At 37.3% G+C, this 121,850-nt stretch overlaps 4 protein-coding genes across 13 annotated transcripts; 2 read left to right on the forward strand and 2 right to left on the reverse strand.

Moving 5' to 3' along the window:
* Positions 1–1,044: 1,044 nt before the first annotated feature.
* Positions 1,045–59,873, forward strand: gulp1b (GULP PTB domain containing engulfment adaptor 1b). Of its 8 annotated transcripts, none has more exons than XM_048200681.1 (13): positions 1,045–1,212; positions 33,827–33,910; positions 41,247–41,308; positions 42,511–42,582; positions 45,594–45,692; positions 49,836–49,973; positions 50,066–50,182; positions 52,527–52,613; positions 52,853–53,035; positions 56,090–56,222; positions 56,594–56,688; positions 57,392–57,402; positions 59,627–59,873. In XM_048200681.1, the coding sequence occupies exons 1-13, from the start codon at positions 1,158–1,160 to the stop codon at positions 59,646–59,648; spliced, it is 1,158 nt and encodes a 385-aa protein (XP_048056638.1). In that variant the 5' UTR covers positions 1,045–1,157; the 3' UTR covers positions 59,649–59,873. The 8 variants fall into 8 exon arrangements, with proteins under 8 accessions (XP_048056638.1, XP_048056637.1, XP_048056641.1 ...); XM_048200682.1 differs by lacking the exon at positions 57,392–57,402 and adding an exon at positions 12,834–12,870 and having other exon boundaries at positions 1,102–1,212; XM_048200683.1 differs by lacking the exon at positions 57,392–57,402 and adding an exon at positions 40,359–40,411 and having other exon boundaries at positions 1,169–1,212.
* Positions 59,874–61,251: 1,378 nt separating this feature from the next.
* On the reverse strand, positions 61,252–95,005 carry col5a2b (collagen, type V, alpha 2b). The gene is given in 55 exon segments (XM_048200688.1): positions 61,252–62,087; positions 62,331–62,573; positions 62,693–62,880; positions 65,894–66,218; positions 66,562–66,669; positions 66,771–66,824; positions 66,907–67,014; positions 67,425–67,478; positions 68,254–68,361; positions 68,459–68,512; positions 68,601–68,708; positions 68,883–68,990; positions 69,813–69,974; positions 70,142–70,195; positions 70,340–70,393; positions 71,382–71,489; positions 71,573–71,626; positions 71,718–71,771; positions 71,943–71,996; positions 72,155–72,208; positions 72,574–72,681; positions 72,798–72,896; positions 72,994–73,038; positions 73,185–73,238; positions 74,577–74,630; positions 74,751–74,804; positions 75,008–75,061; positions 75,432–75,530; positions 75,671–75,724; positions 75,824–75,922; positions 76,065–76,118; positions 76,248–76,355; positions 76,484–76,537; positions 76,674–76,696; positions 76,699–76,771; positions 78,301–78,345; positions 78,427–78,525; positions 78,660–78,713; positions 79,036–79,080; positions 79,179–79,232; positions 79,316–79,360; positions 79,472–79,525; positions 79,668–79,721; positions 82,022–82,075; positions 82,254–82,307; positions 82,450–82,503; positions 82,618–82,662; positions 82,759–82,836; positions 85,181–85,270; positions 85,490–85,543; positions 85,913–85,945; positions 86,092–86,124; positions 86,234–86,250; positions 86,431–86,643; positions 94,558–95,005. Coding segments are annotated over 55 exon segments (4,497 nt in total). The 5' UTR covers positions 94,649–95,005; the 3' UTR covers positions 61,252–61,940.
* On the forward strand, positions 87,488–106,101 carry pjvk (pejvakin). 2 transcript variants are annotated; one of them, XM_048200689.1, is made up of 9 exons: positions 87,488–87,548; positions 87,719–87,854; positions 94,291–94,365; positions 96,516–98,483; positions 99,074–99,269; positions 100,247–100,388; positions 100,478–100,595; positions 102,366–102,509; positions 102,604–106,101. In XM_048200689.1, the coding sequence occupies exons 4-9, from the start codon at positions 98,273–98,275 to the stop codon at positions 102,903–102,905; spliced, it is 1,113 nt and encodes a 370-aa protein (XP_048056646.1). In that variant the 5' UTR covers positions 87,488–87,548; positions 87,719–87,854; positions 94,291–94,365; positions 96,516–98,272; the 3' UTR covers positions 102,906–106,101. The 2 variants fall into 2 exon arrangements, with proteins under 2 accessions (XP_048056646.1, XP_048056647.1); XM_048200690.1 differs by lacking the exons at positions 87,488–87,548; positions 87,719–87,854; positions 94,291–94,365 and having other exon boundaries at positions 95,866–98,483.
* A 498-nt stretch (positions 106,102–106,599) lies between these two features.
* Positions 106,600–120,090, reverse strand: senp2 (SUMO specific peptidase 2). 2 transcript variants are annotated; one of them, XM_048200692.1, is made up of 17 exons: positions 119,700–120,090; positions 119,270–119,325; positions 117,213–117,319; positions 117,019–117,097; positions 116,512–116,596; positions 113,728–113,884; positions 113,539–113,645; positions 113,372–113,460; positions 113,224–113,281; positions 113,050–113,128; positions 111,590–111,739; positions 110,472–110,603; positions 109,758–109,964; positions 109,459–109,538; positions 109,168–109,252; positions 108,111–108,206; positions 106,600–108,017 (listed from the first exon to the last, which is right to left on the reverse strand). In XM_048200692.1, exons 1-17 carry the CDS (start codon positions 119,849–119,851, stop codon positions 107,952–107,954), a joined length of 1,785 nt encoding a protein of 594 aa, XP_048056649.1. In that variant the 5' UTR covers positions 119,852–120,090; the 3' UTR covers positions 106,600–107,951. The 2 variants fall into 2 exon arrangements, with proteins under 2 accessions (XP_048056649.1, XP_048056648.1); XM_048200691.1 differs by having other exon boundaries at positions 113,728–113,887.
* Between the last annotated feature and the right edge of the window lie 1,760 nt (positions 120,091–121,850).

Genomic DNA, 121,850 nt, shown 5'->3' on the forward strand with positions numbered 1-121,850 from the left:
CGCTTAGTGTCTACACTGCCAGAATTCTAATAGAGAAGAAGAAGATAGCAAGTTCAAGATGAGCATTTATGGTTAAAATGTATATAATTTTTTTTTTTTTTTTTTTTTTTTTTTAGAAAATGAGTGATGGTTTCTCTAGATAAGACCCTTATTTCTCGTCTGGGATCGCGTAGAACACTTTGAAGCTGCAATGAAACTAATTTTGACCTTCAACCGTTTGGAGGCCATTGAAGTCCACTATAAGAAGAAAAATCCTGGAATGTTTTCATCAAAAACCTTAATTTCTTTTCGACTGAAGAAAGAAAGACATGGACATCTTGGATGACATGGGGGTGACTAAATTATCAGGAAATTTTAGTTTTAAGGTGAACTAATCCTTTAACTTAAGACCAACAAGTTACAAACTCCCTACAATTTTTAAAACAAAAACACCTCACATATTCAAATGTCTACCCCAGGATGGCAAACTATCCACCTTATTTTGCAATGCACAAGCTACAGTATTTTCAGTGAATGTGCAAGATTCCTATTCAATAGCCACTATATGTAAACACTGTAACTATAAAATGAACAAACTGCAGTACACGGCAAAACTATTTGTGCTATAAGCTAGTTGTGTTTATGATTTCTATAATAGATTAAAATAATTTGATATCAAGCAGCAAAATGGACTGTTTTTGTGCAGCTAAAATAACTGGAAGTGGCTGCCACCGGAAGCCTTGCACAATCAAGTCAAAATTGGTGTCGCCTACTCAAATAAGGTGTATAATAATGCTGATTGTTGTTGTATATCCGCATTTGCAGAGCTTCTTACTGTTCTGCGTTTTTAAGACACCATCATGTCAGGAAACCCAGTTTGATTGAACAGCCCTTCTTTTGTGTTTGCACAAAGGAAAGAATCTGCATGAGGTGAGCATAAACGACGACAAAATTGTCGTTTTTGAGTGATCTACGTTCAACAGTTGATTCTGTACACTCTTTCAGTGATGGGTCCTAACGGTGTGCGGTCTCTTTAAGGAAGACAGCACGTCGTACATTCCTGTGAAAAAAGCGGCGTTTTAAAATGCCCGGTTGACGTCATTAAACTTTTTAAGCGGCTGGAGTGCGCGCGGAGGGGAAGGCACACACGCGCGCGCTCTTCCAGCCCCTCGCTGCAGATGCGACTGGACGGGCTCCGGTTTGCGGGGAATAACTACAAAATCAACCTTCCTTGTAAGAGAACTTCTCTTTCTTTAAATAGACTATTGTTGCGGTGAATATATGGTTAATGGCTTTTATTATATGAATGTTTAAAGATAACAGAAGCATAAAAGTAGTTTGCTTGAGTGTGGATCTGTTGCGTGCGCGTGCTGTTTACAAAACAGTCACATTTAGCATTTTCTGTAACTATACTGCTATGTTTTACGTGTGCTACAAAACAGATAACAGTCAAATCTAATATTTTTGTGGTAAAACGTTTTCATTTACTGTATGTAGAATGGCAGGTGTATTGGTGAAACTCGTGCATGCGTGATCGCCGGTTTATAAAGTTGGTACTGTTGTTCAGTTCACCGGGCTTAAATGTTCCGTGGTTTGCAGCACTTTTCTGCTGTGCATTAGCCAAATCCATTGACCCAGAGCTCAGCCACCGACCCAGCAGTGACACAGACAGAATAATGCTCATAATGATATTGCTGACACTGTATCCCGCGCGTTTGCTGCCCTTGACAGAGGAAAACGAGAGAACAGCATAATGACATTCTGACATTCTCAGGCAAGCTACTGTTGTTGTGCTTTAATAACTGAGGCTGCCAGACTCACAGACTGAAAATCCATTTGCTTCTGAGAATTTCAGTCAAATGTGGTCTTGCTAAATAATTGCACCTTCATGCTCCACATATGATTTAGTCAAAATGAAATTTCACGATTAAACCAGCTGTGCTGATGTGAAAAGAACGGTTAACTCACATGAAATAAAAATCCTGTCATTTACAAACCCTCATGTTGTTCCAAACCTATTTTGAGATGTATTTTGAAACATGTCCAAGGCAAGCTGCTCCTTTCCGTAGGCCTACAACAAAAGGCTCTCAATCTGCATAAAGCACAATAAAAGCGTACATTTAGATTTGAAGCCATATACATTAACTTGTATGCAGAAATTGAAGTCGTAATTACCAGAAATCTATCCCTCAATTAGTCAAGAAGATACATACAATAATAAATGGTGTTCGACATTAACATGCTTGACATGCACAGACACATATTTTTGACGGTTAATAACTGTCCCCAGCAGAATAGTGTCAAACATTTGTGATGTTTGACAGCTTTCACATTGATCCAGAGAGACATGCTGCCACTTGCAACTCAAGCTGCCATTTCAAGCACATGATATGTTTATTTAATATTATGGATTATGCATTATTTGTACTTATTTAACATGCCATCAGAACTCTGTCTAATGGGTAACATTCAGGGTCTTTACATTTGCATATGCAAGACAAGTTAAACCATACTGGGCTGGTGCATGCAGGGAAGATTTTCAGTGAATAGCTACATGACACATTACATTCTACATTAGCCACTGGTCACTGTTGTTGTGCGTCATTTGAAATATTTTGTTTTTGTTTAACTGAAAATAAAAAATCATATGGGTTTTAAATGACATAAGGTTTTGTAAATTCTAATAGAAATGTCATGTTCATGTTCAGATGAACTATTCCTTTAATTTTCAAAGGTCTTTCGTGAGGATGCATATATTTTTGTCATATTCTTGAAGAGCCATGTGTCATTTACATAGGCAAGACATTTACATAAGGCTTTGAATGCATTTTAATGGAATGATTATCAGGACAAGGGAAAATCTTTTTTTTTTCTTTTTTTTTTTAAATAACACTAATCTACAGGTGTCTTTGAATCAAATAGTTATTAAAATGTAACAAATCACATAATCTTCACACGACACCAATGTCATGCATTTCTTGAACGTGTGATTATTTAAGAAATTCCAATTGATTTTTAGGAGAAAGCATGAGCCCTGCTAGCGTCACATGCTGCGATGTCTGTTTCCATACAGTATCTACAAAAACTGATGCTGTAATGACATCATGAAACTCTAACCTATTTAGAGATAAGCATGTGAAATCCTTCTTTGGAACTTTGCCATGTCCAGTATACTGGATCCTATAGGACATACACCGATCAGGCATAACATTATGAGCACTGACAGGTGAAGTGAATAACTGTGATTATCTCTTCATCACGGCACCTGTTAGTGGGTGGGATATATTAGGCTGCAAGTAAACATTTTGTCCTCAAAGTTGATGTAGAAGCAGGAAAAATGGGCAAGCGTAAGGATTTGAGCGAGTTCGACAAGGGCCAAACTGTGATGGCTAGACGACTGGGTCAGAACTTCTCCAAAACTGCAGCTCTTGTGGGGTGTTCCCGGTCTGCAGTGGTCAGTATCTATCAAAAGTGCTCCAAGGAAGGAACAGTGGTGAACCTGCGACAGGGTCATCATGGGCGGCCAAGAGTCATTGATGCACGTGGGGAGCGAAGGCTGGCCCGAGTGGTCCGATCCAACAGACGAGCTGCTGTAGCTCAAGAAGTTAATGCTGGTTCTGATAGAAAGGTGTCAGAATACACAGTGCATCAGTTTGTTGCGTATGGGGCTGCATAGCTGCAGACCAGTCAGGGTGCCCATGCTGACCCCTGTCCACCGCCGAAAGAGCTGACAGTGGGCACATGAGCATCAGAACTGGACCACGGAGCAATGGAAGAAGGAGACCTGGTCCGATGAATCAAGTTTTCTTTTACATCACGTGGATGGCCGGGTGCGTGTGCGTCGCTTACCTGGGGAAAGAAGGCAAGCCGACGGAGGCAGTGTGATGCTTTGGCCAATGCTGAGAAACCTCGGGTCCTACCATCCAACGTGTGGATGTTACTTTGACACGTACCACCTACCTAAGCATTGATGCAGACCATGTACACCCTTTCATGGAAATGGTATTCCTGCATGGTGGCTGTAGCCTGTGGCCCAGGTGGTCATAATGCTATGCCTGATTGGTGTATATTCTGCTTGATTTGATGATTAGACTTATCCTGTACTTGAGTGGTTTGCTTCCAATGCCGATCTTGGGTTCTACTCTTTATTGGGTCTTACAGGGTTGGGTTTTGGCATGGGATTTGGACTCAAGAAGGCTTATAGTTTGATCTGATGGCCTTCATAGAATGCTGGCCCATGGTAACCTGATTGCCTTTGTCTTTCCTTTGGAGAACTGAGATGAACACTGGCTGCTGATTACTTCCTGCTGTTACAGGCCAAAAGGAAGCAAAGCACACACTTTTTAGAGTGCATATTCTTGTTAAGAGCCTCTTCAACCCTTCAAAGTGTAAGAATGATTTTATGAGTATGCAGTCAAAACAAATGAGGTTCAGGAAGAATTTGAGAAAGATTTCTCTTTTAAAGATTAAGTGTGCAATGTTTTAATTTTACAACATTCATTTCATTCTATGCAGAAACAACTAAATCATTTTTATGTCTTTCCCCTAAAAACACTGTGGCACTATCTAAACATTGCAGTCTTCACCACAGTAAAAATGTATTTTACTTGAGTTGTGAGCATGTCTGATTGAATGTGATAAATGTGAATTGGATGTGAGCAAAATAATGCCAAGACAACATGGCTTTCCAATGTGTTCTCTTCACGAATTCATGAAACAATTATGACTTATAAGAGATAGTTCTTTTAATGGATCAGCCTCACATACTTATGAGTCATCTGTATGAATCAGTTTGATAAACCTTTTGCTAAATGACCTGAACTGAACCCTTTAGAGAAGTTGCTGAATCAACATCTGGTTCGGTGAAATCAGTATCATTACAAGCCTTACATGCAACCAAATCCATTTATAATTGGATTGATGGCTCAATCAGACTGAAAAGTCGTCATGTAGACCTATACAATTCAATCCGATTGAGCTTGATCCGAATTAAAATTCTATTGATAGAAGGGGGCGTTGTAGATCTTATAAATAACCCATTTACCCAGAAATTTCATTGACAATATTGCTATGCCTTTCTGAATGTGGTGACTGGGCGCTGCACATTTGCTCAAGTTTTGCTTGGAAAACATGAAATGCATATGTAAATGGAATTGCAAAGTTTACAGTGTACATATAATTAAAACTTTCAGAATCTGATATCAGATTTATTCAGATTGACATAAATTACATTAAGGTACACATTTGTTTTTTTTTTTATATAAGTCAATTAAAAAATAAATGAATTAAGCATGAAAAGTAAAATAAATAATAAAAGTTGTCAATCATAAAAAATAATAAATACTCACGGACACATATTTTTACCCTGCACCGGCACACACACACATTCAGTTTTGATAAAGTACACCTCAAATGAGACATAATTTGAATGACAAATAAGATGCAATGTTTTTTTTTTTTTTTTTGTCTAGCGAGATTTGAGCCTCTGAATTTACCCTAGATTAGGTTTGTTTGTTTTTTTCTTTCACATTAGGTCCTTAGTGCACAGGGAAGTATTATTTATTGTGTTTGCCAGCAAGTTTTACCCTGAGCAAATTAGCAGCATGTCCTTAGCTGCCCGATAGAAACCTCCTACCATGGAATACTAATTTAGTAAAAGTTGAGTGTTATTTCCCCTTCAGAAGTACAGCTTTTATCACCACATGTTTTGCAACTTTCATTCAAATTGAAATATAAAAATATTTCAAAAGATGACACAAATTCAACCTAAACAGATGTTTCTGGCATTTTGATCTTCAGAAACATACAAATTACCATACTCATTTTAAGCTCTGCACTTGTTTTCCAGGCATTGATTAGTAACTCAGAAAAATCTGTCTGTCTCTTAGCTGTAATTGCCAACATCCCTTTTGCGTTCACAAACAGCATTCGGCATGCACACAATAGAAACAAACATGTGCGACACAAAGACTGAATGATGTGCGGGCCCATAGCCCTCCCATTCAAATCATCCAGACTGAAATAATCATTCAACGGCGTCTGATGCTTCATTTCCTGTCAGTGAATCAGCATCTGACTTCATGTCTACATGCTGTCTCTTCCAAATTAGATTTGAGTTTTTTGAGCTTTAAACTGCAGTTGACTGGAGCAGGTGCTGCTGCATGAGTCTAAGGTTGTCCATTTGATTCCAATGAAGCGTAGAAACCAATAGGCTTCCGTCTAAACGGACAATGTGAGTTTTAAGTAAAGCAACAGCTTTTGTATGAGGAGCAGGCCCATTCATGATGACTTAGCTCACAAATCTTATGATTCTTTACAAAACTGACCAGCCGTATCGATCCAAAAATAAACGAGTAAACAAGTTATGACCAATTCTTCATTTTTATTTGCCTGCTTAATGCCATTTTGTTGGTATCAGGAATGTTGGTATTGATTAATCGGGGTATGCAATATGACTTGTACCACAGCTATAATAAGAAACCAAGCATGTGCTTTTACAGATGTCTGTGATTATGTCAATATTCTGTAAATATAATTATGTGCTTGTGAGGTGGGGTGCTGGGCAGACGATCTTTGTAACATTTTACAATAAGGTCTCATTTGTTAACATTAATTAATAAAAATGTTCATGTTTGTTAACAGGTACAGTTACCATATACAACTTTTGATCTTAAAAATGTAGTAGTAAATGCTGAGATTAACCAAGATTAATAAATCATGTAGAAGGATTGTTGATTTTTAGTTCAAATTAACAAATGTAGTTAACTAATGTTAACAAATAAAAACCAAAATCTGTTGCCAAAATCTCCAAATGGAACTGCAAAAATATTGTTTTAAAACAGGTTTCCAGAACGCTTCCCTATATGTCATTGGCTGGACAAACAAATAGTCCCGCCCCAAACTAACACTATTATCTGATGTGAGACAAAGTTGCTATGTTAGGGTCGTCAGGATTCTCAACAAGCAGTGCCTCAGTCACTTTTCAGGGCAATCGACCTACGATTGGACAAAACTAAATATTTATAACAAAGAAAAAAGACACATTTAAGAGATTTTTCTCAAAAAATCTAATTATTCCTGTTTTGTCTTCATGACAGACTACTCATTGAATCATCCTTATCATGAGAGGCTAAAGAGACTTTTTGCAACTACACTAGAATATGTGTTTTATCAAAGTTCGGGAGGAGCACGTTCAGATAATCTACCTAGTTAGCACAAGAGGAGTCATACATATATAACCAATATCACACAAGTAGCCAAGCGATATCGCTCATCAGTGTGATACTTTTACAACAGTTCAATCAAGTGTGTTTATAAACAACAACAACAGACTGTCTTTAAAAAACCCTCTTTTGTGAGAACTACATCTGATTCAAATCTAAAGGTGACAGCCTCCGTTACTAATTCTAAAACGTCACTTTAGAACTAGCAACGAAGGAATGCTGAGTCGTTTCATTGAAGCTCATTGTAAAATGTAGAACAGAGTATTATGAGAGGGAGATCGACTAAGCGAGTTAATTACCTGCATCTAGCTGATATTCTTTAGGTCAGTCTTACATTCATAATCACAAAATCAGTTTGAATGTCCGCTGAGGAAAGCGATATCTTTGTCTTTGTCCTTGTATAAAAGGATTTCCCATGACAGCGCTAGTCAATGCATTTGTTTGTTGCGTCTCGTAAGATGTTGTTTAAAGTAAAAACAACATCCTTTGTTTCAGTCTATGTCAATATACATTTTTTTGCGACTGACTCACTCATAAAGACAGTCTTTGCTGCCATCTAATGGCGTATTAATGTAACTTTCACTGAAGTCGAAATCTGACTCTTTCTCATTACCAAAAAATACAGCATGTTATTTATATAAAATATTATTTATTTAACAATAATATTTAAATTAACAACAATAGCTATTATAACAGTATAAGTAAAATAGGAAATAAACACAAGCAAACAGTTCAGTCAAACATACAAAAACAGCCATCTAGTTAGTACAGGATTTAATTTCAATGAAAATATAAAGTTATGAAACTTAATATAGCCCTTAAGCCAAATCTGTTAGCTCCGGAACAAGTAATAAATTAATAAGACCAAAGATTGCCCGTTTGATATACCCAAAACGAATTACACCTCATGTTTAAACACTATCTACATAAGAGCCAGCGGCAAATTCCCGAAGGACTGGCCAAGATGAAGCTGTTTTCTGCGGGTACATGAGTGCTGAACAGTCGCTGACGGCCTGGAGCTCGCTCTCCGAAAGCATCTAAACAAATTTTCAAATAGACGCTATATGTTTACATATAATTTGCATAAGTGAGGTCTAAACAACTACATTCTCAACTAAAAACTCTTAAAACTTCATTGCGTTACAAAATAACAGTAGTATATATAAAAATATGGTGGGTTTGCTCGTCCGCCATTACACTCGCTGTGAGTATGCTGCAAGCGGAGTTATTCAAAAGGTGAAACGGTTCCCGTAGCAATACTGGTAGAATATCTGTTGTATAATATATATATATATATAGCCGACTTAAATATATATATATATATATATATATATATATATATATAGCCGACTTAACCTCTGTTCTGCAACAGTTTTGCAGCATTTCTCCCCCATCCCAACTCCTCACTCTTGATTGTTTCTATCCCAGCCAGGGATGGGCTGGGGGGTGTACTTTGGGTTCAGGCCAAAATCAGAGCTCGGACCCCTCCCCTCGGACAGCAAGCCAAATACGCATATTCTGTACTTTATCTGATTATATGTACATGCGAATTTGTGAAAGCATAAGTACTGAAGATTGTACCAGTTACTCTTCTAAATGAAATTGAATAAAGAAAAGTGGATGTCAAGCTCTCAAATGACAAAAAAGCACTACAAACTTGTCATGAATGTAGTCCACACAACTTTTGCATTGCATTCCAAGCTGTCTCGAGCCAATGATTGCATGATTGCAAGTTTGAATACAAAGAAGTGTGAAAGATAAAATTGAGCTACAGAAGAGGGGAAGATTAAATTTGAAAATGAACTTTTTCACTCAACAATCTATCTGCTATTCGAAACATTCAGTCAAATCAAAAACATCAGTTTCATATTTTACAACAGATACCATACAAATGAAGTAGTGATATAGCTGAATCCTACCTGTTGCAAAATTCTCTGCAGCTTTTATATTGTTGCAAACTCCAAATATTGCCAAAAACTCCAAAATGAATGTTTAATGGTAAACACATTTAAGATTAGCGGACATAATGTCAGTTCATTCAGCTGTTTCCCCACAAAAGTTTCCTCACTCCCAAGATGTCCGATAAAGATAATGAAAATCATGCATCATGATATAATCATCTTATGCCCTTTGCGTCATTACATACAGATAGCAAATGGTTTCTGCTCCTTAATGTTTCTGTTTGTGCACAGGGCAATCTTTGATCTCTAGTTGGGCAGATGTGGCCTAATGGTTAGAGAGTCGGACTTGTAACCTGAAGGTCGTTGGTTTGAGTCTCAGTTCCGGGAGGAAATGTAGGTGGGGGGAGTGAATGAACAGAGCTCTCATCCACTCTCATTGCCCAAAACTGAGGTGCCCTTGAGCAAGGTGCCCCAATCTCTCCCCGGGCGCCACAGCAAAACGGCTGCCCACTGCTCCTGCGTGTCGGTTCAATACTCACTGCTGTGTGTGTGCACAGAGCAGAGCACAAATTCCGAGTATGGGATACCATACTTGGCCACACGTCACATCGCTTTCACTTTCAATGTGTTTTTCAATGAAGACAGCACATAAATATAGAATGGTGAATAAACTGACTGGACTGCATTACACAGATTTAAAGGGTTAGTTCACCCAAAAATGAAAATTCTGTCCTAAATTAACACAGTGCAGCGCTTCCAGGTTCTATGTCATAACACTGGCTCATTATTGGCCAGCTACTATGTCAACAGTGTAAGAGACTGACATGGAAGAGAAGAAATTGTTCAATAAAATAGTTATTTTTGTTTTGTTTTTGCACACAAAAAGTATTCTTGTCGCTTCATAACATTAAGTTTGAACCACTGTAGTCACATGGACAATTTTAACGAAATCTTTGCTACCTTTTTGGGCCTCATCAAAAATATCTTAATTTGTGTTCTGAAGATGAACAAAGGTCTTACGGGTGGGTGAGTAATTAATGACAGAAATTTCATTTTTGGGTGAACTTACCCATAACGCACACCTTTCAGCCAATCAGAATTCAGACAGACCATAGTATAATTCACTGTATTCACTTATTTTGGAAATGATTTGGGAGTGCTCTATTGTGGTTTTTACTGTACATGCTGTTTAATTGTCTTATAGATTATGATCGTTTATCTGAAGACACAGAAATGCTGTGGGGATCTGTTTAATTATTTGTATAAAAAGTCATTTGGATGTGATTCACACATCTGAATGAGAGAAAAGGGACAGATTTCATTAGGTCCCATTGTGTCTCAAGTGGTCTGAAGGACCTGCATCAGTCTTTTTATGTCTTCAGTTTTCTGTGACTGATATCATAACCGTTCAACTGGAGTGAACAGCTGGTGTGGGCTGGATTATTCCATGCATTTATTCTTCAGGAGGATGTGATATGCCCAACCGTGAATTTACTGTTATTTTGATCGTGATTGTGGGCCAGAAACGTCCCCAGTTCTGTCATTGGGCTGTCATTATAGCACTGTAATTCTGTCACAGACTATGTGAAAGTAAGTTATTAAAGCCTGGGGCTCATGGTCACAACAAAATATGCATGATTTATGTGCTGTTTTTTCTTCAGTGCTAATAAAGCATTTTGACACTCAATGAACCCTTATGAAATTGTTGTAGCCTTTTGATGGAAACAGTAAATATTACCTGAATAAACATTATATATCACACAGCTGTTTGATTTACATACCATTTTTAGAATGTTTCTTCACCCTGATCTTGAAAACAACATTTCTATTGTCTGTGTGTGTTAATAAACTCATTTTCCCCTCAGTAAGTTGGCAGAAATGATAGATTAAGAATAAGAAGATATCAATAGCAGCTCTAGGCACTGGGACTAAAATGGTCTTTTTGATGGTGATGTGTTAGTAGACAGATAGTAGACTAGCTTCTAAACGCATTAGGGGAAATGGAAAAAAAAAGTATATTTGTGAAGCGAGTTCACACTACACAAATCCTATTTGTTTTGAAATCTGATGTTTATGAACTGACTGTTCGCACTGTCATTTTGCAAGTGAAATCTGATCCATTTGTTAAATATTTGTCAATATTTGGTGTATGTACATCGGTTGCTACTAACAACGGTGAGAGATTTTCTCAGAGCTGTCAGTATAGAAAGAGAGGAAGGAAGACTGGGAATTTGCCCCTGCCCTTGTCTATCATGTCATCTCACTGCATTGCTGAACTCATGAGACGCATGAAAGAACATAATTGGTTGTGTTTTACACATTCATGCGCACTTTAAGACCGCTAACTCATTTGGTGCTCACTAGATAGTGAACATACTCTAACATTGTTTGCTGAATGAGGAAAGAGTGAGCAAAAATTAGTGTTTTTGGACTGTATTGCACACTTTGCATTTTTGTTGTTGTTGTTAATTGATGGGTTTTTTTTTTTTTTTTGTACTACTAAATGGATTTGCAAAATATAGCCTTAGAGTTAGTACACCAAAATGACCTTCCCTAAAGGAGGAAGTATGAGAATTAATTGTTAAACTATGTGCTTATAGGAACACAAGCTGTGCGAGATGAAAGGCATATGGTATTGTAACTTAAGAATGTATACAGGAAGAGATTCAGGGAAGGTGAATAAGGTGTCCACCCTGAGACTTCCTGGGAGTGTCTCTTTGGGTGCGGTCCAAATAACATTGTAGACTTTGCCAGGAAAGTCTATTTTGCTCCTGGAGACGCCCATCGCCTCCTTTAGAATGCACTCATTACATTGTTTCCTCTCTAGGAGAAAACAGGAAGCATAACTCTGGGGATAAAGAGAAGTGGAATGAGGCTGAGATTAGCAAAACTATAATCCCTAACAGTATTTGTGCTCTCGTGACAGATATGTTGCATTACTGTTGTTGAGGCAATTGTCACATGTCTTTACTGGGTCAGTTTTTCTTTTGACTTCAGCAGGGTATTATTCATGTTTGCTCGTTTGGTTCAATTCCAAATTCTTTATGTAGAGGAAGTGCTGTGCAGCTGCTCTCCAGTTTACACTTGAACTTATTGTTTTTGTTCCATAAGGGGAAACTATGCCAGCCACTTAACTTAATCTGCGTTATGCCTCCAGATGACACAAATAATAAAATATGGATGAATGGAAGAATTATTGCATACAGCAAAAAGATTTGGACTCTCAAGGTTATCACTTGTGGCGAGAATTATTGATTGCGAATTATTGATTGAAATTGAGGATTTATGAACCAAACCTGTATAAATGAATAGGATCTCCTCGTTTAACCCTTAAATGCTTATACTGGACTGGCATGGGGGAAAAAAAAAAAATCAAATAATTTCACATTATTGTAAGAGACAAAAATTGGCATATTTTTGGCAAGGCAAAGATTTTTCCTTTTCTTTACTCTGCATACTCTTATACATCATTGACCCTAGTTCCTCAACAGCACTCATCATAACAGATTGGTCCCTTGTAAACCATTCACCTAAAAATGAAAATTTTGTCATCATTTACTCATGCTCATATCATCCCAAATGACTTTCTTTCTTTTGTGGAACATAAAAAAGATATTTTGAGAAATGTTTTTTTTTTTTTTTTTTTTTTGTCAATACAATGGAAGTCAGTGATCACCAAACCTGTTTGGTTATCAGCTTTCTTCAAAATATCTTCTTTTGTGTTCTGCAGAAGAGAGAAAGACATACAAGTTTGGAACAACATGAAAGTAAGTAAATTAATTTTCATTTTTTGATGAACAATCCCTTTAAAAACCTGTGCATCGTGACACCTTGACAAGTTGCATAATGCCACTCGATCAGATCAGACATTTGTGTGTGTGTGTGTGTGTGTGTGTAATATGTAAGGTAAGGTACCTTTAAAGTTAGCTCAGATCTTTTACTCTTTTACTCTTCTGTTTGGCAGAAGTTTGCAGGTTTGCAGGCACAGTCCAGTGATGTACAATCCAGGGTTCAGTCAAGGTGAACCTAACGCTATATTTTGACTGCTGACAGTCTGTTCAAATTCAAGGTGTTGAGTTATGAGCTGCAGTGTGTTCAACTTCTGTGTTGAAATGATTAATAATGCATTGTTTAGGATTTGTCATGAAATGTATTGCATTTTTTCATACATTTCTAATTTTCAGATGCTGACTTTGTCAGTGTATGAGATTGAGATGTAAATTCTGAACCAGTACAGCAAGTTTTTCTTTTGGGATTTCCTTGTGTTCCATTCATATTTCTCTGGAGTAGTTTGTGTTTCCATTTTATGAGTAATCAATATTCAGACAGAGTGTTATCTTAATATGCTTTGAGAGAAAGAAGTAGAGAGAGCTAGAATGCTGTGAGGTGAACAGTAAATGTGAAATAGAAAAGCATAGAGAAGAAGACAGAGTGCATAGTCAATGTGATATTATGGGGAAAAATGTGGAGATAAAGAGCCAGCTGTGCAGTACATCCATCATACAATAGACTATTATGAAAATTTAATGGTTGCCTTTAGATGGCAGGTGAAATGCACCGCATAATGTGCACTTTACAGCTCTGAGTTATGTTATTCTGTCTGGATTTTTTTATTTCTTAGAATATTTGAAGGCAAACAAGTTTTTCCCACACAATCAAAGATCATTATAAAATATCAGATTTCACATAAGAGGTTTGCCATGTATGACCCCTCATTCCTTACCATGGTTAGATGAACTGTTTTCTAAATACATCTATCTATGGGATTTATTATGACACATACTCTAAAGACATTTAAAAATACTACTGGCACAATGTTTTATCCTCTTTTCTTCCTCAATGGATAGTTAAAACCATCTGAGACAGCCCAGGCATTCTTTAAGGATGAAAGTTCTGTCATCATTTACTTATCCTCATGTCATTCCAAACTAGGTCTGGTGGTATAACGTGTTTGTACGATATATCGATATATATTTTATAAATGAAATAGGATGCGGCGATACTGTTTATATCAATATACAGCAGTTTGATAATAGTTTTGCTGGAAACAGGAGAGTCGAGGTGCGCATGTAATTCTGCAGTGAGTTAAGCAGCTGTGGGTTTATGTTTTTTTGGATACAATCCAGGTTACCTGGACATCCCTTTCAGACAGCTTCCTCTTTGTGTCGACAGTTACTCCTGTTGAATGTGGTTCATCCTGGTCACAGATGAGCCAATGAGACCTGCTCCAACAATTTGCCCTCTCTTGAACTCTGATATGTCTCCCGTTATGTTGTGTGGATTGCAATATTTTATATATACTGTAGCTGTGCTATTGCTCTGCTAATTCAACCTTCACACTCTGTTCTTCCTGATGGAATGTAAACGTCACTTTTGCGAGCGAATGCAAAGTTTCTCAGGAGAATGCAAGACACTGAGAACGCGAAAGCATTGACTTATTATCATCTATTATCAATTTTTGTGATGTCTACTACAAATTTGGAACAAAACTTGGTTAGACATATGGCTTTGATTTTCTAACACTTCAGTCAATGTTTTTTTGTAAAATACCTATTTTGTATAAAATAAAATAAAAAGTTTAGTTCAGTAGCCTACATTTGCTTTACAATAAACTTAAACTTCTATAACTATTTTTTGCTTTCACTTCTGCAATAATCTGCTGAGTGTCTACTTTAAAGGTGCCCTAGAACTTCTTTTTAAAAGATGTAATATAAGTCTAAAGTGTCCCCTGAATGTGTCTGTGAAGTTTCAGCTCAAAATACCCCATAGATTTTTTTTTTAATTCATTTTTTTAACTGCCTATTTTGGGGCATCATTAACTATGCACTGACATATAGGTTGTGGCCCCTTTAAATCTCCCGCTCCCCCTCCCCTGGAGCTCGCGCTTGCCTTGAACAGCATAAACACAGTTCACACAGCTAATATAACCCTCAAAATGGATCTTTACAAGATGTTCGTCATGCATGCTGCTTGCATACATCGGATCATGTAAGTATAGTATTTATTTGGATGTATTAAATTTGATTCTGAATGAGTTTGAGGCTATGCTGCGTGGCTAAAGCTAACATTACACTCTGTTGGAGAGATTTATAAAGAATGAAGTTGTGTTTATGCATCATACAGACTGCAAGTGTTTAAAAATGAAAATAACGACGGTTCTCTTGTCTCCGTGAATACAGTAAGAAACGATGGTAACTTTAACCACATTTAACAGTACATTAGCAACATGCTAACGAAACATTTAGAAAGACAATTTACAAATATCACTAAAAATATCATGATATCATGGATCATGTCAGTTATTATTGCTCCATCTGCCATTTTTCGCTATTGTTCTTGCTTGCTTACCTAGTCTGATGATTCACATCCAGACGTTCTGCCACTGTCTAATGGCTTGAACATGAGCTGGCATATGCAAATATTGGGGTCGTACATATTAATGATCCCGACTGTTACGTAACAGTCGGTGTTATGTTGAGATTCGCCTGTTCTTCTGAGGTCTTTTAAACAAATGAGATTTATATAAGAAGGAGGAAACAGTGGAGTTCGAGACTCACTGTATGTCATTTCCATGTACTGAACTCTTGTTATTTAACTAAGCCAAGATAAATTCAATATTTAATTCTAGGGCACCTTTAAAAAGAGACAAACTTTAGGTCAAAGCAATCATCAATTAAACTTATTAGTTCAGATCAGTGCTCAAAAAGAAGGCGGTGACAGTTTTCAACTAATAATCCAGGTCTATTTGCACATTCAGAAGCACGTTCTAGTCTGTATATTCCAGAGCTTGCTGCATTTGTTTATGTAACCACTGGTGTCTTTAGTCAATAATGATTTAGAAATATTGTAACCCTCAGTTTTTATTCAACCCCAATCCATTGAACAGCCCACAGGGTGGCTTTACAGGTGTTTTGTTCTACCTGTGCAGGGAAGAAGGGTCTTATCTTTCCTGTACCAGACCTGCTCTAGAGAGAAAGGGCCATAAATATATCACCGCCCTCTGTTTTGGGGCTTCATTCACCATTGCCTATCAACACTCCACAGTTAGTTTAATCATGGTCTGTAGAGTTTTATTGTCCATATTGATAATCTAAAGCCTATGCGTCCTCCATTTGTTAGGTACGTATGCTTTGTTCGCACAGAAGCATGGGTTGTTGTATTTGGTTTTTGTTGTCTGCACAGCTTTCTTGTCTTCCCTCCGGGTCTTCTCTGAATTGGAGCCAGAGAGGATCTGGTTTGGATTTTGGAAGACATTCTAATTTACTGGTGACATACTTAACCCACAAACAAATGCTTGCCCTTGGTATGTCTGTATTAGGCAGCACTAAAGCAAAGGCTTTATGGCAGTATATGAAAATAAAAGCTGTTGCTTTTGATGTGAGCTGTGAAGCGCTTGAGCTGGCCTGGATCATTGTCATAATGTAGAGGACATCTATGCCTGCTTTATCTATGCCAAAATTGTTTGTGTGTGTGTGTGTGTGTGTGTGTGTGTGTGTGTGTGTGTGTGTGTGTGTGTGCGCATTAGACAGCCCTTTATGTTGCTAGCAAATGCTCTGGTCTTCATTTGGCACTGACTTCACAGCCTGTCTTTGTTCTTTATCCAGAGATGTGCCTTTTATGTGGACAAAAATGCATCCATTTGACAGAATATCTCACAGACTATTAAGTAATGATGTCCTTTCTGAATTATATTAATTATACAATAACCCTCATTATCACAAAATGAAACCAGCATCATTCATGAAAACATGATTAAAAAGCTACATGATGCATTAAGATCATTTATGAAGCGGTATCCACTCGGCTGTTGGGTTGACATAAATAGGTGTGCTGCACAAACTAAGATGGATGGATATAATTTTAAACCTATTAGTTTCCATTCCCCCCCCCCCCAAACCCCAACCCTTTCAGAAAATGACAACAACAGTTGGCACTGCTCATTTTAAACCCTTACAGCACATGGTTGCATGTTGCATACGCACATGTAATCAAACACACTTGCCTACTGTACATTTTCTTATCCATTTAAAGCACTGAGAATTAATTTTAGTGAATCGTTTTTTCATTTGAGAACCTTAAACACCTTCATGGAACCATTAAACACCAATTTTGTCTTTTTTGTTAATATACTAAATGGGATTGTACAGTAATTATACAAAATAAAATTTAGTTTAGCTGTACATCAGTAGGTTTTTCAAGCTACAGTATATAAATTTTCTATTTTTTCTGCACTTTTCATGTAATTTATGTATTGATTTATTCATTTTTTGGAGCTTGCATGTACAAAAATTAATGAATAATTTAATAATTTTTTGCATATTAAAAAGTTTGAATGGGCACAGTAGCTGATGAATGTAAGACTAATTTCTATTGATTTGAATGACAGCACTTCTCGTTCTTTCCAACTTTGTGAACAGTGGCGAATAGATGAGAGGAGAATTAACTCATATTTATATGTCTGGCACTTATACTGTGAATGTTTCTAATCTTTGCTTAGCATTTGTAACTCTGTATGTTATGTTATTTGATGAGGCTTGCTTTCTCATGTTAGATTAGTTATTCATACATAGCCAGTTTAAAAATGACAAAAGTACCCTTGAAAGTACTGCATATCTGCATGAATATATGGCTATGTTATCGCTTTCTCTGTTCTTTTTGCCAAAAATAATTTGTGAGCAACTTTGAGGCAGTTGGGAAAAAAGTTTCTCAGGCAAAACTCTTTTGATACGCTTCAAAAAAAAAATGTTTTACTGCCAAAATGTTTTCAAACACACACACACAAATCATTGGGGGGTTTTCTTGTAAAACACAAAAGGGTAGCTTGAGCTGTTAAACTACTTAAAGGGTTAGTTCACACAAAAATGAAATTTCTGTCATTAATTACTCACCCTCATGTCGTCCCAAACCCGTAAGACCTTCGTTTAAGAATATTAAGATATTTTTGATGAAATCCGAGGGTATCTGATCCACACATAGGCAGCAACAAAATTGCACCTTTTGAGGTCCAGAAAGTTACTAAAGAAATTGTTGAAACCAGTGATGTGACTGCAGTGGTTCAACCTTAATTTTATGAAGCGATGACAATACTTTTTGTGCGCAAAAACAAAACACAAATAACGACTTTGTTCAACAAATTCATCTGTCCCCTGTCATACTGCTACGCTATTTACGTTGCAGAGCTTCAGTGTTTATGTTCGAACGGCGGCTCAGTAGTGGCCAGCTCTGGTCACGTGAGCAGCACAACGCATGCATGTGATGCTGATGCAGGAGGCAGTCAATACTGAGTCCGCGTTCAGAAAATGTGTGGATTTCATCAAAAATATCTTAATTTGTGTTCCGAGGATGAACGAAGGTCTTACAGGTTTGGGACGACATTTTTTGGGTGAACTAATCCTTTAACATTGCGATTACTTTTACCTTGACGAGCTACAATGACGTGACTAGCAATCAGCCATATTATCTGAATTTAAACTCATAGATTTAGGTGGTTTGTTCATTATAAACAAAAAATAGAAGCTGCACACAGGCATGTGCTGTACTTGTGTTGGTTATTTACATAAATGTGACGATGTGCCAAGTATTAGCATGGCCTTTGTTCCAGACCACATTTCATCTCCAGATTATTTTAGGAGCCTTTCATTATTCATTATGCTAAATTATAAATTGTTGCCATTTGTTTTTTTTGCCATAATGTTGATAGTGTTGCCAAGGGAATGGCAGCATGCACAGAGACAATTATTGCAGTTTTTGTTCGTTTCTTGTCCTGTCACATTCTGGCCTGGTCAGTTTTAACAGTTCTTGGGGAGAACATGCTCATTAACCATGAGTTTGTTTCCCTGTTTCTGCCCTTCACTTCATGAAATGGTGCATTGAATGCGACTGACTGAAAATACAAACAACCGAAAAACCCACTCACTGTGCCTTGTTACAGAATGAGAAATACCTATTTAGTTAAGTGCATACCAGGACTGAATGTATTTATGATACATTATATTCACAATATTTTTTCCACTAATAAAATTAAGCAACATTTTTAATATCACAATAATTTTAATGCTTTTTTTTACTTGGCCATTAATTTTCCTAAAAATCATGTCATTAGCCCTGTCTTGTCTTAGAGTATGAGAGCATTAAGACAGAGATCTTTTTAATAGTGTCTTTTTTAAAAGCATCAGTACCAAAAAAGATGCTAGAGTTTTATTCATTTCTGTGAATCAGTTCAAACTGTCAGTATGAATGTATCGATTCCATCTGGGAAGCTGTTACTACAGAGTTGGGCAGTCATTATGTCGCATTAAAGGGATAGCTTGCCAAAAAACAATTCTATCATTATGTACTCACCATCTTGTCATTTCAAACCTGTATGACTTTCTTTCTTTTGTGGAACATAAAGTAAGATATTCTGAGAAATGTCTGTTTTGAAATGACTTTTCTTTTGTCCAATACCAGCAACACTTGTGACGTGAAGAGGACAAAATAATCAGAGTAGGGCTGAAAAAATACTATTTATTTTACCAATGCGTTTCAGCACACAGACCTTCTTCATAAAAATAAACAATTACAGTAATGTAAAACAGTATTTTTTTAATCTGCAATCTGATAATTTTCCTCTCCACTTCACAAGTGTTGCTGGTATTGGACAAAAGAAAAGACATTTGTTGTTCATAAAATACTCTTGTTTTTTCATGCACTTTGTTGATTTTGTGAAGCTGAATAACCACCAGAATAACCATACAACACTTTTTTGTCCGTACAGTGGAAGTCAATGAAAAGAATAAAAATAAACCTTATATGGTTACCAACATTCTTCAAAATATTGTTTGTGTTTCGCAGAAAAAATGCAGGTTTGAAACAACAAGTTGATATGAATAAATGATGACAGAATTTTCATTTTTGGGTCTTATATCTTTAGCCATATCACCTAGCCTTAACACACACTCATTTGCAGGGACAATGTATCTTAAGGGATTATATGCTCTGTTTAGTGTTCTGCTCCAAAAATGCAGCTCTGTGGGATCTAACGTGTTTTTGTATTCTTTTAGAAAAAAGTATTTAATATATGCACCTCGAAATCTGGTTGGTTTTAAAAAAAAAAAAAACTGTATCTTGTGGTGAGAGAAATTAAGGTTGGTTCAGAATATAAATAATGCTCAAAATGAGCTTATATGAGCATGTAAATGGATTTTCCAAGGCTGCTGTTGAAAGCAGCTTGGACATGCTCTGTTATTGATTCCCTCCCTTGGTAAAGAGACAATATTACACCAGTATAAGCACTATTCAGAATTGTTTCTCAGGGGAACTGTAAAAATATTTGCATGCCTTCTTCGTGATAAAACTCACTGGGGTCGAAGGAGTTTTTTCGCATAGGCAATAACACATACACAGCAGCTTAATATGGTTGTAAATCTACTTGTAAGTGTTTAATCACATTTTTATAAAATAATTGTACAGTGGTTTACAAAACACAATGTTGGATAATAGGGCTGCACAATATATCGTTTTAACATTGATATTGCGTTGTGCGCATTCGTGATAGTCACATTACAGGATGTGCGATGTCTAGTACAGGGATCCGACACCATGGTTCAAAACACACGTGATTCTCGGATTGATAGCAAAGTTGACCGTCATGCAATGAAAGTATTTGCATGTGGTTTTGGTCCTGTCACTATAAACATTCAAGTGATTTGAGCACAAGAAGTTGCGAAAGAGAGCTCAGTCATGAAAGTGCGGCTGTTTTCTGTTCGCACAAAGAGCTGCACAGATGCACGTGAACACCAAATTCCTTTCTCTTGCCTGAGCAGACACATACATGCAAAAAAACGGTCAAAATGCACATCTCTGCAAGTATCCTCGTAAGCACAGTTGCTTATGGCTTAGGTGAAGGTAAACAATTGAGAAACGTGTAATTTTGGATCCGCGCATTCTGTCTTAAAGTGACAGCAGCCTAATATTCCTGCTGCTGTCTATGTCATGAATGTTAATCAAACAACAAAACACAAAGAGAAAATCACTTCTGTTGCTTTAACAAAGATTCATTATATTTAATTTATGCAGTGAAGACTATGCAGTGCCTAAATACTGTTAGACTTACCTGAAAAATATAAAGCACTATTTATTTCATTTGTATCTTATTTTTATCTATGCTTGTAATTTGTTCATTATTTTCTAATGCATATTCACTCACCTACAAAATCACCCCAATGATTCTAGAATGATTAATTCTTTCCAAATAGAGCTATTCAAGTCATCTGGTGAATTAATTTTTCATATTACAAACAAAATATTGCAATGTAATTTTTTTCCAATATCGTGCAGCCCTAGATGGGAAAGTCTACACTGTGGTCAATGTGAAGTCCGATAGACCCCTTGTTTACTTGCAGTAAACGTTTATTTAGAACCTCATTGAATCTCATTATTTGATGTTCATTTAGTTAGTAAGAAACAGCAGTTATTCCTTTTGGCTAGAGAGTTTAGCTCAATCAGCTTTGACAGGACCGCTTGAACATCAGATTCATTCAGTTTGTTTTTGCCTTCTCCTGCTGCCTCTTGCTCATTCAAATTTATTTGACGAAAAACAAGCCAAATGACTGAAATTGCTTCAGTCTGTCCTTGAGCTGCTTTACCGGTGCTCATAGAGGAGAGAAAACGGCCCCTCAGAAATCAATGCCTGACAGTAAAATATGGGCATATTTTAAGTGACTGGAGAAGTTGCAGCATTTCACCAGGGGAAGTCCTTATCATGCAGAAACAGCCATGAAGATTAGAGGAAAATTATAAAAACGGATTTAACGCATGCTCTAAGTCAGCGGCTAAGATTTATGAACCTACTTCATTATTCCAGGGTGCTTTGTCTTGTCAAGTGTATGCACTGCCCATGAGACATGAACAACACAGGCTTGCCTCTTGGTGTGTGTTCGATTATACACTTGAACTTGCCATTATAGCTCATTGATACACTGTTTATCCACTGTCCCACACTAGGACTACAGTAAAATGTCAATATGTGCTAAGTTTGCAAAGTACACCTCCCTACCAATCATTAACAAAGTCCTCTCGTTCATATAACACAAAGCCTTGATATTCTGCATGACAAGTCCAAAAGGCAAATTTTAACCATTTATATATTGTATGGAAGTGCAGCGCAAACAACAACATCCTGAAAGGTCTTTGTCTGCACTGATTTAGGATGGTGTTAAGACTTTTTGAGATGACATTTTCTATATTTCTGCCAATACAGCAGGACGTCGTGCTGCATATTCAACGCTGAATTATCCCGTCTGATGATTTACACCCTAATTGGCTTTCTTAACAGTCCTGATAATGAGATTATATGCTTCACAGAGCAGCATGTCCCTTTTGGTCTCCATATCTGTAATGTAAAACTACTTTTCTTGATTTATTAATAGTTTGGAAGCAGAAGCTGAATGTTGGAGCCATCCATACTGCACAGATGGTTATTGACTACTTTTTTCTTTCTAGGCAAACAACTTGTGAATTGTGTTTGTCTTTTTCTATTGAACAGGTAATTTAGGACACCTGGTTTGGAGAAAAGTATTGAAACTTATTTATACATTAACCTAGCTGCAGTTTCTAGAAACTTTCCATCCTGGTCTAACATTTCACACATACAGTATATGAAATGATGAAAAATATTGGTTACCTGCAGTCAAGTATCAGCTTTAAACTGGGATGTGAACACACTACCATGAAAGCATGAACTCCCTGTGATTCTACAAAAATACAATGTAAAATTTATTTACCGGTTCCTAAAGCAAAACTTTAGAGAACAATTTAAGTGCTCAATACTTGCGCCTTGAAACTTGATGAATATCTTGTTGAATTGATGAATGTCTTCTCTGAGAATGATTGTTTGTTTTGCCTTTCTACGTTTTTTTTTTTCTTTTTCTCAGGCACATGTTGCATATACATTGGGTACGGAAAGTATTCAGACCCCCTTAAATGTTTCACTCTTTGTTATATTGCAGCCATTTGCTAAAATCATTTAAGTTCATTTTTTTTCCTCATTAATGTACACACAGCACCCCATTTTGACAGAAAAACACAGAATTGTTGACATTTTTGCAGATTTATTAAAAAAGAAAAACAGAAATATCACATGGTCCTAAGTATTCAGACCCTTTGCTCAGTATTTAGTAGAAGCACCCTTTTGATCTAATACAGCCATGAGTCTTTTTGGGAAAGATGCAACAAGTTTTTCACACCTGGATTTGGGGATCCTCTGCCATTCCTCCTTGTAGATCCTCTCCAGTTCTGTCAGGTTGGATGGTAAACGTTGGTGGACAGCCATTTTTAGGTCTCTCCAGAGATGCTCAATCGAGTTTATGTCAAGGCTCTGGCTGGGCCATTCAAGAACAGTCACGGAGTTGTTGTGAAGCCACTCCTTCGTTATTTTAGCTGTGTGCTGAGGGTCATTGTCCTGTTGGAAGGTAAATCTTTGGCCCAGTCTGAGGTCCTGAGCACTCTGGAGAACGTTTTCGTCCAGGATATCCCTGTACTTGGCCGCATTCTTCTTTCCCTCGATTGCAACCAGTCGTCCTGTCCCTGCAGCTGAAAAACACCCCCACAGCATGATGCTGCCACCACCATGCTTCACTGTTGGGACTGTACAGTATTGGACAGGTGATGAGCAGTGCCTGGTTTTCTCCGCACATACCGCTTAGAATTAAGGCCAAAAAGTTCTATCTTGGTCTCATCAGACCAGAGAATCTTATTTCTCACCATCTTGGAGTCCTTCAGGCGGGCTTTCATGTGTCTTGCACTGAGGAGAGGCTTCCGTCGGGCCACACTACTATAAAGCCCCGACTGGTGGAGGGCTGCAGTGATGGTTGACTTTCTACAACTTTCTCCCATCTCCCGACTGCATCTCTGGAGCTCAGCCACAGTGATCTTTGGGTTCTTCTTTACCTCTCTCACCAAGGCTCTTCTCCCCCAATAGCTCAGTTTGGCTGGACGGCCAGCTCTAGGAAGGGTTCTGGTCGTCCCAAACATCTTCCATTTAAGGATTATGGAGGCCACTGTGCTCTTAGGAACCTTAAGTGCAGCAGAAATTTTTTTGTAACCTTGGCCAGATCTGTGCCTTGCCACAATTCTGTCTCTGAGCTCTTCAGGCAGTTCCTTTGACCTCATGATTCTCATTTGCTCTGACATGCACTTTGAGCTGTAAGGTCTTATATAGACAGGTGTGTGGCTTTCCTAATCAAGTCCAATCAGTATAATCAAACACAGCTGGACTCAAATGAAGGTGTAGAACCATCTCAAGGATGATCAGAAGAAATGGACAGCACCTGAGTTAAATATATGAGTGTCACAGCAAAGGGTCTGAATACTTAGGACCATGTGATATTTCAGTTTTTCTTTTTTAATAAATCTGCAAAAATGTCAACAATTCTGTGTTTTTCTGTCAATATGGGGTGCTGTGTGTACATTAATGAGGAAAAAAAAATGAACAAATGATTTTAGCAAATGGCTGCAATATAACAAAGATTGAAAAATTTAAGGGGGTCTGAATATTTTCCGTACCCACTGTACATTTTTTACTACAATGCAATTGAAATGGTTGACCAGATGTTTATCAAGTAAATGTTGAAGCTCGTTGACTGACATTGTCTTTATGGTGAGGCTGGTAGCCCAGCAAAGTCTTGGTTAAGCAACTTAAAAAAGCCTGATGCAGACTGCAAATATGGATTCAAAATGGATGTGAGAGCCTGCATCGATTTTTGCACGTCTATCTGCTGTGTGAATTTTTCTTGAGTGATGACCTGACCTTCCTCTAGGTACTCTGGACGACCCCATATTCTTGTTTTTAGTACTGGTTCTCTAAAAGCCTGCAGTGTATCTGTCACTTTAAGAATGCATGACTGATTGATAGCAATGTCCTTTTTTGCTTAATATAGCTACAGGTCATGCATTTTTGAGGCAATGCAGAAGAAATTGCTTGTCCTCTGTCTTAAAGGAGAAAACCTGCAGTGATAAATGATAGAGTTTTAGCTTTATATATGAAGGTTATTCATATACTCATATCTGGTCATTTTCTTGTCAAAATAATTTATCTTTGACTTTGCTCAACCTGTACTACTGAAAGTAGCCAATAGCCGGAGTCAGAGTAGATGTCAAATGTACAGGCTATGTAAAGCCAATGTTTTATTATTAATAAAAAAAAAAAAATAAGATGATACATTCACTTTATATAGAACTTCCAGTGACTTTTAAACAAAATAAGACAACTAAACAATATCCCTGCTGAAAAATCCTGCATTGCTTGTCATCAGCATAAGGGTTTGCATGCTGGGTTCATCATGGGATGCTGGTTGCTGGTTTGCTGGTCCCCAGCATGGGAAGCGGAAGTGCTGGTGGACCAGCTACACCAGCTCATTTTGCTTGAGAACAGCATGTCTATGCTGGTCCACCAGGTAGACCAGCTCTAACCAGCTCTAACCAGCATAAATCAGCCTGGACCAACATGGAATTCATGCTGGATTATGCTGGATTTTTCAGCAGGAATAATACCAAATACAATACACATGCTAAAACAGGGGTTCTCAGCTCTGGCCCTCGAGGTCCACTTTCCTGCAGTGTTTAGCTCCAACCTTGATTAAAGGTGCTGTATGTCATTTTTGACTGTACTAAAGCATAACAACACCATAATATAATTTGTAGATATTTAGGAAACAAGTTCACATACTCGTTTCTTTGAAGAACAATGCTACAGCCAGTTATTTTACTTTGAAATGTGTGTTCATTGGTCCGCCCACTGCCAATTTGCCCAATAGTATTTCAACACCCGGGTTGCCAGCTGGCAGAAAACACAGCGTATTGCAGCCATGGAAGCCAGCAAGCAAACTGGATTGAGATCGCAGATTCTACCCGACCTAAAAAGCCTCGGCATCCATCTAAAAATCTCTATGAAGGGGAGCATGTTAAAACCTGGATAAATCAACTCATCAACTTGCAGTGTGTAAGTCTCCCCACCTTCCATTATCAATTGTGCTCGCTTCTGTTGCATCCTCAATCTGGCAACCTCTTGAGCGTAGAGTCTGGGGAGGGGGGTGACAACTCTGTCCAATATTTTGAATTTGGACAATTTCATCAGCTACAGTATCTGTCAAAATTGCATACTGCACCTTTAAACGCATCTGCCTGTAACTTTCATACATTTACAGCAAAATCAGAGTACAGGCAGTTTTAGCTTAAAATTAAAAAAGACAAGCCAAAATAACAGTGATAAATATGAATATTTATTCATGAACCATGCTGAAAATCAGCCTATTTGAATAATATTGTTAGCTGATGCTAACTTGAGGTCATTTTTAAAAATAAATTCCAAATATTTTATTCAGCCACATAGTTAGTTTACATTTGATGAAAAAACAAAGGATGTGATGTTCAGAACATGGTAACTACAGTAATTATGAAGCGATACCCCCTTGGGGGCGTTTTACCCCACAGACTAGGATTGAAAATAAAATTCTGAAAATATAATTATATTTTCCTTAAATAACATGTACTCCCTAACTACAGGCATTACTATTCTCATATCTTATATAACTGTGATGTTCTCCAAACCAGCAAGCTTTAAAATTGAAAATTAAATCACTTACCGTGAAATCCGTTTTCTCTCAGGTACATCGCCAGTATAAGCTTTACTGTGAATACTTCTACATCACTCTTGTAAACTTAGTCCATAGCAACATCAAAAACGTATCTTTTACCCCAAGGGGGTGTTTTCCCCCACTCCACTGTATCACTGGGACAGAGAAGAGCCAGCAAAACTAAACCAAATCTTACAGAACTGTACTGTACTTTTATCCATCACCTATAGGTAGAGTGTGAGGGTTGCCAGGGGTGTTGCAAGTTAATAGTGATTTAGCTTATGTCATATAAGCTATCATCCATTTACAAGTGTGCCATCCCTGCAAAGATTACAAATAAGGAGCATATAATGTGTGAAAAGATTGAACAAGTGCACCCCATTAAAACTTCATGAAGATTCAGGACATCAGGCTCACCCGGTCAAAATCTGATTCCTGTCACAGTTACTGGCATGTGTGTGTATGTGTGTACACCGTTTTGGTCCTTGGGAATCATTACACTTATTTCCATCCCCATTTAAAATCTGCAGCTAAATGTGATTTGATGTGTATCCTGAAATGGAATATGATTGGAATGAGATTGCTTCCTGTGCTCCCCGCTACCCGTCTCTATACCATTTCACACCTCAACTTTAAATGACTTTGTCAAGAGTGTTATTCAGTTTCAAGCAACTGAGCTGTCTATGCATAAGGAATATAATTACACCCATTATTTTACATTTGTCAGATCTCTGCTTTTATTTAAATATATAAAACCATCTTCAAGCCTTTTCCTTCACTGGTAACACATTTTAGATTTATCAAAAAGCTAGTGCAACACTTGGCTGACACACTCATGTAACGTCGGAAGCTAAAATACATTTTAATGGACTTGAATTGAGTGGTAAGGTCTTGTCGAGAGTGCTAATTCAGCTTAGCTGAAGAAAATTATTTCTCCTGAATTATTTTAAATATCTCCGTCACACCTGCTTAATGTGAATGGGCTGAACAATCTGTAATAGTGAGTATGTAGGCTGCAAGGCATCTCAAACATTTACTAGAATTTGGCATATACTGTACAGTACACTTATATTTTGATGCAAAAAATAAATAAATTTGGCATGAAATGAGAACTCGCACAGTTTATCTCTTTTCTGAATGCATGTTTTTTATTTTATTGTGAATGATTCATACATGCATGTTTCATTTTTTTAATGTTGATATTCTAGTTAAACAACTGATTTTTTCAAACTGTAGAAAAAACAGATGCAGATGCATATTGGCAATGTGAATGATAAATATAATTTTGTAGGTTATGTTGTAGTTACAGTAGCCCTAAAAAGTATTTGAGCTCTTACAAATGCAACCATGTCATTGCATTAGCAAACAAAGTATTTATTTATTTTAAAGAAAGTTTTTTTGGTTAAAAAAAAAAAAAAAGCTGTCATTTGTTTTTGGTTTTTATACAGTACATTTAATGTAATCAATAAGAAAGAAATATCACAAAGTTGATCTCAGTTTCTCATGGTTTTTAATCTAGAGACTGTAATGTTTTTTTTCCTCACATCTCTACTAGAGTTTTGTATCTCAACAGATTTGATCAAATCAAAAGTGAGAGATTTAATATTTGAATAGTTTGAGATTGAATTGGATGAGAGAATTGAAACTCAAACATTTATCATCAAATTTTTCCAAGAGCAAATTATATTATGCTCTCACTGTATGTCATGTCTCATGTGTGTCTGTTTTTATTTCTCCTTAGTATGCCTTGATAACCAATCGAATTATAGCCTTGACGTCATTCATAATGACTAAGAAGTGCAGTCACTAAAACTTAGCAGTTGCAAAATGTTTGCTAAAGAGGGTCTGCCTGAAGACCTTGATTAGCTGGTTCAGGTGTGTTTAATTAGGGCTGGAGCCCTATAAAATGTAGGGTTTTCTCCAGAGACTAAATAAATATTTAGAACCATGTGAAATGCACAGCAACTAGTTTTAGAGTTTCTCTTTTTAACAACATGTGTTGCCTTTAAACCTCTGAACCAGGAAAGGTCACCATGCTTCACATCCTCTCTGCCTCGTCAATGTTGTGAGATTATATGTGCCTTTTTAAGACATAGGCTGTCATGCTCAGTCAAGAGTAATAAATCCTTGTGTCTCATTAAACTAATCCTTCCTTAAATGCATGAGTGACCTCTTTAATGTATCATTTCATGCATATTTTTAACATGTTGCTCTTCCCTCTCATTTTTTTCTAAGATCGTAAGTTTTTTCACATTCATCCTGAATGGAAGATTGTCAAAACTGAAAGATTAAAAAGCACTTCAAGCAGAAAGAAATCCGGTTTAGCAACTTTCCTGAACTCAGACTGTCAAATTGGCCCTCACTCTTCCGCACTTTCTATTTCCGATATTTTCTCATTCTTCCATTTCCTTCTCTGAGGACGATTCTTGATTGACGGCTGAAGTGCTGGCACAAGATGAAGTATTTCGAGCTAAGGGTCTTTTGCGCTGCAGTTCAGACAGAGAGCAAAGCTTTGACTCTGATAAAAGGAAGAGATGTGTTTCCCTGTTGTTCATAGAAGCCACTTGACTCCTGCTCCTGTCATTGGCTGCGTTTACAGTTACACTGGCACAAAAATCAGATTTTTTTTAGCTCTCATCTGACACAAATCAGAATTTGTTGCACATGTGTAAACACAAAAATCCGCACTTTTTGGAGCCACTTCCAAATGTGTTTTTAAATCAGAAACATATCTGATATCTGGACATCTGACCTACATCTAAACATGTCTATCCGATTCCCCTTTGAATTCCAAGCCACCACAAGGCGAGTGCGACACATTTGCAAAGATAGCTTTTTAATGTTGTATTATGAAGCAGACGTGCCTGTATATATTGGTAAGAGATTGCGAACTATGGAAGCTTGTTTCCACCACTAAATAAAAAATAAAAAAGGTAATTTTATCTCACATTTCTGACTTTTTTTCTCTGAGATATAAACTTGCAATTCTGACTTTTTTCTCGCAATCTGAGCAAATCTGAGAAAAAAAGTCAGAATTGTGAGATGTAAACTTGCAGTTGCAAAAAAAAGACAGAATTGTGAGATAAATTACCTTTTTTATTTTTTATTTAGTGGCAGAAACAAGCTTCCATATGTGAACACAGAAACATTCAGGAGCATAGAAACATCTCTACCACATTAATTGTAAATAAAACAGCTTTGCTACTGAAAGCTACAATATATATTTCTCAGCAACTTTGCTGTTTTTGTAATTAAACCCACAGCTTCACTATTACATACAGAAGCTGTACAGACAGGTCATTCACACACAATCTCTCTCTCTCTCCCTCTCTCTCGTTAATTCATTTGAATTCATTCAAATACATGTAATCTTACTGCACTACAGAATTCTAGATCTAACAAATAGTAGATAAAATAACAAATGTTATTATCCATTCAGTTTGTGCACTTTCAGTTTTTAACTTATCCATGCTGGCATATAATCATGGTACCACCCAACGTGAATTATATACATAATTTTAATAGCACAGCCATTCAAAACCCGATGGGCAATCATGTCGAATAGTAAAACGATGACCAACAGTAATCAATTTGGGCTGTGATTGATGTAAACACAGATATCAGATACAAAAAAATCTGGATGTGGTCAAAAGATCTGTGCATTAAGACTTGCAGTGCAAACGCAACCATTGAGCCAAACATGACACAAAACCTTTAGAATGCTTTGGAAGCTTTGCATCAAATCAAATCAACTGAAATTCAGAAAGTTTCAGTAGAGATGACATTGATTCTGATGATTACATTGCTTGCTGTATTTGCAGTGTTTTATCTTAGCAATCACAGCAGCCTTAACCTTAATGTAGTTGGCAATATCACTTTGTAAAGTAAAACTATGCAACTGCACACATACGCATTCGAGCACTCACACCAAACATGCATGCCTTATAGACCAGAGGTGTCCAATCCTGCTCCTGGAGAGCCACTGACCTGTAAAGTTCAGCTCCAACCCCAATTAAACACACCCCTGTTGAAAAAACGGCATATGCTGGTTAGGTATGTTTTGAAGCAGGCAGCTGGTTTGAGCTGGTTTATGCTGGTCCTTTGCTGGTCCTGAGTTGGTTATAAGCTGATCCTGAGCTGGAGCTAGTTGCTCAGGACCATCTTAGGACCAGCACTTGACCACCTTAAACCAGCTCATGACCAACTAAGGACTAGCATAAACCAGCTCAAACCAGCTGCCATGCTTCAGAACATACCTAACCAGCATATGCTGTTTTTTTCAACAGGGACCTGAACCAGCTAATCAACGAGTTACTAGGCATACTAGAAATTTCCAGGCAGGTGTGTTGAGGCAAGTTGGAGCTAAACTCTGCAGGACAGTGGTCCTCCAGAACTGAGTTTGGACACCCCGCTATCCACCTTTTTTTGCAACGCAGAAGTAAGGTGTTTTCTGTGAATGTGCGAGACTTACGATTTATTAGCCGCTATAGGGAAATAACGAGAAGAATATCAAAGTGCACTGAACTGTAAAACTGTTTGTGCTACAAATCAGCGTGTTTATAAATAAGACAATACATTAAAATAATATGGTAAGAAAAATAACTGGAAGCGAATGACACCAGAAGCCAGACACATTAAAATGATAGACTAAACGCGTATCGTTTTCAAAAACCTGCTCTTTGAAACCCGTTTTCAAAAGTTAGCATTTTCAGGCCCCCAAAACGCAGCATAAAAAAGTTTTCTGTTTTTAGTTGAAAACGGTGTCGTGTAAGAAGTATCTCTCTATTGATCATCTTACCTGTTTGTGACCGTGTTCCTGCTGCTTCACTAATAAACTCACCTGTTTGAATCGACCCATCTCTCTACCTTCATTGTGTCTAAGCCTGTACGTGACAGTTATAAAGATCTCAGAAGCTATTTCTTACTTATAAATACTATATACTTTTGGGTCATATAAATATCAGCAACTGCACCAATTTGCATAATTTTGTTCAGTTTTTTTGAGTGTGAACTCCATATTCTTCTATATCATACTATATGAGCCATAAAAGCCTGATGTTTCAAATATGATACCCAAAGAACACACATGAACCTTTTTTTTTGTATTATTTCATATGGCAGCCTTTACAGGGTTAAAAGAAAATGTGTTTTGCATGGCAACAAGGTGAGATTTTAAGCTGCGTTTGCAGTGTGTCAAATGCGTGGGGTCTCTGAGGTGTGTGTGTTCTAATGCAAAATGATCGGCCCGAGGGAATTTACTTTTTGATATTTTGGTTCAGTGTTTTTGACATCCTCAGCCTCCAACGTTTCTTTGAGGCTTTGATCTTTCATACTTCTATGTCATCTCACTCATCGACTCAACATCAGCCAAACACTTCACAGCAAAAGTAGGAATTGACGTCAACTATATGACTAAGGGTGGCTATATTCTGAACCACAGAAATCCTGTTTCTACACTCTGAGCAAACTATGTCAGGATACATTTAAACAGATGTAAAATATTTTTAGTCAGCTTTACACAGGATTGTCATCCAACACTCAAAGTGCAAGTGACACATACCACACTAATTGGCGACAGTCTAGCTCACTGGGGTTAAGTGTGTTGCTCAAGGGTGCAATGGTAAATGCATTTTTGTTATTTCAGTAACTCAGTACTTGCTGGATCACCCTACCTCTGAATAAATCCGCAACATCCTCATGGCAAAGTTCTGCCATGGGCACTGAGGGGCACTAAGGGTATGTTTAAACGACAACGATGTGCTAAAAGCTGAAAAGTTTTTCCTTTGCGTTTTTGTCAAAAGATCCCCATTCACATGGATCCGCAAAAAATCAATTAAAAATGCTGTATTATGCAGTAGATGGCGCTGTCACTTTGTGAACAAAAACTATGCACCTATTTACTGAACATGTAATACTCATGCGCATGATGTCACCATTTTCATAAATTTGCATTTTTGTAGTTTGCACAGAGATGATAACTGTATTGTTTTCAAAACCTTGCGCTTTGAAACCCGACTGTCATTGTGGCTGAGCAAATCCACTGTATTGTTTACAAATACTATACTTGTTGTACCACAAACTGTAGTTTTAAGAGTTTTTTTTTTTTTTTTTTTTAGAAGAGAATGTAGTTGTTTAGACCTGAAATATGTGACTCCTATTTAATCATAGCGCCTATTTTACGATGTTTAGACGTTTTTGGAGATGCAAGCTCCATGCCATCAGCGGCCGATCAGTGCTCGTGTACCCGCCGAGAACAGCTTCTCAGCCAGTGCTTCAGGGATTTGCCGCTGGCTTTTATAGTGGTTAAACATGAGATATAATTCATTTTGTGTACATAAAACAGACAATCTTTGGTCTTATTAATCTATTACTTGTTCCTGAGCAAATCAAATTGGGCTATGTTAAATTAAATAAATTAATAAAGGCTATATTTAACTTACATCATGTAGAGCACTGCTTTTGTACGTTTGACTGAATTGCACAATTGTGTTTATTTCCTATTGTCATTTATAATGGGTATTATTACATGGCTCTGTGGAATACTTGATTCTGATTGGTCAATCGGGCCATCCAGCAGTATGTTATTCCTCGATAACAACCGCTAAAAACAGAAAACACAGGCTCTATACATTCTGTAGGCTTGTTAGGAACAGTTTTTCTTTGTCGAAGTTTTGCGTTTAGTGAGCTAATAAAAATTTGTTACTAGTTCAAAGGTGACGTTTTAGAATTAGTAACAGAGGCTTGGTCAAACTGTCAACTTGGGATTTGAATCCATGTTGGAAGGAAGTAGTTCTGCACAAAAGAGGGTTTTAAAGACACTCCGTTTGTTATTTCTTACTTACACACTCATGTCATCGAACTGCTGTATAAATGCAATATCACTCTCATAGCCATGCGATATGGCTGCATATCAGCACTCTGTGATTACCTACAGCTGAATTATAGCCGTGCTGATATACAGCCATATTGCATGGCTGTAAGTGTGATTTGCTCATATATATTTGGTTTTGCCTTTGTTATTGACTAAATCAAAAACCCTTTAACAGTGAACATTTCATTGAGATTAAAACCACTTTTTCACAATCATTGTTTCTCTGTGCTTTTTCTTCAGGTGGTTTCTCATTGGAGTCCGTCCTCACCTCACAGGCACTTCTCAAACTCTGCAGAATGAACAGGGCTTTTAACAGGAGAAAGGGTATGAGAATAGAGTTGATGTTGTTCCTGCAATGTCAGCTGCCAATAAATGCCAACAAGCCTAACTGACTGATGAAGACGAATGTGCATTTATGAGGCTGGTTGAACTACAGGCTGTTTATATATAAACTTGTTTTGAGTGACAGAATTCACTATACATTAAATTTACCTGAAACCAAAGCCACTGAAGAACATGTTGGCTAAATGTTTTGTATCTGATTGCTAATTACGTTTATTAGGTGCACCATAACGGATGCAGTTCCTGGGGGTTTTTGCTCCCGGTAGAAGAACCTCAGACTATTTAGTTTCAACATATTTTCTTTGGGAAAGTAATGACTTCCATGCCCAAACTGCATTCGCTCAAGTTTCACCCCCACACTTCAGGTTTTCAAAGCTTCATTTCTGGCACTTATCTCTGTTCTTTGTTTCCAATTCCAAACCTTTTCACCACACACACTTTGGCTAGTTTGAACATCGCAGACAGACCTGGATTCATAGGTGACATAAGTTAGCCTACTTCCAACAGAAAGTGTGCCTTCTAGGCTAATGTTTTATTAATGGGAGTGACAGAAGAGCCTCTGGACTTGGCATGGTCACAGCCCATGTTTGGCGAGTTTATCTCCAGCCACAGACACTGCAGTAGTAGGTTGCTTTGAATATTTCATAGCTCTCTATTGGGATTTGCTCATTCGCTGAAATTATCGTTAAGTCCAAACAGACACTCTCACACACGACTCTATTCCTCAGAAAGTGATAATGCTGCTTAACGAACTAGAAATTATGTGAGATTTCACATTCACTGACCTTTACAGTCAATGAGGGACACTGCTGTGTGTAAACTGTTCTGCAGAATGCGATTCAAAAGGAATATTACAGATTTTAGGCATAAATACATATTGTATGAGTTTGAATGATTCATGCCTCCCCAAAACATACAAATTATGAAACTGTTAAAGAATTTATCCATGTTTACATTTTTTTTTTTACTGCAGTTCAGTCAGAAAGCAGAGTTTTGACTCATATTGTAGGATCAAATGTTTTTCCCCTCCAAAATCGAAAAGCGCAATTCTTAAAGCCATTACTGAACCTGGAATGTGCTACAATGCATTATTAGGTAATTATGTAATTATCGAAACATTGGCATTATAACTGAAATATTCTGAAATTTAAATCAGTTAATTAAATCAGAATTTAACTAAATCAGGAATTTCTGAATGAGAACTGAATCTAAGATCTAAGAAACTAAGATTTCTTCTTACTTCTAACAAAGAACCAAATGACTACTACTACTACTACTACTGCTTCATCCGTATTCTATGTAGTGATAATGCAAGCTGCCTCTAAAAACACCAACGAAGAAGAACAACAACAACATAGTGGTGAAACACACTCAGTTTGTCCGTTTAGGGCTACTGTAGAAACATGCCGGCGCAAAATTGCAACTTAGAAATGGCTAATTCTAAGGTAATAAAAACATAATGGTTCATTATGTAAGGACTTTATACACCACTGAAAACTACCTGGGTGGAACAGGGTGTTTTTGCCACTAGGGATGAACTTTATTTAGGTGAAAAAGCTGCATCAGAGTTTTGGTGTTCTTTAGCAAAAGGTTGAATTTGAAATCGTGTTCACAAGAGAAATAAGCCTGTCATGATAATAACTCTGGTAGCAGGTCGTAATTTAACATCTAATGTAATGCACATTAAGTGACCTCATACATGCTCTTGCTTTTCACCTGTTTTGAATGCCTACCCTTTATGATTATTTGTGTTTAAACTGACAGCTAATCGGTGGGAGCATTACAAAATGACCTTTAGACCTGAGCTCTGGACAGAAATGTCCTGCGGTGCAGTAACCTTTTCATAGCTCAGCGAGGTACAGGGAAAAGTAAAGGGTAAAGCTAAAAATGGACCCATCTCCTTTGCACCAAGTTTATTATTTTTGAGTTCAAAGACCAATTAGCTACATGAACCTTGTAATTTGACTGTTGTCGTTTCACTTACATGCTTCAGTATTTAAATTAAATATTGAAATGACCTAGTAGATCAACGTTATGAATTTTGGAGGTCGCATGACTCAGCAATTTTCTAAGTAGAGACTCATATTTTCTGTACTTGGAGAAGTATTCTGTTAATAATTGTGTTGCTTTGTTTTGCCGTACAAAAAAAGGTTGTGGTGTCCAGGGTTTTTCCTGGCTCAAAATGTGGTGAAGAAGGTGGTAGGTGTTCTAATAATTAGATGATTGAAGAAAAATAACTTCTCAAGTTAAAGTTGCCATGAAAACAAGATTCTTATTTTTTTATGAAATATTGCACTTCAGAATTAAAATTTCCTGATAATTTACTCACCCTCATGTCATCCAAGATGTTTATGTCTTTCTTTCTTTAGTCAAAAAAAGAAATTAAGGTTTTTGATATAGTGGACTTCAACGGCTACCAACGGGTTGAAGGTCCGAATGGCAGTTTCAGTGCAGCTTCAAAGGGTTCTACATGATCCCAACCGAGAAAGTTTCGCTTTGTAGACACTGGATTGGTACTTCTGCCTACGTCACACGTGACCTTTCCAACATGATTACGTAATGTGTGGCGCTGGCGCATCGCAGAGCAGTGCAAGATGAGCAGTTGTGGTTAAAAAGTATATATATATATTTTTTTTTTTTAAATGACCGATCGTTTCGCTAGATAAGACCCCTTTTCCTTGTCTGGGATCATGTAGAGCCTTTTGAAGCTGCACTGAAACTGACATTTGGACCTTCAACCCAGTGTACACTAGTGAAGTCCACTATATGATTTCCTCAAAAACCTTAATTTCTTTTCGACTGAAGAAAGAAACATAATCTTGGATGAGATGGAAGTGAGTAAATTATCAGGAAAGTTTAATTCTGAAGTGAATTAATCCTTTAATGGAACCAGTAAGCGAAATTGAAATCAGAACCAGAATTGTTTAATTCCTTATGGTTCCCAACCCTGATAATGAAAAAACTGTCAGTCCAACTCTATCATTGTGCTTGTATGTTTTGCACAGGCAAGCACTGACATTTTCTTAAGAAACTGTTAAAATCAAGTTTCATATGTAAAGACATTTGTGCCACCTAAAGCTATAAGCAGTTTTTTCTTATGTCCTCATGACATTGCTGCAGCAGGTTATGTCTGAGCGTTTGTCCTCTCTCTGTGTCGAGCATTAATTGGTGTGCAGTATGAGATTTCAGCTGATTAAAGTGTGTGTGTGTGTGTGTGTGTGTGTGTTTGTACCTGCGTGGCTGTGAATGCTGAAGAGCCTGTGTTATAAAGGTGTCAAATAAACAGTGAGAGAGCTGTCTCCTCTTTGGCACAGGATTGGACGGCTTGTCACCTTCATTATATTATTGTTTTTTGTCGGCATCACAGTTCTTTTACTCTAAGGGCCATCTCTCTTATGCGCTGTCTCTCTTGGTCTCTTTCTACGTCCCTTAATCTTTCATTCTGTCTCTCTCTCGCTCTAGTTTTTTCAGTTTCGCTTTATTTTTCTAAAGCCGTGCCCTGCTGAGTCAGGTCTAGATCACGGCAGCATACACTGACCATAGAGGTCTCCTTTTGCCAATTCATCAACCCACAATTTCACTCCCAGCTCAAGGGAGAAAAGAAAGAACAATGAGGGGCTCTCTATCAACACCTACAAGGGCAATAGGAAATAAAACACAACATGTCAGTCAGCCCGCTAGGAAAAAATTGCTGCTGCCTGTTCAGGGTCTTCCCGCCTTATAAGTAATATAGGCATTCACAGAGGTCCCCAGGTTCCAGGGGGACCCCTCAAAGAAATGTCCGTAATAAATAAGCAGCCTATAACTTCCAACATGAGGACATGCAACAGCGAAACATGACAAAACTATCCTAAACTCACATTATTCCACTTCAGACATTTTGATGCCATTGACCACCAAATATGATGATTCACTCTCAAGGGACCAAATATATTTCATAAACATCCATTGTGCTATTGGCCCGCACACAATAGCCATTGCAATAACAGGGAGTACAGCTGACAACGGGACCACCTCAGAAACCCCCAGACTTGACATTACCGCTGAGATGCCAGCTGCACCAATGTCAGCAGTGTGTCCTCTAGACTTGAAGCCAGTCTCAAGTGCTTAGGGAATTGCCCTGATGTCTTCATGTGCAATACTCATGATGACCAGAAACACAGATGTGGCATCCATGATGGCTGGAGACTCTGGCGTAGGGTCCATGACGGCTGGAGGCTCTGGTATGGTGGCCATGACAGCTGGAAGCTCTGGCATATTGGCTAATGACTCTGGCCTGGTGGCCATCTTGGCTGATGACTCTGGCGTGGCGGCCATCTTGGCTGATGACTCTGCCGTGGCGGCCATCTTGGCTGATGATTCTGCCGTGGCGGCCATCTTGGCTGATGACCCTGCCGTGGCAGCCATCTTGGCTGATGACTCTGCCGTGGCGGCCATCTTGGCTGATGACTCTGCCGTGGCGGCCATCTTGTGATCAGGCTCTGGTGCTTGCTGGAAACCGCGATGTGCCAAACTCCATGGCCACCGGAGCTTGTTATGTACTGCCCCCTCCCGAAAAATGAGAAGTCCTTTTTAACCAGTGGAGGATCCAGTTAGCTGGAGGGCATAATCTAGGAACTCGCTCAGTGATCCTCGAGGACCATCATGGATCAGTGTGGATTGCAACGGGTTGATGAATCCATAACAAAAGAAGTCACTGAGAGCATAGTCTGGGAGGTTAGTGAAATTAGTAATACCTAGGAAGTCCTGAATGTGGTCCTCGAGTGAGCGAGTTCCCTGACGAAGGTGGACGAGACGTACTGTTGGACTTATTTTTGGCTAGATATTCTGTTATGAACTGCTCAGAGACGTGAAGGGTTGAGGATCCAAATGTAGTATTTATTGAACAGAAGCCAAAAAAAAGGCAAAGGTCATACACAAATAAACAATCCAAACAATGACTGAGATAAGGGCAGATGTAAACTGTGAAATCCAAAATACCAGGCAGAGAATCAAAAACAAGACATGGGAAAACCAGGACACAAGGCTGGAAGCAGTACAAACAGACATGCAAGATCTAGCGAGGACTGATAAACCAGGCTTTATATAGGCAGGGATAACGAGATGATGAGACACAGCTGAAAGCAATCATTGATTAGTCCAGGCAATGGATTATGATGATCGTGACATTTATATTGTGATAAATGAAAAAATATATCTTAGCATTATCTTAAATCTTAATTATTGTGCTTCCATTCTATTGCACTCCCTCTGTTCGACGCTCATATATCATTGACATCTGTAAAGTTTAACAGAGACAAAATGAAAATACTGAATTTCTAAAGTTTACAGATAAGATTCTTTAGTTTCAACCATTCTCCATGTTCTGCCACTATAGAAAATGAATCAAAATATCCCAGTAACGGCTATTGATGATTACATAATTTAGAGCCTGAGTCTGCGCAGTAGTGATCCTGAGGTGGAGCAGTGGTATCTAGGTCCAAATAACAAACTACGACCAAACATACTGGAAAAACGAACACTTGAACATACATCAGAACTACCTAAATGACAGAAACCATCTTTGGAAAAAAAAAAATATTTGAAATGTAATTGTTTTTTTTGTTTCTTTATTTTTTGACTCACATCCCATTTGATTACATGGAGAGGATGGAGTTTATGACCTAATCTATAATAATAATAATTTGTTACATTTATATAGCTCTTTTCTGGGTACTCAACGTGCTTTACATATGGAAGGGGGAATCTCCTCAACCACCACCAATGTGCAGCATCCACCTTGATGATGCGACGGAAGCCATGTTGCGCCAGAACGCCCACCACACACCAGCTTATTGGTGGATATATATGGGGATGATTGGGAGGCCATGATGATGCACAGAGGCCAATGGGCAAATTTGGCCAGGATGCCGGGGTTACACCCCTACTCTTTCTTTGAAGGACATCTTGGGATTTTTATTGACCACGGAGAGTTTAATGTCTCATCTGAAGGATGGTGCTTTGTGACAGTAGTGTTGCCATCACTATACTGGGGCGTTAGGACCCACACAGACCACAAGGTGAGCGCCCCCTGCTGGCCTCACTAACACCTCTTCTAGTAGCAACCTATAGTTTTCCCAGGAGGTCTCATATCCAGGTACTGAGCAGACTCAACCCTACTTAGCTTCAGTGGGCAACCAGTCTTTGGCTACAGGGTGATAGCTGCCGGCTACCTATACTGCAGCCAGCCACCAGGGGGTGAAAAAAATGTTTTGGTTTAATGTGCCAAACCTAAAGACTACTGTTTGAATATGTATCTCATTATTTCTTACTAGTGTTTAGAAAGTGGTAGTGTAAATTGTAATTTTTAACTTTCGTTTATTATTATTATGTAATCATTTAGAAAATGTAATCATTTACTACACTATTATTTTTATATCCTTTTCTGCAGACCCCCCTAATTCCCCCTTGAAGCCGCCTGGGGGTCCCTGAACTCCCTGGACAGTATGAAAACCTCTGCTCTAATTAAACGTGAAGCGCATTAACACACCAGCTACAAGAAGACATTTAATTAAAAGATGAGGTCTGATTAAACAGCACATGAAAATAATTGAAACTGACAACAAATGCAACAACAGCAGCATAAATAAAAGCAAGAGTAATCCGTTTGATTTATTCATGATGTGCATTGCTGTTATCTCAAGTACTGCATCAGTATTGTTATCCTCACATCCTCACCTTTCTCAAAAATGCTCAGAAACAAAAAAAAAAAAAACATGAAAAGGCTTTTTTTGTGTTTGAGACATTTGTTTCATGTTTAAAGCACTTAAATTGATACATGGAAAGACAGGAGACCCTTGTGATTATGGACCCTGTTAAAAAAAAACTAGCATTCAGCTGCCCGTTTCTAACAGTGTGAACAATAGGACACGCAGAACGGCTGGTGAGATGGCACAAAATTTGATAGATTTTCCCCATTGCTGTTCAGAAACAAACATTATAATAATAATATATGAAATTATATCAAGTCAGTAAGTGTACAGTAGGTGCGTTCACGCCATGGTGGAATTACCGTAATTACGAGATTCTGACTTAAAAAGCGTACACATCCTCGTTGAACTCGTAATTTTTGAAAGCTCTGACTTGTGACCATGTGATCACTGCATATACATTTTGCAGTTGATAGTGTTGTCATAGAAATGCATAATTCCGAGTCCGACTATTTTTCTTAAAAAAATTTTCGTACAACATTCCAAGCTTTTTGTGCTGACTTACTGAAAATATCAGTTATCTGCCATTACTCCTAAATTCTTTATCTTTATTCTCTTTTTTCATCCAGATAAACCAAGTATGCACACACCTGAAGCCTTGGTGAGAAGTCATGTTGTGTATAATGCAAAGGTACAGTTTGAAACGTATTTCTTATTTGTTCCTCTGTTTCTCTGTGCTTCTTCTATATTTATTACACAAAAGGGGGAGTGACAGCGCTACGCTGCGAATGCACACTCTGTACACCATGGGCCCTATTTTAATGATTTAAGCACATGGTCTGAAGCGCATGGCACAGGTGCACTTAGGGCGTGTCCGAATCCTCTTTTGCTAGTTTAATGAAGGAAAACAATGGTCAGCGCACCAGGCACATGGTCCAAATGGATTGTACCTAGTCTCTTAATGAGTCATGGGTGTGTTTTGGGCGTAACACGCAATAAACCAATCAGAGTCTCGTCTCCCATTAAAAACCAGGTGCACTTGCACTCTGGTGGATTTACTATTTACATGGCAGAATTTGCAAGCGTAAGGACTGAACGCTTCTCCAGAGAGGAATCCTTTTCTTTTTAATATTTAAAAATGTTTGTGTGCTGCTGCACGTCCCTGTCTGTGTAACAAGCAGAGTGTACGTGTGTTGTTGTCCAATTGCCTATAAGCGCATATGACTAATGCGCCCTTTAAATAAAAAATAAAAAAATACTGCGCCATTGACTTTAGACCAGGTTTTTGTTGGTCAATGGCGCAGTCGTTTTCAGTTGCCTCAAAATAGCAACACGCCAACAATGCGCCTGAACACACCTCGTTTTCAGACCAGCATGCCCATGGGTGAACAGATGGGTGTGAGTGCGTTTGCTATTTGGACATGAAAATGATAACTGTGTCGGGCTGAAACTAGCAGAAAACACTTGCGTCGCATTGCTCCGGGTGTATGATAGGGCCCCATGTCTTTGACTTTGGGATATGAGATGTGTTTTCGTAAGTGTGTGAGAGATGAGCCTGCTCTACTGAAGCTGTTGGTATGATGGATGTAGTGATGTTTAAAGTTGTACTAAATGCACTTGAGTCTGTCTGTGTTTGTGTGTGTGTGTGTGTGTGTGTGTGTGTGTGTGTGTGTGTGTGTGTGTGTGTGTGTGTGTGTGTGTGTGTGTGTGAAGGGACTGTTATTGCAGCTCACGACTCCCCTTCTCTGACTTTCATCAGTTTTCATCAAGTACAGGCTGTTACACACACACACATAATGTATGCTTATCAGCCCAGTCACCATTACAAACAAAATATATTATTGATATATTACTTAAATCTACTAACATTGTGTCCACTGTGTGTTCATGTAGTTCTTGGGAATCACAGAAGTGGAGCAGCCTAAAGGGACAGACATGGTCCGTGTGGCCGTCAGGAAGCTGAAGGTAGTGTGTCCACAGCGCTTCACTATTCTGAGCATTTATTGGCTCTAAAATGTGTTCATGGTTCTTCATGCCTGTTTATAGGGCAGAAATTGCTGTGATAATTAAATGTAAATATACAGAAATTTTAAAAGGGTAAATTAAGTTTACTTCCAAAGTTCATATATCAGACTCAAGCTGCATTTCAATTTGATGTGAGTGCCAGTTAACACAAGGCAAAAGCTACTCATTATTAAATCAATAATAATTAAATGATTAATAATTTAATAGTCAATTAAAGCTGCAGTCCGTAAGTTTTGCCTCTTTGTCGCCATCTCTGTTTGAAACCCGCAATTGCAGTTGTTTGCGGAATTATCATCTTTCATTTCAACAATTGAAAGATGTTGTGCTCTCAGTGCGGATGAATCTAATGTTTGCCGTCAGTCACCACATCGGTGTGGATACTGTACTTCGAAATCACAGATTGTAGTCTTAAAGTATGACCAAACAAAGAATTTTCACCGGAAAATGTCATCTGAACAAGTAACATGTCTGCCACTTTTGTTCTGACCAACTGAGAAAAAAGCATTACAATAAATCACACTGCCAATAGTGATTAATCTAACGATCGCTTAGCTCATATCACATCAAACCGTGCGAATTATTATTATTATTATTGTTATACTTTGTTCTCAAATTAATGTTAACAACATCAGCATTGCGTGACTGTGTATATTTAGTGTGTTTTAGCGTTACTTGTAGATTTCAATTTCTCTACAGTCTAATCTCTAACGATAATTTGTCATACCATACAGTCTGCCATCCAAATGATAAGTTTAATTATTGCAGCTGCTGTGAGAAAAGGCTATAAATGATCCGCCTCACATGTGATATAGCCTACTAGCTGGGACTCGTTCGTTATGTAAACAGACATGCTGTAATGACACAAAGACAAATGGCGACATGCTCAAATTTCCCGTGGAAACCCACCAGTACCACTTGAATTAGAAAACATTATTACAAGTGAATCGGGCTAAGGTAAGGAGATAGTTTTGAACACTGGCTGGTTATGTACTTGCTCAAATTGATTTTGTATCATTTTTAACCAAAAAAAAGTTATGGACAGCAGATTTAAGTGATTTATAATTTCATTAGAAATTAATAATCTGTATTCATTCATTTTACATGACCATTTGTCTTTAAGTATCATTACCACTGTTGCTCATATTAAAGTGCCCCTATTATGCTTTTTCGAGTATTACCTTTCATGTAGTGTGCTATATAGCTGTTTGTGAATGCAAAATGTCTGCAAAGTTTCAAAGATCAAAGTGCAAAACAAAAAGTTATTGTCTCCCAAAAGAAAGAGCCAATTCTGAACTGCCTGAAAAGAGTAATTCCAGTCTTAGTTTGGAGTCTTAGTTTCCAGTCTGTAGGTTTGTAGCAAATTTGCATAATGCCCGCCTATGGTCTTAATTGGATAAACAACGTCTACTTTGACCGGCTCTTAAACACTGTAGTTGTAGCTAAGGCTTGGGATAGTATGGTTTGTAGCCGAGGCCTGGAAGATTTTGGTTTGTGTTGTGGACATGTCAAGAAGATTTTTTTTGTGTTGCGAAAGCAGATCCACTTTGCATGAACTTACAAAGTATGAGGATATGAAAAGTCAATGACACAATGACACAACAGCAGTTTAATTCCAATATTAAGTCCACCTGTTTGTATCACTGTATCACTCAAGTGCTGAGGAAACCTCAGAAGCGGAAATTCAAATTAGTTTCCTACACAATCAGCAATCACAATGGCCATCTGACCAATCAGAGCAGAGTAGGCTCACGGAAAGGAGGGGTTTAGAGAGACTGAATCTTTGATTGAACAGTTTCTGTGAAGGAAAAAATAAAGTTTCAGACACTGTGAAAAAAAGAGCTGAAGCTGCACTGTATATTTTGAGAAAATTAAAGTGTGTTTTGACCTTGGATGCATGTAAATCTATTGTAGGAGACCTTTAAAAACAAATTAAAAACCTTTAAATTAGCATAATATGGGCACATTAACATTCTAAGTAGATGACACTAAATTGTGTAGAGTTGGTGTACTATTATTTTTCTAGGTGATTTCGCCTGGTGAATTAGTAATAAAAAAATCCCATGGACTTATGTTAAATGAGGGACCTGCGCCATATTCAGGGACAAGAATATCATTGGCTGGGTTTACACTGGCACAAAAAAGCAGATTTTTTACTCATATCTGACACAGATCGGAATTTGTTGCAAACACAAAAATCCGTACGAGATCCAATTTTTTTCGCATCCATTCTGAGCCACTTCCAAATGTGGTTTTAAAACAGATACATATCCTTTCTGATTCCTCTTGGAATTCCAAGCAATCACAAGGCGAGGGCAAAACGTTTGACCACAAAGATAGCTTTTTAATGTCGCATTATGAAGCAGACGTGCCTGTATGCACTAAAACTCACAGCTGTTTTTTACTGAGGTGGAAACTTTATAGCGCACACACGGAAACATTATGTGGAGCATAGAAATTAGTTTTCAACCTTTTTTTTTTTTTTAATAAAACCGCTTCACTAATGAAAACTACAACCCTAACAAAGTTGTGTGCGCTGCATTGGCAAACACCACTCACATTTCTTTTAGAAAACATAAAAATCTTTTAGAAATATCTTACTGCTTTGTTGTTATTTAATAACTGAACCAAACAGTCGATACACAAGACTCTGCTCATAACTAAAACTGTTTATGAGACTGAAATAGAACAGTGACTCGTTCATGGGATTTTTAGGGGACAGATTAATGATGTCCTTTTCCTGGGTGATATTTCTTTCGCCCAGTTTATGTCCAGCTTCGGACTTTCTGCAGGTCAGTGCATTGCTCTAGAGACGTGTTTGAATACCTCATTTCCTGATGCTCTACTGCTCTCCAGCAGCCTGTAAAAAATAGTGAACACCTCCGGATCTGTTTGCTTTTCCCTTGATAGTATGTACTTCCTCTGCATGTGCTGAATCACTTTTGCTTCCTCAGTTTCAAAGGCACATCAAGAAGTCAGAGGGGCAGAAAACTCCCAAAGTGGAGCTTCAGATCTCTATATATGGTGTGAAGATATTGGACCCTAAAACTAAGGTAGGTTTTCTCAAATATAAAAACATCTTGTGTTCAGTCACAGAAAGGGCTCTAGCAATAAAGATAAACCCACATAGTTGATGTGATTTCATGCATGGCAGCCCTAATTTAGACTCGAAAAGTCACAGCGATTTATTCAGCTCCATAAACTACTCCACTGCCATCCTCACACCTGCTCTGACAGAACAATGAAATGCAATTTAACTGAAAATTAAATGGGCTATCTTATCTTTCAAACATTTACTGTTTAATGTCATGCCAATTATGTTCTGTTAGCCCAACTGGTAGAATTATCTCATTCCAAAACTAAAATAATTTAACTAATTCAGCAACTAAAGTAACCAATTAGCACTTGATTAATTCAATTAGATGTGTTTGTTCAAAACAAAATAACTCTGTCAGGATGTGAAAAGAGAGCCAATGTTTGTGAACAATCATAAATGAGATATCTCTCAGATGTTTCTCCCAGAAGCAAGAATTTTTTTTAAAATTATTAATTATAAATTAGCCTTTGTTTAGAATAACTGAAATTTTAAAAAGTATTAGTATTCTATATTATGGATTATATAAGAATTTATATCACATTTTATATTATTTTATATATTATACTCGTTTTTCTTTCAATTTTCTGTTGAGAAGGTTGTTTAGAAGCAAAATCTTCTCACATGAGAAATTCTGTTGTCATGTGTAGTAACGTGAGATGTTTTGCTAGATATCTGCAGCATCTGTGCAAGCACTAGAAAACACCGCAATAACCTAGGGCGATCGCTTCTGGGCATCGTGATCGCTTCTGGGCTTTTAATGCTCAATGGAGAAAGACTAACACTAAGTGAATTTGCAATTGCGCTTGATATTTCATTGCAATATCCCTTAGACTTCAGTGAGTTTGTTATGCTCTATAGCGCTTGTCAGTCTGGATGAGAGAGAGGATGTATGCGTCACGTCAGATGTGTTGTTGTTCCATCAATATGCTGTATCAATTACCATTTACATTAAAACTTTCCCCTTTCACATGCACACTGCTTTTGTCCATATCAGAGTTTCTGTTATTGGATATTAGATTGATTTTGGGGTAATATACTGAAATTTATGTGATTTCTGGATATTTAAATAAAAGGAAAAAAAAAGTGTTTCTTCACTAAAAATTTTTCAGAAGTGGGCCTTTGAGAACTACGTCAAACAAACTTCATCATCATGAAATCTAATTTACAGAAAAGGGATCACATTTACATCCAGTTGGAAATTAACATACATGGCCAGTGTCAATACTGCAATCAGTTCATATTCATACGCGTCATTGATGGTGCTGAGGGATTGGACATATCATTATCAGTTTTTGAAACAGCTCTCAGCAGGAATGTATCCATTACAGAGGAAGCATCTCCAGCTGTTGAGCAGAGTTTTCATTTTGTTCATGTGCGTAAAATGAGTGCCGATCTGGAGCTGGAATATGTTATTTTGAATATTTTGATGAGAGCTCATTAAGGCTGTTATCAGTGGCTGAAGGCAACAACATAATGTTCTTGTGCACAGACTACACAGACAAATGCTCCAGTTTATCGCTTTTCATTCCAGTGAAATCACAAAAGAAAATGCAAAAAAATGTGTCCCTGCTTTCTTTATGCATACACTGAGTGCATCTGCAATTTTGCTTACAATATGTTATATTAGGGCAGATTAAATTAATGGGTCAGCAAGAACTATGGCTACGTTCAGACTGTCAGTCCAAATCCGATTTTTGTGCATATCCGATTGAAATCCAATCAGATTTAGCAAGTGTGAACGGCAAAAAGTCACTTGAAATGCGATTTTTACAATCTGTTTCGAGCTACATTCATATGTGGTTTGAAATCCTATTCAAATTGCATTTCTGGAAATCCATTTCAGTCTGACTGCTTTCATCGGATTCCGTGTGGTTTATGTGACTTTCTCACACCACGTAAAACATAAACGTCAGACTTTGTTATAGGAAACATGCTGAAAAAGTCGCTGCAGAAACAAGGTTGTGTTGTTGCAAAGTGCCAGAAGAGTAGAAAATAGCAATATAACAGAGACATGTTTCGAAACCGGTGTAGACGACAGCATGGAATCAAAGTCCCTTTCAAGGAAAGTCTGTTCACTCGGCTGCCATATTTGCAACGCCTCTGGGCAGCTATTTCAGGCATCTAAGACCAAGTCCTATCTATTTAAAAAATCCTGAAATCTCAAAAACTGCTTGGCGATCTCACAATTAAATAACATATTTCAAACCAGCAATGAAATCTGACATAAACTGTCCCATACATGTTGTTTCTTATGCTCAAATAGTGTTAAAAAAAGCTTTTTTTTTTCTTAGGACTGCACAAGCCAAGTGCTTAGGACTGCACAAGCCAATGCGCATGTGCAGTCCTAAGCACAAGTCTCAGGTTTCTATAGGAACCGGAGCTTCTAACGGCAACTGTAGTGACGCAATGACTTTATCAACAAGCGATTGGTTCTTTTAATCAGAAGGCGGGACATATTCCACCTTATTGTGCATTGTGCTCCCATTCATAACTAATAGGAGTGAACCGTCTTTCTATATCTATAGTCTTTGGCGGAATAAACCCCCAGCGCGGCGGCTACACTTTGTCATGTTGTAAATAAGACAACATCTCTATTGCAAACCCCTCCGTGTTGCTGTGTTGGTTTTTGGTGTATGCCTACCAACACAATGTCATTTCCATAGAAACCAATGCAGATATTCCTGATAGAATACTATATAAAACGAAAGAGTGGCATGGATACACAAATCGGATCTGACACATTTGTGATACACAATGTGGACGTTTTATAATTAATACTCTAAAATTTGTGTTACCGATTGGAATGTATAATTTTAGAGCAGATTCCAATCGGTAACACAAATAATTGGATTTGGAATGACTGTGTGAATGTAGCAAAAGTCTCTGTGTAATGAGTTAACAAAAATTCTCCCTCCTTTTAATACAACTTGGCCCTGTTTACACCTGGCATTGAGATGCATTTTGGTCAATTGGATCACAAGTGGATGACACTAAATACAGGTGTAAACAGGGTGTAAAATATTTTGAACTTGTCCACTTTCCAGAGGTAGTCAAAAACACATTCGGATTGCGTTCATGGTGTAAACGCTCATATGGTCGAATGTGACCACCTACCGGTGTTGCCAAGTCTGCAGTTTTCCCATGGAATTGGGCCACTTTAACAATGCTGCGGGTTGAAGCGACCCTAAATAACATGATATTTAGCTCCTGGAATGCAAATTTTACCAGGGGGGAACCCCGTGAAAAAAGATTCACCCCCCGGAACGCGATTTTTACCGGGGGACCCCCCTGAAACATGATTGGGCTAGTTTTGAGTAGCAATTGGGTGGGTTTTGTTGTGAAAACCTGGCAACCCTGCCACCTACTGCCACAATAAACATTATGGGAAGCACGCTAGCTAGACTGGATTTAAACTTTGCCAGTTGAAGCCATAAATTTGGTTTGAAGACTAAATGTACTAAGCACAATGTTCTCTAAACATTCCTGTTTTCTAACATACATTTATCGTCTTCAGCGCGGTCTCGTGGCTGTCAGAACAGAAACGAAAGCTGATGCTCTTTGTATGTATTCCCGTAGTCTCCGGTCACATTCATATTGAGCTCAGGTATTTTGCCTATTAAATGAAAACTTCTGAAGAAGCCCATACATTTACCTGCCCATAGACCCTCCCCTCAGAAAAATCAGGACTGAAGTGGTCGAAAGTGGACAAAAGAGACCAGGTGATTAAAACGCAAGGTGTAGACGGGTATGTGTCTCTCTTGTCCACTTGTGATCCAATGGATCAAAACGCATCTTAATACCAGGTGTAAACAGAGCCAAAGTGACATCCATGGGTGCCAAAATAAATAATGTGAAATAGGCTAATGTAATTTGTTCTTCTGTTAATTTTGGGAGAAACATCTGAAGAAAAGTAATGAACTTAATTGTTGAAACATAAATGAGAACACATGAATTCGTCCAAGCCACGAAAGAGCCTTAAAAATTGAAACCTCTGAGCATTCTCCTCTGGGCTGTTTTCGATTTGTTGCTTTTTGCATCAAAATAGGTCAGTCATACCAGTGAGCTTTTCATCTCAGTTCAACTGTCCTTCTTGTTCCAGGAGATGCAGCATAACTGCCAACTTCACAGAATGTCCTTCTGTGCAGATGACAAAACAGATAAAAGAATCTTCACCTTTATCTGTACAGAACCCGAGACGAAGAAACACCTGTGCTACGTGTTTGACAGTGAAAAATGTGTAAGTAAATAAGCTTGTGATACCTAACAAATGTTGCATACTGTAGAAACCTGGTTTGCTTATTGATTGCAATGTGTGCAAATCTTGCCCAGGCGGAGGAGATCACACTTGCTATTGGACAAGCCTTTGATCTCGCCTACAAAAAGTTCCTAGAGTCAGGTGGAAAAGATGTAGAGACGAGGAAACAGATTGGAAACCTTCAGAAACGAGTAAGATTATGTTCATGGATTATTGCTCACACGTTCAAGACGCAGATACGAGCCCAGAATTCTTTATTCACACACAAAGACGCGCATAGCAGGGTGATTCTTCAACTATCTGGGTACTTTTGGCCCTGTGGAAAATAACCTTTTTAAGCCACACTAAACACACCTTTCACTAATTTATTATTATAAGAGAATTCTGTCATTTCTTTCTTGATGCAATGAAAATTCCCACCATCTCGATTTTATATAGTGTTTAAGAATTTTCTGTGATGGAAATTATGGTGGTGGAAATTACATTGTTAACTTTTTTTTTTTTTCAAATAATAATAATAAATAATAATAAAATTTTGTCTTGCTGAGGTAAATTTTATTGCTAGTATTATGTGTTCTAAATACACAGACTTGAAAACTGAATTGAAATTGAAAAAAATATTTTCAAATTGTTTGCATAATTTGACTCAATTACAGTTTGACCGCAAATGACACAATAAAAATATTCTTGATCTTTATCTTGATTTTTTTTTTTTTTTTTTTTTTTTTTTCTTCAGACATCGTTTTAATCTCAGGTATGCTCTTTGCAGTCTACTTGGTAACTAAGGCTATGTTCACTGCAGGTAAATTTGGCCCAAATCTGATTTTTTTTTTCCCCCCACATGCGACATATCTGTTTTACCCATGACAGTGTGAACAGTACAAACCACATGGGATCTGATCTTTTTGATTCTGATTTGTGCCACTTCCATATGTGGTACTACATCTGATACAGGTCGGATGTTTTGTAATGCCGCAGATGAGTTTTTTTACCAGGATACCCCACAGAATGCGATTGGGCTAGTTTTGAGAAGCAATTAAGTGGATTTTGTGGTAAAAACCTGGCAACCTGTTTGAATCGTTCTTTTGCGCATGCAGTCAAGTCCGGACTAGTCTCGCATAGCCAGACCTTCAGACTGACTGCAGAAGGTCTGGACTCTATCGCAGCTTTCATAGAGCCGCAAACTTCACATACTTTTGAAAATCCAGCATTTAGTTGATCCTGGTAAGCGCTTGTAAACAGTGTTTTTCTTCTACGAGGGGGTTTAGCGTCACGGCACTCCCGGACATCCTGTATAATTCAACCAACCAGATGATGACTTTGAAATTCCTGAAGTGTTTCCAGTTAAGTGTGCCATGTGCATCAGACGTTCAGCCAACGGTCCGTGGGTGTGACATCTGAGGCTAAGACTAGTTCAGAACCATGATCTGTTCACACTGGAAATCTGATATTGACCATATTTAAAACAACAATGTGAACAGCTATGCAAAAAAATAAATAAATAAAAAATCAGATCGGAGTACAAATCGGAATTGAGCATTAAGGTTTCGCGGAGTGAACGTAGCCTATGTACACTAACTTTAGAAAAAGAAAACTTCATTAGAGGCTGTGATTTGGATCCATGAAAGTCATTTGAAAAGTGGCAAAAGTAAATGATGAAAGCATGATAAAAAAGTTGTTGTCTTTGAGATAAAAAGCTGTTAGTTTGTATAAAAATCAACCTTTGAGACATAAAAGGGCCCGAAGTTGAAGAAACACCCATCAATTTGAGAGAAGCTTCTTGGGAACATGTCAACAAACAGCATCATGAAGGAAGGCTTGCGGTTGTTTTGCACTGATTTGCGTAGAACGGAGAAAAATAAGAAAAATAGTGGAAAATGTGGATGTGACAGTGCTTGGGGAGATAAGGGGAGAAAACTTTTTGTAGACTGGTGCACACAAGGGTTTGGAAAGGGGGGTGGCTCTAATATTTGGGTTGTTGTCAATAAACAGATTTCATTTAACAAGTTTCAGTCTGACATACTAGAAACTTTGCCAATGTCAGTCTGTGAATCCACATGGCTTATGTGGCCATTTTGAATACTGTAACCTGTTAATACTGGTACTAAAATATAAAAAACACCGCAACAGGCAACATGTTAACAATTATTCCATTTTTAGGATAAATATCTGAGACAAAGTTGATAAAATGAAACGTTTTTGTTCAACAACTTTGTCACTCTCAATCAACGTGTCTTTTCTGATGGCTGTGCAGAAGAATCAGCGTTTAGTTCTTCCCCGAATCTGATTCCAACGTAAATACATTTACTGTATGCCGCATTACAACGTCTGTAAAATGCTCCTTTTCATAATGTACTGTATGCTGCTTATATGCAGCTTCCTTTGAAGTGTAAATACAACTATAGATAGGCAAATCTAACCAGAGTAATCCTGAGAGCAGGCTGTGGTGCCAAAGACTTACATAAAATGTTTTCATGTGATTGACAAATAAAAATGTGAATTTTTTTATTCACTATGTGCTTATGCTAATTAAAGATTCAGGATTTGGAGATGGAGAACTCAAAACTGAAGAAGAAGCTCAAAGACCTGGAGGATCAGCTGATGGATCCTCGCTTCTCGCCAGTACGTCCAGTAGGAAATGAGTCTTGCTTATCATTCCAGTCAGATGCTGCTAATCTCAATGATTCTGCTCTCTTTCAGTTCATCAGAATATGTTTGTTTTTCTCTTCTATCTACCCACGCCACACGTTTTCCCCTTTTTCTCTATTCCAATCTATCTGTCTCTCTCTCTCTCCCCAACCCCCAGTGCCCTTTTTCAGCACCTGCATGTTAATGTCTCTAATGAGCCGTACATTTTGCAGAGGCCGTCTGCCTTGTCCTGGTGTGGTGATGTCACATCACTGTCCAGCCTAGAGATCTCCTCTGTCACTCTAACGCCTGTCAGCTCACCCGATTCCAGCCAATCAGCAAGCTTGCTCACCCCTCCTCCTGCTAAGCCCACCCAATTACAGCCCACAAGTGGTTACGTCGTGCCACGACCTCGTGTAAATGTCTTGTACACAAAAATAACACAGTGCACTTTGCATGCGATTCACTTAGTTACTGTACAGTCTTACACTCTTTAATCTGAATTTTTCATACGTAAAGAGATAGTTCATCCAAAAATGATCATTTACTCTCATGTGGACAGATCTCTAAAAATGCCCAAAAGCAAAATACACATACAATACAAGTAGTCCATATTATTTATGCAGTATAGAAATGGATGAACTATTTCTTTAATGCAGTGGTTCTCATTTTTTTTCTTTTGGGACACTCCCCTTTGAAAGTAAAAACCTCTGCACCCCGCACACACATGAAATGGTGTGACTGTCACAATATGGCAGAATTGAGCCAGAAGACTCAAATAGGTTGAAATCAGGTTGATTAAGCTCTGATAAAGCATTCCTGTTCATTTTTGTTACATTTTAGTCGAATTTTGATGTTATGTGTAACAAAATATCTTTCTCTGTGTTCAGATTTGACTGTAGTAAAATTAATGCAAAAACTGATACTTCAAATCAACATTTCAAACAAAACAAATCAAAATGTAAACCTTGACAAAAAGTAGTAATTGCGATGCAACACAAATAAATGAAAGATAGGCTATTTGGATTTTCCCCCTTAAAATGAATGCTCAGTTTGTGGTTCATTATTATTTTAAAGGTGCCCTAGAATTAAAAATTGAATTTATCTTGGTATACATGGAAATGACATACAGTGAGTCTCAAACACCATTGTTTCCTCCTTCTTATTTAAATCATTTGTTTAAAAGACCTCCGACGAACAGGCGAATCTCAACATAACACCGATTGTTACACAACAGTCGGGATCATTAATATGTATGACCCCAATATTTGCATATGCCAGCTCATGTTCAAGCATTAGACAAGGGCAGGACGTCTGGATCTGTGCACAGCTGAATCATCAGACTAGGTAAGCAAGCAAGAACAACGGCGAAAAATGGCAGATGGAGCAATAATAACTGACATGATCCATGATATCATGATATTTTTAGTGATATTTGTGAATTGTCTTTCTAAATGTTTCGTTAGCATGTTGCTAATGTACTGTTAAATGTGGTTAAAGTTACCATCGTTTCTTACTGTATTCACGGAGACAAGACTGTCGTTATTTTCATTTTTTAAACACTTGCAGTCTGTATAATTCATAAACACAACTTCATTCTTTATAAATCTCTCCAACAGTGTGTAATGTTAGCTTTAGCCATGGAGCACTATCAAACTCATTCAGAATCAAATGTAAACATCCAAATAAATACCATACTTACGCGATTAGACATGCTGCATGACGAACACTTTGTAAAGATCCATTTTGAGGGTTATATTAGCTGTGTGAACTTTGTTTATGCTGTTTAAGGCAAGCGTGAGCTCCATGGGCAGGGAGCGTGAGCATTTAAAGGGGCCGCAGCCTAAATCGGCTCATATTTAATGATGCCCCAAAATAGGCAGTTAAAAAAATTACATCTTTTAAAAAGATGTTCTACGGCACCTTTAAAGAAAACACAACAACAATAAAACAAAGACAAATTCACTTATATTAAACAGAGAAATATTTTTTATTAACAAAAGTTCTCGACCCCCTCACCATCCTCGGTACCCTCAGCCGATTTGCATTACAGATTTTGCAATGACCATCCCTTCTCCAAAACTGAGCATATAGTTATGACTGCTGTGTATTTACACTTGACTGAACATTGATCTGTGCTTCACAATGGCTGTCTAGTGGGTAGCGCTATCTGAAATAAATATTTCTGTGAAACACGTTCAGTTGCACAGAAGAAAGCCCAATCTAGGACCTGCCCTGTACAGTTTATGAATCAGTAATGCTATAGCAGCAGAGGACTATTATTTTGTTGAACAGAACTGAGTAACAACTGATGACGTCACCGGTTCAGCTTTGATTGACCAAACGGCGGAAAGGAACGTCTCGTGACTGCCCACATGTAGAAAACGAATTTTGAAGTCATTTATCCATTTTCTACCAGTGAATCAAAAAATTAAAAATCAAGCCGTAATCTCGTTTTGTTTTTTTTTCTTTCATTTTTTTGAACAAACAAAAAACCAAATAAAGGCACTTTTTTCTCATTTCTGCTTATTTCATTTCAAATTACAAAAAAAAACCCCTATCAAAACCCTACACAGACCTCACATAAACCACAAAAAATCAGATCAGAGCAGAAGTCAGATTGAAATATAAAAATCACAGTGCATGTGATTTTTGGCCGTTCACGCTTGCTAAATCTGATCGGATTTCAATCGAAAATGCACAAAATCTGATTTATACTGACAGTCTGAACATAGCCTGTGTTTAACCGCCACACTGTAAAAATGAAAAGTTGAGAAAACTTAAAAGTTTAAGGCAAAAAACTGAGTTTTTGAGTTTTCTCAACTTTTCATTTTTACAGTGTATTCGGTGAACACCATACATAGAAGAAACTCGCACAAACCTCATTGGTTGTCGCGTTTGCTGCCAATGCGGTAAATTTGAACGTTAAAATATTTGAAAGCTAGGGAAGTCTCCCCACTTTTTGAGAACCACTGCTATCTTTTTTCTTTCAAAAAGAATAAATAAAAAATAACTGGTAACACTTTCCAATAAGGTTCATTAGTTAACATTAGTTAACTACATTAGTTAACATGAACTAATAATGAACAGCACTTATACCACATTTATTAATCTTTGTTAATGGTAATTTCAACATTTACTAATACATTATTAAAATCATGTTAACATTAGTTAATGCACTGTGAACTAACATGAACAACTGTATTTTCATTAACTAACATTAACGAAGAATGGTAAATACAGTAACAAATGTATTGCTCATGGTTAGCTCATGTGTGCTAATACATTAACTAATGTTTAACTAATGAACCTTATTGGAAAGTGTTACCAAATAAATAAATACCTAAATAAAAAGGAGCACATAAATGTATACACTGAATGTACAGTTAAATGCTTAACACACAAAAGAAGTCTGATCTTTCAATGGGCTGGTTCTGACGCCTTAATAAGATTATGTCTGTTGTTATTAGGCTGGAAGCATACAAGCTAGAGCGCCCTCCACTGACATATTTGATATGGTTCCATTCACCCCTGAGTCTCCAATAACAAGAAGGTTGAATTGTAACGGCATCTCATCTCCGTACCTGCCTTCAAGAGACAGAGGTGGGGGGCTCTTTATTTGTGCTGTCTCGCTTCGATGAATGTGTCACATTTTCAAACACCTGAAGGCAAAATCCATAATTGCTAATGTCATATGCTTCTCCATAAGATGGTCCATTTGAGATGAAAACAATTGGAGCCAGTGTAGATGTTTTGAAGTGTATGATGAAGACATTTGTTAGTCAATTTCGCTTTCATTTCTAATGCACTGACAGATGTTTTTGGTTTATATACAGTAATTATATCATTTATATTTGTATATATGTATATATAAACAGAATTTTCTGGGTTCAAGCTTTGCAAGGGGTGATCTATGAACTATTGCTAAATGCTAAATGGCAAATTATTTACTAGTTTGTCTGGTTGTGCTGTAGATATAGACCTGTTTGGAGCAGAACCATTTGATCCGTTCATTTGTGGACCTGCTGTCTTCACCCCAGACATCCAGTCCAAACTGGATGAGATGCAGGTAAGCTCATTTTTTAATCGTTCACTTACATATGCAGCATTATTAAAATTCTGATCAATATGATTTTTTCATGTTATATATAAAAAATATTGGTGGATAATCAATATGGTGCCAATAAATGATGCATCCCTATTTTTATTCTTTAAAAGCGATTTCATTTTTATAATATCATGCATGCATGTACTAATTATTGTAGGATTCATGCACAATCTTTATATTACAACCGTACAGCAGCACTACTTGTTTATGTATCGTAAAGTTTTAATTTGGTCTCTGATGCATCTCCAAATTTAAATGCTAAAAACGAAGGTGTAAATAATTTTGAACATGATGCTCACATGCTTTGAAGTAGGATTATGACAGAATTCTAGATATGGAAAAGAGAAAAGTCAATAACGTGTCAAAAATAAACAGCAGAAGCAGCCAACATGATTGGCAAACTGTATGAAAAGATCAAAGGAAGCATATGAGCAGTATTTGGCTGGCAGAATTCACCTGAATTCACTGTATTATAGACTGTTTTAAATTCCAATAATCCAGAGGATTATGGAAGTTTCCGTTTCTGAGGACATCCTACTTGTTATGAGATTATTAGACCCTGTAAGTATCATTTGCACTCCTGTGTCTGTAAACCCTGTAATCCTGAATAATTCAATTATCTTTATCTCTCTTTTCTCCCTGAATGCCACCCATAACCTCTCAGCGGCAGAGATGGTTTGTACACATTCATTAGTGATTCACCTCACAGTGAATCCTCTAGTATTTTGATATGGTTTTACAAGATTTGCAAGCATGAATTTTGTTGTGTCTGTATATGGTATTTTGCTGTTTATATGGTATTGTATGTCTTAAAGGCACAATATGTAATTTTTCGCCGCTAGAGGTCGCCTATTCAAAACAAAGGCATAGCTTGATGATGCTGAGATTGAGCGCGGAATCGTGGGAGATGATGTTTTCACTTCACAGCCGGTGGAAAAGAATCTGATGGGACTCGGGCAGAAATCATGTTCATGTATGAGATTATTAACGTTACTGTAGTATGAAGCAGAGCAGGGCGAGTGCTGTGGGAGCTGAACGAGGCCGCTGGAGCGACTGATAATGAGAGGCGAGCACGACACACGGCTTGAGAGCAGAGGAACTTTTATTATGCCACAGGCGCCACTTCTGCTTCTTCCGTTCAAGCGTATGTGGGGTAAAACACTGTTTATGTGTTGAAAATACAATAAATTATAACGTTATTCTGTGCGTTCGCTCGGCGGCTGCTATGAGACGCTTGTTGCACACTTCAGTAAGCTAGATCGATATTAGAATATCAGATTAATACACTCTAAAAAATTCTGGGTTAAAAACAACCCAAGTTGGGTTGAAAATGGACAAACCCAACAGTTGGGTTGTTTTAACCCAGTGGTTGGGTTAAATGTTTGCCCAACGTGCTGGGTAGTTTTATTTAACTCAACTGTTGTATAAAAATTAGTGTATTGCTTGCTTAAAATGAACCCAAAATATGCTGGAAATTAACATTTATTAATATGTTTAATAAATGAGCATTTATTAATAAGATAATGAATAATAAACAATAAACATTTATTAAATAGCTTATTAATAAATGTACACCTTTTGATTATTATTGTTGCCTCTAGTAATTATGTGTCTGATTTTTAATTTCTCACCTATTTTGGATTCATTTTAAGCCAGCCATATAGTAATTTTTTAATCAGTAGTTGGGTTAAATAAAACTACCCAGCAGGTTGGGCAAACATTTAACCCAACCACTGGGTTAAAACAACCCAATTGCTGGGTTTGTCCATTTTCAACCCAACTTGGGTTGTTTTTAACTAAACATTTTTTAGAGTGTATAATAAAAAAAAACGAGATTCAAACAATAAGACTAAACGTGTTGAGCTATATAACAATGATTAGTTTTCTTTCTATAAAAGTTTCCAAACAGTTGTTCCCTTGTCTAATAAAACATATATTAATGCATCTTTGGTGTTTCCATGGTTTCTACAAAATAAAACCGAAAATCGAGGGTAACATGGGTATGATGTCATTGATAGGCGACGCATTGGACACGGTCCATGTCCTGGTTAAAATTTCGTATTTCTCTGGATTAAAAACATTCTTGGAAACATCTGGGATAATGTACACAAGTCAACAAAATATATAACACTGTTCTAGTGGTTTTTGGATATTTTAATCCAAAAACTTACATATTGTGCCTCTAATATGTTAGACCAACATGGAATCTGCTGAATTCTTTCTTTCCCACATTTTCTGGATCTATTTTGTGATTAAAAGTATGCATAAATTGTGCAGAATTGGATTTATGGTCAAATATATTATAATTGAGCTGAGAGTTTTACACCTTTAGTGTAGTAATCAGAGACAAAGGGCTGGGGTGAACTTAGTCAACGACTGGCGTTTAGTTCTGCTGTTGCAGATTCTGTGTGGTGCTGGTTATTGCATGCATGTCATCTCACTGTGTTTTCAGACTAATTGAAATTTTGGTTCACTCACACATAAGCAGTACTGTGCAGCTGCCCTTAATAGTTTTAGCCCTAAGCTTATTTTTGCAATTTGTTACATGAAGAAGAAACGCTGAGAATGTGCACTGATAGAGACTCATTCCTATTGGCTGCATGTATTGTGGCTGCATTCATTAAAGTCAACATTTTACAACAACAGATGCAGAAGAACAGCTTTCTTACGCTGTTGAGTGGAAACAAAATAAAGAATTAACACTTCAGTGCCGCTTACATGTGCAGTGTGAAGCCGGTTATACTGTTGTTATACTTGTTAAACGATCTTGAATGTACATAAACTACTGATCTGTAATGTTAATAATGAAAGTTATTATATAGTCTTAACTATTAACCTTGTTGCATGTTTTTATTAAGCTTACAGTTTAGTTCATATTTCACATTTGTTGTTTTGGCAGGAGGGGTTCCAAATGGGACTGACTCTAGAGGGGACGGTGTTTTCCCTGGATCAGGTGGACAGCCGATGCTGATTTTGGAAAGACGTTTTTGTATATGCTGTGATTCTTGACCATAAAACCCTCAAAAAAAAATCACGTTAAATATTTGCATTTTAAATTGAGTTTGAAAGAAATGTAGCAGGAGCCTCAAAAGGGTCTGTAGAGGTCATTTCTATTTTTATATAATAAAATCAACATTTAAGATTGATGATTTGTGTATTTTAACTTCTTAATCTTGTAACAGAAATCGTTAAAAGAGATATGGACGCTAAATGTGCTCTAGCTCTTTCTAGAATTTTTCTATAGTTTGGACCAAATTTAGACGGTGTTTGAAATACAAAGATGCATTCATTCACGGCTAAGTTATGTTTAGAATCCTTACCCAATTTTAAAAAGAAAATGGTGGTTGCAGAGAAGGTTGCTCATGTTGTAATGGTGCAATTATAGAGTAAAATGTTATATTATGATATCTAAACTATTAAAGGATTAGTTCACTTTCAAATTAAAATTTCCTGATAATTCACTCACCCCCATGTCATCCAAGATGTCCATGTCCTTTCTTCAGTCGAAAAGAAATGAAGGTTTTTGATGAAAACATTCCAGGATTTTTCTCCATATAGTGGATTTCAATGGCCTCCAAACGGTTGAAGGTCAAAATTACAGTTTCATTGCAGCTTCAACGAGCTCTACATGATCCCAGATGAGAAATAAGGGTCTTATCTAGAGAAACCATTGCTCAGTTTCTAAAAAAAAAAGAAAAATTATATACGTTTTAACCATAAATGCTCATCTTGAACTAGCTCTCTTCTTCTTCTTCTTCTTCTTCTTCTTCTTCTTCTTCTTCTTCTTCTTCTTCTCTATTTGAATTCCACTGCTAAGTGTATTACTGCCCTCCACAGGTCAAAGTTTGAACTAATTGTTATATACTTGCACTAGCATATTTTATATGACAATTTAGTTCAAACTTTGACCTGTGGAGGGCAGTAATACACTTAGCAGTGTCTACACTGCTGGAATTCAAATAGAGAAGAAGAAGAAGAAGAGCAGTTTAAGTTTAAGATGAGCATTTATGGTTAAAATGTATAACATTTTTATTTTTTTAGAAAATGAGTGATGGTTTCTCTAGATAAGACCCTTATTTCTCGTCTGGGATCGTGTAGAACGCTTTGAAGCTGCAACGAAACTGTAATTTTGATCTTCAACCGTTGACCAAGAAAGAAGGACATGGACATCTTGGATGACATGGGGGTGAGTAAATTATCAGGAAATTTTAATTTGTAAGTGAACTAATCCTTTAATAAACTAAACTTGTTCAGGGTTATAAATTTATCAAAATGTTCAGCATCATCATTGCTGAGGTTCTCCATTTATATTTCCAGATGTTCTGATCCTTTTCACTCTCATTGATGGCTGTTTTAATATGTTAAACGCTTATCACTTGCTCTTTGATGGTGAATAAATGAAAACTTATAGCACACTATATTAGCTTTGTGCTCTTTTTTCAACAGCAGCAAACAGTTACTGTACTAACAGAAAACATTTCTTGTTTTCAGACATTTATTCATGATAAAATCAATTGAGGTCTGTTGAAAAGGAATTTAAATATTTAATCTGGAATTCATTACAAACAGTTGCTGCCCCCTTCCCCCTTAAGAGTACAAACCGGCCTTGCTGAAAAAGCTGGATAAAGAGTTTCTTTGTGTCATGTATTGTGGGCTAATGAGGCTTTTAACGAGACCAACACTGGCTTCTGTGAGAGTTTTCATTAATAATGAAGTACAAATGAATCATCCGTCCAACAGTTTGCTATCAACATAAAACAGGTTTTTCTCTCTCGTATGGTCAATTGGGTTTGGGAACAGAACTCTTGGGGAATTGATTGAAGATCCCGCTTTAATACTACACAAACAAACTCGTCTCTCTCATCCAGATTCATTTAACCTTTAAAATCCACTAGAAATGATTGCAATTTAAGCATGAACAACATCTACAAAACAACACAGCCAAGATAGTCAAATTTGTAAAACATGATTTTTTGAATTAATTTCAATGAAGGTTTTCACATATTTTTAATAACACATGGTGCATAAAGTATAAATTAAAGGGTCCATATAGTCTCTCATGCACTCATACACCACAGGCTAGTGGAAATCATCATGAATAATCATGAAATAAAGGTCAGAAATTCCTCAAGGCCCTTACAGACGGCGTTTGACAATAAATACTGTATTGGCTGAGAACTCCAGTCCAAATGATGATGCTTTTATCCTTGATTTCACGAGAAGCACACATGGCCGATATCAATGCCAAACTCCTGATCTTGGCCACCTACATCCACCGGAGCCAAGTCCACAATAGGCAGCCGTGAAAGAGTTTGTGTGCGGTACTCAAAGACAGTCCTGCCCCATTCACCGTTGGGTTTCTGGAGAGAGGAACAAAGAGAATTGTGAGTTTTTCATTGGTAGCATTTTTTGCATAATCAAAAACACATTGCTAATCTTGACATTGTCATCAGCATTGGGGACTAACTGAAGGACTGTTCACACTGATTTGCAGCAGCTAAATGACCAAATGACCGTTCCAAAACTTGAAAAGTAGCTTCCCCACTGCTGATTTCCATTTTACGTAAATAATAAATACAATACAGTCAAAAATCGAAACATACAGAGCAGCCGTCGGTGGTGACGGTGTACTTCAGACGGTTGCTGCTATATGCCTTGATGTCCTGTCCATCAGAAGCCTTTAGGACTAAAGCCTTCTTCAGATTGCTGTTCTTCTCATCTTTATAGGCCACGCTGTTTTTGCAGTGGTAGGTGACGGTCTGTGCTGCTTCTTTTGACAGCAGGCGGAGAAATCTTAACTGGACTGACACCACGTTAGCTGATGCCTCTTTGTTTCCATAGGTGAACTGAAGAGGAGTAATAAAAGAGTAGGAAGTATACATTTAAGTGACTTAATTGTAACTATTTATTTGTAGTTTTCTTTTTTTATTTCAATTGAAATGGTCATCATTGTAATCATATTAACCTTAGTTCCCCGGTTCATGGTCGCTCCAAACCAGACTGGTTTTGGTAAGCTGGAGCGTGCAATCCACCAGTTCTTGCGTGGGAAACTGGCAGGGTTGGCAGGTATACAGGTCTCCCCCATTTCCATGTTACAGTACACTTGGATGGCATCTCTAGCGCTGCCCTCATTCGGGTCTATCCAATAATCACCTGGGATACAATGGGAAAGAGAGTTGTATTTTAAACAATGAGATCCTCACATATACAGTATATCCTTGATTATTGCATATAGATCACACTGGTTTATTCTGACTCTCCGACCGTCATGCAAGAGGTCGTGAACTCGACTGTCTCGTGAACGCTCTTCACAGAGCTGGACCAAAGCGAGCTTTTGTAGCTAAAAAGTATAGAATTTTTCCCCCCTGAAAATTACTGATTGATTCAGTAGAGAAGACCCTTATTCATTGGCTGGGGTTGTGTGGACCCCTTTTTAGCTGCCAAAATATGGATTTTGTACCATCAAAAATGGTCTACTAATGGGTACCATTCACTTGCATTAGAGAAAAATTCTAGAATGTTTTTCCTCCAAAACCTTAAAAGGTGCCCTAGAATTAAAAATTGAATTTATATTGGCATAGTTAAATAACAAGAGTTCAGTACATGGAAATGACATACAGTGAATGGCAGATGGAGCGATAATAACTGACATGATCCATGATAACATGATATTTTTAGTGATATTTGTAAACTGTCTTTCTAAATGTTTTGTTAGCATGTTGCTAATGTACTGTTAAATGTGGTTAAAGTTACCATTGTTTCTTATTGTATTCACGGAGACAAGAGCCGTCGTTATTTTCATTATTAAACACTTGCAGTCTGTATAATTCATAAACACAACTTCTTATTCTTTATACAAATTCTTTATAAATCTCCCCAACAGTGTAGCATTAGCCATTAGCCATGGATCACAGCCTCAAATTCATTCAGAATCAAATGTAAACATCCAAATAAATACAATACTCACATAATCCGAAGCATGCATGCAGTATGCATGACGAACACTTTGTAAAGATGCATTTTGGGGGTTATATTAGCAGTGTAAACTTTGTTTATGCACTGTTTAAGGCAAGCGCGAGCTCCGTGGGCGGGGAGCGCGTGAGCATTTAAAGGGGCCGCAACATGAATCGCCGCATTTATAATTATGCCCCAAAATAGGCAGTTAAAAAATGAATTAAAAAAATCTATGGGGTATTTTCAGCTGAAACTTCACAGACACATTCAGGGGACTCTTTAGACTTATATTACATCTTGTAAAAAAACATTCGATGGCACCTTTAATTTCTCTTTGTCTAAGGAACGAAAGTCATATACATCTTGAATGGCCTTGGGGTGAGTAAATAATCCAAAAATTTTCATTTTTGATTTCGAATTTTGTTGGGGCAATCGTAAATACATCTGTAAGTAGGTTCTCATTCTTTACTCAAACTACTTGGTTTGAGGTCTGAGCTAGTCCAAGCGATCTGGGTCATTCAGGTTCAGGTTCAGCTCACTGACAGATGACCGCCCATCTGTTTCCTGATATGGTACAACCATGCTTACTGTGGACTGCTGTGTTTGTTTTATTCCTGACATAATGGGATTTTGCTTTGACTTGTCTGTTTGTGTATGAATTCTCCTGAAAGGATGGGAATCACGCAAGTATCTGTCAAATATTACATAATCCTTTTATGTTGGTTAGCTCTGCTTTCTGTATTCTTATGGTGCATTTGAAATTGAATACTCCCCTACTATATAGTACAGGGTTGCCAGGTTTTCACAAAAAAAAAAACCTGTCCAACTGCTACTCTACACTAGACCAAAATTTCCACAATCTCATTTCAGGGGGCGTCCCCGGTAAAAATTGTGTTCCAGGGGTAAAATCAACGTTATTTGGTGGGTTCCCCTGGTAAAATTTGCATTCCAGGGGCTAAATATCATGTTATTTGGGGTCGCTTCAACCTGTGGACATGAAAAACAACCTGTGGCAATTGTGCTAAAGTAGCCAAATTCCACGGGAAAAACACAGACTTAGCAACACCAAAAGAGTATGTCCGAATACATAGTATTCGAAAAACAGCATGTGAAAAGTCCCCGGATGACCTACTACTTCCAGCAAGATTCTGAAGTGCACATTCACTGGACACTTTACTATCCTATGAGGCCACCCCAGTGCCCCAGATCATCTGTGGTTCAAGGTCATGTTTTTTTCCATGATATTGTACAAAAAAATAAACCCATAAAGGTTTTTTTTTAAGGTTTTCAGGTGGTCTGGGGACCCTCAGAACAATTGCAGAAAATTTACAAAGACTACAAAATTTATTTTGTAGGACTCTCACAACAAAAATGTTAATTTAAGATATTAGTTAAATATACTTAACACAAGATTTAACACTGAGAAATTTATATTATTATAATAATGAGATTAATCATAATTATTTTTATTGTCAACCCTAGTTTTTAAACAGTAATCCTTATAACAAAATAATACATTTACCTGAGATGGAAAACTGCATATCAAATTATAATCATATCATGTTTTTTTTTTTGTTTTTTGTTTTTTGTTTTTTGTTTTTTTGAGAAATTTGTAATTTTTCTTGTTTACATTTTTACATTATTTTTTCACTTTCACATTTATACTTAAAACTAGTGACAAAATACACTCGCATTAAAAACATTCACTAAACAGACAACTTTATATCTCATGCAGTTTTCCATCACTTTTCAAGTAAAATTATCTTATTTTGGATGTTTGAATATATTACTGCAAAACAAGACAAAGAAAAAAAATAAATATATATATATATATATATATTACATGTGTTCTATGCGTCATATGAGAGATTTGGAACAGACCGAAATTTTAATCTCCATAGCTCATTGACACCAACACACGTCATGTCAGGTTTGACGTCAATCACCTCAGAAGACTCAGAATATGAAGCAAGATATATCCTAAATAAATATATCCTAATAAATATCTCCTTCTGTTTTCTACAAAAGTATGTCATTTGGGTTTGAAACGGCATGAGTAAATGATTAATTTTTGGTGAATCATTCCTACAGAGATGTCTTATAAATGCAAACCAGGATGTACTGGTTCATACTGTACCTGATCAGGGTCAGTACAACTAAAGCATTCTGAGCTACAGTAATACTAAAATGTGTGTTAGTTCATCTCACTCACCGCTCTTCTTCAGAGGATAGCACTGTTTCAGGTCCTGACACGTGCGGGCAGGAAATTGGCGAGTGCCATCAGGACTGCGCATGCTGTCCAACTGACTTCCCAGACTCTTCAGAGACAAGTGAACCTCACTGTCAACCCGAACCGCATCAGATCCATTATTGGGTCTTGCTTCATCCTCGTTGAACTCTGGTGGGGGAGGTGGGGGTTCCTCTGGCTCAGATTCGATGTCAAGGTCAAAGTTTGTACCAAAAAGGTCATCTACAGCAGCTGTTGGGGGTCCAGGTGTACCTGGGGGTCCAGGTGGGCCGGGTTCTCCAGGCGGTCCCTACAGACAGATGGGTGAATACTGTTTATGCTGAACATTAGTGTTTAAACATCTAATCACATTAGCAGCATCTGGTAATTAACCATGTACAAAATGTATCTGATTATGAGTCATTAAGGGTGGAATATTTGCCAAAGACAAGAAAAAACACTTTGTATAAATTAAAGATTTGCTGTTGCATCCGAGACGGTGACTGGATATTTTTTTTCTTGTGAAAAATGCTCTGTAATCCAGCTAAGACCAGCAAACTTCCTTAGGCTGGTTTAAGCTGTTTTTTATCAGCAGGAAGATCTCATCTCATAATAAACAGAAAATACATCATACACATGATCTCAAGCCTCACCTCTGGTCCAAAATCTCCAGTGTCACCTCGAGATCCAGGAGCCCCCATTGCTCCAGGTGGACCGATATCTCCTTCTTTTCCTGGTGGTCCAACAGGGCCAGGGGGTCCCTAACATTGACATGTTTACAGTTAAATTCTGTTCAGCATGCACATGTATTGCTGGTGCTTTGTGAAATCAATGTTGAGTGATATTTCAATCTGTTGCTCACTCTTTGCCCACTTGGTCCAATGATTCCTATAGCACCATCATCCCCTGTAGCACCCTGGAAGGAAATGATTAACAGATGATTATCAAGAGAGGATATTGTATTGTGTGACAGGTGACATACTGTCAATTATACATACTGATATTCCAGGTAGCCCATGAAGCCCAGTGAAGCCACGATGGCCCTTCTGACCTCTCTCACCCGCTTCTCCTTTGTCACCTTTGTCTCCCATCGGTCCTTGTGGTCCCTAAGGTTGAGTAGAAGTCATTTTCGCGATGGGTTAATAATAATTTGTTACATTTTATATAGCGCTTTTCTGGGTATTCAAAGCGCTTTACACATGGAAGGGGGACTCTCCTCAACCACCACCAATGTGCAGCATCCACCTGGATGATGCGACGGCAGCCATATTGTGCCAGAACGCCCACCACACATCAGCTTATTGGTGGAGAGGAGAGAGTGATGAAGCCAATCAGTGTATGGGGATGATTAGGAGGCCATGATTGACAGAGGCCAATGGGCAAATTTTGGCCAGGATGTCGGGGTTACACCCCTACTCTTTTCGAAGGAGATCCTGGGATTTTTAACAACTCAACTTCAGTAGCATCATAAATCTGCTTCTTCGGATGTGTCCAATATGTGGATATGCAGACTTACTTTTTTCCCTCTGATTCCTGCCTGACCATCGGGACCAGGTGGGCCTCTTGCACCCTGTCAGCAAAGTCAACAAAAAAACTGCATATATAAAAGGTAACAAGATTAAAGAAATTGTTTCTTACATTACATTATGCAAGGATTATTTCTTTAAATAATTTCAGTCTACATGCTTTTAATAAAAGTAAATGGTTCACACTTTATATCATAGGTGTCTTTAACTACTTCTGTATGTACAAAAAATAAGTACAATGTACTTATTCTGTTCGTGTTGTATTGCAAAACTCTTTTGTAGCTATTGAGGTGGGATAGGGGTAAGGTTATGGACAGGCTTGGTGGTATGGTTAGGTTTAAGGGAGGGTTAAGAGGAAAGGGACGGGTCAACTGTAATTATAGAAATTACCAGTGTGATTACATGTAGGTATTTCTTAAATATAAGTACAATGTAAAAACATTAAACAAGGCTTAAGCTAGTCCCAGACTAAAATGCATGTTTGAGCTGTTTTTACTGAAAGCAACTTGCACTGACAGATCTTAAAATATGTCAGAGCCATTGTTTTGTCTCAAGATGCACACCAGTAACACGTTTTTTTTCTAAGGCACATTTATAAAAGCTACTTAAAGGCCTTAATTTAGGCATAATCTTGGCTTAATCTAAGCCCTGTCTGTGAAACAGGACTGTACAGTATGCACACAATAAGTACATTGTATCAAATGATTAATTTAAATGTTAGTACATAGTAGTTTAAGAAACCTAATATAAAATGGGACCAATAAACATATTAAACACCAATCTACTGTGAAGTATCTCCAATGGATACAGCAAACAAACCTGATCTCCTCTCTGTCCTGGACCTCCAGGAGTTCCAACAGGTCCTGGGCTTCCTGGGGTTCCCTGGCCACCTGCAAGACCCTCTGGTCCTGGGTCTCCTCTGTCACCCTGAGAGCAAGTTAACACATCATTTGAACTTGGCCATGTTTGGTTTGGTTAAAAAAAATGGTAATTAGACCATGTCAAATGATGAATGGGTTCCTACTCTGGCTCCAATGATGCCATCAGCTCCTTGAATTCCATCAGCTCCAGCCAAACCCTAATTTAAGAAGGAAGTCATTAAGATAATGTTTTATATATATGTAACCAATCATCTTCACTGTGTTTTTCACACTAACATCTCATACCTCTGGACCAGCATCTCCTCGGGGTCCAGCTGCTCCTGGCAAACCAACAGGTCCAGCACCACCTTTGGTTCCTTGGGGACCTGGGGTGCCAGCTTTTCCTGGTGGACCCTTGAAAAAGCCAAACAGATAAGGTGTAAAAGAAGTTCTTTTTTGGCATCCATGCCATTATCTTCTATGACCAAATAAAAAAAAACAACGAACCAGAGGCTGCAAAATATAATTCTAAAAGACAAATTTTGATCTATTCAATTGCATGATAAGAGGATAGAAGTGTTGACTTACCGCTGGTCCAGGAAGGCCTGCCATACCACGCTCTCCTCTCATTCCAGGAAGACCCACAAGTCCCCTCTGTCCTGGAGTTCCGGCAGGGCCTGTTGGCCCATCTGGGCCCTAAGACAGTAAGAATATGAAGAATATGAGTTTTGGAATACAGTATTTACTCTTTCTCCACCATTGACAGAATTTTCAGTAATTTATCAGACAGCGCTTCCCTGCCATTTACAGAATTTTCCGGCAGTCCATATTTTCACTGTTATATGGTAATAACACCTTTATTACGCATCTTCTGAACATACTAAACACATGAGGGCTTTTCACACTTGAAATAGTTAACCCTGGGTCATTCTAAAATGGAATCCTGGTTATCTTGTTTCACAAGGTTTAATCCTGGGCATTTATAAGCAGATGTTTCACACTGTTCATTCCTAAACCCTGGGTTAACATCCTTACTTGCATATTTCCAGTGTCAATGTAACTGATTGGACAAACGCTGTACGTGACCTGTTTACATAAAGGCTCTAGCATTGAGCATCCTCTTATTATATTGTGCTGACTAAACTACTATGTTACTAAATTTGTCCTGGATTTTTCGGACTATAAAGGTAAGAATGAAGTTTCTGTGTCCAAGTTTCTGTGTCCAAAGTATGTGAATATGAGGCACACGCTTGGCTGTCTGTTGCTAAGCATCTAGCCGTAACTTTCTAACACCGCATCATTTCACACTGTCCACGTTTGGCACCAGAAAGCAGGGTTTCATAACCCTGTGTGAAAAGCTGTGCTAACCCCGCTTCTAAATAACAAGTGTGAATCTGGGGTTAAGTGCACTGTGAAAAGCCCTGTTTTCTTTTCAGTTTTACATATGAATGACTCACAAAAGCACAGAATGATTCTGCAAGAACAGAAAGTTTTATATTGTGAAAAGGAATCACATACTGGCAGTCCGTCCTCTCCCGGTTCACCTTTGTCTCCAGGGTTACCGGCAGGTCCAGGGTTTCCACGCTCCCCCTGGCGGCCAGCACCTCCAGGTTCTCCTGGAAGCCCAGATGGGCCCTCTTTACCTGGGGTTCCGATAGGACCAGGCTCGCCAACTGGACCCTGAGAAATATACCAATGTAAGCAGATTAGAGTCCATATTGTATGTGACATGAGAAGTGTTTAATTTATTGGTCAAAAAGAATCAAACACATTGCAAATAATATTTGAGGGACTAGCTGTTAAGCACTGCTTCGTTGGTTAAATTCATATTAGGGATTGTCACTCACAGCAGAGCCTGGTGGGCCGACACCTCCTGGGGATCCTGGGAACCCACTGGGACCCTTTTAGCAAAAGGAGAAAACCAAAGAGGATTCCGCAAAAGAGGGAATGAAAAGCAACAAGAGGATTCAACAAGTAACAGAGCATTTCTGAGTATTTCTAAGTTGATAAACAATGATTCTGATACCATGACTTTTGTAACTTACAGCTGCTCCTTGAGTACCTCTGCCACCTTTGAGGCCTGTAATTCCAGCCACTCCCTAAAAGAAGTATTATATATTTATTTTTTTTCTTTGTATGTCAACTTATATTTATGCATAAACAGCACAAACTCCAAACTTTTGAACAGTATATATATATATATATATATATATATATATAGTGCCTATTGAAAATTATCATACCTCTATGAAATAGTTACTTTATTTGTCATACAGCCTGAAATCAAAACCCAAAAAACCTTTTCCAGCTTTATGTACAAATTTTGCCTTACAACAAAAATACGCCAAACATACCGCTTGGATTTCAGTCCAAAAAGTTCAGTTTTATTCTCATCAGATCATAGCACCTTTTGCCAGATGGCATCAGAGTCTTCCAGGTGTGTTTTTGCATAGTGCAAAGGAGACTGAGTGCGGCACTTTTTCATTTTTTGGGGGGGCAAAAAGCAAATACAGGGGGTGAGGGGGTTTCTCTTCAGTGGGGACTGGGCGATTGGTCAGGACTGAAGGGAAAATGGATGCTGCCAAGTACATCAAATTCTTGAGGAAAACCTGCATCACTCAGCTAGACAGCTGAAGATGGGCAGATCTTTCACCTTCCACGCAACACAATGGCTTAAGGATAGGAAGGTGAATGTCAGAGCCCTGACTTAAATCTGATAGAAAATCCGTGGATGGACTTGAAGAGAGCAGTCTATTGCCGCTCACCATGGAATTTGACAGATATTGAGCAATTCTGCAAGGAGGAATGGGCAAATATTACCCAATCTAAATGTGCAGAGCTAGTACAGACATATCCAAAAAGATTAATGGCTGTAATTAAAGCAAAAGGTGGCTCTATGAAGTATTAAATCAAGGGACTGATTACTTTTCCAACCCTGTTATTCTAGTTTTTCAATTTTTTTTTTAAATCAATTTTTAGAATTGTTGCTTTTTCTTTTATTACTTTGATGTTGTAAGGCAAAATTTGTAAATAAAGCTGTAAAAGTTTTTTTTGGGGGGGGTTTTGATTTCTGACTGTTGAGCTCACCTGTGGTCCAGGTTTTCCTGCCATTCCCTGAGGTCCTGGAGACCCCGCCTCTCCCTTTGCACCTTCCTCTCCAGTTTCACCTTTAACTCCAGGCTGACCATCAGGACCCTAGCACAAAAACAGAACAATGTTTATAGCTTATAGCATATTATATCAAAGTAATATGTTTTATGATGGATGGATGGACTTACAGGAGGCCCAGCAAACCCAACAGGACCAGTAGGACCTGGTTCACCAGGTGAGCCCTAAAACACAATACATCAAAGGAAGTGTGAGTCAGATGATTAAAGAACTTCAGCAAATGTCGGTTTTCTCCTGGTAAACTGCTTTACTCACAGCCATTGCTCTGGAGCCTGGAGATCCAGTAGGGCCTCTTGGGCCTTGTTCTCCCTGTAATTGAACAATCAGTTCTGAGTACATCTAAGTATCAGTTCTTCTAAAAAACAGATGAAACTTCAAAAGTCTCAGTATTGCTGAAAAATCACTGACGCAGAACAGACGGGATCAATTCACCACTTATAAATAGTTTAATTTATAAAAAAAAAAAAAAAAAAATCAAACCTTCTCCCCAGATGGGCCGGCTGGTCCAATAGGTCCAACAGGTCCGGGTAATCCCTACAAACATAAAAGAAATTTTATTTATTGTCTTTGTAACCTCTGTTGTGTTAATAAATGGGTCAGAAATTTGAAATATGGGTATTTTATAATTCAGAATTATTGACTGGTAGGTTCAGTTTTTCCAGTAAATTACGGATAAATTACAGATCACTCACTCGAGCCCCATCATTGCCAGCTGCCCCTTCAGCCCCTCTGTCACCCACTGCGCCCTGAGAAAACAGATAAAGAGTATTAAAACACAAGTTTTGTGTATATCGCTCAGAAAAATATAGAGAACTCTGTATTGATGTGTTACAGATGTGGTTTCCTTCACTACTTCACAGCGCCACACAGATAATGTTTCACAGATAATATTAGAGAATATTAACTTCCTGCCTGAGGATATTGGTGAGTCATCCAGTATATGTCAGCCGTCATCCCTCACAGAGCCTGACCCACCAAGGAATTTAATATATGCAATATTGTTGCACTGATTGCAAAGCATGAAAGTAAAATATAGTGTATTTGTTATGCATGTGCCAAAGCCTTTGTTTAAGCAGACCCGTTTTCTCTTATCTCTCAGAGCCACACTCACACTTTCTCCTTTAGGTCCGGCTGGTCCAGTTATCCCTCTCTCTCCTGGCATGCCCTGTAGGCCTGGTGGTCCTGGTTCTCCCAAAATTCCAGTTGGACCTGGTTTGCCCTGCACAGCGATTATTGATGTCGTGTTGAATTCTATCATCTCTTAGGAACTAAATGGATGCATTGAGCCATGCAGCATTCTTGATGATTATTAGTGAGTAAAAATATGACTCTAACCTTGGGACCATCGGGTCCAGGGGTTCCTGGGCTTCCTTTGGATCCTGGTAACCCATTAGGTCCCGGATCACCTCTCTCTCCAGGGGTTCCACGTTCACCCTACAAAAAATGACAGATAAAAATACTGGGAGATTGCTTATGTGCACTGCTAAATGCTGTGCTCTGATACACTGCAGTGTAAGTACAATAGGCTCACCCTTGGACCAGTCTGCCCTGCACCACCAGCCTCTCCATGGATACCCTGAGGGGAAAAAATAAAAGCCATAGAGTTCTTTAATAATTCCCATTCTCAGTCAGTTTGTGTTCTTCCTGTCCAGCAGAAATGACAAGAAGTAAAGACTGGAATATAGTGATCAGGTAAAGAGCACAAAGAAATGATCAACCCACCTCATCACCTGGTTTTCCCGACTCTCCAGGTGGGCCTGGGGGTCCAGGCAAACCCTAGAAGTTTAGCATAATTAATAATAGATTCAGCTCTAACAGGGACAAATCATATTAAGTTTATTTAATTTTTAAAAGGGTTATATACATTTTTTTATTTGTCCTTGAGGTCTACTTATATTGTTAGTTAAGTTCATACCAAAATGATTTGTGTGACACACACAGCACAAAGTTTGACAGACTTTCCCAAATTTTAGCCACAATTTGTGTGTTCTACATCCTTGAACGACCTTGACTGCCCAGACAAAATTTCTGAACACCAAATAAATAAGTGTCATTGTTGATGTGGACAGTACAGAAAAGGATTAAAAAATTATTAAATTTCAAGAAAAAACTTGTTAAATTTTGAGAAAAAAAGTCTAAATAAAAGGTCAAGATTAAACTCATTAAATTGAGATTAAGTCATTGTGTTTCGAGAAAAAAATTGTTACATTTCGAGAAAAAAAAATATTGAGAATAAACTCAAACTCGTGTTCACAAGTTCAGGGCGGCAATGCAAAACAGTGAATCTAAGAAAGATAAAATAGAAAAGATAAATGTCTATACACACTCACTCGGCCTAGGGTGACGTCATTATGCTTATCTGCACATATGGTTTATTAATAAGGTGTGTACAGAATTTGATCTTTTAATAAGCGTTTTTCATGTAAAGCGTTTTAGTCCCATTTTCTTGCGAGTACATTGAGCATATTGTAGTGTTTTTTTCTTCTAGAAAGATTTTAAAGTTTGTATACTACTTACTATACAGTTATAATTAGCTAAAGCTGATATATCTTTGTTATTGAAAGAAAGCATAAAATATAACTCGACTAAGTGATCCAGCTCTGTCATGTCCTCTATCAGTATGCAATGAATATGACACTGATCGAATGCATTTATTCTTGACATTATATTTAGACTTTTTTCTTGAAATTTAACACGTTTTTTCTCAAAACACGAGGATTTTATTCTCAAAATTTAATGATTTTATTCTCATTGTATTTCGACTTTTTTCTAGAAATTGAATGAGTTTATCTCACATTATAATGACTTTAATCTTGAGATGGTTTTATTTTTTTTATTATTGCTTGGACCTAATCCTCTTCCGTAGGGCAGGAATCCTAGGATTCAAAAATCACTGGTTTTGCTTGATTTTGATAAATTGTCTTCTTGGACTACAGGGAGGCAGTTTTGAGTTTTAAAACTTGCAGTTTGTTTTCATAGTACATCAAAGTACATCATTTATGTGATAAGATCAAGGAAACTTTCTCATGATATGACCCCTTTAACAGCATTTGCACATTGAACATTCAAAGTCATTTCTGACTGAATGCATAACCAAAGAAAAAAAGGACATACTTGGAAGCCAGTTAGTCCAGGAGGTCCCTGTTCACCTCTCTTCCCTGCTATTCCCTGAAAACATATAAAATATACCCAGCCATATATGCTATGAGCGCTACTTCAACCAATCAAAATACACAGAAAATGTAAATATCCATAAATGTGCCATAAATGACTAATCAGAAGACTCACAGGAGGTCCTGTAGTTCCCGCTGGACCTTCTTCTCCATCTTTCCCATTGGGTCCCTGTAGGAATCATAACCATCATATCAAATCATAATAACTGACTTGACTTTTAAATCACTATGCTATACAATACTGACAGTCTTTACACAAGAAGTCTGTACACAGAAAGAGAATGACATTTATAATATCTTGTTGTGAAATGTTACAGCATGTTTTAAGGTTGCCACAGCAATGTTGCACTATAATTGTAAGCCAGGACTCACTCTTTGTCCTGCAGGTCCTGGTGATCCTGCCTCTCCTGCTTTCCCTGGATCACCCTGCATATTCAGAGAAACTCATTTCATAACAGGAAAACACAAGTTAACGGGTAAACAATCAGATTTATAACAAAACACTACATTCATCTTATGGATTATTTTTTAGTAAACATTTTTCCATGTTAGCTACAATATTAATGCGTCATTTGTCCATTAGAGGCATGTTTGCTTACTGAAATGTCTTCAAAAAATATTAAAACATTTATTACATCCTGGAATAAAGATCTGATCGGTAGCCCTCATCATCCTTCAAACTCTTTGCTCAGAAGGTGTTATGAGATACATTTTAATATACAAAATGACACATGAGTAAAATTAAGAATATAATCTTATGTTTTTTTATATATAAATATATATATTAGAGAATTACACTGAAGCCTTTGGGTCCAGGTAGACCCATGGGTCCTGCTGCACCTCTGGATCCCGTAGACCCAGCTGAACCTGGATTCCCATCATCTCCTGGTGATCCCTAAGGAAAAAGGACGCCGCTCTTCATCAAAAGACGTGACAGAACTCACAAAATTGTTATTTTAAATACATAGTTATTTAGATCTATTCAGGCTAAGCCAGAAGGCTAATTCCGGAAGGATGTGTTACTGCATATATTACCTGTGGCCCTATCTTCCCCTCTGCACCTTGCATTCCCAGAACGCCTGTTAAGCCCTAAAGAGACATGACATATAATATGTGAACACCTTAAATGAAGTGTACTCAATACCATCAGAGATCCTTATTTTGCAAATTAAGCATTTAAGTACCAACCCTTGCTCCCGGAATTCCTGTTTCCCCAGGTCGGCCAGGGTCTCCAGTTGCACCCTTAGGCCCTGATGAGCCTGGGACACCACGTTCACCCTGTGCACCCTGGGAGGATTAGAAAGAGAATATAGTGTAGGTATGGAATGATATTACATAGAAAAAAACTAATCATTTTATAAAAGACATGTGCTGGTGATGATCTGGCATTGTTATCAGCCTTTGAAACTTTATTGGCTGTGTTTCTAACCTTTTGACCAGGCAAACCATCAGCTCCTGGAAAGCCACGGTTACCTGGAGCTCCCTTGAAAAAAAAAAAAAAAAACATTAAATATTATTGTAAAAAACGAAAATGTAAAGAAGTCACTGCAATAATAACTTTGAATATGTAGACTTGCATGTTAGTCATTTACAGTAATATAATGAAACTCACTCTTTCTCCAGCTGGACCCGGGGCTCCAATGGCCCCCGCGTCTCCTCTTGGACCTCGCTTTCCTTCTTCTCCCATCGGTCCCATTTCTCCTTGAACTCCAAGTGCGCCCTACAACAAAAGATATACCATTTCAACTATAAATGTGTTCTGATGACATTGTTTCAAACAATTATGAACAATAATAACAGTGATGCATCCAAATAAAAGGCACTGTCCTGAATGTTGTCAATACTTACAGGCTCTCCTTTAGTTCCAGGTTCTCCTTTAAACCCAGGGGAACCTAAATCCCCCTATGAGATAAATGAAATATATGAATGTGCAAAATATGATGTGTATGATCAACATATCAACCTTAAATATAAACATGGGAGAAAAGCGATTCCCACTATGGTGTTTGTAATTTTCCAATTTGCATTGCGTCATTACCAGTTGGCCCTTGGCTCCAGGAGTCCAGTTGATCCTTGAGGTCCAGGTGGACCAGGCTGTCCAATCTGTCCACCAGGGCCCTGCACACCTGGGATCCCCTATGATGAACAGATGATGATATTGCAAAACTGTCTGTAGCACAATGGTACAGCCTGATTTAAAGGATTAGTTCAGTTCAGAATGAAAATTTCCTGATAATTTACTCACCCCCATGTCATCCAAGATGTTTATGTCTTTCTTTCTTCAGTCAAAAAGAAATTAAGGTTTTTGAGGAAAACATTCCAGGATTTTTTTCCATTAAGTGGACTTCGGTGGGGTTCAACAGGCTGAAGGTCCAAATGTCAGTTTCAGTGCAGCTTCAAAGAGCTCTACACAATCCCAGACGAGGAGAAAGTCAGAAGAGTTTTTTGCCCTACCACGGTACTTCTGCCTACGTCACATGTGACCTTTCCAACATGATTACGTCATGTGTGGCGCATCGCAGAGCAGTGCAAGATGAGCATTTGTGGTTAAAAAGTATATTCTTTTTTGTTTTTTTAGAAAACGACTGATCGTTTCTCTAGAAAAGACACTTATTCCTCGTCTGGGATAGTGTAGAGCTCTTTGAAGCTGCTTTGAAACTGACATTTGGACCTTCAGTTTGGATACCCCAGTGAAGTCCACTATATGGAGAAAAATTCTGGAATGTTTTCCTCAAAATGTTTCCTTTTCAACTGAAGAAAGAAAGACATAAACATCTTGGATGACATGAGAATGAGTAAATTATCAGGAAATTTTAATTCTGATGTGAATTAATCCTTTAAAGGTCCCGTTCTTCGTGATCCCATGTTTCAAACTTTAGTTAGTGTGTAATGTTGTTGTTAGAGTATAAATAAAATCTGTAAAATTTTAAAGCTCAAAGTTCAATGCCAAGCGAGATATTTTATTTAACAGAAGTCGCCTACATCGAACGGCCAGTTTGGACTACATCCCTCTACTTCCTTCTTTAATGACGTCACTAAAACAGTTTTTTGACTAACCTCCGCCCACAGGAATACACAAGAGTTGCGTTTGTAGAGTGTGTTTGTCGCCATGTCGTCGAAACGCTGTTATTTTCATCCCGCAGTCCAATCACCGGGTCTGATTCCGGCTCAAATTGATAGGGTTAAATTAAAGACATGTTTACAATAACACTGAGCGCGTGCATCTCCACGTTATGGTAAGAGGCGTGACTTTTCCGGGCACGGTGCGCTCAGAGCTGTCGAATCACAACACAGGAACCGCTGGCACAATCAGAACTCGTTACGTATTTCTGAAGGAGGGACTTCATAGAACAAGGAAGTCATCAGCCCGTTTTTATGACAGTGGAAACAGCGGTATACAGATAAGTAAATTATGTGAAAAATACTGTGTTTTTTTACACGCGAAACATGAACACATGTTATATTGCACACTATAAACACAATCAAAGCTTCAAAAAACCACGAAAAACGGGACCTTTAAGTGCTGGAGTTCAAATCCCACACCCTAAAAATGATCAATAATAATAGCAATGCTTCCCTTTGCAATGTTATTCTGCATTATAATAAGCACACAATTTGATAAATAGTGCATTAAGTAGTATTCTTGGAGTGTTTAAGGAACTTACTGCTGGTCCTTTAACTCCAGGAGTACCATCTGTTCCTGGTGGTCCCTAGAAATGACATCAATGTTATGGAAATAATTTAATACACAAATCATTAGAAAGTAGATTGTGGGACAGGTGAGACTGCACCTGGTTGCCCTGTGGTCCTGCTGAGCCTTGTCGGCCTGGTTCTCCCCTTGAGCCTTGGGGTCCACTGGTACCTCGTGGGCCTGTGGCTCCTGCCTGACCCTGTATAATATTTTTAAAAATTATGTTTTATTACTCACACTTTTTATACCTGCCATAAATAAAAACTGCAATAATGTAAATTTTAAAGGTGCAGCAGATCAACTGTTCTAAGTATAACCATCAATCAGATTTACCTTCATGCCTGGACCACCAGGAAATCCTGGGGTTCCGGGAATTCCCATTGGGCCCTGTAAATGATATTAGTGTCAGGTTAGATAACACATAATAGAACATACTCCGCATCTTTGAAGATAAAGGCAGTCTTTTGATTGGCTAGACACATGAGAACTGACAGATAAGGGACTGATGCACATACCAGTGTTGTTGTTATATATAGATGAAAACTTAAACATAAAAAACCTTTAAAAAATCTACTAAAATTACTAAAACTTAATCGGAACTTAAATTAAAAACTGAAAATATGAAAATAAAATAAAAAGCAGAAAAGAAAATATATGACTAAATACTAAAATGTTACATAAATAATACTAAAATAACACTGGCACATACCAATGGACCTGGTTTTCCCACATTTCCAGAAAGACCACGTTTTCCCTACAAACAGAAATTTTAAAAAAGCAAATTAAAGCAAACTATTTTATTAAACTCTCACCTCCAAGTCCAAATTTGTAAAACATTAATGGCTGACTTACCACAGGCCCTCCTGGACCGATGCGTCCTCTCTCACCAGGCATACCGATCTGACCCTGCGAAGAACAATATTAGTATCAAAAAAGTGCAGTTGATATGAAACATCGCAATCAGAACTGCAATCAAAAGTGCTCCATACCGGCGGACCCACAAGTCCCATGGTGCCAGGAGACCCCGATTCTCCCTTTTATAATGAAAAGAAAGTGGCATTTACTAATACAGTCAAACTACAGGGACAACAGGTTCAAGAAAATTTTCACATGAATTTGTTGGCTCCAAATATGTGACCTCTGACCTTTGACCCCAAAGCACCTGCTTCTCCTTTTGCACCCAGCAGACCTGGATGACCCTAAAATGGGGATGTGATTTATTGGTTTTACACTGTTTGTGTAATTTGCTTTGTACATTTAATAGTAATAAATACTAATAATAAATATTAAAAAGTAATTCAAAGATCAGTATATTGGAAAGGAAGTTCTAATCTAACCTACCTTTGGACCTTTCATTCCAGGCTGACCTGGTAACCCTGGAAACCCTCTGGAGCCCTATGAAACACATCATCACTGGTAAGGATACACTAAGCATTTAATGTGCAGTATTTATGGAAGTTCCTGTCATCACCACACTCTTTTCTTTTAGCAAGTGCATAGATCTGATGTTTTGATTTGTGTAAGCATTGCACAACACAGTAATTCAGTCTGTGAGCCACTAGTTCACACCATGGCGTCTTGCATTCTGTGTTAATTGCTTCTTAGCTTCCTTGAATTAATTAGTCATTGTTTACATCTGTGTTTAATTTGCCATTGTCTGCCACACTATTTAAGTTCCAGTCTTTGATTTAATTGTTTTCTCTCTCTCTCTCTCTCTCTCTGCTCAGTTGTTCTTCCTTGTGTACTGCTTTGAGTCATCTTGTAATTATTATCAGTTGCACTGTTATTAAAGCGTTTGATTTGTATTTTGAGTCTGTTTGACATTGTGGTCTGGAACTCTTCAACATTGCTTGACAGCCTAAAGATCAGTTACTCACCAGAAAGAACATGTTTTAGTGTTTTAGTCCATTTAGATTAGGAGTCATCACTCAGTAGTGTTCCCAGACATGTGTGGAATTTTATGTCGACTTAAGATTGTGTGAAAAAAAAAAAGATTTTTCAGTCAAATGTTATATTGTTTAAACTTAACTTAAATCAAGATGTCAGGGTTTGGCTGGTTAACATGGCCCAGTTACCCAGCTAACAGGGAACATTCTCAGAACTTGAACATTCTGGAAAGTTTTTGAACAAAAATTCTTCCAGTAACGTTAATAGAATGTCAAAATTTATCTGGTCTTTAATAATGTTCTCAAAATGTTACCACAAAAGCATTATTTATTCATATTTCATGGAAAGTTATTGTTTTTCTGAAATTATTATTATTATTTTTTTTTTAAATGTTAGGCCTACTACTGAGATAATATTCAAAAGTAACATTCCCGTAATGTTGAAGAACAATAAAATGGAATGTCTGCTTAACATTCTCATAACCAATAAAATATCAGTTTAGAACAGTGGTGTCCAATCCTGCTCTTGGAGGGCCAATGTCCTGCAGAGTTTAGCTCCAACCCTAATTAAACACACCTGAACCTAATCAAGATTTTTAGGCATACAGGAAACTTCCAGGCAGGTGTGTTGAGGTAAGTTGGAGCTAAACTCTGCAGGACAATGGCCCTCCAGGATCGAATTTGGACACCCCTGGTGCTGGGTAGCCCATCCTGGGTGATGCCGGCAAACTCTAAGGGCAAAAAGCTTTCTCGGCCATGCAAAAGTAGAAGTACAATATTTATTATGACCCCACCAATTATGCTTAGGAAGGTTGGAGTGGATCATAAAAGTGTGCATGCTTAGAAATCTGCCTTGTTTACACCAGCTGTTAAGTTGCATTTTGGTCGATTGGATCACAAGTCGACGACACTAAATACAGGTGTAAACGGGGTCTAAAACGTTTTGAGCTTGTCCCCTTTTGACCACTTCCAGAGGTAGTCCAAAACGCATTCGACCGGATTGCTTTCGTAGTGTAGACGCTCATGTGGTTCGAACAGCCACGAAAGAAGCCTACTCTCCGCCTACTGACCTAACGCTTAAACATTATGGGAAGTGCGCTAGCCAGACGGGCTGAAGACCCAAGTTGAAAAATGTACCAAGCACAATGTTCTCTCATCTTCCTGATTTCTAACACACACATTCAGCGTTCAGATGGTCTTGCGGCTGTCAGAGCAGAAACGAAAGCTGATGCTCTCCGTATGTTTTTCTGTTGTCTCCGGTCGCGTTCATATGTAAATTGCGCGAGCTTATTTTGTCCATTAAATCGAAAGATCTGAAAAAGCCCATACATTTATCCACCTACAGACCTCCCCATGAAGAAATCAGGGCAGAAGTGGTTGAAAGTGGACAAAAGAGACAGATTAAAACACCAGGTGTAAACGGGAATGTGTCTCTCTCGTCCACTTATGATCCGATGGACCAAAACGAATCTTAATACCAGGTGGTAAACAAGGCCTAAGAGGATGTATTGTATTCCTGCATTCACAAACAGCTAGATGCTGTTCCATTCCTTTGAGCTGCATTTTTAAAAGCTAAACTTCTTTGAACCTGAATCACTGAAGAAAAAAAAAAAAGAGATGGTCTAAGATGTCTGTCTAAGGCAGATTTGGTAATGTCCAGATGATGGAGAATGTGTCCTGTGTGAATAGCCCCTTAATCCTACACTATACTGTATAAAAGGAACATTTCAGCAGCCATGTCTATATAAAATATCTAATATAATATCAAGCACCCCTAAAACAGGACTGAGAACAGCAGCATTGTCTTACTGGAGAGCCAGGGAATCCTTTGTCTCCTGTATTTCCAGGCGGTCCAGGCTCACCCTGTTACAGAGAGGAACAGGATTGTGTTATCATGAGCACAGGAAATCCCATCTTACTTTTGTTCAGTGCATTCAAACTTTGTAACACATCACAGCATTTTTGAGAAGATTGGACTCCATTTTGCTTCACTATGATGTTTAAATAATGCAATCACTGGGCGAATTGTTGGTCTACTCACATCTGGACCAGCTTTTCCTGGAGGACCATCTGGTCCCCTTGGACCAAAAGAGCCCTACAAAGAAAAAAAGTGACATAATTGTTTTTCTTGATCTATATGGCATGGACAGTTTCTCTAATGAATATTACAGGCACATTTAAATAATTTACCAGTAAATGTCAGAATATTTATCATGCGCTTTACGCATTAGTCTTACCATGGGCCCAGGATCACCCGCATCTCCTGGCGCACCTTGTGCTCCTGTTGGCCCCTGAGTGACACAGAGAAAAATAAATTAGGTGAAAACATGCAGTGTGAAAAAAAAACAACATTGAAATGAAGACATTTATTACATGTACACAGCACCAGGCTTGAGAGAACTTACTGGTGGACCTGCCGGGCCTGGATGACCTCTTGGTCCGCTTTCACCCTGAATATATACATTATATCTCTGTTTAGTGGTTCTATATGGCAATCCAGCTAAATATTATAGAAAAGTCTTTATTAAATGTGGAAAGATCCTTACCGGTGCTCCAGAGACCATCCCCGCCACTCCATGCTTTCCATCATGGAATCCAGAGGCCATTTGAGAAGCAAAGTGACTCTGTAAAACATAAATTTTATTTAAATTTGAATTGAAAAAAGTGCAGTCATGACACACTTGTCACCAGAGATTTACAGATCAGCAAGTTCAAGTCACCATGAAATCAAAATTGACAATTCCTGTTTTTTTAATGGAATATTGCATGTATTCGTGCACATCATTAATTTTTTTTAATTCATGTGTCCTTGTAATCTTTAATCAACTTCCACTCCCTTATGCAGTGCCATCTCTTCTCTTCTCTGATGACATGTTTAATGACACGAGGGTGGGACAACCCGTCACTCACATGTGATCAACCAATAGCAAACCACAACCATCCAATGATCCAATCAATTCCCGAATAAAATCAAGATCAACTCTACATTTTTTCTTGTTAGAGAAGTCGTTTCACTCAGATATACGTCTCAATAGAGTGATGCAGGCATGACATGTTTCAAATTCCCAGAATCCCAGAAACGAGTTTTAGCATCATCCTGAAGTCAATGAGTTTTTTGACTTGGTGTTGGAATAAATGCTTGAAACGTGGTCTGCGGTCAACACAAGCTGACAATATTTTCACATTTTATTCTATAATATAAAATACATCAGTAAATCTTTAATTTGTCTTGAAAAAGGCGGTTGATAACAAGTGGCTAAATGGGACTACAGTGGTTGTCAACTAGTATACTTTCACAGCCTTGTTGTGTTTATAATTGCGCTCTTGCAAACTATTATAACTCAAAATTTTGTGGAAAATGTTTTTAAACAAAGACTGGAAGAGTTTTAGTGATGATGACATTGAAGTCATGCTTCAGTGGTGTAGTTCGTTTATAGCCTAACTTTAGCTTTTACCTTTGGCCAATTGTATTATGCTTAAAAATTCATAGAAGTTGTGTTCCTTTGTGAAGATTATCATGATGAACAAAACATGTAAGAATATGTTGCTGTGTTTATTACAGATGACTTATCCAGGCACATCATTGAAAACTTCATCTCCCCTATGTAAACTTAAAGGTGCAGTAAGCGATTTTTGAAAAACGCTGTTGATCGGACCGAGCACCACAACACACTTGTAGCCAATCAGCAGTAGGGGGCGTGTCCACTCATGATGGGGGAGAAGAGAGTGAGCAAAAGGGGGATTTGAAGAAAGACTGTAGAAAGAGAGATGGCCGAGAGACATTACAATAAAGAAAAGGTCAGAGAAATATCACTGGAAAAAGAAGGGTTATGATCAGGCAAGACCCTATTTAATATAAGAAAAGCTTTCCAGCGCTGGAGAGACCTAAGCGGGAAGGCCTGAAAATGGATGTCGAGGTTTCATTGTTTCTGCTCCATACATGAGTAATGCTGGTTTTGAGTGTTATGTCCACAAACTCTTACTTGTATACTCATGCGTACTGAATGTTCATTTTTTGTGCTTCCTTGTCATTCATTTGTCATTATTTTGCTTCGCTTCTGCTATGATAAAGAGACATACACTCATGCATTGCGTTTTCATGCATTTTGTGGAAGGAGCAATGAAGGGAGGGGTGTGTTTGTTTGGACTGATTTCAAATATCAACAGTGTTCAACAATGATTTTGAGAAATCTCATACCTTTAATTCAAAAATATTAATTTCACTTCCCCCAGTCTCCCTTGCAATGACATCTCTTCTCTGATCAAGGTTGCCAGGTTTTCACGATAAAACACACCCAAATGCTGCTCAAATCTAGCCCAATCGTGTTTTGGGGAGTAAAATCCATTTTTTTTGGAGGAGTTCCTCTGGTAAAATTCACATTCCAGGGGCTAAATATCATGATATTTAGGGCTGCTTCAAGCCGCAGACATGAAAAACAACACGCTGCAACAGTGTTAAAGTAGCCCAATTCCGTGAGAAAACCACAGACTTGCCAACCCTGTCTCTGATGACCATTTAGTGAATGGCAAGGATCCAATCAATTCCTGATCTACAAAATCAAGTCCCGGCATATGTTTTTCAGTTTCACTAGGATATATGCTAGACTATCAAAATGTTCATTTCATGCTAACTTTCAATAAATGTTATAAATAATATATAATATTGTGATAAGAACACATTTAGGCAAGTTTTTTAAAAACAGCAGGATCAAGTCTGATTTTGGTCGGCTTGATTGTGTTTTATATAGTCACTAAAATGGAAACATTAAAATCACTAGTACACTAGTAATACAGCATTTTTATAATTTTTGTTTTTTATAAGAAATAAAGGATTTTGTTTTATTTAAAAACCCTTTTTTTTTTTTTAAACAACGATAAGGTACATATTCAGATCAGAGGAACACATTTTACGATTCTAATCACTGACAAATGCAGGACAACAAAACCTGGACAGATAATATTACTCACCCCAGGCAATGCAGTGCCCACAGGACCAGGCTCACCTGGCATGCCTGGGACACCTGGCTCTCCATCAAAACCAGGTGGACCTGGAACACCCTTCACAAAAAAACATTGCATGTCACTATTTTAACTATTTAGGTCCATCATTACACTATGTATTCACTCAAAGTAATTTTGACTAGCCATAACTTACATTGTTCCATGCAATAAGAGAGAAAGTCACTATTTGTACATAACTTGGAGGTGTTTCTGAGGTGAAATAGCCACATAACAGAACACAAATGACTAAAATGGGTATTGGTAAATGTCACATACTCGTCTTCCTTTGCTTCCTGGATATCCTGCTCGGCCGTCTGCTCCTGGGGGACCCTGTTTGATGTGACACACAAGATAATGGACATCACTTTGATTGACATTACAAAGAATAGGGGTTCTGAAGAGAGAGAGCAAAAAAAAAAAAAAAAAAAAGATTGGAGATGTGTGTGTATGTATGTATGTGTGGTCCTGGTATTATATATATATATATATATATATATATATATATATATATATATATAGGGACCAGATTGTGGGGACATTTTTGGTCCCCATGAGGAAAACAGCTAATAAATCATACTAATTGATGTTTTTTGAAAATGTAAACATGCAGAAAGTTTTCTGTAAGGGTTGTGTGTGTGAAAAATATAATTTGTGTGCGTGTGTGTATGTGCGTGTGTGTGCGTGCATCATTTTTTTCACCATTGGTCCTGGACGCCCAGGTACTCCCACGATCTAAAAAAGAAGAAAAACACATTAATTTAAATAATAAAATAATATGAATCTGTATATAATAATTTTAACACTACTGTCATAATCTTATATCTGGCACAAAATATTGCATGGACGTGATGGACAGAAGCATAATCTTATAGACTCACATAAGGAATGTCACCAGGTTCACCTTTTTGGCCCTGAAAAAAACATGCAGGCCTAATCAAAACTTTATATGTATATTAATATGTGATGGAAAAAAAATACAAATAACAAATGTTACTCTGTATGCCTGAAGTATTCACATACCTTAAACGCAATTGTTTCTGCAAAAGAAACACAAAATATAATTAATAATTAATAATTTTGTATTCAAAGTCTAAATTATAATAAAAATAGCCTATTAAATGATAAATAAACGACCCCCCCCCCCCCTCCCCTCCTCTCTTCCCTTTTCGAATCTGATTGGCGTCTGCCCTCTAGCGGCCATCTCGTGTATGACTCACCGATCCTTCCATGCGCACTGGCGAAGGTTTGACAGACAGGGCAGCACTCTCCCTCTGGGATCATGAACTGTTCGCATCCCTTCAGCTCCTCACAGACGATCTCCTCACAGATCACTCGGCCGTTATCACAAACACAAAGCCTGCACGGCTCTGGCTTCCAAATCTCATTTTCGGAATAATTCTGATCACCGTCTTTACAGTTTTTCGTGTCCTCTGTTCAAAGATGAAAAAGAGAACAGACATAAGGATTTTTATATCAGTCATCATACATAAATATTACATTCTTATTAATCACATAAAAAATGAAAAGCTCAATTATTTATTTATTTAAACTGGAAGTATTTTCACTCTTAACTTTTAAAATTGTTGCTCTTTTTATTTATTTATTTATTTATTTATTTATTTATTTATTTAGGGTGATATATAAAAACAGCAGCACAAATTCAATCCGCCAGCAGAGGTCAGTCTAGCGTCAAGAATAATTTTGTTCTTAAAGGAGGGTAAATTCACCCCAAATTGAAAATTCTGTCATTTATTACAGAATATGAGGCCTGCATAGGGAGCAATGACATTTCCTCTCTCAAGAGCCATTAATGTACTAAAAACATATTTAAATCAGTTCATGTGAGTACAGTGGTTCAATATTAATATTATAAAGCGACGAGAATATTTTTGGTGCTCCAAAAAATAAATAAATAAATAAATAAATAAATAAATAAATAACGGGGCATAATGAATCAGTGTGTCGAATCTGCTGTTCGGACCGCCAAAGTCACGTGATTTCAGCCGTTGGCAGTTTGACGCACGATCCGAATCATGATTCGATACACCGATTCATTGTGCTCCGAAGCTTCCTGAAGCAGTGTTTTGAAATCGGCCATCACTATTAAGTCGATTTTTTTGTTTTTGTTTTTTGGCGCACCAAAAATATTCTCATCACTTTATAATATTAATATTGAACCACTGTACTCACATGAACCGATTTAAATATGTTTTTAGTACCTTTATGGATCTTGAGAGAGGAAATGTCATTGCTCCCTATGAAGGCCTCTCGGAGCCATCGGATTTAAACTAAAATATCTTAATTTGTGTTCTGAAGATGAACGAAGGTCTTGAGGGTAAGTAATAAATTTTCATTTTTGGGTGAACTAACCCTTTAATGCTAATTTTGATATTTTCGTCATAAAATTCCATCCTTATGCTTGGTTATACTTACTGCTAAGATTGTGGTAAAAAAAAAAAAAAAAAAAAAAAAGAAAATCACAAATATTCCTTCATATGTTTTAAGGTACACTGAAAGCTAACAGTCCTTACAAAAACTTGGCATGCTAACCACAATACCCAGCACGTAGTTGCTAGTGCTACAAACATCGTTTCTAAAACAGTCGTAACGTGGTACCACTACTCTCATCAAGGAAAAAAAGGTAAGAAATAAAAGAGAAATCACAAAGACTGTTAACAATTTGTATTTCTCAAAACACATATATGAGATATCATTCAGGTAACGTTGACATGTGTAGTATTTTAAAATCATGCTTACATCAGCTTTAATTATTTATGTTACAATAGTAATAATAACTAAGAATTGTAATGAAACTACTTTATGGTAATCTATGCTTACCATTCTAATATTTTTAAATGAACTGCCTTCTCAGATGCTTGCTAGGCACATACTATATCCAAGTATAAGAAATTAAAGCCGCAAGAATAGACACACCATGTATGTTAACATTGCAAGAGACAATAATTTACTATGACTCGTATATGAAACATCAAAGCTGTTCAGAAGGCACTGTTAGTGCTGAGGAGGTGCCTAGAATGGATAACATTTTTAATTCCTTCATTTATTTCACATTGTGGCAACAGTCAGTGGCACACGTTGTCTGTCTATATCAACTTTACATCCCCTCAGATGGAGCCTCATGATAAAGCACTGGCCCCATTGGCCTGGTCCATAATCTGTCCTTGACAAGGACATCTAAGTAACTATAATTATAAGTCAAAGTATAAAGTACAATGTTTTAGACTCAATGAGAACTAGAGCAATGCCACCATTCATCCAATTCTGTTTGCCCTCATTTAGCTGGTGATCACATCATACGCCACACCCTGTAATTGAGGTCTGCAGCTGGAGACCTTCAGCCATTTTTCACTCAGCCTATTGATGCACCTTTTATGTACCACATCAAGACTACGTTCCACAAATAGAAAAGAAAAAAAAGAAATCCACCTTTTTCAATGTCAAATTATGGGACTGGTCTGCCTATATAGAACATTTACTCTGCGTTCCTACCATTTCTGCTTACATTATGGCTAAATCTGAAATCACCTCCTAAACCCTGAATCACTATTCCCTATGTTAGTCCACTAATACAGTTCATTTGAAGGAGTGAATGAAAACGAGTGAGCTAATTCAGACAGGTGTTGATTGTACATCGGCTGTACACTTGTTATTGCGGTGCAATATGGGATAGAATGAGTGCACTCAATAACATCGACTATGGTTTCGGACACCACACTGTAAAAGTTCACAATACTTAAAACATTTAAATTTGTTGTGACAAGTGGGGTGGGGCTGAAAGCCGTGGAAACGGAGTGCTTATGTAAATTAACATATAGTTAATTTACATAAACATCATATTCAGATCTTGGTTAAACATTCAATAGCAAATAACACATGCTATTATAACTATCAAAGAGACTGTCATTATATACTTGCATGTATATAATCAAACAACATGCAGTATATGTGGTCTTAAAAGATTAGTTCACTTTCAAATGAAAATTAGCCCAAGCTTTACTCACCCTCAAGCCATCCTAACTGTATATGACTTTCTTCTTTATGATGAACACAATTGGGGAAATATTAATAAATATCCTGATGCATCCGAGCTTTATAATGGCAGTGAGCGGGATCAACAAGTATGAGCTGAAGAAAGTGTCTCCATCCACATCCATCCATCATAAACATACTCTACACAGCTCTGGGGATTAATAAATGCCTTCTGAAGTGAAGCGATGTGTTTGTTTAAAAAAAAATCCATATTTAACAAGTTAAGAAGTAAAATATCTAGCTTCTGCCAGACTGTCTTCTGTATTCAAGTTATGAAGAAAGTGTAAACAGGTGTCGCGTTAAGTTTTTTCCATAAGTTGAATAGGGAAGGCAGGACGTAGCGTAAGCTAGATATTTTACTTCATAACTTGTTAAATATGTTTTTGTTTTTTTACACAAACGCATCGCTTCGCTTCAGAAGGAACCCCCCAGAGCTGTGTTTATGATGGATAGATGTTGATGGATGCACTTTCTTCAGCTCATACTCGTTGATCCCGCTCACTGCCATTATAAAGATGCGTCAGGATATTTAACGAGTTTGTTTGCCCATATAGTCTTTAGGGTATTAGGTTAGCTAATTTGGCTTGCTGTCCATTGAGGAGGGGCTCGATGAAGCATCTTCAACTCGAGCTCTGATACAACCCCCCCAGTGAATAAATATAGGATATGATTACATAGGGCAAGGTACCTGAGATGAAGGTGGAGTTTGGGCAGGTGGAGGGATGCTGAAACAGCTGAGACTGAAGAGAGGTAAGCAGCTGCTTATATACTCTGGCTGTTGATTGGAAGATTAGATGGGCTTGCTCCTCCCTAAATTACGTTTAGGAACTTCACTTATTAATATATCTCCGATTGTATTCATCAGAAAGAAGAAAGTCATATACACCTAGGATGGCTTGAGGGTGAGTAAATGGTAACCCTACTAAACTAACATAACAGAACCCCCTGTAAATATCAACATAACACAACATTAAACACTAACTTATGTCTTTCTATGTTAATCTTGTGCAAAAACACACAAAATAACAATCACTTGACCCTTCGCAAAGACCCGCCCCCCCTTAGTTACTGTTGCTTTGTCCGACAATCCATGGCACTGTCACGCCACATAGAGTGAAAAATACATCGCGGAGCAAAGAGGACACTGACAAGACAGAGCAGGTTACTTTTGATATGAAACAAAGTCCCAGCTTTCAAACTGTGTAATTTTTTAAGAAATTTCGAACAATAAAAACCATTTTGTGGCTTTTTAATGTGTCATGACAGATTGCTGTAGCGCCTCAGCTCAAGGGGCTCGTGAACCGATCATCTCTTCCTACTAATTAATTTAATGCATCAAATAAACATGAATGAACATGAGAAGGAATGTTGTTTCAACCGCGGAAAGACGTCAATACACACCATTTTTCAAGTTCAAGACCACCAAGGTTAATCTTCTAACTCCCCTGACTGCTTTCTTGGACAAAATGGCGGGTTAAGCGTTATGATTGGTTAGATCACTTATCAATCAAACTCCTGGCAAAGGGTAAATTTTAACATTTATTTATACAGCAAAACATGAAGCAAAACATGCTGGGAATTAGAAATCTGCTGCAACTCAACTCAATCATATCAAGTTCAGCTTACTACAATGAAATTTTGAGTTCACGCAACTTTTTTCTATTATGTACAATGAACTTTCATTATTATTTGAGTGAAACAAACTCATTTCATTTCTTTAATTTCACTGTTCGTTTTTACAGTGCACTATAAATGGCTGTCCCCTCAAATAATGTCCTATTTGAGGGTATAGGGGGCGATTTCGGAATCAGCCTGTCTATATTGTCAGACACAACCACCACCAAAAATCTATGTTCCTACAGGCTAATTTGCATGTGTACATACTTTTCTTTTTTTTTTAACTGTTAAACTTAAGTTCAAAACATAATACAAAACTGAATAAGACAGCAATTTGCCATTTTTACAGTAATACCATAATTAAATATATTCCAAATCTAAAAATGCTAAAATAAAAAAAAGACTACTATCAAAACAATTAGGTGTAGCCGAATACATATTTATAGTCTTTCGATTTCATTAACATCTATACAAAAGGGAAAAATTTCATACTGTAATGTAAACATGGACCATTTAACATACTGCAGTGAATTTTAAACAGTAGAGAGGTGTCTTTTTGTTTTGTACAGAAATTTTACAAAAGAAAACATTGTATAATGCTACCTGTTGTTAGTGTTTTAGGTCACTGTTTTATGAATGACAAAGTGTGTTTGCTTTGCTAGTGTTATGGAAGAATGGCTTGATTTGAGTGTTTTGGTAGTCTTTTGGTAGTGTGAAATTTACTGCTATGCCAAGCTGAAAGTTGATAAGGAGTAGTAGCAGTTGTAAAAATACTGTTTCACATAATTGTAATGGATTATAAATGACCTAATATATAAGCAGCCAGAGTAATGACCACAGTTTTATAAACACACCCAAGGAGAAGATGCCTAACTAAATCCTCTCATGTTGTCTGTGTTGTGTTTGTCTGTGGCTCTGAGCGACAGCTCCAGGCTGTGATAATTCTTGATTAAATGCTGTAGCGTGACAGAGACGGCAGACAGAGTAAATGCTGGTTCTGTTGCTCAAAGTCTGTCGCATCAGAGTCTATCCTGATGGCTGGCTTCTAGCATGGCTTCCACTGCTGTAATCAGCAATAATGTGTATGACTATCCGAAAGCCTTTAATACAGTGCTCTAGTGCAACAACACAGTGGAAGTGCAGACAGCTTTATGCATGGTAAGAATTATTTGTTGCCCCTACTTTCATCAAAGGCGTTTGTGACAGCTGTAATTGTTTCTGTAAAGGCCCAAATTATGTCATAAAGACATTCCAAGCAATTAAGAAGACGAAGTGAAATTTCTCTGCACTTTACTTTTCAAAATAAGAGACTTTGTGAGAGAAATAACTGAAGTGAACTAAATATTTAAAATATAAATGTATAACTTTTTAGATAGACAGACAGATAGACAGCTAAAAGTCGTCATCTTAAATGCTTTTAAACTAGGAAATAAATTTGTGACCATGTAACCATGCTAAAGACCTGAAGTAATATATATTATTTTCAGTCTTGTCAATGGCATTGGAGCAGTAAAAATACTACCAGAAGGACACCTGCTGCTACTCAGCTGTATGAAACTGGCCTTCTTAAAGCACGATTCTGAAAAGACAGTAAGTACCAATTTAGTGGAAAAGCACATGCGTTATTTTAGGGAAACCACAGCAGCCTCTATTATAGGTTAGACTGTGGGCAACTTTTATTTCTGTCGAAGTGAAAAGGCACGCCCTCTGTCTGAAGTTTTTAACCAAAATATCCTCTTTGGAATGTACATTTCTTTAATATATACTCATGTATAGAACGGACATTGCATTTGTCATACAACGTTTCTTTACAAGTCCTGTATTGCAGATCCTGTGATTGACATAATATCCTCCCCCTCATAAAACATTACAAGCTGGCTCTCATGACGTGTCCCCATATGGGATAATTACTAAGAGAGGGTCACACACCTTGTTTTATGTACATTAAACTAGGGTTGGAGTGTGACAGCATGAATTCACCGTGCAAAATTTTTTATTTCAATATAATTTTAGACTCGATTCTTGCTGAGCTACCCAACAATACTGATCAATAACTGAACTGACCTGTAACCTAAATGAGTGTGAAAACATCATAGTTGGATTTCAGGCAAACGCATTCGCCACATGATTGGGTGTGTCTAGCATCTCTTTTGGAAAGAACTTTGACCACAATTGGTGGCCTGCTTTGGTCCGTGAAAACCTCACATCATTACATGCAAGGCCATGAAATTATAACTCCGATAGAGCTGAGAAAGCAGAAGATCAGGGTAATTCAGCTTGCAAGTTCACAATGAAATTAGGAATCAAAATTGTGCTAGTAAGGAATGATAATGTTCAGGTAAAATCGACTTTGAACCCAGCTAACAGGGAACGTTTTCAGAATGTTCTAGCGAAGTTATGAACAAACGTTCTTTTAGAAACGTATAGAACGTTCGTTCAATATGATCTGGTCTTTAATCATTTTCTCAAAACGTCAGCACAATAATGTTATTTATATGTCATTCATGGAAGGTTGTTTTCTGAAACGTTTTAGATTTTTTTTTTTTTTTTTTAATGTTACTGCTTGTTTCAGAATGTTCAGAGAACATTCAAACGTAAGGTTCCTAAATGTTTCTTAACGTTCAAATAACCAAGAAATCATTTTAAAAAATTTCTTTTTGATAGTTCAAAAAACAGTCAGAAATAACGTTTTCATAACTTAATATGAACATTAGCAAAACATTCTTAGGACATATTTTTGTTAGTGGAATGCTTTCTTCACAGCAACTTTAACTTCCTTCAGCAATATGGCTATTCCATCATCTCATTATTTTTATTGCTGTTCATAACATAAACGGGACTGAAACATCTTCTCTGTGATGTTTCCCACATCCATTATTATTGCTTACGTTTAATAGTATGAATTATGAGTAGTTCAATCATGTTGTTCCACACCGGTATGACTTTCTTTCCTCAATGGAACACTAAAAGAGTTGTTAGGCACAATGACAGACTCATCATTGACTTCCAGTGCTTCTTTTTTCCATGATGAAGGTGAATAGGGACTGAGTCACTGTAAATGAGGCTGACTAAATGATGACAGTTTTAATTTTGGGTTCTAATACCACTGTAAGCATTAAGTTATTCCTAAACTATATGGTAAGACAATTGGATCTTACTTAAATTGTCAAACAAACTAACATAAAGTGTCCCACTTTACCTGCACTCATGCTACTTTTATAATTAACATGAATTTACTGCAATAATACACAAATGGGGCTTTATTATTTACCCAACAGTGGAAGAAATTTTGTTCAGTCATTTTAAATCTGAATGAAGCACCTTAAAAACTCTTCAGTCTAAATGTTTTTCATTTAAATTCAAACTTTTGTATTTTTAAACTCTCCATAATAATCTTACACTGTCCACAGATGCATGAAAAATCAGAGTGCCGTGATAAAAATGACATGAGAGAGCTGTTCTTCTCCCAGATATTGAAGTAAAAGGTGAGAAAAGCCATCGTGTTTTAGTGTATGATGCAAAACAGGTAAGTGTGAAACTTATTTCACCATTTTCAAGCACTTCTTACATATTTATCTCAAATACTAGAGTTATACATACTGATATACAGAGACACACAGAGTATCAGTCTTCAACTTAACCTATCAGGTTAGTAAAGTGTGAGACAGGTTACTCACCGGTCTTAACATCCTGGCACGTAATCAATAACACCTGGGCCAAACAGAACCCCAGCCATACAGGTATCCTGAGGTGATGAACTGCGGTCATTTTCACGACTGGGGGGCACAAGCCTTGCCTGTGCCTGCCACAGGAGGTAGACTGTTAAAAAATCACAGCTTCACCATGCGCTCCACAAGACGCCCACTGTACCCAAGAGCGCAGCTGCCAGCCTCTGCGCAGACGCTCCCTGTATGAAAACTCCAGGCAGCCTGTGCACCCCCGCCCTGTGGTTCTCCAGCCTCTCATCTAGCTGGAGCAAAAATAACTCGAGCCTCCAGTCTTCTTTAAGATGATGCACACTTATGAAGAACATGAAGCAGAATGCATCATGTATCACTGTCATAACACTACAAAGCTCAGCATCACACAGCAGACACCAGTAGATTTAATTATAGGACAACTATGTGCAGTGGCTTTACTTTATTTCTTAGATGTGTAGAATAGGTAAAAACACAATCATTTTGTGTGTAGATTCTGTAGTGGATCATAAGCTATCCTATTTGGCCATCACTGTATAAAGCTTGACATGCTTACAAAAACATTTTAAACATTTTTCAAAGGAATAGTGGTAAGAGGCTATTTTTATACCCTGGTATCAATTAGAAGATTAGATGGGCATACTCCTCCCGAAATTACGTTTAATAACTTCATAGTGGCATTAATGTGTCACTTATATGTTGCACCTGAATGCATAAGGTATTAAACATGATCATTTGCTAAGCTAATGAACATAAATAAGTCAACACTCTCATTAATATTCATGAGTTAAAACATGAGATATTCCTATCCGTCTTTCACTTTGTATTGCCAGGAGGTGCAGATGAAGGTCATGATCATAAAATCATGAAAATATATATATGTAAATGTAATTTAAATATTATATAGTCCATATGTGAAGGAGGTTTTAGTTTTTACTTTATAAAAAAGTTTATGCTTTAAAAAAAAAAAACTTTTTAATTCAGCAAGTATACATGAAATTGATCAAAAGTGACAATATAATGTTACAAAAGATTTCTGTTTCAAATAAATGCTGTTCTTTTCACCATTCTAATCCTGAAAAAGTTGTATCAGTGTTTCCACAAAAATATTAAACAGCCACAACTGTTTTCATCATACATTGATAATAATAAGAAAGGTTTCTTGAGCAGCAAATCAGAATGATTTCTGAAGGATCATGTGACTGAAGACTGGGGAAATGATCAGTTTTGTCATCACAGGAATAAAATGCATTTTAAACTGTATTAAAATATAGCTATTTTAAATTGTAATAATAATATTTCACTGTTTTTACTATATTTTTGATTAAAAAATGCAGCCTTGGTGGCCATAAGAGACTTCTTTAAAAAAATCTTACCCCAAACTGTAAGTGTGCATACATACATAAAATAACCATGTGAGCGTGCCTCAATATTAAAGCCATTTGAATTTAATCGCATGGACAAAAAGCACTTTTAATTTTTCAAAATATTGTCTTTTGTGTTCCAAAGAAGAAAGAAGGTCATACAGGTTTGGAACGACAAGAGTAAATGATTTTTGAGTGAACTTCTCTACCTCTAACAACGAAACTTTGGTGGGTGGGGGTTCATTTTGAAACTAGTACAGGATTGGCCATTCATACTCGGCCTGCCTAATCTTTCTACATCTGAGAAGGCAAATTACTTCTAGACAAATATAGGTTGTTAGACTGTTTCCCCTCTATTCATGTCCTACAGTTGTTTGTACAATTCTAAATGAAGAAGTTTATTCCCATTGCAAACACTCTCCCACCTTATCGTCATAATTGCCTGACTAACACAGTGACCTCAGGATGTTCTTGGCTGGCCTCACAAAGTATTACTGTACATGTGTACAGACTGTGTTATAGAAACTATAAACAACTCTTTACAAAAGCTCTTTTTCCCCATTAATGTTTTAGCAGTGTGCATTCAACAGTAACGGACCTCAGTTCTTTCTGGACATAAAGAGGAGCCACATGAGGTCATGAGTGAGTGAGTCTTTCCGTAAATACACTATAGCCAAATGAGCCTTGTACACTGCAGAGAAGAAATATTCTAATAAATTACTTTATGTGGACTCACAGGTTCACTTCCCTTTCACAGTAGAAAGTATCCACAGTTTTGTTAGTGTAGGCAAAGGGATCTTGGTTCAGTTACGAGGTAAGAAACACCTTTAACCATGGTTTATTTCACCATCTATGTGAATTACTGCAACACCAGCATTTAACTTGTCCTAAAAATGGACATTACACATTATCACAGATTGTAAAATTTCTGGCCCATCTTAAACATAACAGACCATAAACTAAGTTCAACTCAAAGCAGAAGTTGCTGTGTTATTCTGGTAAAACAAAACATATGATTTATCTCTTACATATGTTGTTTCTGTTCTATTTTAAAACATTTATTACTTCTCTTGCTAAAGCTGACCTAGTCAGTATGTAACAAGAAATAACCAAAACTAAACAAAACTAATGGCAAAAATGTACAATAAGGTGTAAGGTCCCATTTTGTAATGTTAGTTCTGTCATGACAACTCTCGGAGGCCTTTTTTACTGTCATGTTTGGTCTTGGCAGAATAGATATGCTACTGCCAATGTATACACAACACGCTGCTGTGAGCAAGTAAGACATGCTGCTGCTGTACAATATAGCATACATGAATTACCCATAGCAGATCAATACAGGTGGAGCTGGGGAAGATGGAGGGATTCTGAAAGCTTTCTGCACTGCTAAGGCAAATGCTACCCAAGTATTTTAAAGATTGAGCAAGCAAGCTTATTGGCTACAGATACAGCAGGAACCAATCAGCTGTGCCCTATAGATAACAATGTGATTACGAGCAGGTTGAGTTAAAGGACCTATTAGCCTACGCCATCTAGAGTTTCATGACAGAACTTTGTATTTTATGCATTAACTAACAATGAGCAATACAATTGTTAAGGTATTTATTAGGTTAAGTAATAAAAATACAACTGTTTTTTGTTTATTTTAGCTCAGGTTCATTAAATAATATTAACATACAACTTTTGATTTTAGTTCTGTATTATAAATGTTGAAATTAACATGAACTAAAATGAATAAATGCTTTAGAATTAGGCTATTTTTCATTGTAAGTTAATGTTTACTAATATAGATTTATTATGAAGTGTTACCAGTAAAATAAAGTGTTGCTCATATAATTAACAACAAATATTCTTCATGTAAACTAGTTTGACCTTATTATGCTATACAAAAGAAGGTCATCAGATCATCTGTCCAACGTATAAACTAAAACCTCATTAAAAGCAATGTAAACTAGTTGATTACAGAACAATTAAGCTAATTACATTCTGTTTACAAATAAAATCAAGCAATAATGAACAAGCAGTAATAAGGTCATTATACTCACTATAAACTCTAGTTTGGAGGGAGTTACTTATAACAGATGTGATGGTGTCAGGTCTATTTATTTGAACCCCATAAGACACTACACATATGGCAGAGGACATCCTGATCAGCTTACAACCACTTTATTATTTATGATGTGGTTGGACAAACCCAAGCAGCACCTCCGCAGTCTCATTTAGCTTTGAACAGGTAGTGATGTTGCCACAGCCAGTACCGAGTCAAATTCGAACTACTGTGAATGAACATACAAAGTAACGATATGCTCAAGCTGCGGTGAACTACAGTCATGTTTGCGGCAGCAACTAAGAACTTTGTGAAGCAGGTAGGGGACACTGGACGGCTGGTCCATGTGCCCAGTCTAAGTGAAGCGGACCGATATCAACCCCTCAGCCTGGTGACGAGGAAGAGAAGACGCCATTTCTGGAAGAAGACCAAATATGCCACTACCCCCTTCTCACTGAAAGACATACTCGTGGGAGAGAAAGAGATCACAGCAGGTGAGAAAGATTTCATAATTTGAAATAAATTCAAATAACTTGATGAGTATAGATGAACAAACACTTGGTTATCTCATGCCTTCAGTCAAACATTCGTGAAGAATTTTATGTGCATCTTTGCGTAATTTGAACTTACAAAATGCATAAAAACACTTATTACATACTGTATTTTGAAATTGTTTCGCATTTTATGCGTTATAAATGAAGGTATTTTTTTAATTAAGGGATAGTTTACCCAAAAACGAAAATTCTGTCATCATTTACTCACCATTTACTCAAGTTCTTCCAAACCTGTATGAATTTCTTTCTTCTGCTGAACACAAAATAAGATATTTTGGAGAATATGGGTAACCATACAGCTGATGGGCCCCACTGACTTTCATAGTATGGGGGAAAAAATACTGTTTGGTTACCAGCATTCTTCAAAATATATTCTTTTGTGTTCTTAAGCTGAAGAAAGAAATTCATACATGTTTGGAACATCTTGAGGGTGAGTAAATGATGACAGAATTTTCATTTTTGGGTGAACTATCCCTTTAAGTGTATACTGTAAGTGATATCAAAGGAGTTTATTTCTGTCTGGTTGACAGGGGTCTCCTCATATCAGCTCCTGAACTATGAAGACAAGTCTGATGTTTCACTAAATGGGCGTTTGGGCAACCATCTGATCCACGAGGTGGGAGTAAACGTGAGTGGTTCAGACTCAGTGGCGGTAAAGGCCTCCTTTGGAATTGTGACCAAGCATGAGGTGGAGGTTCCTACATTACTGAGGGAGCTCAATGCAAGGTAAAGGACATTGTGTATATGTTTTTATACAGTTAGACAGTTCCAGCAAAGAAATTTTTCATTTGTTCTCCCACAAAATGATCACATTCCCCCCAAAAAACTTTGCATTTGCTCGCAAAAATTTGGGTTCATTTGCAAAAAATTGCATTCCCTGGTCTCCTGAGAAACTTTGTGTTTGCTTGCAAAACGTTTGCATTTCTCCAAAAAATTTTCATTCGTTCATAAAACTTTTTGCGTTTTCTCGCAAAATTATTGTGTTCCCCATTGCCTGCAAAACTTCTGGGTTCATTCGCAAAACTCTTTCATTCCTCCCAAAAAAAATTAATTAGTTCACAAAACTTTCATGCTCTCTCACAAAATTATTGCTTTCCCTGAGAAACTTTGACTTTGCTCTCAAGACTTTGTCATGTGCAAAACTTTTGCATTTCCTCGACTCCAGAGAAACTTTGTTTCTTCACAAAACGTTTGCATTTTCTCTAAAAATTATTGCATTCCCAGAAAAACTTTGCATTTGCTTTCAAAACCTTTTGGGTTCATTACTCAAAACTTTTGCATTCCTCCAAAAAAATTTCATTTGTTCACAAAACTGTTGCGTTCTCTCGCAAAATTATTGCATTTCCCCAAGAAACTGACTTCGCTCTCAAAAATGTTGGGTTCACTCACAAAACTTATGTGTTCCCCTGAGAAATGTACCTTTGCTCGCAAAACTTTTGTGTTTGCTCACAAACCTAATGCGTTCCCCTGAGAAACTTCACTCACAAAAGCATTGAAATTAAGTTTTTTAATTGGGTCTCAAATTTAAGTTACTGGTGTAAGTTATTTCGGCACGGCTCTGATTACCTGTGGCCATGCTAATATTCGGAACAGCAGCACTCTCGCTCATGTACTTCTTAAATTAAATTAATCAATATATTCTCACATTCATTTTCTTGCAAATCTTTCTGTCTAATCTCCTCTCATTTATTTCTAAATATCAGGAAAGTGGACTTGGATCACTGTTTGATCCGTCAGTCCAAAGAGAGTGGACGCACGATCCTGTGCGTTGTCATGGAGAGTATCCGCACCACACGACAGTGTTCCCTCACCGTCCACGCTGGAGTCCGTGGAACTACCATGAGGGTAAACAAATGCTATTGTGCCCCCAGGCCAAACAATATATGTAGCTGTGAAATCTGATGTTCTCTAATGCTTTCTATCATCCCACACAGTTCCAGATAGACGATGGTCGAAATCCTAAAGGGCGAGATAAAGCCATTGTTATTCCAGCCCACACGACCATAGCATTCAGTGTGCTCGAGCTATATGTGCGTCTCGATGGACGTCTTGGTAAGCATTAAATGACTGCATAATTCCAATAATGTGTTCTGACAGTATCATTCTATGTGCACTATTGCTCAAAAGTTTGGGGTCAGTAAGATTTCTTTAAAAAAAATTTAAAGGTGCAATAGTTGATTCTCTATAGAAATGTTTTTTGGTTGAAAGTCTCCTCATATTCTGATGGCAATCACTACGTTAAATGGTCTTAAATGAATTTTTAGAAATATATATCGTCTGTGGAAGGCGTAGGACCCTAAAATGTTCGAATGAAATAATACAATGTCCCATCTGCCTGTCAACGTATGATTTTACATACCATCGCGCACCCTTCAGGCTATGCAGAGTTTATACAGACAAACGTCAGTCACTAGCACCGCAAACAAACAGCAGCCACCTTTTACAGTTCCTACCGAATCAAAACAACGAGCTTATGCTGTGTTCACGCCATAACTACCGTAATTAAGAGATGGCAACCCTTGACGTTATAACCGGAGCTGTTCTGTCAGATTCAGAATTATGCATATCCATGTCAACACCGAAATGAATCTGCAGCAGTCGGGAACAAGCTCTCATGTTTTTTGCATTCATTATTATTGTAATGTTATGTGCTTTGTGACATGAAGTAGTTTTTATCTCTTGTGATGCTTTGTCGAGAGCAGAGCAGCTGTCAGTGTTTTGGAGGAGGCGTGGCTTTGGACAGCGATTTGCAGGGATCGTATGCTTTCAATACTAGCAGGCTAACGTTAGCATTTCCCAGATCACCAACTGCACCTTTAATACTTCTATTCAGCAAGGATACATTAAATTGATCAAAAATTACACTAAAGACATTTATACAAAACCCCTAAAGGGATATGGTGGTGGAAAAATATGGGATAGGAGGAAAAAATATATTTTGATGCTTTTGTGTTCTCTCTCAAAAGTTTTGAGTTCCCTCAAGAAACTTTGCATTCACGCAAACTCAACATTTCTTGGTGGAACGCAAACATTTTGCGAGTGACTGAAAAGTTTCTCAGAGAATGCAAAACATTTGCGAGGGAAATCATTGACAAATAATTTTTCCTCCCATCTTATTGTTTTTTCATCACTATGTCCCTTTAGGGGCTCCGTACATTTAGAATGTTACAAAAGATTTCTATTTAAAATACATTCATTTCTTTTGAACTTTATATTCATTAAAAATCCTGAAAAAATGTATCACAGTTTCCACAAAAAGCACTACTGTTTTCAACACTGGTTATGTTTCTTGAGCACCAAATCAACATATGATTTCTGAAGTTTAATGTGAAACTAAAGAATGGAGTAATTCAGCTTTGCCATCAAAAGAATAAATGACATTTTTAATCAAATGAATGCAGCCTTCAAAAACATTTTAAAATATTACAGACGGCAAACTTTTAAGTTTTGAGTTATACTGTATATGAAGCTCATCCATGTATTTTTTTTTTTTTTTTTTGGTAACACTTTATTTTACAGTGCCGTAGTTACACATTACTACATGTACTTACTATAGTAATAACAGTAAATTATGCATAATTACTAGTAACTAACCCTAAACCAAACCCTAACCCTAACTGTAACTCATAGTAAGTACATGTAGTTAATTAATAGTATTTATTTGAGGAATTACAATGTAACTATGGCACTGTGAAATAAAGTGTAACTTTTTTTTATATAGATTTAAACATTTTCGGAAATTAGTTGATTTTCATATTCAAGTCTCCATCTATTTTTTATTTTTTTTATTTAACTAATGGCCTTTGATGTAACTTTGGTCAGACATATGTGTAGCACCGGAGTCAATGGGAGGGTTTGAGAGGGAACAGATACGTGACCAGCTCGGGGGATACATTGGCCGCTTTTCCTTTGGAAGACTCAGGAGATTCCTGTCGGGAATCATCTATGGGAATCCTTTCAGAGCAGGTGAGATCATTTCTGTTGTCAAATGTAAGTGTAATTTTTAAAATATTATTGAAGAAATGTTCTAAATATGACTCTTGATTTATGCTTGCTGTAGATGACAGGACGTTTGAAGAGCTCACTCACTCTGATATGTACATGGACGATGTCGTGACGGACTACTACGAGAAGGCTGCCAGCATGACTGACCTGTCCACGGCCTACCTGCGGGATGAGAAGCACATACGTGTAAATCTACTCAACCATAACATACCTAAAGGGCCGTGCGCCCTGTGTGGCATGGGGCATCAGAAGCGCGAGACTGTCTATGGCTGCCTGGAATGCTCTTCGGGGGGACACAAATACGTCCGCCTCCACGCTGTACCATGTTTTGACCTCTGGCACAAAACCTTGAGGTGAGAAAGGGCTTGGAGGAACTCCCAGGGTGATTTTAATGCAGCCCTTGTGCAATATGACCACAAGATGTAAAACCATCATCTTTAATTTTGGCAAAAACACATTTTAAGAAAGCAAGAATGTTCTTTGCTCATTGACATTGTAAACCAATGATTTCAACAAATTCTAAAGAGTTTGACTTCAATCTGATGATTTATTAGGTGATTGGTTTAATGGTTTATATTTTCCTTGTTTTGTCACAAATTCAGCTGTTTGAATGAGTATATTATTATATCCGTTGCATCTTAGTTGTTAAATAATAATTAGGTCACACTTTACATTACACTCCTAAAAATAAAGGTTCTTTATAGCCATCTATGTTCCATGTAGAACCTTTAACATCCATGGAACCTTTCCATTGCACTAAAGGTTCTTTATAATGGAAAGAAGTTCTTTAAGGGGAGTTTACACAACACCATTTGAAGTGAAAAATAGAAAATATTATGCATTTTGGCCATTCATTTACATGACAATGGCATTTTGGGAGCCTGAAAACATTTCAAACTTTTGAAATGGGTTTCAAAGCGCAAGTTTTTGAAAACAATACTGTTAGTGTCTCTGTGTAAACTAAAAAAACGTACATTCATGAAAACAGCAAAGCCACTTGAAGGCAACCCTAGCCGGAAAAAGTGTGACTCTGTTTTTTAATGGATGTCAATGGAGGAGAGGCTTCACTAAGCTGAATAAACTGCTTTCGTGAGGAAATATCATATAATTTAATGAATCAACAGCCCATCGGCTAATCTTCAACATTTTTGCTCTTACGAAATTCAATGACGTCAAGACTGTAATGTAATTGGTTATCAAGGCACAATCATAGTTAGCTGTTACGATTTCTCACGTTCTTCCCACGGACCCTCGTATCTCCCAATAATAAGACCACCTCTGGAAAACGGTGACGTCATGCACGCGTATTGCATGGTCAGTCTATAGTGGTGGAACTATGATGTCACTTTGTAGGCCAGTCGGCAGTTAGCATAATCCCCCAATATTTTTTTCCCATAGGCTTTTGGATGATAAAATAAGCTCTGTGATAGACAAAAGTGTATGATACTTACACGTTTTGTCCAGTAAGATCATTTTCACAGATGAACACAACTTTTATGAAGCCTATTTTGAAGCCTATATGCAGTTGCCAGAAGTAAAAAGCTAAACGCAGGTTATAAACAAACTACACCACAGTCGCACAATTTCAACATTGCCACTTCTAAGCTTCTGACAACTCTTTCAGTTTTTATATAAAAACATTTTCCCTGAAAGTTTGAGTTAGAATAGTTTATAAGAGCACAGTTATAAGCATAACAAAGCTGTAAAAGCAGACCGAGCTTACCTATTTGGCGTGATGACGTTTAATATCGCCGACAGCCTATGTAGTCCCATTTAGCCACTTGTTAGCAACCGCCTTTTTCAAGACATGTAACAGCTTAAAAAATCACGGGTAGGTTAATACTGATGTATTTTGTCGTATAATAAAATGTAAAAGTATATCGAGTTTGTGTTAACCATGGATCTTATTTCAGCCATTTAACCAAAAACCCTTTGGGAGGATGGAACCAGAAGTGCTAAAATGCTAACTCGCTTCCGGGTTTTGGCCTATAAAAATGCGTCATAGTTCGTAGCCCCGCCCCTTTTCAGCGCTCTTTTGACTTCCAGTTTGTATTTTCCATCTTACTTATTTATGAATTAACTGCTCGTTTTAAAATCTTCCCTGTCTACTGACATTTGTTAAGACATCTGCTTTAAACATAACAATGCTCATGATAACTGTTGTTAACTCTACATTAAGTAAATCCACTTCACCAGCTAATTACTCTTTGACAGCGATGCCATAGAAATATACAGGGCTACCGCAAAATCGGAAGTTCAAAGACAAAATTCTAAAGATGGCTGTGCACACGTTTCTCTGCCGCATAAGGTCTATAGAGGGTGGGCTTTCTTACAAAGTGACATCGCCAACTACTGGCCTGGCATGCATAATACAATGTTTTTAGTCATCTTCACGTATCTTCACGATCTTTTTGAGAATGTTGCCACTCAATTGTGAAAAACGCTTTAATTTTTAGTACACCTTTGTTGTGTAAACGTACCCTAAGATTATTAGAAAGTTCTTCACAATAAAAATAAAAAATGGTTCTTTTAAGAACTTTTAACTGAAAGGTTCTTTGGGGAACCAAAAATGGCTGCAGAAATGCCATTTTGGAACCTTTATTTATAAGAGTGAATGTGTCTTTAACTACTGTATGTACTTACATAAAAAAAAAATATAATAATAATAATTGTTAGGTACAATGTACTATTTAATTGTAATTGTAATGTTGTGTTAATGTTGTATTGCAAAACCCTTTCGCTGCTGTTGAGGTGGGATACGGGTAAGTTTATGAACAGGCTGTGTACATAATAACTGCATTGTATCAAATGATTAATTTATATGTTAGTACATAGTAGTTACAGATACTTAATATAAAGTGGGACCAATAATTACTATCTATACTGAAAAATTGTGTGTTTCCTAATGGGAAAACAGTAAAATACACATAATTCAGTATATTAATAATACAAACTGAAATAGACTGATCTTAGACACAAAACTTGGTGCTAAATTATGTATTGCATTGTTTACAATTTGTCCATAATGTTCATTTATATCAGTTTTGAAATGGCTCTTCTTACTGTACCCAGATACAAGTGGGCAAGATAAGAGATACATTAGGGCAGATATTTGTTTCATCACGTGAAGACCAGCTGCTGTGTTTTCCGAACACACTGGGCCGTCTAAATAATTCAGGCTTATCAATAAATTAGCCCGTAGGTCACGTGATGACAGAGCAGGAAGTGCATCACTGACAGTTGTCTCCTGTGAACAGTACACCATGGAACTGTTTCCAGATAGTGTGTGAAGTGAGGGCAAGGAGAGTGCAAGGTTACATTTGTGTGCTTATTTGACACCTGTTGGCCCTACTGATTAGAATAGTGTAATGGATGGAAAAATATAGGCCTACCTTAAACTTGTTGACTGTATAGAATGTCGAGAGCGCATATTAAAAGACTGCCTGAAATATTTTCCATCTCTGTTCACAATGTTTACAATAAAAATAGATTTTAAATGTTAAGTGAATATTACAATATTCAATAAATATAAATGAAAAGTTTGGTGTCAGTATGATTAACTGTTTTCTGTTCTCATACATTTTAAAATGTAATTTATTCCAGTGATGTCAAAGCTGTATTTTCAGCATCATTACTCCAGTCTTCAGTGTCACATGATCCTTCAGAAATCATTCTAATATACTGATTTGGCTCAAGTAATGTTTATCAATGTTGAAAACAGTTGCTTAGTAATTTAGTCTTAGTAAAAGTCTAAAGAGCAGAATTTGCTTGAAATAGGAATCTTTTTGTGAAAATGTAAGTCAATTTAATGCATCCATGCAGAACAAAAGTACTACATAATTAAGTTTCAATGACACTGCATTAACTCAATATATGTAACTAAACAAATTTATTTTGCTGCATATGGTGCTTTAATTACCAATTAACCAGATAAAACATTAATAAACTATATGGAGATCTTCTGAAATATGTTGCAGTTGTTTCAACTTCTTGTGACAGGAATTTGACCTTAGTTGCTGTATTAGAGAGTGTGACTAAGACAGAAGACATGTTTTCTTTTTCACATCTTTATTACTTACAAAAATAATGACCAACATTCTGCATTAATGACAAAAACGGTTCATTTGCAGTGGGCCTTTTCATTTTCTATATTAAAGCTCGCATCAGAACTCACCCTCTGCCAATCGAAACACTCTCCATTCTCACAAACAATTCCACTTCAGGATATGCACTCAAGCTCAACCTAAACCAGAAGAGCCACATACAAACAAATAAATATAGACCTTTTTTCTTCTTTTTCACTTCAAGTCGGAATTAAAGCACTTTTTGATCCTGTATTACTGGATGAGAGAGGAATATTGCAGAAATGAACCACTGAAATGTCCGTTTGGCACAACTTCACTGCTCCACATTTCCAGTTCAATAAGAATGTCTAATACAGCCACTGGGATTATGAATATAGCAATTAGAATCAGAAAAATGAGACCAATGCATCTCCCTTCCCATCATCCAGCTCTGGTTTTTACTTGTGTTAAGCTCTGTTGCATCCTTACACACAGAAAACTATAAAACAAGCATGTCAGGTGTGAAGCCATAACACTCAACATTTCTATTTTACGGCTTTTAAATATGAGATGCACTCGGATCAAGGCACTTGGAGGCCAGGACTGTGTAGAGACACAAAAGAAACAAAACCGATCCACTTAATACTGTTGCTTTCAGTGCAAGTACCATCATCATCATCATCATGCACATTAAAACTTGCTAGTAAGATGCTCTGAGACTAATGGGTACGATTGTTGGTTTTAAAACACACAAGTCTTGACATACTAAGCTGATATAACTGCATCTCAAACAAAATAAATATATTTATTATTCCTTATTAATCCAAATATAATGTAAAAAGAGATATGTTTATGCTAAAACATCCCCACGCTAAGAAACTGACAGCTTACTGAAAAAAAGGTCCATTTTGTTTTACCCCCCCATTGTAACTAAACATGGGAACATCAACAGCTACTTCTGTGAGTTGGGAACTGCTCACAGTATAACCTGTAGGGGGCGATAAGACTACATTCTTGGAATGAGAACAATTCCGGCCTCTCAACAACTGCTAATGAGGCTTCCACCTGCACAAATCTATTCACACCCCAGTCCAGTGTTCTGCTCCTTGAACCACATTTGCGTTTCTAGTGTTTGGATTAATACAGCAGGGGTTGGTTATTTGTGCAAACAAACCCAGTCGGGAACCAGTAATCCACTGTCTGTTAATAGAATTGGGTGGAATTTTGCAACAGGCCAATATAAAGTTAAAAGTCTCTTGAAAAGAGCAGGAGGGACAGACGTATGGTGGTCCTGTGCTTTGGTCAATCTGATTCAGTCAGTACGACATTCCCAACACTCCTACTGCAGCAGCTTTTGGTTGAGGATCTCCCAGATCATAACTTTCCTGAAATATGGCATATGATTCTAGAGAGAATAAACAGTAAATCAAAATTCTGCAATAATTATATTACATATATATATAATTATATTATATTATATTATATATATAAGCAGTACCTGTCTGAATGTGAGATTTCGTCCTCTGGAGATATAATCAGCATATTTGCATACGAACACACCACAATCACTACCATTCTTCTGCTGCGGGATCTCCTACAAACAATAATTAAAACTGAGCTTAAAGTGCAAGTTTTATTCCTACCTCAGAATGAAACTCTTCTACAGCTGTCAAATTAAACTTTGGAACTTTGAATATAGGTCGCATTTGAACGCAAAATCAGTGCTTTGCACACATCTAGAACCAAAAACAGACTCTATACATTTTATCTGCTTACAGTATAACTCAGTGGCGTTTCATTTATATTTTGCGCCCTCTTGTGGACTGATGAGACAACTTGGATAAGAAGTATGGTGATTACTGATGTCTTATTAAATTCATTAATTTCTCAGCCTGTTTGACAGTCTTAGGGTGTGTTCACACTTGTAGTTTGGTTCTCTGGATTCTTTTGGACCGGACCAAAAAAAAAAAAAAAAAAAAAAAAAAAGCCACGGAACTTACCGAACATCCGAAACAACGAAAAAAAGTGCTGGGCTAAACGTGCTTATTGTACATGTGCATACATTTGATGGTGTTTTTACCAGCTGAGAACTCACGAAGAGCTTATAGAATGTATAAAGGAGTCAAAACAGCAAACAAATGAAGATCTGCTGCAAAGGAGATGGCTTTTCCGATGTCTGTACTGAATTGTGATTGGCAACGTAGCTCCTATGAGAAGAACCAGGTATGCTTGAGCATTCTGTCCTTTTTAGGGTCGCATCTTATGACAACACGGCCTGTTTTTGGTTTGTTTAGATGTCTTTAGTCCATGTTGTGTTCATATGTCAGTCGAAACGCAACAGTTCGTTTGGAAGCAGACCGAGACCCACCTTTTCAGGGGTCCCTGTCCACTTGTTTGGTGCGACCAGGTTTCAAACGGCAGCGTTCAAACTTATTCAAATAAGCCGCACTAACAGCAATTGCACCAATCAAACCAAGCTTGCCAAGTGTGAACACACCCTTACACTCTTCTTATAGGATTTTATGAACAACTTGTGTAAATATACAACTGCTTACAGAAGGACGTAAACTGCTCAAGGTCCACTTTGACATGTCCAAATCTTTTCCCTTCTTCACCTTGAACTCCTCTTTCAGATAAAGCCTAGTAGACAGATGCAGTCATTAGGTTAATATAAAATGAGTAGTCACCTGTAAAAACAAACTTAAACATAGATACATTTAACCTCATCAGCGCAAACAGCACAATTACACAAAACTTCTAATTTTAGCTGCAAACCGCTTGTCTTAAAATATAAATGCAGTGGGATATCATTATTAAGTATGTTGCTCCACAACATTATCACTTACAGAATCATGTTGCAGATGTCATCATGCCGTTGACCCATGGAGTCGTACGATAGTACAGACTTTGATTTGAAGTCAACAACCTACCGAGGAAAAAGGAGGAACCTTTACACAAAGTCATCACACAGACACAAATTAAATAAAAGCTAATAAAATATTCAAATCAATCCTGTAACACTATTCATCAGGCACCAAACAATGAAAGCTTGTGTCATTTTTGTGTTTTTGTGTCAACAGACTGCTACTGTTAATATAAGGGTTTTTAATGTTTGAATCCATAACACTTATAGTTAATTACTCACAGCAAGGGACCAGTGAACACCCAGGTGAAGGGGGACCAGAATGATGTCATACAGGAAGAGGTCTACAGCCTTAGTCCAGCGCCGTACTGAAGCATGTCCACCACCATGCAACTTGGGAAAAAGGAAGGTACTGAAAGAATAGACCCTTTTGCCTCCTACTTCCTGCTCACTACGGGACATCACGAGATTCATGTAGAAGTTGATCACCTGAGAGCGAAAGGGTTACATGTTCTATCAAAGGTAGTGTTTCTTAAGAACTTTCACATTATGTGTATCAATTAGAGAGGTCAGACTTGACCATTATGTTTAAGAGTATGACAGACAAAAATTATGAAAACAATTATTTTCATGTTACAGCCAATAACCGATAAATGACTGAAATTCGATACTATTTTGCCTAAAAGAAAAAAAAAGAAATAGAAAAAAACCCCCACTAAAAATACTATTAAATGCTACAAATACATTTAAATGCACAGTATGAAAAAATTATATTGATTCTGAAAATTGCTAAAGATTACATTTAACAAATTTAGTACAGTTTAATCAAATTACTACCATTTTTAAAGTTTAACTTTTGGCGAACATTAGACGGTGAAAGTATTGCAAAAAGGGGGGGAGGTGGAATGCAGAACCAAATATACAATATCAGCTGATAACCGATATGGTACCAATATACCGTGCATTCTTAATTAAAGTCTTTTGAAATGACGCTACCTCATCATTGAGCCAGCTTCCTTCTTGCAGGGTTGCCAGGTCCCTCTGTGTGATACGCAGTTTGAAAGCACTGCACAGAACCAGGTTTGGATCACTTTGAGCAAGAGCAGCACTCACTTCCTGCTGCATCTCCTGTTCCATAGACAACAATGACATTTAAACAAGAAGCAAATGAACAAATGTGACAATGAAACATAACTGGAAACAATTGAGACAATTACATGCACATCATTGTTCAGTAAAGGTCTTTATTTTGAAAAAGAGGTTTACTCTTCACAGATATTGGAATATCCCTGTTTACATGGCGGGTGCACACTGTGCGATTTATAATAGTCCTTTACGATTGTTGCTTGTCAGACCGTACGAACATGATCCTCATCTCACACGGTGGGATCTCAGCTGTGCTATATGTCAGTGTAGGACAGTCAAGACACGTTAAAAACGGACACGCACATGAAAACTTGTCCGGAGTTTTACATCATCAACCCACACACATTCGGTGACAGTGAGCTGCATTACACGTTGCGGGACTGAAATGGTGGCTAATAAAGAAATCTCTACCGTTAATTTTGATAATGGCTTGTCTTGAAAAACGAAGACAATTTGACATTCGTCGTAGGAGAAGTTACACTGCAGGACTGTGCGCCAAATCACTGCCAGAATTTCGTTGGAGGTAAAATTTGATCGCAACGGTCATTAATCGGCTGTCGGTGAACATGTCAAACTAGCGATCAAAGACTACAGATTTTTGCCTAGGATTATAGGAATCTTTTAGGATTCTCAAAATTTGTCTCAGACGACCAAATCATGGCCAAAAATCGCACAGTGTGCACCAGCCTTAATTGGACTTGCTTACTTTTGTTTGTACATGCATAGATTCAAAATTGTATTCTGTTTAAAGGATATTTTAGAATATTTGGACTCTTAGAAACTTGAATTTATAGCAAATCAGGTTAACACGTGACATTTATAATCAGAATATCATCAAATTCCAATTAATACAGAAATATGTTTGCACATTCACAATATTTCTTGAACACTTAAAAAAAAAAGCAACAACCAGACAGAGTGCGGTATAATAACACTTATAAAGGGTGGGATTTTTATAAGACACTAACCTTGGTCAGTCTGGGAAACTCCTCCTCAGTGCGCCTTACTGTATCTGTAATCACTTCAGATCTGGATGGTAGCAAGGGTCCTGCAGCTGTGTCTTTCTCCTTGAGATTCAACCTGGCTTCAACCTCAGCTGACAGATCCACATCTACAGGCTAGAGAGAGGGTGAGGAAAACAGAACTACACTTAGAAATCAGACTATAAGAAGCCATTAAATACCATATGAAATGTGGTCAAATTACAGCTTCATAACACTATTTTCAAAAAACATTAATCTTACATTTTAAAAAATTACTTCTAAACCTCCAAATTTCATTTGTAGACAGCAACACTTGCATGACATGAACTAAAATCATTTATCTTCCAATCATTAGTTTTTGATTTAATATTGAAAGCAAAAAAATTTGAAAACAGCGCCAAGAATTCGGTTTTATTTTGTTTGATTTACTTATTTATGCATTCAGGGGTAGTAAATGAATAAAGAGCTTGAATATTCAATCTCTACATGCGAACAGGAATGAAACTGATTGGTCAGCCAGACATTAAACCGTGCCGACATCCGTTGTTCCTCAATTCTGCTCAGAATAATAGTCATTTGCTGCTTTAAGAATTCGTACAACTGCAGCAGCGGATGACTATTAATCTGTTGCATGAAACTCAACTCGTTTATTCACTTTCTACTTTTGTAATTGCTGAGTGTTTATTGTTTCGCTGAATTACACCCATATTCTGTGCATCATAGAGTGTGGGAATATTAAGGAATTAGAAAAGAAAGATTATATGTTACTTTTTTTTTTCAATCTCCCCTTTAATCATGTAAAAATTTTAAACCTTTACAACTAGGGCTGCCCACTAATAGTCCACTAACCGTCAGTCTACAAGACGAGGCTTAGTCGATTAAAAATGGTATTAGTCGGTTTGTTGCAGAAAAAAATACCTCCACATGAAGTGGCGAAATCACGCAGTCTGTGTTGGACAGATCTTTAACGGCAGGATATCCAAACATTCGCCTATTATTCATCTACTTATTTAAAACATGCAAGTAGTAGCAACTTTACAAGTCCGCCCACTCTAACATTAACCTAGATAAATGTGCGCTATTAATTGCCGCATATCCAACCAAATGTTTGTGTGGAGAGTGCTCTTACTGCATGACATGGAGGCATTGGTGCGATCACTTGCATTTAACTTAAAAACACTCCATTTTTGTTCATTCAGATAAGAATAATCCAACATTCAAAACTGCAAATGGTTTGCTTTTATTTCTGTAAACTCACAATAACAACAAATATTCTCCAATTATGTAATCCATATGAAACTTGCATATAGTCAGCATCGTCGACTGTATATAAAAACGAAAAACAAAAAAGGCTTTCAATATTAATAGAAGCTTTCGGCTCCTGCTTTCAATATTAAATCACAAAACAAATGATCGGAATATACGCAGATTCACTGAACACTTACGATTTTTCTTGCAGTTTGATTATCCAAGGCTCCTTGCTTGACATCATTTCCTGGTGTGCTGTGATTAACATCTATTTTTCTATAGCATATTTAAAAATAAAAGAAATTTGAATCAATAAATGTAGATGTGCATCTATTTATCAATAATATTTATGCATCATATTTAAGTGTTACCTGTCTTTAGTCTGCATCAGTGACACTGGATCCCGCCACACAGACATGTTAGGGGTGGCTGAAGGCAAACAGAAAATTTGATTCGAATGTAAAAAGTATCATGGAAGCTCTTCATCAAAAGGTTATACTAGATCATAATTAATCTCACCTCTTATTGGGGCAGGTCTGCTCATGTCAGTAGTGCGATTGAGGGAGGCATGTCCATTGGCCTTATGCCCATCAAGGGAGAAATTTGTGCTAAAAGATTTAAATAAACATAGTGTTAACTTCCTCCAGCAAAGCTACAATGATTTCAAAAGTGTTCTAAGGACTTACATTGGAGGCTTCATCCGTCCAAACGGCAATGGTTTGCTTTTTGAGTATTTCTCAGACGCCATCTCTACTAGCTTCCTGTAATGCTCCCGATCGCTCTCTCTCAATGCCTACTCAAAACAGAGATGCTTAGGAAATCAAAGACATCGACTCACCAAGCTTCACAGTACATTAAAAAATGAGTTTTCCTACCTCCTCCACGGTCAGGCAAGGTTTGTGTGTGCGGCTCGGGAGCTCCATCTCAGCCGGTCTTGTGTTCAGCCCGTGGGTGGTGCAAGACGGCACTAGCTTCAGGGATCGGCGCATCTCCCTGCCTCTGTCCTGGCTTGCCTTGTATAGCATTGCTCCACTGCTAAAGAAGATAAATGCAGAGACAGTTACAGAACAAATCATTTTAGTAACATCAACAATCCAGAATAAGTTTTACAGTTACGAAGCAGAAGTATGTATCTCAAGCCTTATTTTGATACTTTTGTTAGCATATGGCAAGTAAAGTTCATCTGATTATTAATGTTTGAAATGAAGGCTCCTTGATTAATTTGTAAAAATTACTTTTAGAGAAGTAATTTCTTCTATCATTCACACACACGCACTTTGCAGGCAATTCACACACTGTTTAATGGCAGCAATGTACACAATAGTAAATAAACAAGCAAAGATGCTGCGGTTAGTAATTTTCCTTCAAAACACTGATAGAGATGTTATGACGGAGAAAAAACCCCCACCTCATTTTACAATAAATTGTGTGCATACCCAACTTTCATGAATGCTTCTTATTGTTTCCATAATGCATGATTATTCATAATTACTGAGTGTTTATTGTTTGGCTGAATCATACCCATATTCTGTGCATCACAGAATAAGGGAATATTGAGGAATTAGAAAAGAAAGATTTTATGTTGCTCTATATATATATATATATATATATATATATATATACACACACACTACAGTCCAAAAGTTTGGAACCACTAAGATTTTTAATGTTTTTAAAAGAAGTTTCGTCTGCTCACCAAGGCTACATTTATTTAATTAAAAATACAGTAAAAAACAGTAATATTGTGAAATATTATTACAATTTAAAATAACTGTGTACTATTTAAATATATTTGACAAAGTAATTTATTCCTGTGATGCAAAGCTGAATTTTCAGCATCGTTACTCCAGTCTTCAGTGTCACATGATCCTTCAGAAATCATTCTAATATGCTGATTTGCTGCTCAATAAACATTTATGATTATTTTCAATGTTGAAAACAGTTGTGTACTTTTTTTTTTTCAGGATTCCTTGATGAATAGAAAGTTCAAAAGAACAGCATTTATCTGAAATACAAAGCTTCTGTAGCATTATACACTACCGTTCAAAAGTTTGGGGTCAGTAAGAATTTTTATTTTTATTTTTTTGAAAAGAAATTAAAGAAATGAATACTTTTATTCAGCAAGGATGCATTAAATCAATCAAAAGTGGCAGTAAAGACATTTATAATGTTACAAAAGATTAGATTTCAGATAAACACTGTTCTTTTGAACTTTCTATTTATCAAATAATCCTGAAAAAAAATATTGTACACAAATATTTTGTACAATTGTACACATTAAATGTTTCTTGAGCAGCAGATCAGCATATTAGAATGATTTCTGAAGGATCATGTGACACTGAAGACTGGAGTAATGATGCTGAAAATTCAGCTTTGCCATCACAGGAATAAATTACTTTGTGAAATATATTCAAATAGAAAACAGTTATTTTAAATTGTAATAATATTTCACAATATTACTGTTTTTTACTGTATTTTTAATTAAATAAATGTAGCCTTGGTGAGCAGACGAAACTTCTTTTAAAAACATTAAAAATCTTAGTGGTTCCAAACTTTTGGACTGTACTGTGTATATATATATATATATATATAAATATAGAAGTTGTCAATTTCCCCTTTAATTATGTAAAAATTTTAAACCATTACAACTAGGGCTGCCCCCTAATAGTTGACTAACCGTCAGTCGATGAAACGAGCCTTAGTCGATTTAAAAAAAAAAAAAAAAGGTGTTAGTTAGTTGCAGTCTGTGACTGACAGATCTTTAACGGCAGGATATCCAAACATTCACTTACCATTCAACAACTTATGAGTTGAAACATTCAAGTAGTAGCAACTTTACAAATCTGCTCTAACATTAACCTAGATAAATGTGTGCTATTAATTGCCGCATATCCAAGCACTCTTACTGCATCGGTGCGATCACTTGCATTTTACTTAAAATACTCCATTTTTGTCCATTCAGACAAGAATAATCCAACATTCGAAACTATAAGTGGTTTGCTTTTATTTCTGTAAACTCACAATCACAACAAACTTTGTGCTGTTGTAAAATAACGAAAACAAACAGGATTTGCTTTCTGCCATCTCAGTCTCAAGTGAAATTGAGAGTGTCACAAAATTGAACCGAAACTTAGCGTATACTTGCGTCACAGACATGAGAATATATCTACGGAAAGCTTGAAATGTCTACTTTTAAATTAACCAATTCAATCTAAAACAAATATTCTCCAATTATGTAATCCATATGAAACTTGCATATAGTCAGCATTGTCGACTTCATATCTACAGCCAAAAACACACAAAACACTAGATATCAATAAATCATTAAAATGTTCAGACAGTTTCCTTCTGTTTTTTTTTCACACCACATTCATAAACGTTACGTTTACTGCAAGCTTTACGCCTGCGTTTGAGCGCTGATTCAAGGCTCATTATTATGATTTATATGGTTTATTAATATAAATACACGATTAGTCGACAAATCGCTTAAATGAACGACCACTAGTCGACTAGAAAGATCTTTAGTCGAGGGCAGCCCTAATTACAACTTGATATTCATTACATCAAGAAAGATAAACATTAAAATGGTGGCAGATAAAAACACAATTTGAGAAGACTAAGAAACAATTTAATCAAATTTTTGACTAAATGATACTTACTCAGGTTTACGTAAAGCCTGGACATTGTGGTGGACATTGGCTGCTGTTCTTTCTTTATTTTTAAGTCCCATTTCAATCTGTTTATCTAAATAGAGATAGGCTACATTGAAATCATTACAAAACTGACAAGTATGAAATGCGCTTTATGTGCACTACCATTTAAATGTTTGGGGTCAGTATGATTTTATTAATGTTTATGAAAAAAAGCATGTTACACTCACCATTTGTTTTACAATTTAAACTGTTTTCTATTTTAATATATTTTAAAATGCAATTCATTCATGTGTTGCCAAAGCTAAATTTTCAGCATCATTACTCCAGTCTTCAGTGTCACACGATCCTTCAGAAATCATTCTAATATGCACATTTCTATTATGAATGTTGGCTAATGCATTCAAAAGAACAGGAAAAAACAAAAATACTACTGATCCCAAACATGTGAACTGTAGTGCATGCCTGTCAAATTTTCCACCAGATCACAGAGACATGCTGATAGGTCACACTCACCCATTCCGTCACTCTCAGTCCATGAACTCAGGCTGTTGCTGTATATGTCATCAATACCCATAAAGGCAACCCTGCCAACCTGAGCCACCAGCAAGCACAAGAAACAAGACAATGTGCAGAATTCATGAAAGCAAGGCTGTACAACAAACAACGCATGTGTTTGCATATGCTTAGTGGTGATTATATGAACATACCTGCGTAAAGGCTTTCTGCTTTTCATGTTCTGCCTTCCTGCGGTGTCTCGACCGGAACAGCCCAGCAATTCCTGCAAAAGTCTTCTTGACAACCCTGATGATCACATCTGTTGACAGAAACAATGATATATTTTCTTTTTTTCCTTTATTTAACCAGATAAAACTTTCTGAGATTAAAAATCTCTGGCCAAGATGCGCAGCACAGCATTCTTTATTTAAAAAAAAAAAAAACACAACACAGTAAAGACACATCATCAGTAAAAATCAAAAACATTTACAAATAATTTCTTCCTTTAACAGCTCGCTAATAAAAGATTTAAAAGTCTTCATCGACACCGGGGTCTGTAATTTCAAGTCATTTTGTAAGAAGTTCCAATCACTGGGTGCCGCATACCTAAAGGCTTGTTTTCCAAATTCAGTTCGTATAGATGGAACTGAAAGGATGTACAAATCTTGTGAACGCAAAAAATAAGCTCCAAAAGATTTATGTTGGGTAAGGGAGCAAAGATATGGAGGCAACTGGCCCAAGATAGATTTATAAATAAAAAGGTACCAGTGCTTACGTCTGCGTGTTGATAATGACCAACCAACTCTATTATACAGCTCACAATGGTGAGAGTTATAGTCACAATTTAATATAAACCTAAGTGCACCATGATATAAAATATCCAAAGAATTTAAACGTTTGGAAGTTGCTGATTTATACAAAATATCTCCGTAATCAAGGACAGGCATAAAACTAGCGGAAACTAATCTTTTTGCTTCAAAAGAGAAGCAGGATTTATTTCTAAAATAAAATCCCAGTTTTATTTTTTGATTTTGATCAATATGAGATTTAAAATATAAGGAGTCATCCAGCATAAAACTGAGATACTTATATTCTGTCACTACCTCTATTATAGTGCCCTGTAGGGTTTTAAGATTTGGTTGATTTGCCACTTGCTTCTTTGATCTTGAGAAGAACATTGCTTTAGTTTTAGTCTCGTTCAAAGTCAGGCTTAAATCACCAAGCCTTTGCTGCACATCATCAAAAGCATGTTATAGCAAGGACACAGCGTGATACAATTTAGGAGCACTACAGTAAATCACAGTGTCGTCGGCATAAAAATGAAACTTAGCGTTACTAATATTAAATGGTTAGTTCACCCAAAAATGAAAATTCTGTCATTTATTACTCACCCTCATGCCGTTCCACACCCGTAAGACCTTCGTTAATCTTTGGAACACAAATTAAGATATTTTAGTTGAAATCCGATGGCTCCATGAGGCCTGCATAGGAGCAATGACATTTCTTCTCTCAAGATCCATTAATGTACTAAAAACATATTTAAATCAGTTCATGTGAGTACAGTGGTTCAATATTAATATTATAAAGCGACGAGAATATTTTTGGAGCGCCAAAAAAACAAAATAACGACTTATTTAGTGATGGCCGATTTCAAAACACTGCTTCATGAAGCATCGGAGTATAAATGAATCAGCGTATCGAATCATGATTCAGATCGCGTGTCAAACTGCCAACGGCTGAAATCACGTGACTTTGGCGGTCCGAACAGCAGATTCGACACGCTGATTCATTTGTGCTTCGAAGCTTCCTGAGGCGGTGTTTTGAAATTGGCCATTACTATACAAGTCGTTATTTTGTTTTTTTTGGTGCACCAAAAATATTCTCTTCGCTTTATAATATTAATATTGAACCACTGAACTCACATGAACCGATTTAAATATGATTTAAAAACCGATTTTTAGTACCTTTATGGATCTTGAGAGAGGAAATGTTATTGCTGGCTATGCAGGCCTCGCTGAGCCATCATATTTCATCAAAAATATCTTAATTTGTGTTCCAAAGATTAACGAAGGTCTTATGGGTGTGGAACGCATTGAGGGTGATTAATTAATGACCGAATTTTCATTTTTGGGTGAACTAACCCTTAAATGTCAAGATCATTAATATAAATAAAAAGTAAAGACCCCCTTTTAGTAGGTAAATGAGAAATGTTCAGTGGAGTTGTATCAGGCACTGTTGTTTACATGGAAGATCTCATCTAAATATTTACCATGTCTTGCTCTTTTGACCTCTGGATATTCTGTCACACCATCAGCAGAGTACACACTGAAACCCAGAAGAACACAAAACACTTCAGGATTAAGAAGAAAATCCACTTGGCCTTAGTAAAGAACATGCATATTTATTCATATACATATAACACTTCACATCATATAGTGCAGTTACCAAAATGACAACAAAAACTGTAATAAGACCAATTACAACAAACAGTACATTAATTAAGTTGTTTGTTGTAAATAGATTGTTTACATTGGACTGATTCCTGTCCTTAAAGACAAATGCTAATACTACACTGCCTATTGTTCATGTACACAAAGACACAAAATGACAAAAACAAAGCACTGTGTGTTCACAAAAACAGAAAACAAAACAAATTCGGTTCATTCAGAAATGAGGAATACAAATGACTAATACTACACCTCTGATAGTTTCGTTTGGCGGGCCTGCTGTTCTCCTGCCGCTGCGCGTCTCGTGCTACACCGTTACCGCGCTCACTAGGCCAGGCTGCGGATTTCTCACCAGAAAAGGGCACGAACAGCGATGATAATCCGTCAACTATCCATTCATACATCACAAACCACCACGATGAATAAGACTCTGTTTGGTTTATTAGTGCCAGGTCTCTATACTGAAGACTTTGTAACAGAGAAATTGACCCACTCGCGTTTCAATAGCCTTCCGTAGCAGTTACGCTTACTGCGTCACTGATTTGTCAACTGCGACACCCCCACACTACCAACGGCTCTGGGCCCTCCCACTCTCCACCGAGACTGGCGTTCCATCACACCGCCAGTTATGGCGCTACAGAGCCGCCTTCTTCTTCTTCTTCTTCTTCTTCTTCTTCTTCTTCTTCTTCTTCGTTAGTTTTTTGGCGCGTTGCATCCTGTGTGCATATCGCCGTCTACTTTTGCTGTTATGCAGTCATGATTTTATTTTTATTAAATTTCTTCCTTGTTTTTGCTCTTATCTAATTTTTCACATATACTTATATATCTAATTAAATATTTATTGATGCTCTATCCTATTCCTTCTTCCCAGGACCCACCTGGTGCTGCGTGTTCAGCTCCTCCAGACTAAATCCGTGGTCTCCTAAGATCCAGTACGTTATAGACTACTAGAGCATCCGTGTTCTATATTTAAATCCTTTCACTTAGCCCAGTAGTGTATATATATATTTTATTAATATCCTGTGTCCAACTCTATTAAAATCATAGCCTAACAAATATTCTAAATCCTTATTTACCTTTCCTTTTTTGTTTAAAAATGATATTAATTCCTTCCTTTCTTCATCATACCTTTTACAATCATATATTACATGCTCCACTGTTTCTTTCTCCCCACAATTCTCACACAGACCAGTCTCATGTATTCCAGTTATAAACAATAAAGCATTCAATCCCATATGTCCAAGTCTCATTATAGTAATTATTACCTCTTCTTTCCTATTCTACCACTTATATTTCTTTTAGTATTTACCTTTTTTTTTTAAAAAATAGGCCTATTACATAAATGCCTTCCCTTATTATCAGTATTCCATTTTTCCTGCCATTCTTTATTAATATTTTCCTTAATAATGGTTTTAACTTCACTTTTACTTAAAGGAACATTAAAATCTATGACTTCCCTTTTTAAAGCATTTTTTGCTAATTCATCAGAAGATTCATTACCAGCTATTCCTACATGTGCTGGCACCCAGCAGAATCCAACTACCACACCTTTTCTTTGAATCCGCCATAATAATGTAAATATTTCACACATCAGATCTTCTCTAGAAGAAGGATGAGTTGATAGCATTGTTAAAACTGAAGCAGAGTCAGAGCATATCACTACTCTGTCTGGATCTACTTCCTCTACCAATGTTAATCCTATTATAATAAATCTGGAATTTATATTCCTACTCCTGTAATACCCGTTTTGGGGTCTTTGGATCCATCCATATAAATGTGCATACTTGCATAAAATCTTTCCTGAATATACTTATTTACATTATATTTAATCTTACCCATTCCCTTTTCTTCTCTAGTATCTCTAAATCAATTTTGCAACAGAGCCTTCGAAGGTTCAAAGAATATACACTAACAAGAATCAATTTAATTTTCAAAGAATGTGGTGGTCTTAATTTTCTACTTACCTGTGATTTTAAATGCAACAAACTCCCAATTAAGTTGTCTAATTTTCACAAACAAGCTTTGAATGCCTGGAAATTAGTCTACAAACATAATTTCTCTCCCCATTCCTGTGTAATTTGGAATAACCAATATATATTATTCAAAACTTCTTATTCTATTAGGGAAATATCATATACATAAAGCAAAATGTATATCAACTGTACCAAATGGTAGACTATTTTCCACTGATTTGAAGATTTTTTATGACTCTCTAACATCAATACAGAACAATCAAAAAGCTGTTAAGACATCTAAGCTGTTGAAAAGGATACTAGAAACGTGATTGAGCATCACATGTCTCAAAGCAGAAGAAAAATATCGAGTGGATGTGCTTTTACCTGTTAAATATTATATATCTGTTAAACCTTGTTTACAGCAGAGAAGGTGTGTGTAGTATTTTAA

The sequence above is a fragment of the Megalobrama amblycephala genome, linkage group LG8 (genome assembly GCF_018812025.1).
Source record: "Megalobrama amblycephala isolate DHTTF-2021 linkage group LG8, ASM1881202v1, whole genome shotgun sequence".
NCBI lineage: Eukaryota > Metazoa > Chordata > Actinopteri > Cypriniformes > Xenocyprididae > Megalobrama > Megalobrama amblycephala.

Bases quoted from the DNA above. Each gene is read 5' to 3' on its own strand.
- gulp1b (XM_048200680.1), top strand. From the start codon at position 1,158: ATGCGACTGGACGGGCTCCGGTTTGCGGGGAATAACTACAAAATCAAC. The intron at 33,911-41,246 runs GTATGAGAATAG...TTTTTCATCCAG, and splicing joins GGCTTTTAACAGGAGAAAGG to ATAAACCAAGTATGCACACA. The intron at 42,583-45,593 runs GTAGTGTGTCCA...TTGCTTCCTCAG, and splicing joins TGGCCGTCAGGAAGCTGAAG to TTTCAAAGGCACATCAAGAA.
- pjvk (XM_048200689.1), top strand. From the start codon at position 98,273: ATGTTTGCGGCAGCAACTAAGAACTTTGTGAAGCAGGTAGGGGACACT. The intron at 98,484-99,073 runs GTGAGAAAGATT...TCTGGTTGACAG, and splicing joins AGAGAAAGAGATCACAGCAG to GGGTCTCCTCATATCAGCTC. The intron at 100,596-102,365 runs GTAAGCATTAAA...AACTTTGGTCAG, and splicing joins GCGTCTCGATGGACGTCTTG to ACATATGTGTAGCACCGGAG.
- senp2 (XM_048200691.1), bottom strand. From the start codon at position 119,851: ATGTATGAATGGATAGTTGACGGATTATCATCGCTGTTCGTGCCCTTT. The intron at 109,965-110,471 runs GTAGCGTCATTT...TTTCGCTCTCAG, and splicing joins GAAGCTGGCTCAATGATGAG to GTGATCAACTTCTACATGAA. The intron at 109,253-109,458 runs GTAAGTGATAAT...TCTGTCTACTAG, and splicing joins GACATCTGCAACATGATTCT to GCTTTATCTGAAAGAGGAGT.